This window comes from Pyrus communis, chromosome 6 (genome assembly GCF_963583255.1).
Source record: "Pyrus communis chromosome 6, drPyrComm1.1, whole genome shotgun sequence".
Taxonomy (NCBI): domain Eukaryota; kingdom Viridiplantae; phylum Streptophyta; class Magnoliopsida; order Rosales; family Rosaceae; genus Pyrus; species Pyrus communis.
The window spans coordinates 28,767,104-28,884,904 of NC_084808.1; the positions used below are offsets into that span (position 1 = coordinate 28,767,104).

Here is a 117,801-nt window from a genome sequence, read left to right on the forward strand (position 1 = left end):
AGGACGTGGTCGGGGCCCAAAGCGGACAATATCGTGCTACGGTGGTGGAGCGGGTTTGGAAAGTGATCCGCCCCGGACGGGAATGTAACAATAACTAAGAGGTTTCATATACAACGAGTTCGATATTCAATTATGAGTGATCTAATATGCATTTAATTTAAATGAAAACTAATGAAAATAGTTTGAAAACTTTGAGTTTTAAAGATAATGACAAAATAAAGGGTAAAGTAAATAATATCATGATTGACTTTTTAGTATAAAAATGTGACTTTTCGTTAAACTGAACAGTACCTAAAATTTTTCGTTAAAGCTCATTTAATTTAAATATTCAATTGTCATCATCGCGTCGAATAAAACAAAAAGAATAAACGGCCCAAGACGAAAAAGACATGACAAATTAATCTTATAAATAGAAAAGTATATATCCATAATTAAAATCCAAAACAGGTCGCCTTCCAAGAGAGATGAACGAGTTATAGGTTTGAACTGGTCGGACTCACATGCAGTGGAAAAATAGTTGCATATCCGCCCACTCCCAGAGAATTATATGGTCCCTATTTCGTCCCCTTCTATTATTTAGTCTTCAAATACATAAATTTAAGCCTCACATAAAGCATACATAGAATGACTACATACATACATACATATATATATATATATATATATATATAGAGAGAGAGAGAGAGAGAGAGAGAGAGAGAGAGGATGGGGCACTTGGGGTGGAGGCTAAAGTTATCTTAGGGTTTTTATTATTATTATTATTATTTTGTTTTTTTTTTTTTTTGTGACTTTGGATACGGTCCTTATTTATTAACGTTATTTGATTGAAATCTTGTTGGTTTTTAGATTTTGATTGACATCCTTGATATTAAAACAATAGTGTATTTCTATGTAGGTTATTATAATTTGAATTAAAATATGATATTTGTAGTTATTTATATTAATGAGATTTTAAATAAAATTCATAATTTGTGGGATTGAAAATATTAAAAAATAAATTATACTTATTTAAAAAAATAATAATTTATCCTAATGACATGATTTGTCATTAAGATAAATTACATTTAAATAAACTCATGTTTTGTCATTACTTATATTAATGACATTTTATGTACAAAAAATTGGTAATTTTTAGACGGTACATTTTACATTCAAAAAGTTGGTACATTTCATACAAAATGTGGTACGTTTTATATGAAAAAATCGGTACATTATATATATATATATATATAAAAAAAATAAAAAAAAACAATGGGTACATTTTAGATTAAAATAAGTAGGTGTTACATTAAAAAATAGGTACATTGTACATAAAAAAAAAAGGTACTTACAAAAACAAAAATTGGTACATTTTACATAAAACAAAGTGGTACATTTTTAAAGACAAATGGGTACATTATTAATATATTATTGGTACAAATAAAAGGTTAAAAAAAATGAGTACAAACAAAAGTTTGAAAAAATGGACACAAAAAGAAATTAATATATCGGTACAAACTAAAATTGAAAAGAAAATTGGTACAATTTTGTTGACCCTAAAAACTACCAAGCCTACGTGGCATGCAGGCCGAGTAATCAATAAGCTAACTACGTCATTCGGTTGTGTGCGGAGCGTGCCAACTCGTCGGCCGAGCTTGGCCGTGGAGTAAAATGTATTGATGCCGTGTTGGGTGCGCTTCTGATTTCTTGATCTTGTGACTGCGGCCAAGAAAGGAACACGTCTCAACCTTCGGGTTTTAGAGCCTAAAGATAAGGCTACCGGTCTTGTGACGTTCATGGATAGTTGGCACCGAGCTCGGTTACAGTGATTATATTCGTAAGAGTATAAACACGCCGAACTGATACCAAACTATATAGACACAAGTACTCAAAAGAGATGTACATCTTGATTGTAAATGTGGTTCGGCCGTCGAAATGCCGAACTCTAAAAGATACTTGTGAATATCCAATCATAAAACAACTTGGCGTTTAATGTGCCGAGCCCAATAACCTGTAACACCTCACTTCGCCGAGAATGCTGATGAGATGACCTTGACCAACAAGGACTCGAAAATCCTCATCGACCGAGACTTAGATAAGTAATCAATTAGTCGAGAAGCAGTGTTGTTTATCCAAACTAAATGTGCTCCTTGATCGGTTAATTATACGGCTCCAATATTGTTTATCCAAACTGAAGATGTGTTGGCAGGAAAAAGAAAATAAAAATCTCAAGGCTGTTGAGAGATTTTGCATATAGCAAGAGTTTGCGTAGGGTAGTTTGTGTGTTGAATTGGAGAGGTTTTTCAATGATGCACTTCCTCCTCTACTTATAGCAGTGAACCTACTCGTGGCCGAACTAGAGACGTACTCATACTGGAACTTCTTATCCCAATCTGATTATGATTCGGCTAGTCCTAATTCCAATGGGTTTCTGAACTAACTAGTCCTAGTTCCAATGGGTTTATGAACTAAGCTTTATAATGAACCAAATTCATTCCTTGACTCTCAACGCCTTCAGCTTTAAGACCCTTTGTGGTATCAGGATTCAACATTCGCCTTTATCCAAATCAATCATTCTCGCAAAAGGACTCGGCCAAAACCGACTAGACAACTTTTAGCGCCTAGCCGGCCCATGATACCCCCAGAAGACCATTGGGCCGAGAGTCTCATCCTATATTGTTACTCTCGGCCCAAATTGTCATTTTGGGCCCAAACAAATTTAAAAAAAAAAAAAAAAAAGGTTGCAAATTAAAATGGGTACAAAATAAAAATATATGATACAAAAAAAATAATATATATCAAATGTAATGTTTCTAACACCAAACGAATATATTTAGAAATAAAATTTAATTGTCTTGACATGTAAAATATTTTATTATTGAAATAATATATGACGTTTATTAAAACCAAGGGACCATAATAAAAAAAAATTAAACAGAAATATGGTTTTAATAAATGGAGTTGAAAAAATAGGGATGGGAACATAATTTCTCTAATTTTTTGGTCTTATAACTCGTTTAAAAGTGTTTTTAGAATAACTGAAAGTGCTTTGATAAGTGCGCTTTTGGAATCAATTCTTAATAAAAATGCAAGAATCCTAGAATAGCAATTGAAGTACTTATAACTGTTGATTCTTATAGGAAACACTTCAAATATTTTTAGTGTTTCATCCAAAGTATTTTCAATCATTTTAAAAATACTTCCAAATGAGTCATAACTCTTGTGTATGCTATTTGGCTTTAGCATAATAATGCTCAAAATGTAGTCTGAAGATTAAGACGGTTGGGATTTGGATAATACCAAAATTTTATTAGGTGAGGGCCTTAATTAGAATGAGGATCCTCAACATATCCTCTTTGTGAGAATCCCGAAGATCCTCCAATCATATCCGTTTATCGTACATCGTACGGTCAGTTTTCGTCTGATACTATTTATATTCAAATTTAAATAAAAAAAATTACAATGATCTTTTACTGCATGATGTACAATGAACATACGTGATTGAAGGATTCCCGAAATCCTCGTAAAGAGGATCCAAAGAGGATCCTCGATCCCTTAATTAAACGATGGGGCATGTCAATATTGAATGTATATAAAACCACGAAAGTTTAACTCTAATAACTTTGCCCCCTCATGTTGCATCGCAGGTGATAAGGTCACATGGGAACTTTCCTAACGACCATATCCACAAGTGGATATTATATATGATAGTTAATTACTAGTTTGGATGGGAGAATTGTATGGCGTGTTTTGTTTTAAAGAAAAAGAAACCAGATGATGGTTCTGCCACAACATTCTACTATTTCGAAGGTTAAAGATTTATAGAGTCATTTCAATTTTTCTCTAGTTATCATTGTGCATCAGCGCCAGAAATCAAATTCAAAACATGTCGTATGAAATACGGGCCTAAAATTAGTTGCCAACTACAAGACCACCTAGCGATTTAATTGTATGTTGTGTATGAAACACCAACTAATTCACACACTTAAGTCGATCAAAGATGAGTTTAATTATATTATAAAGACGCGAAAATCGATTTAGTTTTAAATTTTCTTTCCCCAACAGCTCACATGCAAGATTGAGAATCTTACTGAGTAGCAAGGGCAATTATTATTCTCTAATATATATATATATATATATATATATATATATATTTGTAAAATATTCAATAAAATATATTAACATTGCTAAAAATTTAAATTAGACCATTGATAGGTTATTTTTTCAACATGAAAATTCACATGGCCATGCTCAAAATATAAGAAGTTTCTATTGATTGCAAGAGATTTTTTAGTGTGTCGAAAACACGACTAATACATCAAGTGTACAATAAATTTTTAATTAATCATTTTATTACATTTAATGTACAAAACTGTGTTTTCTACACAATAAAAATTTTCTCATTTATTACACCGTCATAAACTAGTTATAAAATGCATCAAGATCCACGTATAATTAAGTTATTAACTAACCATGTCCCATTCATTCAGCTACTTTTTTTTCTATTATTTTGTATTTAATGTCGATTTATTCAACCATTTGTTTGGTGCACTTTTTTTTTTTTTGAAAACTAGGAATTCACATTCCAGGGCAAAGAAGCCAAATAGGGACAAGAAAGACCAACCAAGACCAAGGCAGTGAGCAGGGATACAAGCATCAGACACTTCCACCAAGTAAAAGTACGTCACCCCAAACACCACCACAACAAAACTAATGAGGACACGGAACTTAAGTGAAGGTTAAAATAGACTCACTAATCACTATTAGCGTACATTTTTCTAATTGCTAGAAGCTAGATAAGAAAAAAGTCAAGACTAATTAAAAAAACTTGTTTCCATACATAGTTAATTCGATCACTAAATTCATACCATCCAAATCTTCCAAGAAGAGAGTTCAAATTTTTGTTTTTTGTTCACAAGGCGAACATTAGGACAACACAAAGCAATGTGCTTGATGTACTAGAACATTGTAATATAGGCTTGTTTGGAACTATTTTTAAAATGACTGAAAATATTTTTTGGTGAAATTATTTTTTAATTCCAAAAGCACTTGAAAGTGCTTTCTGCAAGAAACACCAGTTATGTGCTTTTTACAGGAAGCACTTCAAGTGGTTTTCTAAGATTAACTTCTATTTTTAGTAATGATTGGTTTCAAAATCATTTTCTCTAAAATTGCTTTCAATTATTTAAAAACACTTCACAAATGAGCCCATATTCTTCTTGCAAAAAGCACTTCAAGTGTTTTTCTAGAATTAACTTATATTTATACTAAAGATTTGTTCCAAAAGAACTTTCATCAAAAGTACTTTCAGTAATTTAAAAAACACGTCCAAACGAGCCCAAAGTCTCCAACCGTTTTCACAATCTCTTTGGCAATTCGCCCTTCTCCAATCGTTCCTGATGGTCCCTTAGTCCATTGTCTGTTGAGTCAATCATATGGATATAAAAAAACAGGAGTGCGGAGTCGTAAAAAAGAGTGCAAAAATCATTTCCATTTTCCTTCGGGCTCAACATTTCAGTCTAGGGTTGCACTTGGGCTTGGGCTTGGGCTGCTCCTTCTGGGCCTAAATCCTAAAACCGGAAATTCCTGCACTCACTTGTGTTCCTATTGGGCTCTCTCTAGAGTTAAACTGAACTGGACTTGAGAACATGCTTACGGATTCAATGCGAAATGGGCCTTGCTCTAATTGCCCCTTTGGGTTTCTAGTTCTTTTCATTTATTTTTGTCTCTATAGTATTTTCTTTTGTGGTTTTCCAGGTTTTCTAAATTTTAAGTTTTTTTTCTCCATATTTGTTCAACATTTTTTTTGGTACACATTGTCAATTGATAAACGTAAGTTGGTAGGAATGTATCCTCATTTGACGAACTGGACTAACAATGCTAACGAAATCGAAACAACAAAGACGAAACTGCAACAAAAAACTACAAGAATAGAAGTGAAAACCCAAATAAACTGCATATGCTATTAGTATAATTCGACTTTAAATTTAGGTGCGGAATTAATTTTTTTAATATAATGATAATGGAGTGGAAATTCATAATCATGAATGGAACTATCTAGTCATACGAAACCTCCCACTAGGAGGTATATATATTTTTTAAATCTAATATTCATAAAGTCACATCAATATGTATATATAAGAACATTAGATTTAAAAGGAAGAAAATAGAAAGAAAAGGAAAGGTTGAAAAGATTGTATAAAGTAGGTTGCTTAAACCCTTGAAACACCAAAAGGGTAGAAAGAAGTCTAGAAGAACTGTGTTGCATGTAGGAACGATGCAAGCATTTAAACGCACTCATACAGGCCGTCGCCGACCATAAACGCTTGGTTTCGTGCTTTCCATACATCGATAAGAATCCCTACAAATCGACAAGTATATTTCGTACATGGTAAGCCAATCTCTTTTCAATCACTCATATTTAAAAAGTAGGATTATATCTTTCCTATTAAGCTTTCCACAGTCATTTTCTTGAGTTCCACAAGAATCATCATCATTTTCTAGATTCTTGAATAATATCTGAGTTCTGACCAATTAAGTCATCATATAGGACTCGTTTATTTATCAGTAATCAGAATAAAAAAAATAAAATTGAATAGGTTATTCCATTCCCTTTTCTTATTTTCTTCCATTCCAATGATATCCGATTCCTTATTTTTCCGTTACTAATAAGTAAGCAAGCCCTATATTCTTATCCAATACATGTACCACTTGTTATCATCTTTTTAAAGAATACGAACCGATTCATGATCCTTAATTTTTAATAATCATAAAAATATGTGTTGCATTATTATTGATGTTGTTGAATAAAAATTTAGGATCTTGATTCGCGAGACTCAAATATTGCCTAGAATGCCTAGAATATCTGAGAAAGGAATAGAAGTCAGGTTACCTGGATTGATTACCTTTGATTTGGAGTTTGATTATACTTAATTATCAAGTCAAAGGAAGGAAGCCCCTTCAAACAAGCGTGGAAGACCGGTGGCTTTGTTTGGCCGGGCAGCCACCCAATTTTCTCTCCCTACCTCTCTCTCTCACTAGGACTTCGCCCTTGTTCTTTGACCACAAAAGGACCCAAATAATGTATGGATTAAGCTACTAATCAAATTACTGAATTAGTAATGAGGATACCTACAATCCAATAGTTGACAAAGAAACCAAAGTGGCATTGACCCCCTCAGCCAATGAGATGAAAAATAATTAAACAAATGAATACACAAAAATGATAAAAATGGTCAAGTGGCGCCAACCACTGTAACAAAAAGGGAGTTTTAACAAAACACTCATGTTACTGTTCACTTTTAACGAAAAACCACATTTATACCTTTCTCTAGTACTATTTATTATACCTTTAAAAAGGGCTTTTCATTGAAGGGGAAGTTTTTTTTTTACTTTTCGTTAGTTTTCCTTAACAAAAATGAGAGTTCCGACCCCAAGTTAAAAATGGCAAGTTGAGTAAAAAAGATAGTGATTTTTGCGTTCTCGTTGTATTTATGTATTTCTTATTTTTTTTGGGTTTTTGACTCCTGATTTTCTTTAACTATTATAATTCAACGAAAATCTTGTATAAACACGTTTGATAAGTGTCATCTCAAATTGATTTCATATAGAGGAGGTTACTCTTCCCTTTTGGAAATATCTGACCTTCCCGTCTCTCTCACTATTCATGAACAAATAGTGTCCCTTTTCGTTCTTTCTTCCCTATATATATAGCTTTCAAAACGTTCATGACTCTCCAATAAACAAAAAGTTAAAACAGATACGCAAGGCCGAAGGTGTGATTTCCTAACGCCCTAAGAAAACAAAAAGAGCGTTAATTTCTTGCGCTGAGTCTTTTTATGGAGAACAAGAACATCACCACCAAGACGACGGGCGAAAACGACGACGACAACGGGATCATGGACGAAGAGGGGACATACAGCTACATGGCTGTCCCAATTCACAGCCAAGTGAGGAAGATCAAGCAAGAGTTTGAGAAGATCAAGCAACCGTCTCTGCAGCAGCCTGCAGAGACGAGGCTGAGAAGGGTGCTTCTCCGCGAGATTACGCGCCAGCGCTCGCGTTCGCCGCTCGGGTTGGCTGCATAGGGATAAGCCTCGTAGGGGTTGCCCTGCTTGCATCTGCATGGTTATGGTGGCGACGCTTTAGAGTTTACTTTTTTCTGGTTTTTTTCCTTACTGTTTTTCTTGCTTTTCTGTTTCTTCACCGCGCCAACTACGACAGTTCTGGTCTTTTGGGGTTTTACTACGTTAGTTGTACAGGTTTCTGTTTTGTCGGAAATTTAAGGAATAGTGAAATTAATCTTAATTTTCCACTTGTCTGGTCTCATCATTTCGTACTTTAATTTTATGATTAGACATAATTTATTTATTTCTGTAAATTTTGCGGTTTAGGAGGATGATCAGACATCAAACTGTCTTTTTTCTCATCATATCATCGGAGAATATTCTTCATCGATGCGTAAAATATCTTGTGAAAAATTCCTAAGTTTCAACAGGTCACTTTTTCTGTGATTAGAAAGAGTCGTTTTCTGCAACTTGCTGACATGTTCAAGCATATTCAACCGGTAAAACTCATGGCCTGTAAGAAACTACCCGTCACATCTAGTTCGACCTTTCTAAGAAAACCGAAAAAACAGCGAAATAGAGTTGCATTGATTCATCCAGTAAGCGGAACGATTAGAGAAGAACAAAAGAATCTGTGATTAAAACAAAAAATACAATATTTTTAAGCATTCTACAAATGATAATGCACAAATTACCAAAGAGCAGAAGAAAGATGCTGCAAAACAAAGTAGCTAAAACGAAAGAGGCAACAAACATGACTAAGAGAGTATTGTGCGCAAACAGCCACCTTTACTGCAGCAATTCAGCCTTTAGCGGTGACAGTTTCTTTCGATGCAAGAAACTTCACCCTCTTTGTGAGATCTCTCATCACGTCTATAATCACCGATTTTTTCTGAATTCTGAATTGGATAGCCAGCTGAGTAGAATCTGAAACACCTTTACTCAACAGGGATTCATCTTCCATGATTTTGGTTGGGAAATGCCCCAGTGCAATCACACATAATGCAATAACGGTGCGAAAAGCAGCTAATTCATTTGCAATACCAAGGGGAGCTTCAGCTGATATGGATTTAAGTTTGTTTAAATCGTGCTTCTGAACTGTTTCTATGTCATCAGCCAGAACAACTCTTAAGGCTGCCAACAAGCGCCCCTCAACCAGTTCCGAGCCCCCTAAGCATACCTATTAAGCAAGACAAGAGTAGAACAAGATTAAATATAACAGTTTATATACGAGAAAGTCTAAAGAAGTCTTTCATAATTTTAGCACAACTACCATGATCAATCCGTTAGTAATTATATATGTTTCAGGGAAGCAGAAACCTTGAGAAGCGGAGCTTCCCCATCTAACTTTAGCTGGCATAAGATTTCTTTCTGCCATGGAGATGGTGCAGAGAAGTTGGGCAATGATACTCCGGCAGCCATACTTGCAGCATCCAGAAGTGCTCCATCATATTTGAGTTCAATACAATCATAGGGGTTTGAAGGTATCACAAATCCATAATCCAGAAGGAAAAGATCATTGTTTAAACATCCATAGTTGAGTACTAAACCATCGTTCTCCTTGATCTCTGTTTCTGCCACAACCTGGATTGAGAGAGAATCTTGACAAGTAAATGAAAATGCGATTTTAAGTTTTCAACTATGATATCTATTGGAGATTTTCTAAATGAAATTAAAGAAACAAAAAAGAAAATAAAACCTTTACTAGCATCTTCATATTCCTGTCATCTTGGTCCTGAACTATTGCGGCATTTGGGTTGAAACTGTGGTTGCACATATCGATGAGAGGAAGCATCATCGGAATATCATTGTAGTTCCCGCCTGGAAGTTTTTTACCATATAAACGGAATGCCCGAGACGAAACAGCTGACATTGCCCATCCAAGAGAAGATGCATCTACAGCTTGGCCACCAAAAGGGTGATCATTTGGTTTCAGATTTTCCAGAGCACGCTTGACTTCTTGTTCAAAATCAAGAAGAAATCTGCATCTCTTGTTTACCTGCAACAGGAAATCACTAAACCTTCAAATCTTGATGTGAGAATCAAGTGATTATCAAGGCCAAGATAAGAATCTATACACAAGCTATATTACAAGCCCCTTGAAATCATGGTGTTGAACGTTTATGTATCCAAAATTCATGCATATGCCCAACATGGGCATTTGTTGCCCATATCGGAGGACAAGAGTATCTATGCCATTTCTCTGTCCTGCTCAAGAGTGTCTATGCTATCCCAATTATTGAAAGCAATTTACAAAAATGTCCCAAGTTCGGATTCAGCCAACCCTCTCCAAGGCAATATCCAACCATAACTATAACCCACAGTTTCTCTAAGATATCAGATTATCTACGCTAGATTTTAAACACAACCCGAACTAGAGAGGGATGGAGGGAGCGGGCAGCTCGTTTTGCAGTTTCCCAGCTCTTATATGGTCTCATATGCAAGACTAACTCAGTAGTAAATATTGGGATCTGTGATAAGGTACCTGGTAAAGAAGTGGAGCATACTGCAAATTCTTTATGTCCTCACCAGGGAAGAAGATGGGTATATTGAACGTTTCAGGGAGGCTGCTGATATATGGCCACCAGAAGGATCCAGTTTTTGCTCTTTCTTGCAGAAGCTTCAAACCCAATTTCATTGCCCAAAGTTCCTCTGCCAAATGCTTCCAGTGTTCGGTTTACTCATATTCAAAACTCACTACAGCCTAATGTACGAAACTTTAAGTTACCACCTATGCAGAGAAAACAAAACCTAAATCCTATATAAATGCAGTAGGTTTTTATGTTAGCAAACATCTTATGTAAAATATTTCATACATGAAAAATGTACCAGCTAATGAAGCTCGTCTACAACTGAGGACACATTTTGATGAGGCAAGCTACTGCTAATTGAAAACATCTTATCCTTTTTCTTTTGAGAAGGCGATATTCTAAACTACGGGGATGGAGATTCAAAGTTGGATGCAGGGATGTGGCACACTGCCGTGACCAACTGATCTAACCCACATTTGCGATTTAAAATCTTAAAATAAACACAGAATGTCACTAAGCATTCAAAATCCCATGGAAATGATACTTCAACTCCAATCGAATTTAGTACATATGAACATCGAAGTTCAAACCTTTTTGAACCAAATGAATAAAAAAATAGACAAATGCGAAATACCCATGAACTAAACAGCACACAATACATCAAATCATGATCACAAACCAATAAAGTCGGAAAGCCAAAAACACCTACCAGGAACTTGGATAGCCAAATTATCGAGAACAGAGTCGACCCCATCCCTGCCGTCCGATTCAGTTGAGCCAAATCTCAAAGGTACGTGCTCCGGAAGAACAATTAGTTCGGAACCCCTTGGGATTTCCTCAGAAGCCACCAATCCAAGACCAAAGGAACTGTCTTGAGTTATCTTCACGCCCTCGTGCACAAACCCTCCTTCCCGACGGACCCACTTGATCAGGTCCGGCGGGTGTGGGGCCAAGCGCGCAGGATAAGAGGCGGAGGCAGCGGCGCAAGTTAGAGGGCGGAAGGCGGTGAAGGAAGCCAATAACATCTTGGAAGCTGCCATGGTCGAGCCACACTCCAGTGCTCCTTCCAAGTGCTGCTAAGGATACTTTGATGTTTTGGTCACGGACTAATTTCCATGAAAAGTTGTGGTGAAGTTCCCACATTAACCCAATCAAAAATAAGGGAAGGTCATGGTTGCCGAGTTTTGACGGGGACAATTTCGAGATTTCATTTGAACTCAGACTTGAGCTACGAGTGCCGGATGTTCGGTGGATGTCTACCGAAGGAAAATAATGTTCAGCATCTTCTCACAGACATTGAAAAGTTCGGTATTCCATGCCGAAGTTTATCACATATTCTTTTGCTTAAATTGTTGGACTCACAGGTTTTATTATCTTCAAATCCATTCAGTTACATTGAAAACGTTATCCGACAAACACATGACTACATTTCAAGGATATATTCTTTTACTCTAATACCAATTAACTTTTAATCACTACAGGATGACCTAGTGGTGCTAAAATGCCTTTATAAATTTTTTCGGACTCTGAAGGGTGAACTAGTAAACACATCCTATTTTGTAGAATTTTTCAAGTTGATGAGGACCTTCTCCAAGGACACCGATATTGTCTCTATTTTATCACCTATCCAATCCGTCAAGTATGATGTTTTATCACAAAATGACTCGATGTTAGTTAAAGTGAGGTAATTCTTTTTGAAGTGCTTCTCTTCTTTACCGCTGGCCGATGTGGTATATAAATGGGATTCCAACACATTTACATACAAAATCAAAATTAGAAAGTATTAACATTTCAATATCGATTAGATCCGAATTAATACAAGGATGAAAATGTTAATATGATCAGGTACTTAATCATAAAAATTGTACCAATTAACTGAAAGAAACAAAAAAACAATTAAATCACAGAAGGGATGAACAAATCCAAAAAAGTGGAGTGTCATCAATGAATTTGACGTTGATGATCAACCTGAAACCGGATCAGTGTAACGCGATCCCGTCATCATCATGACCTTAAACTCCTCGAAATTGATCATACCGTCGCCATCACTGTCAACACCACCGATCATCTTCCGGCACTCGTCCATCGAACATTCGTCCCCCAAGCTCCGGAGAACTTTGTACAATTCCTCCACCGAAATCGAGCCGTTTCCGTCAATGTCGTAGACGGAGAAGGCGTCCTTGAGATTCTCGAGCGCCTCGGCCGGGTCGATCCCTTTGGTGTTGAGCTCAGCGAACTCTTTGAAGTTGATGAAGCCGTCGCCATCGGAATCGACCTCGGAGATCATGCCATTGAGCTCCTCGTCGGAGGCCGGCTGCCCCAGGCTGCTCATGATGGCCCCGAGCTCGGAAGACGAGATCTTGCCGTCGCCATTGACGTCAAATTTCTTGAAGACCTGGTCGAGCTCGGCAATCTGGGCGCGCGAGTGGAAGGAGGGGGATCGCGAGTGCGTGGGGGCGAAGGCCGGGTGGGGTGCTGCGGCGGCGGCGGCGGAGGAGGGACTGGATTTCTTCTTCCGGGAGAAGAGGGATTTGAAACCCATCTGGATCAGAAAACAACCGGAAACCAAAACCAATTGGAGGAACCAAAATTCAAGATTCAGATTTGTGGGTTTCTGAATTTGAAAATTGGGGGAATTTGGGATTTGTTTTTGGTTTTGGGGATTATATATGAAATTGGAGTGAGAAAATGCGTGAGGAAAGAGAAAGAGGAGAGAGAGAGTTTGGTTAGGGAGAGGGGAATTGGATGAAAAATAATAACTGAATGCAGGAAACAAAACGGAATCCAACTAAATCTCTATCTTTGTTTTCTGTTCAGTTTTACTCTGATGAATTGTTGCTAATTTTGGAAGAGAGAGAGAGAGAGAGAGAGAGAAGGATTAGCGCGTGAATTTAAATTACAGTAGTTACCAGTGTCCAGTGCACACCAACTCAATGACTCGTTGCACGCCACGCTAGCCACGCGTCACCCACTCAACGGCCTCCTCCTACCTATATCACTTTCGGGTAGGTAGGCCATTCGGGCCTAACATCATTAGGGGCCGGTTTGAGGCAAACCTGGATTTGAATGTCTCGACCCAGACCATATCTACGACCCAATTGAAACAGACTTAAATTAGGTGTCGGCGTGCCCTAGGCTAGGCCAGCCCGCTTCAGCATAACGCGTAAAAGTCCGTGATAAGAGGCACGTAATTGCCGGCGGAAAGGCTAGAATTAAATCATGCCGAGTGTCACACATTTTTTAATTAGAACTAATTATCTTAATAAGCATGATTAAAATATGGTAATGATAACCGTGAGCTGATGGTGCAGTGGTAAAGGGTATATTGTGAGATTTTCTTCAAATTAGAAAAGGTTTTGGATTCGAAACTTGTTGCTGATGTGGAAGCCAGACTTATGGCTAGAAAAAAGTTGAAATGCCCATGTAAATCTTCCTGATCTTCCAAAAAAAAAAAAAAAATGAATATAACCGTGACTTGTCACCTGTTGTACCTCTTTTTTAAACGAAAAAAAAAAATATATATATATATATATATATATGTTAATGATGAGTAAGGATGATGTGATACCAGTGCACTCCTAAATTGACTTGAAATAAAAAGGAATCTTAAGCTCTCCACAATAAACCGCCCTCCCACCCCCTACAGTTCCACATGATGCCCTCCCACTTTACAGTCCTACACCTTCAGATGAATCTCTGGACATACTAAAAAACATCATTAATCAATCACACCTGGTACTCGTTTACAGGAATACCTGGTCGGCTCCTCCTCCTCCACCCTTGATGAACCCAAACAGAGACTTAACCAAAGACTGAATCTTTTCAATCACGATGGACTCGAAGTCCGTGCTTTTCCTGACCCACCAATCCTTCTTCTCCGCCGTCCGATCCGGCGACCTTGCGGCGCTGAGTCGGGTGGTGGAGAAGCTCGCCAAGGACGAGCCCTCCTCAAATGGGTCGCTGGTATCTGATCTGATGGCGATGCAGAACGACGCCGGCGAGACTGCGCTGTACATGGCCGCGTACAATAATCTGGAGGAGGTGTTTGGTTACTTGCTCAAGTTCTGCGGTGTCGAGGTTGTCAAGATCCGGTCCAAGCTTGATATGAACGCCTTTCATGTCGCAGCTAAGCGTGGCCACTTGGGTAAATTGATTACTGGTTTCACTCTTCTTAAAGCTTTTGTTTGGGATTGAATTCATTGGTTTTTTGTTTGGATTTTAACTTCATTAATTGGAACGATCCTTGTATGTGCTGGATGATCGTAATAATTACTGGTCGTTTATGTGCAAGTTCAGTAATTAGTGATAACAAGTAAGAATACCCGCACTTCGCTGCGGGTTTTAAAAACGTTAAAGTTGATAAATGATTAGCTAGAAACATTGAGAATGGTTTTGTAAGCATAAACAGTCAAATCTCAGACTACCCAAAAGGCATTAAGTAATGATCAAACATGCATTAAGATCCACGTCCAAGAACTTCATCAATCGAGCTGGTACGAATGTTAAGAATCCTTCCGTTGTACAGAAGGCTACATGGAAAAATAAATCAACCTTAGAACCGCAGATAATCATCAAATTGCAAAGTACATTACCTTCTTGGTAGGCTCAGGAATTTCCCAAGTCTTGGTTTGAGAGTCTAATGACATCTTTTGTAGCAAATCTGCTGCTTCTAAAGAACGCAAACAGTGAAGGAAATACAATCAACAAATACAAACAAAATCTAGGTCTTGGAGCAGTGAACATAGTTTGAATTTTACCATTTTACACAGAGGTAAAAGTCAAAAGTCAATCATTCAAAGGAAATACACAAATTTTGTAAAAGATAGATTGAAGAGGAAATTAGCCTTGTTTTAACTACAGAAATTTTCCTTTGCCGTCAATTAAATCATTATTTCACTTCTTCTTTTGTTAGTTGGTTTCAAACTCTAATAACCCATGTCATTTTTTACCATGACCAATATGTGATATTTGTTGCTGGAGAAAGAGGAAGCTAAATAGAAAAGAACAAATTCGTCATGATGACAAATGCAAATTTCAATATATTTAAACACAATCCAACTCATGATGCCTAGCTTAAAATGAATTGAATTTGAGTTGGACATTTGAGGTATAAAGACCATGGGTTTGTTAGGATTTTTCGATTTCTGAGAGCTTTACATCTTAGTCTAAATGAAAAATGATGTTTGAGGATTACATCTAAAGCATATTTCAGTTAATGATTCAACAGCTTCTGAATGACAATGGTATTCACATTATTTTTCACTTTGATTAAAATGTGTGACAAAGGTATTCACATATTACAATAGCCTAAATCAACCTCACATTATTTAATCACATTATTAAACCGGAGCGACAAAGGTACTCACATTATTAGATCAGTTCAAACTCTACCCAATTCCCGGGCGCGTATAATCTATATTTACTGTTTGTCTTTCTGTGTGTATATCAAACTGAACCCAATTTCATATGAGATCGGCAGCAGGAAATGCGATCTTTTATGGGCTCCAACTTTCCTTCAAATCGAGACTAATTTCACTATTTTTCAGCGAGAGAGCACTCTGGTTTGTCAAGTGAGGCGGTGGAAAGTGAAGCTCTTTAAGAGGATGTGTTCCCTTTGACTGCTTGGAAATATGTTATTGACTGTTATTTATTCAGGTATTGTGAAGGCACTATTGGGAATTTGGCCCGAGCTTTGTAAGCTGTGTGACTCGTCAAACACTAGCCCTCTTTATTCAGCTGCCGTTCAGGACCATTTAGATGTAGTCAGCGCCATCTTGGATGCCGACATCAGCTCAGTGAGGATAGTAAGGAAAAATGGTAAAACTGCGTTACATACAGCTGCAAGGTATGGCTTGCTCCGTATTGGGAAAGCACTTATAGAACGAGATCGAGGAATAGTCTGCATAAAGGATAAGAAGGGTCAAACTGCACTTCATATGGCCGTAAAAGGTCAGTGCACTCCAGTTGTAGAGGAGATATTGGATGCTGACACTTCTATACTGAATGAACGTGACAAGAAGGGCAACACAGCTGTGCATATAGCCACAAGAAAATGCCGTCCACAGGTATCTTCGTACTGACATTCTATTTCTGAAAAAACATGTAATCATAAAATCCTCGTCATTATGTTTGACATTTTACGTAGGATGAAAATATCAGCTCGTAAAAACCTTGTCATTAACTAGTATTCCTTCCATTGGATTTATCAGTTGCTTTGCTTTACTTGCTGGGTAACCATAAGCCTAAATTGGGTTAGGAGCTAGTTCTTTACATGGAGATTCCTCTTGTGGCAACTTGCCAAGGAGTCCCTGCTTTAGTCGTCTTTACTACTACCCAAGACAGATAATGGCCATGCCTTGTTTGGACGTGTGGGTTATCTACATGTGTGGGGATTATGGAGAAGATGTGAGATGACAGAGAATTATGATGGATAATAAGTAATGTGAGGATATATCAGTTAAAAATTTTATATTGGGACCTCATTTTTCCGTCGATGAAACTTTTGTTGATAAAGTTCGTCTTTTCTTCTTTGATGAGGAACCAGGAAGTATGGTATTACATCCTCAAAAGTGGTGAATCCAATTTCATATGTTTTTCTTTCTGTGTGTATATTCATACTTCTGTTGCTCCTCCTGTGATGATGTTTTATCCTCTTTCTTTCAGATAGTGAGTGTTTTGCTGAGCTATACGTCTATTGATGTCAACGCCATAAATAATCATTGTGAAACTGCAAGGGATTTGGCAGATAAACTACCATACGGGGAATCTAAATTAGAAATTACAGAAGCACTAGCGGAAGCTGGTGCCAAGTATGCAAAACATGTTGGCCAAGTGGATGAAGCAATGGAGCTGAAGAGAACTGTGAGCGATATCAAGCATGAGGTGCACTCACAGCTCATACAAAATGAAACAACTCGGCGGCGAGTTTCTGGCATTGCCAAGGAACTAAAGAAGCTTCATAGGGAAGCTGTCCAGAACACTAACAATTCTATCACAGTAGTTGCTGTTCTGTTTGCATCGATAGCTTTCTTGGCCATTTTTAACTTGCCTGGCCAATATGTAAAGTCTGGGGCGGAAGCAGGGAAGGCTAACATAGCCGATGAAGTTGGTTTCAAATTGTTCTACCTGTTGAATGCCACATCTCTTTTCATCTCACTAGCAGTTGTTGTGGTTCAGATCACTTTGGTGGCCTGGGAAACTGGGGCTCAGAAGCAAGTCGTGTCAGTGGTGAACAAACTAATGTGGGCTGCCTGTGCTTGCACCTGTGGGGCATTTCTGTCGATAGCTTTTGTGGTGGTCGGAAAGGGGAGTTCATGGATGGCTACTACCATAACCATTGTGGGAGTGCCTATCCTTATTGGAACTCTTGCAAGCATGTGCTACTTTGTTTTCAGACATCACTTTGGGGCCTTCCAGCGGGACTCGCAGAGGCGCATGAAAAGGGCCAGTGGAAGCAAGTCCTTCTCGTGGTCCTTCTACTCGGCAAATATCTCAGATCTTGATGATGAATATAACTCCGACCATGAGAAAATATACGCTTTGTAAACACGGATACGCCATATGGGGAGTTTACTTGTTTACCTGTCGAAGTAGCAGTTAATGTTCATATTTGAAGAGGTGCTCTGCTGTAATCTTTGATCGCGCCAACCGTAATAAACAGTTGACTGTATATTGTATTTTGTACTTGTAACTACAGATCACGTTCGATCAACACTTCGTTTATATGGTTTCACATGCTCCCATGGCTACCGACCAAGTCTCTGATGCGCTTCAAGTGCGTCTGCAAGTCATGGTCCTCTACAATCACCGGCGACTCTTCCTTTCTTGAGGTCCACCAAAACAACGTCAACTACAGTCACCTCCTCCTCAAAGTCGTTGACCACTCCACAGGCTACTACCACTCTCCCCCTCACTGGCCGAAGTCAGTTTACAATTTCAGTCCTTGGCATACGATCCACACAGGCAAGCTCTGCATTCGATCTTCTCCGCCGCGAATCCAGGTATCGGTTCATGTTTATAATACGATGATCAATAATCTTGGTAGAAGTTCAATTGTGTTGCCTGAACAGATATGCCTGAAGGAGGATGATGCTCGGTTGAGTTTGGTTGCAAGAGAAGAAGGCGTAAACATAATATGAAGGAAATAGGATTTGGACTTGTGCTTTGTGAAAGTATCTTTATGAATAATATCGTATGTCTTGCCAAAAAAGAAAACATATATAAAAATTATGGAATAAAAGATAATTTCTTTCAAAGTTTAATCATAAAAATAAGTGTAAATAATGTTAGAGAAATCATTTAAATCATATTTTTATAAATTAGATGATGTGGTTGCTGATAATTAAATTTATTTAAATATTAATTAACGTGCTTATTTTTTATTGATAACGCATCACCTGATTTACAAATTTAATTTAAAATATTAGTCTACACAGTTTGGTATGAAAATCCAACCGGCCGATGCCTCCATCAGTTTAGGCCATCTCCAACCGAAGGAGGGTTAAAGGGCTCCCTTTAGCCCTATGGTCCTGCAAGAAATTATATTTTAATGAACCGTACTAGGTCATATTTTGTACCATCTCCAACTGAACGGGCTAAACATAGCCTTTTGACAAAAAACCATCTTCAACCAAGGAGGCCAAAGGGCCATAGGCCAAACATAATTTATTATTTTAATTAAATTAATATGGTTAATTAAATTAAACTACCATATTAAAATAAGGTTTTCGAACATATTTTGAGTATCACTTGTCGCCAAATGAATAAGCCTCCGGATTTTTTATCCTTATATAATCTCAATAATTTTTTGGATAGGATTTCGATTAACGTGTCACTAACGTGAGTAACTCTCTAGATTTCTTATCTTTATGTAATCTCAATAATTTTTCGGATAGGATTTCAAGTGACACGTGTCGCTAAAGTGAGTAACTCTCCATATTTCTTATCTCTATGTAATCTTAATAATTTTTCGGACTGGATTTCAAATGTCACATGTTGAGATGTAATTGGTTGTGCAAATTTTAGATAGGATTCGTATCTATGTGGCACTTATTATCTTCAACTTTTAATGTTGTAGGAATGGTGTAGGTATTTATAGGAAAAAAACTTAGAATTTTTTTTTTAAATTCGTCCAAAAAAAAAAAAAAAATCAAATTCCAATGGTAACTTGACGGCAGCATGACATTAGCTAGCCGCTAATAACTGGCGTTATGCTGATGCCAGGTAGCCGTTAGCATTCAAATGGGCTGAGTTGGAAGGCTGACAAAATGTCAAGCGGAAAAATGTCAAACTTGACATTTTGGCAGGGCTGGCATCAAACTTGACATTTTGGCGCTGGAGGGTTGGTTGGAAATGGATAGCCGGCTGACCTGATTTTGGGGTTTGGGCCCGGTGGGTCCCACAAGCCTTTTGGTTTAGCTTTCAGTTGGAGACAATTTTCATATCATTTCAAGTTATTTTTAACCCTATAACCTTTAGCCGGGTTGGTTGGAGATGAACTTAATTTAGCGGGCCGGCCACGCATCCATTGAGAAAAAGAACACGTGTATGTATATATATTTCGTTGTACAGCAAAAAGCTCTCCTGGGATGGTTGTTAGTGCAGAAGCGATTCTCGCCGCGGCAGACGGCTATCCTCACGGCGGGCAGAAAACCAGATAGAAGGGATTTGGTAATTGTTGGATCTCTCTGTTTCTCTGTTTTGATCTTTTCTTGTTCATATGTGAGTCACTAAATTCGATCTCATTGAAAACTCCATAAAGTAATAACTTTAATCTGTTCGTTCGATAATCCTTTCGTTTACATTTTTGCATTTTTCAATATTTCTAAAACTGACGTTTGACAAACTAGTTTTAGTTTATATATATATATTCTCAGAGTCGGAAGTTTGGATGGGGTTCGGAATCTCCCCCGAAAAATGAACATGGAAGTAGCTGAAGACGAAGGCGATGATGTTCCGAAAATTCCATCACTATTTACGGAGCTCCCAAATGAAATCATATGGTTTCAGATACTCCCAAAGCTACCAGCCAAGTCTCTGATGCGGTTCAAATGTGTTTCCAAGGCGTGGTTCGCTCTCATCACCCGAAACCCTTCCTTTCTCAGTGCCTACCGAAACCTGCATTCCAATCGAAACACCAGTCTCCTCCTCGATCTCAGGAACATTGACACGAAGCAGCAACACATTATGTCCCTCCATATCAACCAAGATGGCAGTCTCTCACCCGCCGGCGCCACCCACCTTCTAACACTTGAGCCCCAAGAGTACAGTCTCCCCAATATGCTGTACGGCTTGGCTTGTTTTGTCTTTATTCATGAGCACCGCATTCGCGTATTTAATCCCTGCACCCGAGAGTCTATAACCCTTCCCTCCACTTCCAATTCACCCACCAGCTACCAATCTACTTCACCGGACATCAAACCCTGGGGAGCCGAGATTGGATATGGCAGTCTGCGAATTTTTACAGGGTTGGTGCAAGTATTAACCTCCAGTTTTCACACTGGGTAGTGCAGAGTCATGGAGGCGCGTAGAGGTAGAGCACGATGATCTTCCATTTGATCATACTTTTTGGCGCATTGACATGAAAAGTGTGTGCCTCCATGGAGCCATACATTGGACACATGACGAAGAGAAATGTGTAGTGGTATATGACCTTGGAGAGCAAAGATTCAGAGTCATCCCATTTCCTCCAGAATTTGATGGTAACAGCCGTCATTTTTGGGCAATTGTTGATGTGGGCGGATGTCTAGCGCTCGCATATGACAAGGAGACGACTTCAACTTCATTTTTAGCAGGGTTAGAGTTGTGGATTTTGAAGGACTATCAAGATCAAGTATGGGTTAAAGGAGGTTTTCGCCGTTACATATTCTTTGCATTCGTTTTCAACATACCCTTACAGTTGATTATGTGCAATCCACACCGGTGAGATCTTGATAGAATCCGGAGTGCTATCCCAAGCATTTCTTCACTTTTACGATATGAAGAATCAAAGCTTCCGGGAAAGTTCAATTGTTGTGCCTGAATGGACATGTAAGAAGGATGCATGTATTAGATGGGACGTTATTTCTTGTTATGATGAAACGATTGCCCCCGTGAAATGAGAACTCGAAAACATGGTCATCGATCGACGATTCGATTCGATTCAGGGTGCATCGCTTCTGGTTCACGGTGCATCAGAAGGCTCTGAATTTCTGGATATTTCTCCCTTTCCCTTTTATTATTTGTGTTATTGTCTTAATGGTATTTTTATTTATTCTTGTTTTGGTCTGTTCAGGAGAAATTCTTGTATGCATCCGTCTCAGACGGCTTATAAAAATTTCAGTGTGCTTTGCAAAAGTTCTTGTGAAAATTTTCAAATTCGAATTTTCCAAGAACTACTTGCGAGCTATAACTCATGATTTTTAACAAATTTGCAAAAATCTATAAAATCCATAGCAAATTTGTTAAAACTGATCTTGCATGTATTTGAAGACATTATGCGCTCATTTTGAAGTATTTTTAAAATAACTGAAAGTGTTTTTGAAACCAATTCTTAATAAAAATTCAAGTGGATTCTAAAAAAAACACTTTAAATGCTTTATACAAGAACCACATCTATGATGTTTCTTCTGAAATCAATTTTTCTAAAAGTAGTTTCATTTATTTTAAAAACACTTTCAAATCAACCCTACGAATGATTTGAAAACACTTTCAAATTAGCAGTACATAAATGAGAGAACACAAGTGGATCGATCAATTAAAATACTACACATTAAACTTTCTTTTTCTTTTTTCCATTTTTCAGGATCAAAGGTGTACATGAAGATGAAGGACTTACTTTTATAAGATTGCTGTAACAGGCAGTATTAAGAAAACAAACTGCGTCTTCTAAATCAAAATATCTCCCTCCTCCTCCTACCCCCACGTGGTTTTCGATAAAAAATAACACAACCACGTAGGGCACAAGTCCGAAAGAATAGCTCGAGCTTACAACCGAGCTCGACTCAATTTAAACCCAATTTTTACCATCCCGACCTCCACGAGTTTTTAACAACAAACTACTACGATATACAACTTTACAAACTATACCAGATCCCGTCATCCACGACTCCCATGCTTCCTCCTCCCTGAGATGAGTACATATTAAGCCTCGGCCAGTGTCCAGATGCAGCAACGTTATAATTGTAACTGGCCCGGGGCCCTCCGAGATCTGGAAGGCGCCCTGATCACGTCTAATGAAGATCGGCTATGGCTTTGTTCTTCTGGTCTCTGCACATCCTGCATATACAACAAGGCAGCAATGTAATTCCAACTAAACCCTATATAACGATAACAAGTAATAATCTAAAACGAACAGTGACAGTGGACTGTCAAAAATGTTTGCAACAGGCACATGACGAATCCTGCCTGCCAATACTGCCCCAAAATAAACATTTGCCAACAACACTCGTTGAAATGCTACTTATCTCAACAGAAATATTCCCCAGATGGAAGAAACTCAACAAACCTTCGGTGTTGAAGAAGCTGTGGAAGTACTTTGTGATTGTGCCTGCACCTTTGCATGCTGACGATGTTGCTGCTGCATTTGCTCAAACTGCCGTAGTCCTAAAGTAAAGTTAATTCCATTATGAGAACTCTTACTGTCCTGGTTTATGTCACCGTCTTCAGTGATCTGCGAACCACTTGGCATGTGATGTAGAATCTGATGGGGATTCCCTGAAGAAGTTTGTCTGAGTTGCTCACTGTCGAATGAGTATGAAGGTACAGTTTTTAAACGCGTCCTCAGAATTTTAAAGGCGGCACTTTGCTGCAATCAAGCATGTAACGAAACTTAAACACACAAAATTACCAATTAAAAAAAAAAACAAAAACTCTCGCAAAGAACACATTGAAGGAGTTTCCAAAAACTCAGATAGGTATTGATCTCAATGATTTATGCACGCAATATCACAGCAAAATTCATCCTCAAATAGTATAAAAAGAGCATTTAGTTTATACCTGAGGAAGCAACATCAGTAGACCATATAAGGCTTTTAACAACCATATATGTCTTCCAGGTTCAAGAAGCTGCAAGAATCAAAATACGATCTCAGGCACTCAAACTAATTTGCCAGTTTGAGAAAGCAATGCAGTAAACACAAAATGACAGTTTAGGGGAAAACATGATAAGGATGCTATGGTACAACTCCATTACTAAAAGGAGAAATACATTTCAATACAGCACCTGTAATCTAAGATACGCAAAGATTGGAGTTTCTAGTAACCGAATCAATTTATCCAGCTGGACCAAAAACTTGACATTAATATCTTCTTCCACCAGAGACTGAATCACGGTACTTGCATGCTGATATGTCTGTCATGAAAAAGCATACACAACATGTTCAAGAAAAGAAAACAAATGCTCACACACAAACACAGATTTTTAAGTGAAAGGGACGACCATGGGTGACAAAGCTCTAGAACCTCACCTGAGCTAATAAGCAGAGGCTTATAATTGCCATGGGTGAATGGCACCATGAAGCATATAAGGAAACAAATAAGTCTTTCCCAGAAGGATTCACAAGTGACCTTTTCAAAAGATCTCGAAGCTCAGCCAACTCAGAGGATGTAAGTAAAATAAAGTTCAAAGCCTGAACAAGGAAAAGGAACACAGGGATAAAAAAGATTAGGCTAGACAGAACACAGAAGAACTCTTGAATAAAGAACACAAGCATACAATTAAATTGGTATTTTGAAAGGGTGATGTTATTGGCACTCCAAAAAATTCCTTGTGCACTCCTCACAAGTGTATTTTTCGTTCTAAATATAGAAGTTTGGAGTGCACGAGGTTTTGGGGTGCCAATAACAGCACCCTTTTTAAACGCCTCAGTCCTGATAGAACGTTTTAATTCTGGGCACTAGAATGTACGAGCTCATTTATCATGCCCCATGCGCCTGTTGATTCATTTGTGTCACTTATGCACGCATTACTTTATGTAGTGTGATAAATAACAACCTGAACCATAACAGATGCAAAATCCAGGTCTGACTCTCCATCTAGTATAGTAGACAGTTCTCGGTAGACCCTTTCAGCATCTAAAAGCACACAAAGTCGGCGAATAATCAACGCACCACGTCTTGGGGAAAGAAAACAAAATAAAGACCATGGTTAAAACAAGAAACATATTATCACAGATTTAAAATTAGCACAAGGAGGGAGGGGGGGATAGGGAGGAAGACACTCACTTCTCTAGAAGAGAGTTGTCCACATGAAAATTATGCACAAGGAACACAACAAGCTGGTGAAAGTGTTGTGGATCTTTTGCTATGCATGCATGAACTTCTAGGACCAAGAGAACCACCTGGACATAATCCAGACTTGCAACATTAGATACACTCATAAATGCCGTTCAACATGTAGAGTCAGTTAGCTTTTTCATTATGCATGTTTCTGGACACCATAAAGCAATAAATAAGCTGCATTCTGGCATACTAAATAAAATATCACATGATAACTCAATAACGTCTTATTACAAAGTTGAAAATGCCTCTGGAAAAGTACATAACTAAGAACGAAAAGTGTATGCACATCAGTCAGCAGATGATCCTGGCAAATCACAGAGAGTTATAATAGACGATAGTAGCAATATTAGTGCACGACAACCTTAGGAGCCATTTGATAACCATTTCGCTTTCAGTTTTTGGTTTTCAGTTTTCAGTTTTCTGAAAACTGAAATCTTGTTTGGTAACTACTTTCAGTTTTCCAAAAGGTGAAAACTCAAGGCCAAATTTTGAAAACTAGAGAAAGCAGTTTACAGTTTTGGTTTTCAGTTTTCAGTTTTCATTTTTCATTTTTTTTGAAAACTGAAAGTAGTTACCAAACAAGGTTTCAGTTTTCAAAAAATTGAAAACTGAAAATGAAATGTTATTAAACGGCCCCTTAATTAATAGTCAACAACAGATCCATATGACTTAAATGTGGAACACAATAAGTGCGAAAATACAGATACCACATAAACAGTGGGAGTCGACAATAACACCATAAATGAAAATGACAACTAAAGAAAGATTAGAAAATACAACTTGAAACAATATGAGAAAAATATCCATCAGAATAAAAGGATTACCTGATCAGAAGCATCTGAGAGTGCTTCCAAAAGGGTGTCAAATATGTCGTTCAGAAAACTTAGAACCTGTTCGAAGTAAATTTTAAAATCAAATCTGTGTAACAAAAAAATACAGGCCCAGACAAACAGTAACCCATGAAATGACAAATAAACACTGCCCACACTAACTAAAATCAGAATTTAGAGAAATTGCCTAACACTATTAACCCAGCTGTGGTACCTCCTCCCCTGATTAAACATTACGGGAAGACTAGGTAAGAAACAATCAACTAGAAGTACAGAGAACTCAAGAAGTGCCAAACTACCTCAGCACGATGTCTGTTTAAAAGGTTTGAAATCCAATGCAGTGCTTCGATTCTAGTAGCCTCCCATTCACTAGATAATTGCCTGATCACAAAATATTCTCAAATCAAAACAAAAAACTAAAGCATAATAAATGTTTTATCATAACAATAGAAAACACAACTTCAGAATGGACAGTAGCTCCACAACAAACAGAATCCCTATGTACACCCATAAAATAAAAAGGGTAAATTCTAATAGGGTTTTGGTTAGAAAAACTACACCTCCTTGCAATAGAGAGGATTGCTCCAACGTCAAATCCTTCAGCTGGATCAGCCTTAATGGCACGAAGCTCCTCATTGGTTTCACGAGCAACCTTTAGTTGAGAGGGGAAAAAGGAGTTCAGTGGAAGAAACTCATGGAGGCAGTGAAACCTGGTATATATAGGAAGAGGACAGTCAACCTACCACTCTAATTTTCTCTTCTTTATCAGATATGCAGGGTAGAATTGCTCCCAGAATATCAGCATAATAGGGAACAAGCTGGTCCCCACCAAGTTTTACAAATTCATTTATCTGCACAACAGAGAAGCACATGCGTAAGACTATTCAATATAATACAGGTCAAACAAACTAATAAGAATACCAGAGGATAATGATACCAATGAGTAAACACTACTCTAGTTTACTCTTACTTACCCATGTGATAGCTGTTAACCGAGTAAATTCATCCGGCGAAGCAGCTCTCTGTACCAGTATTTCAGCCATGCGACCATAATCTACAGACTTCAAGAGTAGCACTGCTCGAGTCAGAAAATTAAAATGAACAAGATATATACTCTCAGAAACAGGGAGAAAACTGGCCGTATGGAAAAGACTGGCACAGGTTCTCCAAAAGTAACTAGGGAAACACATAATATAAACATCATTGCAGGATTAGTTCATCAACAGTTAGAAGCCTTACTGGGGAGTTCTTGATCTCCTGGAGAAACTCTGAAAGTGCTGAATCAGCTTGTTGTCTAATCTCATGGCTTGAATCACTTAACATATTGAACAAGCCTGAGATTTATTAGCAAACTGTGAGTTCATATGCAATTACCAGAAATGATGAGAAAGACGAGAAGCACGTCAATCTTTCATAGTATAAACAATTACCATCAAGAAAATCAGGAAGAAATCCCAGCATATCAATATCTGGAACACTGTCTAAGACAGTGATCCATCCAACCAAAAACTGACGGACATAGGGATTCAGGACATTCATACGCTCCCTCAACAGTGGAATAAATTCTTCAATGCTGTGGTAGGGAAAGAACAAAAAAAAGGTACATTGTAAGTGTTGTACAAATGTTTTGAGAGACAAATCCAGATCAAGAATATTACACACCTGAATTGATCACTTTCAGTAACAATATCCTGCTTCCAAATTAAAAAAATTGAAGTTTATATAACAGAAATAAATGCCTATTTGGAAGACAAACAATTGAGAAAATCCGATGCATGAGGGATAGACACAAGCCAATATTTTGAAGTTTATATACCTTTACAAGCCGATCTAAAAGATGAGCAGCACTTTGTACATTAGCATCGGAATCCGCTGAAAGCTTACACAAGGCATCAAATATCTGATTAAAGAATATGATGAAATCTCCTCTTACAACCTGCCAACCAGTAAAAATTAAATTAAATTAAATCTAGGCCAGGTGAGAACAACAGAATAATAACTTAAAAATTCAGCCACCTAATCTGCTCACCTTTGCAATGTTATATAGAGCTTCACAAGCATAATAACGAACTCTGCTATCTTGGTCCGAAAAGGAATTAAGCACAGGAGGCACAATTTGCTGGCAGGGTGAATCAGAAGCAAAAGAAATATTCAATACCATTAAAGAAGAATTTGGCATTTAAATCAAGTCAGAAATGCATATATTAGCTATGAAACTCAATACTTTTCAGAAAGAGAAGATCCAAAATTTGGCATGATGCTATCACTACTCATTTCAGGCTTACATATATATACTCCATATTCAGCTGGCATTCAACTCAATTACGGGATGCATACTAAGAACTTTCGAGAGGCTTACAAGTTTACAATTAACACATATTTCTACATGAATCTTTGGTAATTCACTTAGGTTCATCAAGCTAAGTCTAGATATCCTCATCTTAGTTTGATTGCATCTTCCACACTACAACAACATTATGGTGGGTAAACGATCAGTGATTTAGTCATCTAGAGTGGGAGCTCAGCACACTGAGCCCATATTAATTGCTAATTTTAATTAGCAAAACTAAGCATCCTATTTGTAGCCCTTGCTATACACTACCTTCGGAAGCTTAATTACACACATAACGACCAAAATTTAAACCATCCATGCCACATATATCGAAGGTCCATACCATTTTTTCTTAAAAAAAATTGATCAATTGTACCCATTGCCTTACCTCAAGATGCTGAGCCGCTTCACTGGTCAACCCAACTGTTGCAGCAGCTAATCCTATCAATCCTCCCTATACAAAATTCAACAAATATATTCAAATTTTCTGCATTTGAAACTTTAACAACATGGAAAAGAAGAAGCACGCAAATTGTAACTTCAAATTAGTCTAATGACTTACACAACAACCAACTCACAAATTAACATTAATAACACCAATACCTTCCGGTGGTTGGCTTGCGGCGAGTAAGTGAATTCCGTAGTGAGCAAATTGATCGCCGCCGTAATCTTATCATGCTCCCCAGCCGTCGTGAGCTGCTTCACTATTCCCTCAACCTGCACATAAACGCCAGCACATAACCATACAATAAAATCGTACAATACGATTTCAAGATCTAATTGCAACAACTCGGAACCCTAGCAACAGAATCAATCGACGCAAGAAAGAGACCTCAAGAGCGGCATTCTTGCGCTTCTCATAGAGCTTGTCCGCGAGGTTGCGGAGGACGCCCGCGGGAATCACTGAAAGACCGTCGGCCATGTCAAACCCTAGGAATTACAAATTTTTTCAAAAGAAACGAATTCACCGATCGAAGGACACAGAATTCGGGCGTCAAATTCGTTTCCGAATCTTCTCCTGCTCGAATCTGAACATTTCTCTAGGGTTTTCGCCGGAATCGAAGACTTCGGGAATCCGAAAACTCCAATGGAAAATCAGATCTGCAGAAATTTGGGAACGAATGGGAAACGGAAGAAAACTGCAAAGCAAAATTTCTACGGAAGTTTTTGCTTTCCTTTCCGTTTTTCTTTTTCACTTCTAATTTCTAATTCTTTTTTTTTCCTTTAATTTTTTCTTTATTTGGTTTCTGGCTGCTTGTCTGTGCTTTCTACTCCCAGTCGTGGCAGTCCTCTCTCTCTCTGTATTTGACTATTGGGGCGATCACGGAAGGGGCTAACAGTAACAGAGGTTGGAAGTCTGGCTGTTGGTCGAAAAGACGGATGTACCCTCGTTTTTTTTATGGTGATGGATGATGGATGATGGATGATGGATGATCGGCTGTGAGTTGTAATTTTCAACGCGAATCTCATCTATTTCGTCACAATGTTAGGTAAATATACACTCAATTTTTAACACTAATTTTAAATCGGTTAATATCATTCAAAAAATTACTAGATTTACTAAATTTACGTGCATCAAGTGATTGTCACCAATCAAATTTTTACCTTAATTCAAATTGAAATTTGTTTAATAATTATTTAGAGTACAAAATTAGTGCACAAATTTGATGTAAGACCCGATGTCGCAAAGTGCAACGTGAAAAATACGCTATATAATTCGCCTTTATTTTTTCAAAAATGATGCTTTCTTTTTAAATAAAAAAATACAGAAACTATATTGTCATTCCCTGTTCATCGTTGCATCAAATTGCATAAAAATAAAAATAAAATTGCATTTATTTGGCTGAAACAAGACGACTTTCGATACCCATTTTGCAGAAAATTACATGACACCTCGAATGCTTGAAGTTACAACATAATTATTTTTAAATGTAACAAGTAACAAGAAAAATCTTGTACACTGAACAATCAAAACCGATCAAAAGAAAAGGGACTCGTCAGCGATTCTTCAAGTTCTCGAAAGCCATGGTAAACAGCTTCAGTCTGGCTTTGTGGAAGGGCCAACCTCCGTACCTCGGTCATATACCTGAAATTCCAGTACAACAGGAACAAAAGAGCTTAATCTCGGAATATAATCGTAGATTGAAACTCTTAAGGATGTTTAGAGAAGAAAGCTCACCTGTTTGCAGCACTCGAGATCTTATCTCGAACCCCTTGGTTGAGGACCGCCGTTTGCTCCATCGAGAAAGTTCCACCTAAAATTAACGAAGCTCCAGTAGCACTAGTACCCATTCTCTGTGCAAACACAGACATTGCCCACTCTCGAAGTACTACTAGCACTGATCGGAGAAGGCGTAACCTAAGGTTTGGTGATGGCAAAATAGCACCACTTGTCAACAACTGGTCATAAGTGTTCAATACAGGCTCGGTTGCACCCTTGCATGCAGCAAGAAGAGCCCTTGCCACATCTTCATCTCCAACCGATTCAACCCCTGATTCCAGTCGATCCTACAAATAGATATGAAACAAAATAAAATGAAAAATCAGGCAACTCTTTAATTTTTAAGTAATCAACTTTTGTATGTGCGCGCGCGCGCACATTTATGAGTTAGAGTTTGTGCGCATCTCTCCAACGTACCATTGCAGCTTTCTCGAGGTGGAGACACAATGTGTCTAAGGGTAAACCAGCTCCATCTCCAGGATAAATGTGAGAACCAACTCTCTTCAATACTGCACAAGCTTCAGCAATGCCACCCCTTGAAAGAGCTTGATCAATCAATCTAGCCCACGTCTCTCGTACGATGCTGCTATCAGCATCACCAGAATAGTATGCAAAGTATAGCATCTCTAGACATATCTGTGTGCACGAGAGGAAAAACAAAGATTCAGTTATCAATGAAAACGAGAATTCCCCAACCCATTAAGCAGTAAGGAGCAATTCGAAATAACAGAGTGATTGACGAGCAGAAGAAACCAAGTACCTCCCAAAGTTCAAATGGAAGAGCATATTCATTGTAGAGCTGAGTTATATTCTTTAAATCTAATGATAGCTCCTTGGCCTTTTCTCGTGCAATAATTGCAAGATTGGCATCACCAGAAGTTCCACTTTGGACAGGCTCCGATGCTTCAGGCAAAGCTTCTATCCTGGAAGCAAAAGCCTCAAGTTCCTCCTTGATCTTTATCTGAAAACGAAGGACAGAAAGCTTTCCTTCCAGCAAATCTAACAACCCATCATCATAAGCGCCTCGAGCAGAACCTACCATGCCATCATTGTTACTTGCATTTTTTGCCTGCAGGACTGCATTACTCAGGTAATGATACCTGGAGTTGACAAAAATCATTACTTAGGACGGCTTGCACTAAAAACACCCACACAAACACAAAGAGATACCCAAAGAAAAACCTCACAAACTATTTAGCTATAATTTTTAGTAATATAAAACCCTGGTACAGTGTTTGGAAAGGCACCACAACAACTCGAGTCTCCAGAGAGAACTAAAGAAGACTGAAGGGACAAATATGCTTACCTTTGATCTAGAGTAGGAACATCCACCGTGTCATTTGAGCGCCTCTCTGCCAGTCTTAGTAATACACGAGCTGCAAGCAGATGCTGCCTCTTTGAGACATAATACCGTGCCAACAGTTCAGAATATTTGGCTTGATTGGATGGGATGCTTGTTCCTGAGTGACCAATTGGAGAACCGGATGGTGTTTCCCCAGAAACAGCACTTTCTAGAAACGGCACCAAATCAGGACCTCCATACTCCAACAATGCATCTTCAAGGCCCAAATCAATCATAGCACGGTACAAATACTCGTGAAATAATCGGTCAGGAGACTGAATGCCCAGCTGAACAATCTGGGAAATATATTTGTTCCGAGAGACCTGATCAAGGACAGATCGTGCAGCAGGCCTCAAAGGAGAACCAAACTCCCTCTGAGAAGGCTCGCCTTTCAGAGAACGCAATGCACTGATGACAATCTCATAGCACTGTTCACGTTGAGCAAGCGCATGCTCTCTAGTTGCTGCATCAATGTGGTCATTAAAAGCATCACCTGCGGGATCAAGAGCCTGTGCCTTTTGTAAAGGCAAGCGAACCACTGCTTCATAAAACCTGCAACATAAGCAATTTTATGTCTAAGACATAACGACCTAAGTACAGACAACCAAACAAAACAGCACTGGGCTTTGTCCCAAGAAATTGACCTCAAATCCTCAAACCGTTTGCAAACAGTTCGTAAGTCAGCAGATTCTGGAACTTTACTTAAGAAATTGAAGGCTTCTCTAGCAAGACTCTCCTTGTCGGGATCTGGAGCTATAGCAGCTCTCTCAAGACACTCCACAGCTAGAAAAAACTTGTAATCAGACTCCTTATAATAGCTTGGACAGCCGTCCCGTAATCTCCCACTAATATCATCTACTGCCCCCCTGCCATCAGGACCAGTATAATACTGGAGCAATGAATAACAAGAAAATATCAGAATGAAGAGTTGCAAAAGATAAATAAATAAAAAAACCTGATAAACAATAGAGGGAACAACAACAACAAAGCCTTTTCCCACTAAGTAGGGTTGGCTGTATGAATCGTAGAAAGCCATTGCGCTCGGTTCAATGCCACGTCTTCTATTAGATCCAAATACTCTAAGTCTTTTCTTAGAGTCTTCCGAATTCTTCCTAGGTCTTCCTCTATCCCTTCGGCCCTAGACCTCTGTCCCATAATTGCATCTTTTAACCGGAGCGTCAATAGCAAGGTGATCACCTTCCTCCGAACAAACAATAGAGGGAAAGAAAAGGAAATTTTGCTAAAGTGAGATTCCTCAATGTTAAATCTAAAATTGCACTACCTCCATAAGAGCAGATATAAGCCTTGTAGCAAGGTGGTCACCTTCCTCCGAACAAACTAACTGATGAAATGTCATTACAACTAATTTCTGTCGTATGGTAGCATCAAGCCCCTGAACCAGCCGTGTGACATGGTGCTGTGAAAGAAGCTGGAGCAGAAACAGGGCTTCACTGGATCTAAGAAGTAATTGCCTGATGCATTCCATCGCCCTAACCTGCAGGATAAAAGATAAACAAAAATTAGGAAAAGGGAAGGAAAAGTATTGTATAAACAAACACCTTGGTGCGTTTAAGATATACAAAAACTACCTCCATTGCTGCTAGTTCAGCGGGACTATATGGTAATCTCTGCCTTTTATTAGACATACCACCATCACTAGACTCAGTGTTCCTTGAGTAAGCACCAAATAAATTCCTCACTGTACCATGGTCACCACCACCTAATTCTGAACCGGCTCCATAAAGTATAGAACCAGTCAGATCTCCTAAACCAGCAACACAGCCATAAAGTCCCCTCCTTTGGTTCCTTCTGGACCTCAACAAACTCTCTAGCGAACGAATCTTGTTTTCAAGGACTTGCATAGCCTCAAGAGAGAGTCTGCATACGACTAACCCATTTTCTGACATAGAATCACCTTTTAATACCATGACTGGAAGTTCCCACAAAGGAAATAGCAACCTTGCAGCACACAAACAGAGCCCTTCATGTGCACCTGAAAACACAGGCTCAGCCTCCTGAACAACTTGCCCCATGCTGAATCCCCCAGCAGCGGTTCTAGTATTAGATAATGCACTGCTACCCTCCAGTTGTGGCATTCCAACTAATCTTGGGTCTTCAAAAGCTTCAGCCGCCTTCTGTGCAACAACATTGCTTATAAGAGTTTCTGAATGTACTATCCTAGCTGCAAGCATTAGACACATTGCAGCAGCCTCACCGGCTCCAAAACGAGTGAAGAATTCTTCTAAGATTGACCTGGGGGTGTTGGCCTCAAACAACCTCCTCAGAATGTCCACAGGCCTATTGATAACTATTTCCATCATTCCCATAGTACTGAAAACAACAACGCGCCTTCTTGGCAATATATGTTGGATTGACAGGTCACCTCTGGCCCAAAGCTTTCCAGATACCTTTTCACAGGACTCATCCAAGCCCTCATATCCACCATATTCAATTTCTGAATATAGAGACAGTACAGTTGTTGCAGTATCAGGCAAGGGGAAAACATCTGCTACAAAAAGCATTCGACCTTCAACTGGTAAAGAAGATACAGATTCCCGCAGCGCCCGAGAACTCCTGGAACTTATCCCTGAAGTACTTAACCCAGTTGATTGTGCTGTTGAATCACGGCTCACAATAAGAAGAGAAGTTGTGGTTGCTGGAGATGAATCAGAAAGGACAAGAGTTCCAGCAGAATAATGTCCTGCCTCAACCTTTAGGGAGAGATCATCATTCTGAGACCTACCCGCAAGAGACACGCTTCCAAAGGCAAGTCCACCACTGACCCCTAGTGGAGGAGAAGGCCTTGTTGTCACAACTTTTAAACAGGTAGGTTTATGATGGTTTGTATTGAACCCACCTAGATTTCCACTAGAAGGAGAAGTGGTAAGATACATCCTTCTGCCATCTGACAAAATAGCAACAAGGTGTAGAGACTTGGATTCCAGTGTAGACAATGGTGATATGCAGACTATTGATGACTTTGGCAATCGATTTGGACCTCTAGGTCCAGTTGATTGTCTACCCCCATAATGATCCCTCTGGTTTATCAGATTCCTTTCTTCTGCCACTTTCTTCAATGGCCCATCAGCATTTTGCCCCACAATATACACCTGAAGTTTCATTTCTTCAGTCCGTGCATACAGGATATGCCTTTCATTATCAAAAACCATTTCGACAATGGGGTCAACAGCTCCAAACTTAAAAACATTAGGTACTACCCATCTGAAAACAAACGAAACAAAATATGTCATGTTCATATGTTATCTTTGAAAAGAATATCCAACTTCAAACTTTTAGGTGGAAATTGGAAAACCCACCAACTGGAAAAACCACCAGAATAATTACAACTTTGAAGAGAGCAAAGAAGGAAAAAATAGATAGTCCAACCAACCTTGAAATAACACTTCCTATACCAGCAGTCAGACAAACTTTCCGACAACGCTTTTGCCAGCCTGATCCAGTTGTATAATGTAGCTCATAAATGTGGCCATCACGCCCAGCAAGGAAAATACGACCCTTGTCAGTACACGTGATACATGTCATTGTGATTCCATCAGATGGTACTGTATACTCTGGCAATGGCTGTAGTGAGACCTCTGCATAAGGATCTGTGCCACCAGCCCCTCCAGAGCAACATACTCCTACAAGATTTAACTGATAAAAGACAGAGACCATTAAGAAAAACTACAAACTTCAACTAGAAATTGTTAAAAGTTCTATGCTGCAAACAAATTAAGAGAAACCCTTATGGCAAGTATCAAAAAGAAGATACAGCTTAAACAAAAGTCAACAAAGTCAAATACAGAAAAATAAAAAAAATTGCACCTAATTATGACTGAATATTCAATTCTCAAGTTAAATATCTTCTAAAGAGAAAGGCAGACCAATACTGGAGGCTTCTGCCAAGCCATACCCCTGTCTCCAGATAGTTTTTTCTAAGACTCGAACTGCGGGCACCAACTTGCTTAGGGAAGACTCTATCCTTAGTTTAGGTAAAATAAGTGTCTTAATCCAACTTATAAAAATATCCAAGTATGATTAAGAGCAATGTATACCCACTGGTCACAACTTTAAGCAGTCATCACTAACTTCACAGGAAAAAGTTAAAAAATAAAAAATAATTCTAAAGCAGCAATTAATCTTAACACCACAATCTATGAGGGATCAACCAGGCAATGCCTGGAAATTTAGTTTTCAGTTGTCGGAATTGTACCTATGGGGATATAGACGTAAACAAAGGAGATAATAACCAACATACCTCAACAGGGGTTGCCAAAATCAAAAGATACTGAATAGCTTCAATGAAAACACCAGGTTTAGATTTAGCAAGGCCAACAGCACAAATAGCTTGATCCTCCCCGCTATATTCTGGACATTGTCCATCCCTGATAAATAAAGAATGTCAGAGGGATTTAATCGAAAGCGTGGAGATGAAATCCCTGGACCAGTGGTCAAAAAGCTACAAGTATGGTACTAGTTATGATATCCGCAACTTGAAATTATTTATTTTCATAGGTTTTCTAGTGGTAGTATTATCATCTTATGACTATATACTCACCACTTGTCGAAACGCCAGAGAAACAAGGAGTTATCTACTGATGCCCATGCCCTACGAATCTCGGGAAAAATCCCACATAATGAATTTCCTTCCCCACCAGCTGCATTGTATCTTTCAATAAGTACGAGAGGCAACTCCCAAGTATCCACCACCTCAACCAAAGGTGGCCACTGCAATGGAATAAGCATCATTGTAAAGCTTTAGAGAACAGAACTGAATTCGAGTCATACAATCTAAACAAAAATATGATACCACTGTAATTTCAGATTGTTAAACAATAACATGAAATATAGCACTACTTATGAGCAGAAAACAAGTGTAAATAACACATCAAAAATGAATTTTATCATAATTAATTTATTAGAATGTTGAGATCAAGTAATTTAGAAAGAATGATACCCATTGACTGTCAGAAGATTGCCAATTAAAATGGCACACATGATAAATACCATACGTGCTACGCAACTCTCACATTGCCTAATTAATACATTTGGTGATCCACCAGTGCGGTAGTGCCGAAAAACCAAGGAAATACAACAAATTCATGAAGTCCTATCATTTACCCAGTACATCGGTAAATGCTGATACTTCAGTTCAAGAACAATGATCCAGTTCAAGGTTATACTAACAATGAGTGGAATGCAATTATACTTGTGAATATATACTTCTCATAGACCAAATGCAGCTATACGAATAACAAAGCCGGAAATCTTACAAGAGAAACAATGAGCCTAAAACTAACACATTGCAATCTGAGCCCTAAATATCAAACTTTTACAACAAAAATCAAAGCTTTTAAGTCGCATAAATTACGGAAATTACCTCTCTGGGATGAGTAGAATAGGGGTGACTAACGTATCGGGAAGCTTCTAGGGCTTCTTCAAGATCGAGCTGCGACGCGACTTCACGGCCAATGCGGTCGCCGACGACGATACCCGCATGGGTGACATCGCGCATAACGACTTCGTCCTCCCAGGACATGGCGTTCAAAACCCTAGAACTTCGAACGGGCAAAATTGCAACCCTTCGGGTGTGTAAAACTGCAACCTTTAGTCGGTTTTCCCTCCCTTTCTCGGGAACCAAACAGGGAAAGTCTTGGATTGGAGAGCAAATTTTCACACGGCTACGACTGAGAGAGTAGGGGAGTGGGGGAGATTCGAAAATTAGGGTTTTGCGGAGGGTTTGTTTGTGGCGGGCAAATTAAAAGGTGCTTTGGGGATAACCCGGAGGGTCCGGTTCACTGAACGGCTCGGTTCACCAGAGCGTCTAAATTTTGATTTTTTACTTTTTTTTTTCCTTCGTCCGTTTTTATTTTGTTATTATTTTGTTTTTCTTGCTCTAAGTAATTGCATATACCTTGGATTGTTAGTGGGGGTATTTATACTAGCATCAAAAGAGTCCTTGCTTGATTGGGAAATTGTAAACCAAATATTGAGAGGAATTTAATCTGGGCATGTTTCTCTTTGGATGTTTTGAGCTCCAACATTCCTCTTTCACGTAGATTTAGGCGTAGAATTAAGGAAGTTTATTAAAATTGTTGAATAAAAAAAACTTGTTAATTGTCACATCCCGTCTCGGGTTTCACCACATTTCGGGCTCGATTTCGAGTAACACGATATTGTCTGCTTTAGGCCACAATCACGCCCTCACAGTTTTGTTTATGGGAACTCACACGAGAACTTCCCAGTGGGTCACCCATTGGGATTGCTGGGTCACCCATCCTGAAATTGCTCTCACCCGAACTCGCTTAACTTCAGAGTTCCGAAGCCAATAAGCTCCCAAAATGCCTTGTGCTATATGGAGGTAAGTATGTACATATAAGGCATAGAGGATCATCTCCCCTGGATGATGTGGAATCTAACATTAATCATATTTGAATTGATTCTCACAAATTACAAAAATTATGAAAGACTATTATATTTCAAAAACAAAAGGTTTCAATTGAGTTAGACCTTAATAATATTTTGAAAGTCCGTAAACTCAAGTTAGACTATTATGTTTATAGAAATTCGCCTTCATCTTTTATTCCTTAACATTTGTAGCTGGCGAATTCTCCTGCGTCTCAAGTTTAAACCTTGCGTACTCTTGTATAAATTAGTGGCAATAATTTGCTTTGCACAAAAAATAACATATTTTTTCTTAAATAACGGAATAATTAAATAAAACTGCAATTTGAGATGTTTTTATTATCCTGTCACAAAATAACAAATAAACAAATAAACTCCATTTTTCTTTTATGTTTTTTTTATAAAAAAAAATTATTATTAACAATTCAAAAGTCTCATTATGCACCATTCACAAGTATATTAATTTTTTTAGTTATAAAAATTTTAAATTAAAAAAAAATGTTTAAAAGGCCATTAACATTTTTTTTTTTTTTTTTGAAAGCCTAAAAATTGGAAGACAAAATAAAGTCTCCAGTCAGTAGGCAAAACCGGTGGAAAGCCCTAGCTCGCACAGAGTCCCGCCAAAATGTGGTCTCCTCTCAAGTCTTTAACATTTCTGCCCAGATTCCAAAGATCCACCGTGAAATCCTTAGGTTAAGGCGCGAGACGACGGCGTTTCGATACTCGCCGTCAATCCAGCAAGCTATGACACTCTCCAGTGCCTTCAACGCATTCAAGTCCTCCAAATCCATCTTCTGGAAATCCGTAAACTTTCTCTCTCTGAGGGCATTTTCTCAGCAACCAAACGGAAAAATCGCGGGAAAATGTGTCTGAGTGTGTTTTTTCTTATTTGATTTCAGACCGGTAGGCTTCAGCGGACCTTAGCGGAATGCATAGAGCGGAAAGGGAAGAGCTTGCACAGCGGCAAGGTCACTGCCGTGAAATTGTGGCCGGATCACGCCGGCAAAGGGAGATACTTTGTGTGCGGGTCAAATGCGATTCGAGCTTCGATTGAGTTTGCCGAGGAATCGCCTCTCTGCACCACTCTCTGTAAAGATGGGCTCAAAATTCGGACAGTTGAGCATTTGCTTTCGGCTTTGGAAGCTATGGAGGTTGATAATTGCCGGATTGAGATCAAGAACCCGGACCCCGAAGATATCGATGTTGAGGTTGGTACCATAAAGTTGTGAATTTTTTCGAATTGTATGAGGACTTGGGTAGTTATTTTGGGGAACTTGAACTGTTAATTGCCACTTCCAAGTAATTTGAGGCAATCATAATTTAGAACATGAAGAATTACTGATGGTTTAGCGCTTTTGGACTCGTTTGGAATTGCTTCTCTAGAAAAACACTTCCACTGTTAAAATTGTTGAAATTTTATTAAAATCCAAGTGCTTGACCGGAAATTCAAACTTAGTCGGAACTCAGAAGTGCTTTTGGTTGTCAAAGCACTCTTAGCCCTTTCAGAAGCATCCCAAATGCAAACGGGGACACTCCTCCTGTAGCACTCCTCGTGTTAATGCAGAAGGATTATAAAATATTCAGCTTAGAGTGTAGATGGTTAAAAATAAGCGTCAAAATCGCTATCCTTACTGATTATCGGCAATGACATAGGAGAATTGATGATGCCCAAAATCAAGTCATGCAGGTTCCTATTTTTGATGGGTCAGCAAGAGAATGGGCGGAGGCTATAAAACAAGTTGGTCTAAAAGAGGCAACAGATGAGCAAGGCAACTGTTGTGAAAAGATGGCGGCACATATGAACGAACCAGTTCATGTCTGGAGGAATAATTCTTTTGTAGCTGCTTTCCCATCACCAGAAATCCGTATCACTTACGGTATTGACTTTCCGCAGGTACACATTTTCCCGGATTGAAAATTGTCTGTACTAACAGCATGGAATTGGAATGTGAAGCAAATAGTTATTCTTATTAATCATCATCCATTGAAAGAGATTGGTTAGTTAATGAGAGGAATGGCTATCAAATATCTACACATTATTTTGCTTTTCTTCAACTTCTTTGTCCAAATGTGAGAATTTGTGGGCTGATCTTCGGGGTTACTTGTTTGACACTTCCTGTAGGTGGATGCTATTGGCTGCCAATGGTTTTCTGTTACCTCCTTAGATAACTCTTTCTATTCCAAGCAGATTGCTTTGTCAAGAACCTTTTGCATTTACGAGGAGGTCGGTACTGAATGGTTCTCCATCAGAAGTCTTGCATTACTCTGTTTTTGGTTTTAGATTAGAAATGTATTGTTCAAATTATTACGTTAATGCTTGAATCCGTGTTCCAACAGGTGGAGCAAATGCGCAAGGCAGGACTCATAAAAGGTGGTGGGTTAGAAAACGCAATTGTTTGCAGGTAAGATGCTCGGATTTATGTCAATTTGAACTCGATAGGTGGTGACATGGGTGATCAAATATGGATTGACCTGAACTGACATGAGAGTTTTGGGTTGGATTTGATTTTATACAAGTTAAGCGACGAGTTCAGGCAGAAAATGCTATAAAGTTCGAAGAATCTCTCAGTTATTACTTGTTTTCCCCACTGAAACTTCATCCTGTTTTCATCATGCAGTGCTAGTAAAGGTTGGTTGAACCCACCGCTGCGTTTTCCAGATGAACCTTGTCGACACAAGGTCTTAGATCTTATCGGCGACCTTTCCCTTTTCGCAAGGTTTGGAAGCCAAGGGCTTCCAGTGGCACATATAGTGGCATACAAGGTATTTGTTGTGCGGATTAACGTAAGTTTGGCTTGTTTTTATGTCTAAGCAGTTCTTAGGATAAAATGGTTATGGGATATTCAATCAATTCCATTGTTTGTTTCGTGGCATGTCAAGCAGGGTGGCCATGCACTGCATTCAGATTTGGTTCGCCGGCTGTCGGAAACTATATAAAAGGATCACGGATTATCTTTTGGTCCTCTAGAAGTCGTAACGTTGCACCAACTTGGAAATGTAGTTGCAGAAAAATAGAGAAGGAAGAATCGCATGAGTCGATTCGACTCGAAGTGCGCAGAATCAGAGCTTCTGTAATATGCATCAAGGCTTAACAGTGTAACATTATGTTCTTAACGAAGCAAATAAACTGTCTGTTTATCGATGACCCGCAAAAAAACTGTCACTATGCCAAAGTAACCGAATTACACGATGAACTCTTAGAAACCTCGTATCAATAACATGAATACATAAATACGCAAAACAATCGTTTTTCCTTGCTAGGAAAGGAAACCTACGTAACAGATTAACAAGATTTTGAGGCCTGTTATCTATATCTCCATTTTTGCACAGGCATGAAACAGCACAGGCAAAAACTGAAAGAATCAAAGGCGACTCCAAATGGCCAGAAAACAGACACAATGGGTTACAGTTTGGTATGCTGTAAGTCAATATCGATGTAACTATTTGAAAAGCTTTGCAGTCATCACATTTTCTGTACATACGGTACTTGCAGTTTCCTATCGATCCTTTAAACCGGTTCATTTCCCTTGAGAATGTTGTACTTGCAGAGAGGACATGTTGCATTCATTTTAAGCCATTTCACAATGCACGTAGCGTGGAAATGATGATTACAGGGAAGCGTATGAAGCTCTGCCCCATCCTCATACGGGCTGAGACATATACAACATTCCTGAAAAGTGAAAAGAATAAAAGCGAACGACCATAAATCTTTAAAGCATAAAAATTCGTCAGAAATTAAAATGTTGCAAATGCAATAAGACGTATATGCAGACATGTATCTGACTGAATGAGCTCATTCGCCAAAAGGGGGAATGCAAGTATTATTCATTTTCTAGTAGGACAAATGGATTTTTTCATTAATATACTGAAACGTAATTGCAATGCATGATAACATGCCATAACATACCGCATCCTCAGGTAAAAGAACACGCTCAACTGCTAGGTACCCGCTGCTTGATTCTACCGGAATCATTTTTCCTGCTCCAACACTAGGTTTTTCCTCACTGTTCGCTCGAAACCAGTATTTTGGCAGAAAACTGAGATCTGCTTCTGATGCACCTTCCTACATTGTCACACCCCAAAAAAAAACCAAGAATAAGCAGTGACAACTCCATCATTTGTTGAGAAAACTTTGAATCATAGTTATAGGTTCTCTCTTCATACCTGTCCTGCAACGGTGTAAAGAATTGCAATGATGCATGGCAAACAGCAACAAAGAGCAACTCCAATCAAACATGCCAGGACAACACAAAAGATGGCAAAGAAGACATCAAATGCCAGAAAAACCACAGCCAACCTGCACAAATTCGGAATCAGATATTTTTCTTTTATTCTAGCGGTTACAAAATATGTATTGAGTTATCATGCACAGCTCAGGGTGACTTGTGTTAAAGCTGCCGGTACTCAAAAGCAAGGTTTTGAACGTGATCTGCCTTCCCCCAGCTTCTGTATTCATTGCTAACATTATAATGTCATAACTACCCTTATGGTGAAACTAACAAAATTCCTAAAGAACCGTTTGTTGAAACAAATAAAATTACCAAGTCATAAAAAAGGAAAGAAAGAATATCTCCATAAACACAGCCAAACACACATGATGCCTATATTTTCAGATCAAGGAACAAGTCTTGATAGATTGATTATAGAAATACCAGTACAAAAGCGGAGCATTTTGCAGAAGAACTTCACCCCCAGAGACTACCCAATAGAAGCCAACTATCCACCAGAGAAACGACACCATTGTATTCATCGTTTCAAGTCGTTTAGAGACACTAGGCCAAATAAAATAGAGTCAGTCAGTAATTTATAAACCTTTCCAGCACAGTATTAAGACAGCACATGATGAAAACTCTAACTGCAAATATGGCTAAAGCCTGGAAATGCCATAGCAAGTTTTCATAACACCTTGGCCAAATTGAACAAGGATACATATTTTGCTTGCATCGTCACAAAATGTGAATAATGTAAAGATTAAAGCTTTGATGGTCGAGTGAAGTTGGGTTTTCACAACAAACACAGAGATAGCCATGGTAGCTGCTATATGTAAGGGGAAAAAGTGAATGGTAGCTGTGAAGATACGAGTAATGTTAGAATCATAACTATCATGTCCACACTGTTTCACACTGCCATTCCTTAAAACTACCAAATTCTAAAACACGCGAACGATGTCAATATTCCAATTGAGCTATGCAGTAAAGATACTAAGTCGGGCGACATAGAATGATACAAATAATTGGATTACGGGACTTTCTTGCACTAATCTAGTTCGACTCCCGTTTCCAGTTTAAGGAGCTATTCAAATTTTTTCTTCTTTCTTTTGTGTCAAGTTTCAATCCCATTTCTTCAAACAAATGGAAATAAAGTACTCTAAATATCCACTAATTGTGAAAGAGCAACCGATTAATCAAAGATTACTAGTCAAACTGCTTTCTACTGTCCAAATTAAACTCCATGAATTCTTTAAAAAAATAGTTACTAAAAATGGAAAACAAAATGTACCTGGAGCGAGTGGATGTCGCCAATTCCCTAGCCGCTTCTTCATCGTCAGTATCGACAGCATCGATATCCACCTGGTGCTCCTCCTGCTGGGCCTCCTGGTTTCTCCTACTAAGCCTCCAAGCAATATTATTCCTCCTCCGGTACTCCACCCACACCAGCACCACGTGTGCAAAACATTGGAGCGCATACCCGCAGATCCACAGCCGGATCGGCGTGTTCGGCCGCTCGTCCTCCGTCCATGTCAGCATCACCACCGACACCACCACGAACGCCGTGTTCCACATCATGTCCAGAGCCACCACCGGCTTCGAGTACCCCCAGTCGGCTCGCCGCTCGTCCAGCTCCCGCGCCGCCGTCTCCCGCACCAGCATCGACGCCCCCCTGCGCCCGGTGGCCCGTCCCAGCAGCATCGCCAGCGTGCCGGGCCGCGCGGTCGGGGAGCCGAGGTCGGACGAGTCCCGGCCGTTGCTCCCCTGACGGGGAAGAAGAAGCGGCGCACGTGACTCGGGCACCGCCGCCGCCGCCGTAGTTGACGATTCGGATGACATGTTTTGTGATGGAAATTGAAATTCAATTGACGATTACCATTGGGAGAAAAAGAAAGACATGACGATTAATTTACAAATTTGAAAAAGAATTTGTGGTGTGAAGAATGAATTGTGCATGCTGAAGAGTGAGTTCAAGAAGAAGGTGAGGGACAATTTGGGAATTTTAAGTGCGAGGTCTCGAAGTCTCAGTACTGGCCGTGTGCGCTGGTTGAATGGTAGATGAAGGTTTATGCTGGTTTTTTGGTAATTTTCCGTACATAGACTCCTCCGTTTAGCATGTTTCTCCTTTTATTTCAATTTCGGTATATTTAATTCCTTTTTAAGGTGATGTATTTAATTAGGAGTTTAAAATGCAAGTGGCCCGCTCCTATATATTAATGGAGACGAGTGTTACTCTTGTATCAGCGTAGATTTGAATCTCGTTAGCTTTTTAATCTAACATATAATCTAATAAAAAAGAAAAAGATGAGAACAACAGCTAAGCATTATTCAATTAAGTGGTTGTATGAATCCTAAAATGTTATTGCATTCCGTTTTACGTCAAATCTTCTAGTAGCTTCAAATACTCTAAAGCTTTTTTTTTATAGTTGTTTCTTTGCAAATCTTCCTAAACCTTCTTCTACCTCTTTTGGTCAGCACCTCCATTTCATCGTTGCATTTTCTAATCCAAACATCTGTAGATATTCAATTCACGTATGACGTATCCAAAATCACATTAACCAATTTTTTCTTATCTTATCTTCAATTGCAACCGTTCCTCGAAAACAGAAAAAGAAAAAGAAAACGAACCTAAAATCTAGCGAGGAACATGACTTGATGCTCGCACATAACCGACCATCTTAGTTTCAGGCTATATGTTGCCCTTTTCATCCGATGTGGGAGAGAGATGGATATAAACCAACGGTGGGCTATAGATGAATTAACACAACCAACAAAAGATCTGATCTTGATCTGGTTACAAGAATATTAACAAACCCCTTAACCAACAAAAACCACACTAGCTTCTGCAATTACAAATATAAACTGCAATACATACAACATCGTAACAAAACCCAATAAGCTACCTATACAAACACAACCACTGCCCGCTCACGATACGACGCCACAAAAGGTAGGTTAGCCCAAAAGTCAATAATCTTCTTCTTCCCTTGCTCTTTCTTCTGCTCATCTCTCTTAACAAGCACGGGAATAACAATCTACGTCAGAGGCAGGCATACCGACATCTTCTTTCTCAGATATTGCTCTCCTTTACCAGCATTTGGCGAACAGTTTCATCGGCATGCCAGCTACTATCTTTATAATCAATCACGGTAGGGAGGAAAGGACAGGATAAAATAAAATAAGTGTGGAAAACGGAAGGAGGAACAAGGCGCCTCCCTGTGGTTTAATGCCTTTCTGCAGCTCCAAATTAGGATTTTTGTCATTGGGTGCTGCGGGTTAACCCACTTCGCGCGAGACCCCTGCACAGTATGTGAAACATGTAAATCTCTACAAGTTTTGTGAGAACAATAATCACAACAGAGGTCACACCGTCAGTGGTCACTATTGAGCATTTGTACCCAAAAAATAATGATTGTAGGAATGCACTCAATAAATGGTACAACCGAACAATTAAATGGTCCGAGACATCACAGGTGGTAAGAGATTGAAACTAAGTACCTTCCAGAGAGAACCTGAGCACTGCTGACAGAACTTTTGGTATTACCAAACCGCTTGGCCCTATTCTCATGTTCTTTGTCCACACGCATGGCAGCTACCTCCTTCTCCATGGAAGCAACTTCTCTTCTCATTTTCTTTGCTTCAACCTCCATTGCTTTAGTCAAGGTATCTACCTTCTTGGCTAACATCTGAAGGACGATAATCATAACCAAACACTTAACCGAGGGTAACATTACAGAATAATGAAACTGATATAAAAGAGTACGGACCTCAATAGCATCGTCCTTGTCTTTCAGGCTTTGATCTTTCTCATGACCAGCTTTCCTCAACGCTACAACCTCTTTCTGCAACAAATCATACAAAACCCCTGGGACACTATCCTCCCTATCCACTGTGGAGAACTCAGGCTTATCATCTGAATTTCCCTTCCAGTTAGTTTGTGTTTCACCATCCTTTGTTCCCTCACAAGATTGGTTGACGGAGAAACTGGGGCTTGTACCATTCAAGGGAACCTTACCCCTGTCCAATGATCTTGTACCACCATCAAATGATTTTGACGTGCCTTTAGCATGCTTTAACACTGAACTGGTGCTGGAGGACAAAGACCTGACGGGAGTTCTCTTGGATGAAAAGCCATTGGAGCTTAATTTTGGAGCATTATCAGCTCCACCCAGGGACTGACGTCGAGAGGGCCCATTGCTTGTACTTCTTCCCTCTACTGTGCTGCGATTAATACTGTTACCTCTCACACTCTCCTCAAGCACCTTAAGTCGCATGTGATATTTTTCCTGTTAAAAAGAGAGATAACTTTTACTATATATAACACCCTAAATTTAAATGAAAACAGATTTGGCATTGGTTGCGGAACCAGATTATTACTTTCAACTGAGCTTCAGACTTGGCAGCTCGCTCAGTTATGGCAAGCTTGTCACGAAGTTGTTGCATTTCTCCCTGTAAGAACACAGTTTGTCATTACTAAACAGTAGATGCCAAACACTGAGTTCAGAAAGCCAGTAAGAAGAGCTAACCCCAAAAGGAAGACAGAAACCACTACCTGCAAGAATCTCCGTTCTTCAAGCCATTGTTTTACAGGCATCACTTTGTCATTAGCATCTTTCCACTCATTTGCTACCACTACAGCTACTCTGTTTGCTGTTACTTTTGCACGGGCCAACTCCCGGTCTAGAGTTTTCCTTTCCTCCTGAGAAAGAAAACCGAAACCTCTTCAATCTTAAGAATGCTTTCAACTACATATTACAGGTAAACTAAAAGCAACTGCCAAGATTGTGCATTTAAATATGGTTGGCATATTACATTCATCTCCTGAAACTTCCGCTGATAATCCCTCACAGCATTTGCCGCTGCACCACCAGCAAGAACAGCCTCTTCCAACTCCCGCACGGTCTGTGTAAGCTTTTCAACCTCAGCAACCTTTTGTCTATGCATCTTGTCTAAAATTTTATTTTCTTCCTAACACACAGAAGCAGTAGAAACACCAAATAAATCATACAAGTCAAACAAAGAGAGCGAGAAACTACAAATATACAATGCCAAACACTGCTCCCAGATGCGGAAAAAATGTCTAATTCACTTAAAGAAAGGAATATCATGCATTATCATGCACATACCTGACAAATTTCTATCTGTTTCATCAACTCTTGGTTTTTATTCTGAAGATCATCCACCATGGAGGCCTTAGCCAAGGCAACCTGAACAGTCCTCTCAGCCTCAAGTAAAGCTGCTTCTTTTGATTTGGTAAGGCGATCCAAAGCTTTGTTATCATCTTGAAGCTTTGCAATCTGTAAGAATTAAATGTAACAAATTAATTACACCTACAAAGTACCACAATAATTCTTGTTCTCCTTGGATAAGGCAGAATGTACCTCTTGCCGGGCAAGCTTGAGCTCAGCCTCCAGAGGTGCAAGAATGGCTTCAATAGGAGGCATATCATCATCCTTTTGCGCAGCATGAACCCTCCGTAGAGTAGCTTCAGCTGCGAACTGAGCAGCCATGGAAGCTTTCTTCTCATCATTGATTTTCTTTATTTCAAGATTCTGCAAAACATTTTTTTGTGATGTAAAATTGTGACAAAAAGTACATATAACAGAAGCCAAAGTAAGTTAGAAATATTTTAAATAAAAGTTCATAAAAGATTCTGATTCAAATCATACTTTGCTTTCTAGAAGTGATTCTGTCAACTTTAGCTTTTCTTCCACCTTCGACAACTCATCAGTGAGCTGCAATGTAACGAAAACATAGACAAGAAGAAAATTCAGCGGCCAATTTAACAACATATTTATAATTTCCAACATTCCATATAAGCTTACATGGGCGATTACCATACACGTATACATTGCTACAGATTCCATAAACTCGGTCTAATTAAAATATGTTAACCCCAGAACCAAAAAAGGAATGAGAACAAGTTAAATTCTGAATAGGCGACTAATATGCAAGGCATAGCATGAACATGTAGCCCAATGGCCCCAATCCTCCAGAAATGGGATCCTGATCAAATAACCATAGCCCATCAACTAATAAAAAATAAACTCCATATTAATTAACCAAAGTAATTAATCTAAGTCGTCTTCTCCGAAAATTCCCAATACATATACCACAAAATTGATGGGAAACATTGGCCTAAATTTAATGTTCTACAATTAAGGAAAAATTAAGACTAAAATGATTGGCAGTGAAGCCAATATTTAAACACAATAGTTGTACGCACGCACGGATTTTTGTTGTGTTGATGATCGAAAAATCAGAGTAATAGAAAATGACGAAAATAACCTCTTCACAAGCCTTTTCTCTGGCTCTATCAGAGAGCTTGAGAGCCTTGATCTGAGCCTGTGCCTCTCCTAACTCCCGGTCCTTATCTGCAAACCACACACAAAAACGACAGTCAAGAAGGGTGAAACGACACCAGGAAATCTCGCAAAACCGACTGCAAATCTCGAGAAAAGCAGCGGATCGAGCCGCATTCGCACCTCTAACTTCATTCTCGAGCCGATTGAGCTCGACCTTGACCGGATCCGAGCCGTGCAAGAGGTTTATGAGCTCGTCGCCGTCCATACTCGGCCTCCTGAATCCTCTCCTCCGCGATGAGCTCTTCCCCTCCTTGAACGATCCCGACACCGTCAGCGGGGGCGGTGTCGGCGCAGCCCCGTGAACCGGTCCGTTACTGTACTCCGTCATCGGAGCATAACCTCCGTCGCCAAAAGCCTCCTCCATATCCCGATCTGCGCAGCGCACGGTCCTTCACATCCAAATGTAGCTCGGGATCCGAAATGCCTAGGGTTTCAAATCACAAATAAATACACAGACGCGCAGATGTGCAGAGAGATAGGGAGAGAAAACGAGAGAGTGTTTGGAGTTCTGGAAAAAATGGTGTGATTTTTTAGAGAGAAAAAGGCAGTGGGATTTGCTCTTTGGGTTTGATTTTCTCTCTCTAGACTGTGATTTAAATCTGGCAGCGGCTAGAGAGAGATATTAGATTTAGTTTTTTGATTAATTAAATAAAGGATGCTGGAGAGGCAGTGGAAGCGCTTTGCTGTTAAGCATAACACTGCTACTGCATCACTCTCTCTCTCTCTCCTCACAGTATTATTAAGTGAATGTACTCGCTTCGAACTGTTAATAATACTTGATTACTTTTGGTTGATTTTTTTTTGGTTTTCTTTTCTTTTGGGTATTGGCCCTTTTGGAATTTTCATTGAAGGGAGGTGTTTTTAACAAACGATTTTTAGGTCTTTAAGAAACAACTTTTTTAAATTTGTAATTGATTTTTTATCTTTTGGTTAAACAAATGGTATAATAGTTCGACAAAAGAGAAATTAGAAAAATAATGTCACAAAGTTGAGACACCTTATAAACCAGACAATAATAACTACTTATTAGAAGATGGAGCTTGCTAAAAATAGACTGGACCCGAAGGATGAGAGAGGCTCAAGTTGGCCAACTCATCAGCAACAAAAATTTTCTCACGATAAGCATGCATGGTATTACATTTCTAGTCACGTAACGACATCGCATTACAAACTTGAATCAATTCACCAATAAGTTGATTAAAGTTGGGACCATGTGATATTAGTTAGACAACAATTGCAAAATCAGACACCACCAAAAAAACGTTGAATTTATAAAAGTAGTAGTCCCAAAAAGATGCTCCAAATTTTAGCAATGAGAATCTAGCGAAGCCCAAGATTAATAATATTAAAAAAGTGATGTATGTGAGAAGAAAAAAAATTGTGTTTATTATTCCATTAATTTAAAAGATAAAATAAAACATTTGGGTCATTACTGGTGATGGCCCAAGTCTTACCTAAATGATGATATTCCCAAACTTAACATATCCCATCTCACAAAAAATATACTAGTTGGCCATCATCTAAATCTATTTGGAAGGTATCATTTTCTTAGTGAATGGGAGGATATGTTGCATTTGATTTGGAGTTTGTTCGGAATGATTAAAAGTGTTTTTAAAGAAAATATTTTTTGGTTTCAAGTGCTTTTTTATAATTCATTTTCGTTTTTACTAATGATTGGTTCCAATAATATTTTCATCAAAAATGTTTTCAGTCATTTTAAGAGCACTTCCAAACGAGCCCTTATGTTTTGGTACAGTTATCTCAGTAGTGTTATGATTTCACTCATATTGTACAAGTGTATTTATACATGCAGACATGTTATGTATTATCTTATTAACCTTTATTATAAGTCTTAATTTAATGATATTACGTGATAATATGATCGTGACACTCAAAAGCTTAATGTTGCATACTGCCAAGATGAGGCACACTCGATTTTTTGAAACATATGTAGGGCATGCATATAAAGAATTTGTACCATAAACCTCTTTTTGAACAAATGGATGGGAAATGTTATGAGCCGTTTGCGTCAATCCAAATTCTAACAGTCTCATGGGTCATAAGGAAACAAATAATGCACATAAGATACGAATATCACGGGCGCAATGTCTAACGGGACCAGAAACATAAAATTAGTTAAGAAAATGATTTGCAAATTGAAGGGAAGGAGTGTCATTGTCAAAATTTGAGAAATAACCAAAAAGCTATAAATTAAGTGATATCGAAGCATTGATCATTGGACGTTGGCTCCATTGGAGTTTTAATCTTTCACACATTTCGACTCGTAATGTGTTATTGGACATATGAATCCAGGTGTGATTGTTAATACTTGGGCTTGAAGGTCAGCAAGTCTTGATCGGGATGTCCAAGTGAATATTCCGAATCAGTGTGTGTCAGTCTCTTGTTTAGTAAGTATTGGTTCAAGAATTTGTCACAATGTGAACATAGTTAGCACTTCTATCCAAAATAAAAGTCTAAATAGCAAATTAAAAGACAAAGTCTAAATGAAGTTATCTATAAAAGTTTATGAACCAATACTCACGTATTTTATTTAAAAATCAAGTTCAAATTAAATTAAAATTTAGAGCCGGATGGTTCAGCGAAATTTGTTTGACTCTTAAACAAACAAAAACTCATTTCATGTGCATAGCACTTAAATTGAATAGATATGAATTGATTTATTGTTACTAGTGGATACAATTAGTTATTGATAAAAAGAATATTGGATACGATTATTGTACTGAGGAGTAGAAAATTAACATTATTACTTGTAGACATGTCTTTGTCACATGATAAATAAAGAATATGAGAGAACTTGAATTTCCAGAAAAACATTGCAAACAACATTAAACTTGTGTTCATCTTTATTCAAGTTATATAAGTTATTATTTTCATGATAGTGATCATTCAACAAAATAGCATCTAATATATGATTTTTTTGAATCTAACTCACGTCAGTAGTTTATAAAATTTGTAAACTACTACTTATATAATAGCTCAAATGACATAACATCTGATTTTATGTTCTCGTCTTGTCTGGTATGAGAAGTTTCAATGAACGGAATGAGCATAGTTAGGTCTAATTAGACATTTTCCCAAGCCAAGTTAGAGACATGTCATGTCTTGGTTTTACCAACTAGGGCACAAAATTAAACTCTATAGTTAAGATCATGATATTGTTTAGGCAGTATAAATCTTTTTACTTTCACTTTCACTTTCACCAACCTGCCCAAAAGCCATTGCCGACTTGCACTACATGTAGGATTAACCAATTAGTCCTGCCAAGCGTCAAGTTAATCATGTAGGAATTAGGGTGATGCTTTGAGGTTTTGCATGCAGGTTTGGCACCTCGATGTCGGCTCTTCGCCACTTGAGGCTTGTAGTACGTCCAAGGGTTGGGCTGTTCACCCATTAAAGTTGTATGTGAGCTGGATGGTCATATCTGACATGGGTGTTATAGCACTGTGAGTACAATTTTTGGAGAAAAATAGGATGGGATAAGATAAAGGATATCGAAAAGGGAGAAAAAGTTGTTGCCTTGGCCTTTTGATAACGTTTCTATTCCCTTTAAAGAATCAACAGGAAATTGAAGGTCGACTGAGATACTATCATTTTTACTCTCCTTTTTAGATAAAATTTGTTAATAATATTAACTAATTAAAGCTTTCTAATCACAACTTAAAACATAAAGTTCAATTGCTGAAAAAAAAAGGTATTGTTAGTATTTTGATGCAAGCGCTAATCTACATATTTTACATTACAATTGTCTAAAATATCGAAACAAACTGTTTTAGTTAACTTAATTAGTATATTTTTTTTATTTGACAAAAAAAAAAAAACTAGTATATTTTATTAATTAACATTTTCAATATTATTAATCTCTACCAACTAATAAAACCCTCATTGTCAACCAAAAGCTGGTGAAAAGACAATTTAGTATTCTATCACACAAAAAAATGATGGGCAATAATGTAATTTTATAGATCCAAATTTTACTTTTTTTATTGAAATTTCACTTACAGGTGATGTTAAAATACATCTAATATTAAAAAAATAAAAAAATAATAATAAAAACCAAAAACCTCTCATTCCCCCACGTTCTATCTCTCCCCCTCTCTCCTTCTCATTTTCTAAAAAAATATGTTTATACATACAAAGTGTGTAGGTAAATGCTAATAAATATTTAAAAATGCTCTTTTTCTAAAAATAAAAAAATAAAAATGCTATTAAATTCTTAATATGGGATTTCATTGGCATAACAAACGGGATTGGAAAGTGAGTGTATGGGTTTTGTGTCCCCTCAACCACCTCAACTATGCTTTTCTGATTTGAAAATTTAAAAGTAACACTTGATAATAAACACAAACAAACACATAGTGACACTTTCACATTTGCTGCTTGGGGTTGGGGGGTTCAACGGCACAGTGACGCGGACTCTGTACCGACCACCTATGCGGTATGCGATAAGAGTTTTCGTATGTTGGAGACACAGTTTTGTACGTTAAATGTATAATTAATTAGAAATTTGAAGAAAAAAAAATCTAATTAATTTTATTATGATATTTATTGTACCGCACCGTATTACTAGCACACCGAAATATCTCTTCTACGATGAAGATTTAACGATGGGATCCATTTGAATATTCACCCCTACAATCCAATTGGCACACTGTGTTATCGCTTACGGTCATTGTTCTGAACATTACCTTCAAAAAAAATTCTATATAAATTTGGTAATTAAGAACTAAATTCTCGTGTAATATAATAAGAGTGAACGATATAGTATTAGAGAGGGCGTTGAGGGAAAGTGATGGGTGCAGTCGTACGGGGCCCTAAATTTTTGCCATCTAACATCATGTAACAATGTTCTATATTTAAAAAAATTGTTTTTGTTAACACTTTAAAATCGTATTGTGCACTCCTTATTAGATTTTTTTTTTCTTTCTAAATATAAAAACTTGGAGTACAATGAGATATTTTGAGTGTCTAATAACACCCTTAAAAACGAAAGTTTCTTAATTTTATTATATAACAACATTATGTATTCAAGTAAAACTTTAAAGGTATAGGTTTGAAGTTTTTTTTCTTTTCATGTTTGATTGTTTAAGATAAAATTACTTTTGATTATTTAGTGAATGTTATATTTGTAGATCTTTTTACTTATCATTAATGACACTTGTAAACATGTGCTAAAGTTTTTTTTTTTTTTTATTTTTTATTTTAACAAACGAATATTATATACACTAAGGAGATGAGGGAGTGGGCTAAGCCTCACAATAAGCTAACATTAATGTGGTTCAAATTCACCTTTGATGATAATTGAACCTAAGACCTCTCACTTCCAAGTGAAGAGGAATATCACTAGACCGTAATACTAAATGGTTTTGTTTTGATTTAAGTGAATGTTTTCTAGTATCAATATATTGTCATACTTTTATTAATACTTAGAACTATCTAAAGGAGGGCCCTTTTTATAAATTTCGCATAGGGTCCTCAAAATCTTAGAAACGGTCATGAGTATATATCATATTTTTATGATATATTAATAAAAATACAAAATTACGTGTTATAATTTTAAAAAATAATAATAATATCACGTGCCCATGTTTTTCGTACGCACCAAATCTAAAACCTAGAGTGCAGGACTAAAAATTCGTAACCATGTAAAATACAGTTGAGTCCCATTATAAGTTAGTACTTATAAGTTAGTGGTGCACGTTTGTAGCTAGGCCCTTGGGATTCAATCCAAGGCCATGTGTGTTGCAAGATGAGTAGGCCCTGGATTCAGACAAGAAATGATGGTTAATTGCCGGGTTCCTTCCCAGTTTTTGGTGTTGGTCACGTCCAAATCTATAGAAACCATGGTTTAGATGCTTCAAGTTTATGGTTATGAAGCGGAAGAAGTATCTAAACACGAGACTTAGAAAGTTTCTGTGCATTATGTTAGTTTTTAACGCCACATTATTAAGGACAATAACAAATAGTTTGGACGTCCATTCCATTCCATTGGCGTCCTAGACATTTTTTACTCTCATTACTATGATTAATCTAAATGCCAAGTCGTTGTAAATGGGCTTAGCAAATCCGAAAGTCATGGCTTTTTTTGAGACCAAAAGAGTGGGAATGAAGGGAACTAGAAGCAAAGTTTAGTAGTTCTAATAACTAATAACTGCCAATGGAAAGCATATGTCATTTTATTACAAATGTCACAAAAGGAGTAGGATGACTAACTTTCGCTCTCTTGCTATTATAATTTATATCTATTGGGATATGGTGGAAAGATAATCGAGGGCCTGTTTGCTGGGCGAGAGAGAATTGAACTTTAGGGATAAGATTGGATTGGCAGGGATGTATAAGACATAACTTGTAGTTTATGTACAAAAATAGGTTAGTTTACCCACTTTATTGTGGATTCATAAGTCATCATGTCCATTCATACTCCTTTCACATTTTTACACAACAAGCAACGAACTTGACTTAAATCCATTTTAATTGCTCACAACATATTCTATCCGGCCCACCAAATAGCCCTTGAGTGCATCCGAAGATAAATTTTTATTATATCTATTATCGACAATAGACTTATTTTTTATATTTTACATGGGGAGGTGAGAATTGAATCGAAGATGTTGAGGACGAAGACGAATGTTCCTAACTGCTTAATCTATACGCTTTTTGTCTTCTAAGAGTTGAATCATATAATCTTTAAAATAAATATTTTTTTACTAAAAATAATAGATTTCTGACTTTTCAAACGCTCTTAATATGTCTAAAATAAGCAGTATGAATAAAAAAAAACTAATGAAAATGACTTGAAAACTTTGAATTTTAATCAAAATGACAAAAATATGTTGTAAATGAATAGTACCAAGAGTGACTTTTTAGAGTAAAAATGTCTTTAATGTTAAAAATGAATAATACTATAAGTATTTCGTTAAGACTCCCTAAAATACATGAGTAGTAACAGACTGCGGAATAAACTCGTAGCTTAACTGATTAAATTACACTCAAGATCACATAAAATTTGCTGTGACAAATAGTGAAGCCCAATTTAGCCTAAAAAAACATTGAGGCCCAATTATTTCTACATATCAATGGCCCATTTGCCTTCGTTTGACAAAAAAGAATTTCCATGACCGAAACGCTGCGTCCTGACTAGAGTAATGTGGCCAAAAAATAGAATTTCTATGATGTATGACCAAAAAATATACAAATATTTGTAATATGGGTTGCTTTCGAACATTAAACTTTTTAAAATTACGTTAACGTTGATGCACCAACATTGCCACTCTTTAGCTCGTAACCGTTTTTTCTGTTTATTCTACATTCCTCCCTCTGTTTCTCTCTCCCTCAGATTTAATCTGCTCAACTAAAAAACCCAGATCAAATATCGTCGATCTGAGATCCAATACCTTCCGCCTTCCTAACCCACATTTTCAATTTCCGATCATTTGATCCATCACTCTGATTCGACCCCAGATAATCAATGGCCAGATTGGAGAGCTTGATCGGGCTGGTCAATCGCATCCAGCGAGCCTGCACCGTTCTCGGTGATCATGGCGGCGAGGGCATGTCGCTCTGGGAAGCCCTTCCGACGGTCGCCGTTGTCGGAGGCCAGGTCTCTTCCTCTGCCTCCACTCGACCCCATTCATTTTATTTTTTATTTTTCATCTTAAAATATAAAAAATCGCTCGGGTTTCCGATTTTCCAGTGCTGTAATGTACATTTTTTTTTTTTTTTTTTATGGAAATTAGAGTTCCGGAAAATCGTCGGTTTTGGAAAGCGTCGTTGGGAGAGATTTCTTGCCTCGTGGCTCCGGTATGAACAAAGTTTGCTGTCAATGTGTTTTTTTTTTTCCTTCCTTCTTTGGTTGTGTTTGTTGTTAATTGGAATGTTAAAAGAATGCGAGATGTAAATGTGGGTTAAACTTGTTCTGCCTAGTAAAGAATTTGAAGCTGATTTCCAGCAAAGCTACATAATTTGAGGCTATTATTTCATGCGTCCCGAATTTGATATAATCTAATTAGCGTGGTTGGCGTTATATGATTCATACAGCTGACTCACTTAGTGGGATAAGGCTTGGTTGTTGTTGTTGCTGGCTAAGCAGCGTGGTGATCGTTATTTTAATTGCTATTCTTAATTAGAGTGACCCCCATCATTTTCCGTTGATCAAATATGCCCTTTTGCATTTGTAGTTTCATGTTGCAAAATTATGCATTACTTCTTACATTATATTTCTTTGGTCGCAAGGTATTGTGACGAGGAGACCATTAGTGTTGCAACTTCATAAGATAGACGAGGGACGGTCTGAATATGCAGAGTTTCTTCATTGTCCTAAGAAGAAGTTCACTGATTTTGGTATGTCAGCCTTGAATGCGAGGTTCATTTTCTCTTGGGCTGATGTAAAGATGAATTGTTCGAGCTTATGATTATTCAACTTAAGTGAGCAACGGTTTTATTTCTCTTTAGTTCTTACGCCAAACACTGAGTTGTACACTGTTTGCTTTTGCAGCTTCTGTACGTAAGGAGATCTCAGATGAGACTGATCGTATAACTGGGAAGACAAAACACATCTCTAACATTCCAATTCATCTCAGCATATATTCTCCAAATGGTAAGTATTCAATTTCCTGTGAACATCATAGATTTGAATGTCATATATTTAATTTCCTTCTGAATCATTATTTTATTTGCATACTAATCAATTTTCATCTTAAGGGAATATACAACTCGTTGGATTACATGTTATTAATATTATTGGATAGTAACGCAAACCACAAGCTAGGCTTTCCTACGAAGGTTCTATTGTATAAACTGAAAATTCTCTTCCTTATGTAGAAGATAAGAATGTGGTAGAGTCGAAAGCTGGAATTTCAATATATTGCTTATAGTTACGAAGCATTCTCCCTTTTTCATCAACTGCTTGTCCTGATTCCAGATATACTCCATATTCCTGTTGTTGATTGATATTGTTAACATTACTGCTTGGTTTGAATTGCATGGTACTGAGTGTATTTTTGTGGCAGTTGTAAACTTAACCCTTATCGATCTTCCTGGATTGACAAAGGTGGCTGTAGGTAATCTTTCTCTCCTCCTATAGCTATCTCTCTCTCCATCCCCCCAGTTTGGTAAGACCTTACTGACAAATTATCTAGGGATTTTGTAGAGGGACAACCAGACACCATTGTTGAGGATATTGAGAATATGGTCCGTTCTTATGTTGAGAAGGTGAGGATACTTCAAATTTGGTTTGCTGGATCAAGTAATAATTTTTCTTTTATTAATACTGCAGTCAATCTAATGGACTTCTCTGATTTGTAGCCTAACTGCATTATATTGGCTATATCTCCTGCTAATCAAGATATTGCCACTTCAGATGCCATCAAACTTGCAAGAGAAGTCGACCCTTCAGGTAATATGACCTATGGAGAGGCAACAATACATTTCTCACCTTAATTCATTGTTCATCAAAAGGATGACCGGTCTACAGGTGAAAAGAACTTACTCTTTTTTATTATGTTTGACATTTTTAGGTGAAAGAACATTTGGAGTGCTAACTAAACTTGATCTGATGGACAAGGGAACCAATGCTCTGGATGTAAGGATCCAATCATACTCATTGCATAACTTGATCAGAAAATAGAAGTTACTTGATTATAGAAATGAAGTATTTTGACTTTCATGTGTTCATGGTTGTTACCTTTTGGTTTTTTCATGAATATATAAGTGCAATGTAATCAAGATTCACTTACTTCCGGTGGTGGCCAAAACATCAAACTAATCGGCACTCTATGAATGTTCAAGGTTATAGAAGGAAGGTCATATAGACTGCAACACCCATGGGTAGGAATTGTGAATCGTTCACAAGCTGATATCAATAAGAACGTTGATATGATTGCTGCTCGTCGTAAGGAGCAAGAATACTTTGAAACTAGTCCTGAATATGGGCACTTGGCGCACAAAATGGGTTCAGAGTATCTTGCCAAACTTTTGTCTAAGGTATTAACTTTTAAATATTTGTCTTCACTTGGTTGATACGTTCACGTAATAACCTATGGAAATAATTGTTTCATTTCATCTTCTTATCAGCATTTGGAGGTTGTCATTAGGCAACGGATACCTAGCATCATTGCTTTGATAAACAAGACAATTGATGAGCTTAATGCAGAGCTGGATTGTATTGGCAGGCCAATTGGTGTAGATTCAGGGGTAACAATGCTGACCTTGTGCAGTCAAGTTTTCTTGTTTATGATAGGTTTGACTTACCTGTGCTATTATTATATGTACAGGCCCAGCTGTACACTATTTTAGAATTATGTCGTGCATTTGACCGTGTATTTAAGGAACACCTGGATGGAGGGTAAATTTCATGACCCTTATGGACATGTATTGGCTGTTTAAGTTAAATTTCAATATTATCTGATTTTCCATGTTGAGAATATGTATGATTTAAATTTTAATTGATCATATTATTAGGGTTGCTCTTCTGAGAGCATGTGTCCTTGATTCATTGATTGAGTTTTTGAACAAAATGCCTAGACCCTAGAGATATAGAAAAAAAATGGTTACTGTTGTTCTATGAAGGAACATGTCATCAAGTTTAAGCTGTATAATGCATATCTGTCCAGTACTTCACAAGAGTAGAGGTTACCTTAAAACTTAAAAGTTGAGCACTTTACTCGTTGTTTGTTCAGAATATTATCACATACTTTAAATTGACTCCAGGCTAGGACGCTGCAAAATGTTAGAACTTCTGATTTGAGTCATTTGACTGGTTTGGCTCTTCATTTCATGGAAAACGTAGAACACCCAAAAGATTTAGACTTCATTAGACGTGTTTGGTAATTTTACCCTCCGGTGGCTGGCCATTTATTTACAAGTTGTGAAGTTGTGAACATGGATAAAGAAAGCCCTTGAGAGAGATACTTGTACTTGCTCATAATCTGAATATCATGAAGTTATGAACTTATGATGAGTTCCGAATTTGATTAGAGACATTTCTATTGTAGTGTAATTTTGATAATTGCAAATAAGTATATGCATATAGTTTAATGATAAGTTGCCATTTCAGGCGGCCTGGTGGAGATCGTATATATAAAGTTTTTGACCATCAATTACCAGCTGCTTTGAAAAAGCTTCCCCTTGATCGTCATCTCTCTATAAAGAATGTCCAAAAAGTTGTTACTGAGGCTGATGGTTATCAGCCCCATTTGATTGCTCCAGAACAAGGATACCGAAGACTCATTGATGGATCTATCGTCTATTTCAAAGGACCAGCTGAAGCCTCTGTAGATGCTGTAGTGCTCTTATTCCTTTCACATTCTATATGTGATTCTGAACTCAAAGTTACAACACATGGAATACACAGTTTACGAAAGATAAACTGTTTATTTTATCGTAGATAATATGGATATGCATATAAAAGACATACTGAGTTAATTTTCTGGACTCGGGTTGTCTAAATTTTCTGTCCATATATTGGGAATGGTGCATTTCTATGCTTGCTTTGTATAAGTTTTCTTTTGGTCCAAATCATTACTGTATATTTATCTGAATTTTCTTTTCATTACATTAATTTCTCACAGGTGCACTTTGTTTTGAAAGAACTTGTACGGAAGTCAATAGCTGAAACCGAGGTAAGTAAAATTTCATGAGATTTAGCAGTTTATGGCAACAATCAATGTGTACGCGGATCAAAGTTTTAAAAACCCAACTTTATGGAATTTGCAGGAATTGAAGCGATTCCCTACACTTCAGTCTGATATAGCAGCAGCTTCCACGGAAGCGTTGGAAAGGTTTCGTGATGAAAGCAGGAAAACTGTTACACGACTGGTGGAAATGGAATCTAGCTATCTAACAGTGGAATTTTTTAGAAAGCTTAATTCAGAACCCGAAAGAACTCCAGGTCAAGCAGGATCAAAGGCAGATAAACACTCAAAAGAGAGAGAAACAGTGCAAAATATGGACACTTTCGGAGATAATTATCTCAGGAGGATTGGTATGCAAAATTCAAAACCCCATTCACTGTATCTTATTGTAGGCGTGATCGCTGGTTCAGTGTTTCATTAAGTTATTGTTTTATGCTGAGATGTTATATACTTGTACCAGCATCAAATGTCAGCTCTTACATCAATATGGTTTGTGAGACACTGAGGCTTTCGATTCCAAAGGCTGTTGTTCACTGTCAAGTTCGAGAGGCCAAGAGAAATCTGCTCAACCATTTTTATGCCCAAATTGGAAGGCAAGAGGTGAGCCTCGCACTTTTCAAAGCCAGTTCATTTTGTGTAAAGTAGTTTTGAAGAACTGAGGATACTAACCATATTTTCCTTTGCTTGGGGAATGTGCAGAAGGAGAGGCTTGGTGCAATGTTGGATGAGGATCCGGCACTCATGGAAAGGCGAACAAACATTGCTAAACGCCTTGAACTCTACAAGTCTGCTAGAGATGAGATCGATTCTGTCGCATGGAAATGATGGAGCCACATTACATTGCATGAGGCTCGTACCAGATCGAGTTATCTTTTATACCACTCACCACAACGCAGACATCACAGAATATGAGCCTGCATATTCTTCTTTCTACTTGAAACAAGAAAAGCTCACAGGTAGTGCAAGCTCTTAGATTTGAACTTGCACATGATTATTTTTCCCAGGCTTTTTCTTTGTTGGACGTAACTTCAACACACTGTATAATGATACAACTCTTTCGCAACAGTTTTCGTTCCTCTGTCAAATGGTCATCCGATTCATACTTGCGCAAGAATTCATCGCAAAATGAACAATTAATCTGTCATTTCCTTAAAATGAGTGGACAAGATTATACGATTTCGATCTTAATCCAAGCAACTGCATATATCTCCAAAGGAAAAAGCTAGACTTCCGTCCACTTCAACAATTTGGCAACCAGTAGGGTTAGTTGGAAGTGGGATGGCTCTGAATCTCTCGTCTCCAAAATCAGATGCCACTAACTGGTAAAAACCCAGACGATGATGGGGGTCAACCGACCCCGTGTGACCTTTTGTGGAGCTGTCACGGACTATAATGTCCATGCGTTTCGATTTCAAAACTCTCATATTTTCTATATTAATATAATCCATTTTGAAACTCCCATCCTCTCATAATAATAATTCTTAAGAAGCCAATATTGGTTGAGTTATATATGAGTTCATATAATTGGTCAGATTCGGTTTCTAAATTGGCGCTGGTTCAAGCCAAATCTTCCAAAACAGACTTTCCAATTTTTTTCAAATTTATCCGGGCCGGCGCATTGGTTCATCGGTTTAATTTCAAGACGCCAAAGTCTCATAATAACATGTATAGAGTTCCGACTATTGGATAATCGGTTTTTATATCCGTTAGATTGAAGTAATTAAAAATATTATTCTTTCAATTGAGTAGGCCAACTATTGAAGAAAATATGTAATAACAATAGCAAAACACGATGAGTTACATAGAAAAAAAAGCGAGATTGAAGTCAAGTTTTAAGAGGCATTACAAAAAATACGCCTAAAGTCAAATTGGGAGTTGTAGGTTGGGGGGTAGAGTAGTGCTCTTAAACTCTTCCCAGGTGAGGCCTTTCTGCAAGTATTCAATATTAGAAGGGTCGAAAGGTCCTTTCACCCTGTCTATAGACTTGATCACTGCCCTTGCTGGAAGAATGCTCTTCGATGGGTCCGGTGATGTCCCATAACTCAAGCTCGAAGAGAATCCCTGAAACAATAACAATATTACATGCAAATATTACCCTTCAATCTCAAGTGAAATAAGAGCTGTTTGAAAGTGCTTTTTAGAACAGCTAAAACCGCTTTCAAAACACGTAGCTAGCAACAGACCTTGAAGATAAGCACTTCTACATCCTGGTCATCCACCACTGCATGCACGATAAGTGCTTCTCCTTTCACACTCTGACTGTATAATTCCAACACTGCTATCTCCTTATTGTGTCCGTACTCGACGTCCTCGTCGTCATCCTCGTCATCGTCGTATCTGAGCACTCTCCGCCTTGCGCCGCATCGAGTGCTCAAGCCCCTTGGTCCAAAGGCATTCACGTTGAAGGCTGAGGCAGAGCATGTACTGAAATATCTGGTAGCTGCAGATTCAGAGGAGGAGGAGGTGATGGTGGTTGCATTTGGAGAAAACGGTGATTTGGGTGGGGAGGAGACCAGCGCAGTCCATCTTCCCAGTTGGAAATGCTTCAACATAATAATGTGGATTTCCAAGTGTGAGTGCACAAGCAGAAGAGTGTCACAAAAACTTGTGGATACAACAATTTTGTTCTTGAAGATAAGGTGTGGGTCACAGCGGTGGGAAAATTTTAAGTAGAGTTGTGCGACCATATTATCTGTAAGCATTTCTATCTAACAAGTCTAATACGAAAATTTATGTATTTCCGTCTTACTTGACAACACGTAAAAAATATTCTAGTTGAACAATCTTATTGAAATTTCTCTCGTCTGATATATTTTTTTCAATAATTTGTTTAAGCTCTGCATTATTTATTTGTTAATAGCATTGTACGATAAATAATGTCATGTCAAACCGATTGTTACTAAACCAAAGATCATTTTCTCAAATTCAAAGAGAGAATAAAACAATAAAAGATGAGTTTGTTACCATGAAAATAACGACCAAATTGAGTGAATGAATGATACGTAACCGAGGCGGGGTAAAGTCATCTTCAACAAAAGTTAAAACATGCATTGGGAGGGATGATCAAATTTGTCGGTGTAAATAGCAAGAGGCCCAAATCAATGTGGGCCAACTCACAGCCGATACCACAAAAATGGCTAATGTGGGTGTCGTTTCATGCGTACGACTCCAAAGCACGTATGAGGCGTGAGACGTGATTTGTTTGAAATTTTTCTGTCCTTCGCAACTGACTATTCGTAGTTGTCGAGTATGATTTATATAAAACGAATTTATCGTCATGTGATGTTTTTGGTGTAATAATATATATATATATATATATATATATATATTTTATAGTAAATTTTTCTTCACGTGATAATAGCGTCTGAACCGAAAAAAAGAAAGAAAAAAACTATTTATAAATATTTTTATTTGCTAAATCACCAAATTTAGTGGAAATTGGGATTATGTTGCGATCTTCAATAATTGTGGACAGGTATATTGCAATGCAAGTTTCGTCTTGAATCTATTTCTTTTTTATTTACATTTCTTGCCCCACAATCAATGCTTATGCTTTGGATTTCAATAGTTATATCAAAATGATTAAACCAATGGGGAAAAAGAAAGAAATGGCATCAATTTTTCATCATATTTGCCTATCATTTATGTTCTAGATGATTTATTATTTAGCATTTTTTAAACAAATTAATTATTGACCTTAAATGATAATTGCTTCCATGGTAATTATGAAATATTTGTATTTATTTTTATATGACTATATTCTATTTCAGCGGATTTCAAGTGAACTCCCGGTGGTAGGTATCATTTTTGGTATTCACGATATGGTTTGACGGTTGAAGTCTATGGTGTATCGTTTTACTTTTTGTATATGCAATTAAACAACACATGTGGTCTCGTTTTATACAGTTAGACAGTGAGGTTTTACACACTGTAAAATCTTTTTATTTAATATTATCATTCCCAATTCATAATATAAAATCTCACACCGATGAAAAAATAATACTGAACGCACAATAATTGTGAAAAAAATTAAACTAGTAATAGTTAAACATCGAATTTACTATCTAAATTGGTAGGTCGAACATGTGACGAGGATATGACACAACCAACGACCTTTTACGGTCGTAAAGACGCACAAGAAGCGGCGAAGGTAGCACTGCGAGCTGGACCCCACAGGCCCAACGCACTCTCTATATCTCTGACTCACCAACATAAAAGGGAACGAGAATCCTCCAATCACATCCATCATCGTACATCGTGTGATAAATTTTTATCAGATATTATTTATATTTAATTTTAAATAAAAAAATTTACCATAATTTTTAATTGCACGATATATAATAAACAAATATTATCGAAGGATTTTCGAGATTTTCACGAAGAGAATCCTCATTCTATAAAAGTTAACTGCCCCGATTATTTCTCTTTATTAAAATAAAATAAAACAATCATTCAAAAAATAAATAAATAAAAGCGTTTTGGGTTTCTCTTCCTCGCGTTATCCTCACCCCCTTAGTTATATAAACCCTACTCTCCCTCTGCTCGTCTCTAGTAGTCAAATTTTCGCAATTCAGACGCCAATTGGTCCAATTCTCTCTCAATATCTCCGATTTCGTTCTGTCTGATTGCTTTCCGAAACCCTAATCCCCAATTCGAAGGTTTCCCCTCGCGGATCTCTCTCCAATTGGCTCCACTTTCACCCTCTGCAAGTGCAACCACTAAAAATGGAAATTTTAGTCCATTGAAAATGGAACATTAGGGTTCGGTCGTCAGTGGGTGTGTGTTTGTTTTGCGTCGTTGTGGTGACGGTGTTTGGTGGCCATGGCTGCTTTGCAGAGAGTGGCGCAGTCAAGCGTGAGCACTACTGCGAGTAGTTACGGTTCGTGTAAAGCCGGTGATGGTGTTTTGTCTGCCGGCATTGAAATGGCAGTCCCCGATCAGTTTCCGGTGGGCTTGAGGGTTCTAGTGGTGGACGATGACACCACGTGCTTGAGGATTCTTGAGCTGATGCTCCTCCGGTGTCTGTACCAGGGTATGCCATTGATCTTCTAGTTTCTCAGTGATTGGTTATGCTTATGTTTATGCTTTATTTGCGTTTAGTGTAGAAAAAACAAGTTATTATCTCAAATATTAAGAATTATTTCAGTATTTTTATCGTTTGTGTAAGATCAGGAAGAAATTATTATTTTTGTTTCAGGTCTGTATTGCATATGGATCAGTTGCAGGACTTATCTTTAAGAAATTGAACATATATATATATATGTATGTATTAACCCGGTAATTTTATTATGGAGATTCCAAGCAGCTGGATTAATCAGTTGTTGTAGTCTGTAAATCTCTGTCTCAAATGAGGAATTTGAGAATTGAGACAAAGTAAGCAGTAGGTGCGTAAATAGCCAATAAGCATACGCTTCTTTGTTACTTGAATTATGACCTTTCCGACGAATCAACTTGACCTGTTTTAGTTGTTCTCATGGTTCTGTTGGTTCGTTAATCTAATTAGAAAGCCTTTGTGCTAAATTTATCATATTAGGAAAGTACGATAAACCTATTTATTTAGGCCAGCTTGTGGAAGTGCTGTTCATTGTGTATTTAACAAGGAAACAATGTCTAGATAGCTGAATTATGTAATGTAGGAGCCGAGTAAAGCTCTGTAACTTTTGTTGTTTTCTTTACCCTTTTGTTTTATTGCTGGCAGTTACCACTTGTTCCGAGGCTACTGTTGCTTTGAATCTTCTACGAGAGAGGAAAGACTGTTTTGATGTCGTACTGAGTGATGTCCATATGCCTGATATGGATGGATTTAAACTCCTGGAACACGTTGGGCTGGAAATGGACCTTCCTGTTATCAGTGAGTATATAGATTTTAATTTCTTCAATGGTAGTCAAATTATGCCTTATGTGTATTAACATGACGGTGTATTATTCAGTGATGTCTGCTGATGGGAGAACAAGTGTTGTTATGAGAGGAATTAGACATGGGGCCTGTGATTTTTTAATTAAGCCTATAAGTGAGGCAGAACTCAAGAATATTTGGCAGCATGTTATTAGGAAAAAATGGAATGGGAGTAAAGAACTTGAACATTCTGGGAGCTTGGAAGATAATGATTATCATAAACGAGGAAACAATGATTTTGAATACACATCTTCTGTTAACGAAGGAACAGAAGTTTCATTGAAAGGTCATAAGAAGAGGATCAACGCTAAAGAAGATGATGATGTTGATACAGAAAACGATGATTTGTCTACATCGAAGAAACCTCGTGTAGTATGGTCAGTTGAACTCCATCAGCAATTTGTCACTGCTGTGAACCAGCTTGGCCTTGATAGTATGATCTTTAACTTTTAACTTTTTATTTTGATATACACATGTATTATTGTAAGGTGTACCTGTTGTACATTTCTTGACATCATAATGTGACTGCTCAATCCGGCTTTCTGTTACTGACAGAACTTTTTGTAATATTTCAGAGGCTGTACCAAAGAGAATTCTTGAATTGATGAATGTACCCGGTTTAACTCGAGAAAATGTTGCTAGCCATTTGCAGGTATAGTGCTTCCCCTCATATTGATAGCTTAGCTTGCTTTCATCTTGTTGTCTTTGTCACGGACAAGAATGAGTGAATGACACAAAACAGACGCATTTAAGAATTCAATGCATAAATAATATGTGATAATCAATACTGTAACTACAATTATGCATCACGCTTGATTCGAAATCATCAGTTTATTTTAAAAACCTAACTTGAATTATGACAACAGTAATATTTTCGACATGCACATGGGTCTAATAATAAGTTGTGAATCAGATTTAGAGTATTTTATATTAGCTTTTCTATTTCAGATATCCATTGTGGGATGAGCACATATTTTTTACAAAAGAAATTTAGAATTGTGTTTTCTTGCATTTACATTCCGGTGATCTTTTTATATGCATACAATATACTTGAGTTCTTCATTTGTTTTCCAACCAGAATTATTTGCTTATAAGAATTAAGTGGTTGTGCAGAAATTCAGGTTATATTTGAAGAGATTAAGTGGAGTAGCTCAACAACAAAGTGGGATTGCAAATCCTTTTTGTGGGCCCATGGACTCAAATGGGAAGTTGGGTTCGCTTAGTAGATTTGACTTCCAAGCTTTGGCTGCCTCTGGACAAATTCCTCCGCAAACACTAGCCGCCCTGCAAGCTGAGCTTTTAGGTCAACCTGCAGGGAACCTTGTGCCAGCAATGGATCAGCCTGCACTTCTACAGGCATCCCTACAAGCACCCAAGCGCCCCCCTGTTGAACATGGTGTGCCATTCATGCAGCCTTTTGCAAAAAGCCAATCAAACGTTTCCAAACATTTTCCACAATCCGTCATTTCTGCTGAGGATGCTTCTGTGGGATTTGGACAATGGAGGTCTAATAGTTGTAGTGCAGTGGCACCCAGCAATGATCATGGAGGGTTGAGTACTCAGAATAGTAACTTGTTGATGGGCATTGTGCAGCAGGAGCAAAGACAACATAAAAGAACGCAGCAGCAGCCTGTGCTAACCGAACCTAGCCGTACGTTTAATGTGCAGCCATCTTGCCTTGTGGTCCCCTCTCAATCATCAACTGGTTTCCAGGCTGGAAATAGTCCTGCTTCTGTTAATCAGAGTAGTAGCTTTAACAGGTCAACTGTTATTGATTACAGTCTGCTTTCAGATCAATCTAATAATTCCTTGAATGTTGGACATATACCGACTGGAAATCTTAAAACTAGTGGCACTCTTGGTGGGTACTCTGGCCCTGGTTCTATTTGTGCCACGTCTTGCTTAGTTAATGCTGTCAATAGCACCAGTTACCAGAACTCAACTGCGACATTGAGTGATTCCAGAGAGTTGGCGGGGTCTTTGCATAATACGGCAAACAGCCAGGGTTTTTATGTTGATAAGTCAGGGGAAATGCTTGATCAGGGACCCCTTAGGAATCTCGGATTTGTTGGTAAAGAGACTTGCATTCCAAGTCGATTTGCAGTGGATGATTTTAAATCGCAAATGAGCAACTTGAACCCTGGAAGGATCCATGTGGAGAGCAGTGGTACCCTAGTCAAGCAGGAGCCAAGTGAGGATTATGTGTATAATGCAAAACTAGGTATCCCAATATTACACCAATATTCTTCAAGTGATTTCATGAGTCCTTTCGCTGATTAGGTAACTATTGTCTTGGTATTATTCTAATTTTATTATTCTCTATATCACCAACATGTGCATAAGGGTGTGTGCGTCTGTGTCTTAGCTATTAGTAGTTCTTTGCTCGTCGATACTAGTATCTGAGAACCACAAGCTTGTAGATATCGTTATGTAATTCTCATTTTCATTTTGCAACAGGCTTTCATTTTCAAGTCTCTTGATTTCCATGACGCGTACAGATTATTTCACACTATCAAAATGTTCAGTAGAGATTGCAGTTGAAGTATGTGTATTATATTCCTATGATTAGATCCAGTATATGTGCCTGCACCGGACTCAGATGCAGAGACGCCTCTTGCATCCGAGACTCGAAAAATTGAGGACAAATGTGGGGGGCAGGTTCACTTTCATTCAGTGTAGTGTTAATATTGGTCCGGAGGAAAATACATTGTGTTTAAGACTCCAGCAGCTTGGCATCTTGCCCGACATAGTTTTGTAGTTAATTGGATCAGGTTATGTTGGAATATGACTCGCAAGTCATGAATTTGTAGTATATATTTACTTATCTATAAATTGCCCAATCTTGTAAATGTAGTTTGGTTCAAACATTTTCAGCTTAGTTTGCATTCTTCACCGGCGCTTGCCGGATGTGCAACTCATCCCGCCTCGCAGGTAACGAGTTGGTATTTACTGATCACGTGACGCTGACGAAATTTTTCTTTGTCAACAGTCAAACATATTAGTAGTTTCTTTTACATGTCTGGTCACGTGACGCTGTCACGAAGTCTCTCGCGATTAATGCACAGTCGAATCTTTAATTGAAGGAAAGAGAAAGAAGAGAGATGATCGGACGAGATAGAGAGGAAGAGGAGTGAGGGAAAGAACCGAGAGAATGAAAATAGCGGATTGGAGAAGAGACGAAAAAGGTAAAAAAAAAATAAAAAAAAAAAGCAGGAGAAAGAAAGAAGAAAAGAGAGATAGATTTGGAGTAAGATGAGAGGAGGGAGAGAAAAAAAAAGTGAGTTTAAGTTTAAAAACTCTAAAAATTCAATTTTTATGTTATTAGAGAATATATTATATTTTTGCGTTAGTCTTGAATTCAGCTTTTTAAAATAGTCTTGTCAAATAAGTTTTTAATGCCAAAACTTAAAAATTGATTTTGAGTTTAAAAAGTTAGATTCAAGTAGAATACCAAATAGATCCTAATATTTTATTTGATTTTGTCTTTTTGTCTTTTTTTTTTTTTTTTTTGTGATAAGAAACAAAAATATTTGTGTCTTTTAGGTTTTAAACTTCAAAGATAATTTGAGAACAAGCAGAGGAAGTAATTTAAAAATTAATCTCCTAAAAGATGAAATATTTCATGATATTTTATGCACGTGGAAAATAATCTCTTTACGTATAAGTAATCTCTTTACGTATAACTATTATGCTTCTCCATGTCGTCTTATTTGAAAGAAATAAAGAACCTACATTAACCAATGAGAGAAAAAAACATTCGATGAGATAAAAAAGCATTGTGCGTGTACAAAAGTGAGCATCCCTCTTTTAATAAGAAAGGAATTGCAACAATGGGTACAACAAAAGTATCCTCTCTCTATCAACCAGTCCAAAATATCAAACGCTCTTAACGGGTCGGCACAATATTTATCAGATGAGATGAAGAATAACAATGTAAAGACGCAGAGACTAGCAAAATATGCCGAGTGACAAAAAATGTGTTCGAATGGTTTACAAAAATAGCAAATTATACAGCCACTCGTCGATGACTGCGACGGTCAAACCTTTTGGCTGTTGAGTTACCAAAAAAGAAGCAATAAAAAAAAGACTAATTTGGCTGCGTATCAAATTCGAGTGGTTCCTGGGCCGAGTTGTTTCTTCCACACTTTTTGCTGTCTGTTTTGAACCAAATTCATGACTCAATAGCGACGAACCAGTATTTTGCAACCACCCCCCCCCTCCTCTCCTTACTTCTCCCTCCGTTGTTTAGTCCCCCTTTGTCCGAAGGAGAGCAGAGAGTCCGTTTCGTCAACGCAACGCTCTCTCTCTCTCTTCCAATCCCAGAAACAAAGCAAGTCTCAGAAACCAAAAAATGGAGAAAACCCAAGAAATTGCTCTGACTGAGATGAAGAAATCAGTGCAAAAGCTTGGATCTTCCACTGAGGTAAGAGTAAATTGCAATGCTTTCGCAGACAGTGTAGAGTAGAAGTCATTCCCTTTCGTACTTCTTATTAATCCATGGTTTTTTTGTTGGCAGAAGTTTGGAGACCCAACACTCATGAGGTTCTTGATTGCGAGATCAATGGACCCGGACAAAGCAGCGAAGATGTTTGTTCTGTGGCACAAATGGAGGGATTCGTTTGTTCCAAATGGGTTCGTCTCGGACGCCGAAGTGAAGGATGAATTGGACGACAGAAAGATCTTCTTGCAGGGTTTGTCCAAGGACGGGTACCCTGTCATGGTGATTAAAGCAAGCAAGCATTTTCCTTCCAAGGACCAGCTCCAATTCAAGAGTAATTATCTGTGTCTAGTTTTCTATTATTTCATCAATTTTTGGTGTTATATCACTCTTTAGAATGCAATTGGAGAGAAGTTAAAATATAAAGAGGTTTGGCCTGTCTTTTGCTCCAGCGTTTTTAATTCCCCATAGTCATAGATTAAAGTAGTTTAAACTATCGCGTTGATTAAGGAAAAAGGACTTTTATCCAAAATGATCTTGTGATTGCATTACTCTTCATCTTGGTCTTGAGATTAAAATCGATAGAAGTGGTTTTTGAGATTGTCCACTGTCAATCAATCATTTTGGTTATTTTGTAAGAAATCTCCATGAGTTTATTTTTGTCAAATCAACCTCTCACCTTAAATTGGTGATTTCTTCAATTTAACAGAGATTTTTCACACAATGACCAAAATAATTGACAGTGGACAATTTCAAAAATCACTTTTATTGATTTTAAATCTCAACAATCTGAGGACCATTTTAGCTAAAAAGCCAAGAAAGAAAGACTTGTTGAGTGTGACTTGATCCACTAGCATTGTTGAGTGTGACTTGATCCACTAGCACTTTTTATTTTTGGCTCTTAAACATATATCCACTAGGACTTTATCAACTGGATAGTGGGGACTAATAGGTTTAATCCCACAATGCAGACTGCATAGGCAAATCAGTATTTTAATTCTATTTTCCACTAGAAGTAGAGTAATTGGTGAATTATGGATTCACTTTAGATCATCTCTTGTTGCAGAATTTGTGGTTCATCTGCTTGACAAAACAATTGCAAGGTACCTCTCAACTTTGCTAATATTGAAATGTCTATTCAACAATTGCCCGGTCGAAAATTCTAGAGTACATTCAATGTAATATTCCGAATTTAACTGCTGAATATGCACACAAGAATCCAAGAGAATTTAGCGGGTGGATTCGAGCTGCCAATGAATTGAAATGTCAATTCAAATCCTCAAAAAGGGTAACCCTTTGATGAGTGCTTGAAATGTCTATTCAAAGCAATTTAGGTACCTCTCAATATTGAAATGTCTGTTCAAAACATCGAAAGAGTAAGCACCTGTCTTCACATGAGGTTCTTGGAAGCATGATTGGATTTAGCAAGAATACATGTCGTACGCAGGATTATGATTCTTTAGAGACAGTACATGATAGGGCTTGCCTTAGCTATTATGGTTTATGAAAACACTGGTCGCATAAATCGAATAGTGCGCATGCTTCTTTCATTCTGAGAAATGTCACTAGTATACATGTTCTCCCAGTGTCAATGCTGTGAATTTGTTAATGGTAGAATTAGATGTTAGATGAGATGCATATTTTCTGTTGATGCTGTAACCCTCAAATCCATCGATCGATGGAAGACTGTTTAGCTCTTTCGGGATATCTCAACATTTTGCCTTTTGTTTTGCTTGTCTAGCTCTTTCAGGGGAAAGGAAATTGGAAATGAAAAGATGATCGGCATTCTTGATTTGCAACAAATTTCATACAAAAATATTGATGCACGTGGGTTAATCACTGGATTTCAATTTCTACAGGTGATTCTAATATTTCAATTTCAGTTTTTAAAAGCACTTCTCATATGAGCCCTAAGATGGCATGGCTGCAGGCTTAGTGTAGTGTACAGTCCTAATAAGTGAACTGTACAAGTTCAAGCAATTGTATTCAATGACTTCAAATTTCTTTTGAAGCTGATGTAGCTGTCGTCTTTCGTTTTTCATCTTCCTACCAGCTATTGACCATGCATAACTAAATGACGATTTCAAACTTCTGGTGTAAATGTGATAGAATCCCTCCATGAAGATTGTGGTGCTATTTTATTAGCAAATGCAAAACATGTACTAGAAGAAGCCCCTGGTCTAGCGAGAGCATTTCCTCGCTATACATGAATTGCTGCTTAATCGCTTTGTATTCTTTTAAATGTGCAGTCTTACTACCCCGAGCGATTAGCAAAGTGCTTCATCTTAAACATGCCATGGTTTTTTGTAAGTGTCTGGAGGATGGTTTCTCGCTTCCTCGAGAAGGCAACACAAGAAAAGGTATGTTGTATTTCCATTTTTGATAATATGAATGATTATTCTATAAAAATATGAAATTTTGGTACCTCTATGTAATCAAGGTGGTGCAACAATCTGGATGAAGTTGGTATATTATGAATTGTTTCGTTGTTTCTGAACGTAGAAGAATGGTAATTTAAAAGCATTTGCTGTTATCTCAGTTTGTGATCGTGACTGCAGGTTGTGATTGTGACCAGTGAGGAAGAAACAAAAAACTTCATCCGGGAAATCGGTGAAGAAACCTTGCCAGAAGAATATGGAGGACGAGCAAAGCTTGTACCTCTCCAAGATGTTATACTGGCACCATTGGAGGATTGATTCGACAATCACATCAAGATTGGGGGCTGCTCTCGCAGTCCGATATTCTAGGCAGACTTTGTACTGTTAACCCGCTATACATGCTCTCAAACATAACCGTAGGTAGGCAGTTTCGGCCTGGTTCTCTTTGTCATGAGTAGTAATATGTTGGCATGTATAAGGGCTTCCTTCTCATACTCTTATGTAATGTAAACAAAGAAGAAGGGTTCTCCATCTAAAAGATGATGAATTCGGTTCAAAACCCATAAGGGTGCGTTTGTTGCACTGGACTATCTCGGACTGAACTAGCTTCAAAGATTAAGCTGGACTGGCTTAGACCAGACTAAGATGTATTGCTTTAGTGAAGCGTTTGGTGCAGTGTTGGACTAAGAAGATGAATAATTAAAAAAAAAAAAAAAAGGGCAAAACAACCGATGATAAGTAAAAAAAAATTCACGTTATTTTTGCTTCAACTTCAATTTCAACCAACATCAAAATTTCAACTAAAATTTCCAGTTCCCAAATTCTACCAAAATTTCAATCAATTTCAACCAACTTCAATTTCGACCAACCTACAATCAAATTTTAAATTGCATATTACCGAGAGGAAGAATTGGCAAATTAACTCATAATCTACCCCCAAAAATTCATGTTCTCAATTAAAAACCAAAGATTTACAACCTCAATTTCTCAAAAGCCACGCATTGGCAATATATTTCCCACGAAGGGTAAGCAAATCAGGCCTCCATTTGCGTCATCGAGGCTTCCATCTGCGAATCAAACCTCCAGTCACGAGCCTCCATTTTCAATTGCGGATCTCAGTCAACCAAATTCATCCCCGTTCCTTCGACTTCACCATCGTCTCCCCCTCCAAACCTCTCTTGTCTGATGACCCACGCCCATCCCCTCCTCCAATCAACATGAATGGCCATGCTGCCGGTAGTGGAAAGCTTAGACTCAGCCTTGAGCCTATCGTCGTCGTTCTCATCTTTTATGTAGGTTAGACTAAACCCACAAAAGCGCAGAGCCGAGAATTTGTACATCTCGTCGACGATCGTCGTCGTCGGTGGTCTAGTCCGGCGAGTTTGGTCTAGCAAAGCAGGACACAGACGCAAGGAGGACGGCTGGATGAGGACGCGAGGAGGAAGGGACGCGAACGGTCTTAGTAGTCCCCTGCTGATTGGGAGGTCTCGCTTAGCCTTTCTAACGAAGGACTTAGTCGAAGCATGTCCAATCTAATCCCATTAAACCTAATCCTTGTGCAAACCAAACATGAGACTGCACTAGCAATTAGTCTAGTCTAGTCCAGTCCCCCTTAATCCGGTCAAACAAACACAGCCTAAGTTTTTTTGGCTTGTTTTGTTTTCGTAAAGGCTTTTGTGAATGAGGACAGGATCCTCTTTGGATCCTTTTGGTGAGGATCCTGAGAATTCGTGAATCGTGTCCGTTCATCATACATTGTGCGATCAATTTTTGTCAAACATTGTTTGTGTTTAATTTTAAATAAAAATATTTAAAATAATTTCTTACCATACGATATACGATGAACATATAGGATTGATGGATTCCCGAAATCCTCACAAAGAGGATTCGGGTTCGACTTTGTGTGCCTTGTCAAACTTTTGTTTGGTTTCTTTAATTTATCTTGTTGCTTTTAACATTGCTTTTCACCCACTCACATGGTTTGGTTTGGTGGTATTTAGGATTGGTTGGTATTTTGAGGGATTAGACGTGAAAGTACTTTATCTCTTCTAATGCTTCGTCCCCGAATGATTTATCTTCAACTTTTAAGTTGGATAATATTAAAAGGAAATTAATGAAAATGATGTGAAAATTTTGAGTTTTAATGATAAAAACAAAATAAAGGGTAAAGTGAATAGTACTAGGATTGACTTTTTAGTGTAAAAATATGATTTTTCGTTAAAATGAATAGTACCGTGAATTTTTCGTTAAAACTCTTTAATATTAATTTATTCAATCAACAGATATTAAAATAGTGAATTGTCAAATTCAATCCAATCCTAAACATATAGCGAGTCCTTTAACAATCAATTCTGATCGGCCCAACAAATGGTCAATGGGCAACGAAGTGGTGAGGCAAATATATATATATATATATATATATATATATATATATATATATATAAGGGTGTGATATCTATACACCTATTTTTACTTCTCACATACTTTTTTAATTTTTGATCGTCGGATCGGTTGAATTGCAAAAAATCAATGGACAGAAATTAATAAAAGATGTGTGAGAAGTAAAAAAGGTGTGTGGATAACACATTCCTGTATATATATGGAAGAGATGACATTTTGTTCATGCTATGCCCATAAGGAATACATACACAAGTACGCTTAAGTAATTGAGATTGTTTATTGAAATTTAGTGTTTAATTCTACCCTTTTAACATTACTTGTAAATTCATTATCATACACTTTTATCTTCAACTCTCTCGTCATATGACTAAATATCACGAGATGAATAAGATAAGAGAATTGAAAACACACATCCTTTTTAATTTTTTATAAGCGCTCATTCTCCCACGGTTTATGAATGTGCAAGTTAAAATTGAAGTCGTGTGCATATCCCATTTCCCACGTGCTATTTCAAGTTCAACAGTCACAAAGACCACAGTATATATACATAACCAGCCTTCGAGCAAAACTCAAAACCCCACTCCGCCGCCGCCGCCACTCGTTTCTCCTCCGGCTCCAACCAAATCTCCAAAATGTCCACTTTCACCCACCAACACAATGGCCTCCTCCTCAAGAAGGCCCTTTCCGGCCGGTCTCGGGTCCCCGTGTCCAGGTTCCGACCCGGTCCATTCACAGTCCGAATGTCTCTCCAAGAGACCGGTCCATCACTCGCCGTGGTCGGCGTCACCGGCGCAGTCGGTCAGGAGTTCCTCTCCGTCCTCCAAGACCGCGACTTTCCTTTCCGTTCAATAAAGATGCTCGCCTCCAAGCGCTCCGCGGGTCAGAACTTGAACTTCCTCGGCCAAGACTACGTCGTTGAGGAGCTCACCCACGACAGCTTTGACGGCGTCGATATCGCCCTCTTCAGCGCCGGCGGGTCAATCAGCAAGGAGTTCGGTCCCGTAGCCGTCGAGCGCGGCACCATTGTTGTTGATAACAGCTCTGCTTTCCGGATGCAAAATGGCGTGCCGCTTGTGGTCCCTGAAGTCAATCCGGAGGCTATGGAGGGAATCAAGATTGGGAAGGGAAAGGGGGCGCTTATTGCTAACCCAAATTGCTCCACCATTATTTGTTTAATGGCTGTCACCCCTCTCCATCGCCATTCTAAGGTTGGCAATTTTTTTTCCTTTATCTTTTGTGATTTTTGGAAGTTTTTGAAACTTTTTGAAATGGGTTTTTGGTTGTGGAGCTATAAAGTTGATTGCTTTGTTGTTGTTATGAGATTTTTGTGCATTTTTTGGGGTTTGTTACGAAATCGGGTTTTCTTGAGTTTGTTTTTTGGAGCTACAAAGTTGTTTGCTTTGGAGTTATATTTGGATTTTATATGTGAATTCTTAATTGGGGTTTTTTGAAATTAATTGAGTTACATTGGATTATAATTTATTAATCGTTTTCAGGTAAAACGAATGGTGGTTAGCACCTATCAGGCTGCTAGTGGAGCTGGTGCTGCTGCCATGAGAGAGCTTGAGCTGCAAACTAAGGAGGTTTCTTTTTTACCATATCAGTCTCATTGTTTTTTGTTGTATTTTTTTTTGGTTTCCGGTTGAAGTAATGTAATTTAATTTCTTTATAAAGGTCCTGGAAGGGAAGCCACCAACCACTAAGATATTTTCGCGACAGGTCTGTCTATTTATTGTGAATTATTCAAGTTTGTTGTGGAAATTAAATTTTTTTTTCCATGAAACATCATTGAACCGTACATTTGCGATTGCCTGTTGCAGTATGCGTTTAATTTGTTTTCGCACAACTCGGCAGTTCTTTCGAATGGATATAATGAAGAGGAAATGAAACTAGTCAAGGAGACACGAAAAATATGGGTTAGTTTCTTACTATTTCATCAGTCAGAGTAATTTAATGGAAAGCAGCTTGTAAGTTTGCAGAGGTTAATAACATAGGTGTATGTATCATTTACTCGTTGTCCATTTCCTCAGAGTGACAATGATGTCAAGGTAACTGCCACATGTATACGAGTTCCTGTCATGCGTGCGCATGCTGAGAGTATAAATCTTCAGTTTGAGAACCAACTTGACGAGGTAATACCACAATGCTTGCTTTAAGTCAGTGGTGAACTCTATTTTTTTCAATACTTGCTTTGGTAGACGCGTCGATGATTTTCGCCTTGCAAATCTTCAGTTAACATTGCATGACGATTCGTTTGTCTCTTATGCAATTTTAGGCTATTTTTGTATCCTATTTATAGTTAAATAATGAGACATTCTTGAAGGTGTTAAGATGCCTACGAATTTTATCCCTGTATGTTAGAGGGGCTCAGTTCCTGCTGAATTTTATGACGGTCTTATGAATTTTTATTTATGTACTTATTTTTTTCACGTTCTCTTTAGAGTTCTAAATCTGTTCGCTGTCCAGGACACAGCAAGGGAAATTCTGAAGAAAGCGCCTGGGGTGGTGGTTATTGATGACCGGTCAGCGAATAACTTCCCTACACCATTGGAGGTGTCAAACAAAGACGATGTTGCAGTAGGCAGAATCCGTCGTGATGTGTCCCAAGAGGGGAACTATGGGTAAGGGTAACGGTACAAAATTTTATCTTTCTAACTATATATTTCAACAAACCACTAAAGGCATATCTCTAATCAGGTTGGATATCTTTGTCTGCGGTGATCAAATACGCAAGGGAGCTGCACTTAATGCTGTTCAGATTGCCGAGATGTTGATATAGTTAACTTCAATTTCAAGGGCGACGTTTTTCTATATAAATCTATGTGAGAGGTTAGATGAAGTGATTTGAGTTGATTCTGTTTTAGTCTTCAGATGTAGGCACAAGTTGAAATCGAGCAAATTAAGGCAGTTTCATTGTTTGTTTTGTAGAATAAGATATTAGCAGCCGACCCCACTTAGTGGGATACGGCTTCGTTATCGTAGAATAAGATATTAGGCTTATCAGTAATTCATTTTCAAGTGCAATTGTTAGCATAATATCCTTCATTCTAGAGGGAATTTTGTTATAATCATCTTGTATTTTAAGAGAATATTTCACTCTCTTGCCTCTTTTTTTTATTTTCGGATTACGCTATTTTCTAAACCTCTATTTAGAGGAAGGGAGATTTGAACACGGGTACAAAGGTCAAGCACACTACTCAAGCCAACAGGCCCAACCAACAACCGCGATCTTTTGCTTTCTTGAGGCACAAGAATTGGTGATGCTCCAAAGTATGTTATTGAATCCCTTCGGAGCAAGTTCCAACTTTCCAAAAAGTACCCTAAAAAACATTCTAATGCTTTTAGACATCCTCTCAGTCAAGTATATGCTCTCAACCTTGCTCACCAAGGCCCAAAGTAACCCTTCATGGGAGGTATTTGCCCATTCACACTTGAGATTCTTGGAAGTTATTGGCCGAAACTTCTCCTTGGGGCTGACCATAGAATTGGTCCAAAACTTCCAGAAGGTTCTTGGCCGTATTGTTCAATTCATCATTAGGAGCTCAATTAAGAATTAATCACCCTATAACACCAATTTGATTTATGAACTTTTAAGTACAAAACTATAAAATTCAAACTTATAAAATTACGAATTATGTTACATGCAATGGTAATACAGTTGAAATTTATTGCATGTGGTCCAATATCCTAGTGGATACGGTGTTGAGTTTCCATCTATACGTTTCAGGTTTGAAACTAATATAGTTGAAATTTACTTATGCTGAGTTGTGAATAAAAGAAATAGAGTGGCAGAAATCAATTATGCCTATGCTTTTTGGTGCGGGTGCGATCCCCATCGATTTCTTTCATTATAACAACTAACTATCTCACTCACTCACTAATATCGCAATACTAAACAAATGACAAGAATAAAACAATCCATGATGATCTTGCTACGTGTGACCATGTGTAATCTTCGCATTATGAGGATTTGCTGTCGCTGCGAAGCAGGAGATCGTGACACTCGTTATTCTACGCATTTGGCGCCTAACAGGAAGACACAGAGGAAAGCATACCTAGGATAACTGGGATGACAAGGTTTCTTCTTTTATTCTGCTACAACTGTAACTACATGTTTGTTACAGTGCATATGATGGACCTATATATATACACAGGTGAGCTTCATTGGCTTTGCTCCTCACAATACAGCAGCGTTAATTTTGTTGGGAATAATCTCAGTGCTCATACATATTTCAAATTCAAGGTACCCCTCTTTTTCTTGTCGATAATTCTATTTAGACATACAAAACCGAAACTTTGTAATAGGTTGTGTTAGCAAGTTAGTCATTTTGTGCGTCTAAATATCGTTACTCTTTTCTCATTTGCAGCATTAGCAATCATTTTATTGTATTTCTGAGTATTTTATGCATAGGGATATTGCAAAGAGTTCATAGTTTTTAATTTCAATTTGTACTTGTGAAACAGCAGTCGCCATCAACAGTATCAACATGGTTAAGACTACAATTCAGTTGTATGGATTTTCCTCTGTCGAATCACCGGAAGCAGTGAAGGCGTTTCTGGAGGAATACACTGGAGAAGGAACTGTCTCTGACGTGAAGGTTCGTCCCCCAAATGATGGAAAATCAAGATCATCCGCCATAGTTGAGTTCACACATGCAGAATCTGCTGAAATAATAATCCCATTAGCTGATGATCGTCTCTTGTGGTACGGGGACTCTTATCTGAAAGCTAGGAAATGGAAGGTTGATAACTTTGAACACAGCATGGGACGTGTAAAGCTGCACTTCGGATGCCTGGTTTCCGACGAGCAGTTTTCTGTTCTTTGGACAGCACCGGATGTTCAAGTCAACTTTGGGACAGAATTTAAGAATATCTACTTCTCGTTCTCTTATGATTCTGCTGTATACAAGCTCGAGGTCTCCACGGAAAGTATTAGCCAGATGGAGCTCCATATCGCACGCGATCAGCTTGGGAAGTATCTTCTAATCCAGGTTTGTCAGTCACATTTTCTCAAATTTCCCTCTCTTTAGTACAATGATATAGCTGAAATTTGTGAACCATTACTTTACAATTTGCTATGAAATGTACGATTGTAACTTCTAATTTTAGTTAGTGATCAAAGTTTATAAGTTGATTAATACAAAAGTTTAATTCACCCTGCATAAAAGATTCATAGTAACTTCTGATCCCACGTCGAATATCATGAAACAATCTGTCAGAGGAAATGACTAACATTTTTAATACAAAAGTTTAATTCACCCTGCATAATTTAATGTGTAATGTGTGACTCTCAGAGGAAATGACTAACATTTTTTGTAACATTTTTTGTCTACCTTTCTTCTTTCTCTTCCTAGTTACTTGGCACCCCTCGGATTTTTAAGCAAACATCTGACAATGACTGGGTTCGAGAAGTTGACTTCACTCCATCGTGCTGCATTGGCCAATCTTCTGCTGTATGTTTGGAACTTCCATATGGTTCTGTGCTTCCAAATCTACGTGAAAAATTTCTTCATTACCAAGAAACTGAAGGACGCTTCATTTTGGAGATAGGCAATCCTTTCTCCTGTAATTCAGATCTTGTTCCTATTGTCGGTCCACCTGAAGGCATTAACTTGCCGTATAAAATCCTGTTCAAGATCAATTCCTTGGTTCAGCACGGACGTGTTCCAGGGCAAGCACTTGATGTCACTTTTTATAAGCTAGTTGATCCTAGCAAAAGAAGAATTGACTACATAGAGTGTGCCCTGGACAAATTATTTCGCTTGAAAGCATGCTGCTATGACCCTGTGAGTTGGCTCTGTGAGCAGTACAGAGATTACAAGTCGTGCACGCGAATTCCTGAAACACCTGCTATCTCTTTAGATGATGGAATGGTGTATGTGCACAGGGTTCAAGTCACACCATCTAAAGTTTATTTTAGTGGTCCGGAGGTAAATCTTTCAAACCGTGTTCTACGAAAATATCCCCAAGATATTGATAATTTTCTTCGTGTTTCTTTCGTGGATGAGGACTTGGGTAAGATACGTTCGAAAGATTTATGTTTGCGTCCGCGCAAAAGTAACACTTCTGCAGAAGAGGAAAGGAGGACGAGAGTTTATGAAAGGATATTTTCTATTCTAAGAAATGGCATTGTCATTGGTGACATGAAGTTTGAGTTTCTTGCCTTTTCATCAAGTCAGTTACGCGAGCATTCAGTGTGGATGTTTGCGTCAAGAAGTGAGCTCAGCGCACAAGACATCAGAAATTGGATGGGGGACTTTAGAGACATCCGAAATGTGGCGAAGTATGGTACTAGGTTGGGCCAGGCTTTCAGCTCTTCCAGGGAGACTTTTAATGTTGATAGGGATGAAATCGAACTCATTCCTGATGTTAAAATCGAAAGGAGTGGAGTCAAATATTGTTTCTCTGATGGAATTGGGAAGATATCTGCTGAGTTTGCTGAAAGGGTGGCAAGAAAGTGCGGGAGAAGTTCTACTCCATCAGCATTTCAAATTCGTATAGGTGGCTATAAAGGTGTCGTGGCAGTAGATCCAACATTAACAAAGAACTTGGCACTGAGGGAGAGCATGTGCAAGTACCAATCCAACAACACAGCACTTGATGTTCTCAAATGGAGCAAGTACCAGCCTTGTTTCCTCAATCGTCAACTGATCACCCTTCTGTCTACCAATGGAGTCCCGGATCATGTCTTTCAGAGGAAGCAAAGACAGGCTTTGAACCAATTGGAAGGCGTTTTAACTGACCCATCAAGAGCAAAAGAAGCACTCAAAACGATATTTCAAGGGGAGGTCACAGATGTTTTGAAGGAAATGCTTTCGTGTGGTTACAAGCCGGATGCAGAACCATTTCTGTCATTGACGCTACAAGCATTCTGCGCATCCAAGCTCATGGAACTGCGAAAGAAAACAAGGATATTTGTTTCAAGTGGAAGATCAATGATGGGATGTCTGGATGAAACTGGAACGTTGGAATATGGTCACGTATTTGTGCAATACTCTCGCCACGTGATTTCCACTGGCAGTGCTCACAGCAACACTACCTCGAGCGAAGAGAAGTTTGTTGTGGACAGGAATGTTGTAGTTGCTAGAAACCCATGTTTACACCCGGGAGATGTTCGTGTTCTCACAGCTGTGGACGTGCCGGCATTGCACCACATGGTGGATTGTGTAGTTTTCCCGCAAAAAGGAGAGAGGTATGTCAACCTTCTCAGTTCTTGTAGCTGATGAAATTACAAATTCGTTTTGGATTGCATCTGCGTATTAGTGTTACTCTGTTTTACAATAATTTGTTGCCTTCAATTGTGTACGTACTCACTATTATTTTTTTCTCGTTGAATTAGACCACATCCTGATGAATGCTCAGGAGGAGATTTAGATGGAGATTTTTACTTTGTTAGTTGGGACTCAGATCTAATTCCACCTAGGAAAGCTCGACCGATGAATTATACCCCAGCACCAAGTATTGAATTGGATCATGACGTTACAATGGAGGTATTACTCAATTTATTAAGTACAATGTAGCCGCTTATCGTTACTTCAAAACATATTCTACAATCGTGTTTCTGCCTTATTCATTCAACATTTGGTGTCCTATGCTGTTTGTTACAGGAAGTTGCAGAGTCGTTTACAAACTATATAGTGAACGACATGTTGGGGATCATTTCAAATGCACATGCTGTCTTTGCAGACACACAACCACAGAAGGCCATGAGTGCTCAATGTATAGAGCTCGCCAAGCTCTGTTCCTATGCTGTCGACTCTCCTAAAACTGGCGTGGTAGTGGAAGTGCCGCGTAGTCTACGTGCCAAAGAATATCCGGATTTCATGGAAATGGTTGAGAAACCTACGTATGAGTCCAGACGTGTTATTGGGAAGCTTTTCCGACAGGTGAAAAATGTTGAGCTTGGATCACATTCAAGCTCAATTAAATCCTTCACCGTGGAAGTGGCTAGGAAGTTCTATGATCCCGACATGGAGGTAGACGGATTCAAAGCTTACATCGATGATGCCATCAACTACAAAAGGGAGTATGACTACAAGCTGGGAAACTTGATGGATTACTACGGCATCAAAACTGAAGCAGATATACTAACTGGGAACATCACCAGTGTGTCGAAATTTTTCGATAAGAGAAAGGACTTGGAGACAATTAATTACACTGTAAGGTCACTTAAAAAGGAAGCTAGGACCTGGTTTTATGCGAATCAATCAGATTCCAGCACCAATGTCGATGATGTATCCTCAACAAAAGCGTCAGCTTGGTACTATGTTACATATCATCCTCGTTACTGGGGTTGCTGCAACAAGGGAATGGAAAGGGATCATTTCCTCAGCTTTCCGTGGTGTGTTTTCGACAAGCTCATCCAGATCAAGAGGGAGAAAACAAGTACGAGGAATTCTTTTCATATGTCCGACCAAAGAGGCGTCATGCTTGACAAATGCCGAAGCACGTGCTCTCCGCTGTGATTATGATTTGTAATTTGTTATGTTTTTTTAAGCTGTTAAAGTTCATGTAAGTACGGCTATCAAGGGTGCTACTTCCCTTGTCATTTGCCTCGGTTTATTTTAGTTATTTTCTGACTGATTGTATTAGCATTTCTAAATTTTCAGCTACATTTTGTTATTCACAATCGTGCAAACGTTGTAAGCTTCCTTATTACTGAGTCGAATTCGTTCAACTCTCGAAAATTTTCTGAGTTGAATTCGTTCCAACTCTCGAAATTTTTCTAGCGCCCAACTCCCGTAGATCTTTTTTCGGGTTCCGGTTGAAGTATTGCAAGTTTGCAGATGTTAATACGGATCGTTTATTCGCCGTCCATTTCCTCAGAGTAACAACAGTGTCAAGTTAACAGCCACATGTATACGAGTTCCTATCATGCGGGCACATGCAGAGAGTATACATCTTCAGTTAAGCGTTGCATGCTCTTGCGATTTTAGGCTATTCTTGCTTTGGCAGATTGGAGCTAAATTTTGACGGCAAATACATAGGAAAATTCGGCTAAGGATGGCCTGATAGAGATTTTACCATACACGCAAACGGGTTAAAAACTCCTATATTACTTGCAAGAATGACAAGGTTGTTGTAGTATAAACGGTTCTCGCAAGATCGTTCTCCACAGGGATTATTAAATAATTCAAACCAAACCTAATTCCAATTAATTATTGTAAAGCAGAAAGTTGAGATGATTGGTTTTATAACCTACTTAAATTAAAACGAATTTAATTAATAAAAATAAACTAATTTGCAATATTAAAGATGAAGGGAAAAGAAAGATGTTTTGGAAAAATCAAATTAAGAAAACACTAGGGTTTCACCATCACCTGGCAATCCTATGTATTTTTATCAATTAATTATAATCTATACATGCCACTTTGAAGGTTAGGTTTTCCTAATTTATATTCTACTTGGAACCTCCAACAGAACGTATATCTAACATGCAACCCGTCCGGACGTTTGGATCAAATCTGAACATGAGAGACTCATTATGCTTTATGAAAACCCTTTGAAAAAACCATGCAACCCTTAAGATGTGGTGTTCATCTTAAGTGAAATTACAATTATTAATCACAATAAGCCAATATCAATTTCAGGGAACCTTCCGACCAAAATTGCATCAAATTACTTTTCTAAAGATCCTAATGGTGATCAGGCATTAAGACAATTAGATAGTTTTAATCACGGTGATCAATAATTCAAAGTATGCATGCAATCAATCATAAGCAATTAAATAAAAATCACATATTCATGCTAAGGCTTACGGCTTCACCCTAGCAAAATGAATTAGTTACGCATATTCATAATTGAAATCATAAAACATATTATTAAGAATAAAAGGAATGAAAACACCTTAAAGTAGAAAATCTCCAAGAACCCTAGTCAAGTTCTCTGTCTCCCCAAAGTTGCATAAAAGAAAACCCCCCAGATTAAGAATGGCCAAGCCTTTTAATATCTCCCTAAAGCTAACACACAAACCCTAACCCTCAAGTATTTAATTCCCACTAAGAAACTAAATAATAATAAAATAAAATAGAAAATAAATTCCTAATTAACCTAGGAAAAACTGCGCAGAAACTCTTCAGCCACGTTTTAGCCTCAAATCTCCTCCAAATCCGGCCCAAGATAGCTTGTTTTCAAGATAAGAACATTCTGAACACATCTCCAGAAGGCCACAAACCCATCCGAGGTCATCTTGGGCTCCAAAAATGCAATTCAAGCCCAAAACGTCACTATTCCAGCACTACACATTGCTCCTTTATTTTATTGCCAGAAAATCATCGCTTGGTAGAAAAATCTGATATTTTGACACGATCAAGCTAAGTGACTCACGAACGTCCTCCAATTGGAATTACTCCAAAATTCGTCCATTTGACCATGTTTTGCTCCAGAGGAAGTCGAAAATCCTATATTGAAAATATAATTCAAAGTATCAAAATTTTTCCAAATTATTAACCAAGATTTACTAAGAATAGGGTTAAATATATAATATAAAATATACTCATCATGGCCCATTTGGTTCAAAGTGGAATTCGGCCCGTCTGTGTTGTGACAGATAATCCGTATTTGAACTCAAGTCCGGTCACCATCTCTATTGTATAACAGTATCTTTCGCCAAGTATAGTTAAGATATTTCATGCTAGACACAGCCATGATACCTAATTATTATCATTGTATTAGAACGCATCAATATTGCTCGTCCAGTGGGGAGCTGCACACAGAATTGCTGCTTGGAAGTCCTTGCTGGGGAAGTTCAGCATGTCGTCTTTTTTTCGAGGTCACCAATCTATCACTTCACTTTGCGCCAAAAAGAAAAAGTATCTGCCACCCCACCACCACCAACTCCGGTTCCACAAGACTAAATGTTAGTCAAAAATACAGAATTTAAAGGGTAAAAAGAAAAGTAGAGTTGATTCTCAACTAACCAGTAATTTTTATCTACCATTAAAGAGGAAAAAAAGTAGTAGGTTCCTAATAGAATACTTGGTTGGTTTCGAGCTAGCTAGGGTTCAGCCATCATGTCCACCACCGCCGAGTCAAAATCTAGGTGCTGCATTTAAATAAGTAATTTGGAGGAGCGAGTGAGCGATAGAGCTTTGTCGATATATTAATTCAGACAGGGAGGGTGATAGGCATGCACATTCCTTGGGACAAAGAAACCGAACGACCTAAAGGTTATGCATTTGCTGAATACGAGTGCGAGAAGATTGCTGAGTACGTTTTTAGGTTCTTCATTGATCTTGTCACTCTCTAAAATCGGACACTCAAGTTTTCCATCTCATGCCAACACAAGCAGCCCTCACATAATAATATCAATAATACTGTTTCTAAGGCAGGTTCTCTCCCCCTGGTAGTCGCTCTAGATCACGCCGTTGCAATATGAGCACCCTAATTAATACTTAGGAGCTGTTCTTGTTAATTTTTTACCATTAATATTCTTCAATTCATTTGATCCGACGATCAAAAATTAGAAAAATTTGTGAGAAAATAAATACGAGTATGCGGCTAGCACTACCCAATAGAATACGATTGTGTTATAGTTCATCCTTGCTGGGGAAGTTCATTTTCTGTCGTCTTCATGGAGTCAATCCACCACTCCAAAACATAGAAAAAACATAGGAAAAGTACGCACAAGACGACAAGAATCATCACGTCGAGACCGGACCCCTGTGAACTACATTATTCACCTAAAAAGCAAAATTAAACATTAAAAGTGAAATTGATTCTTATTTGATAAGCGTTTTCACTCCACCGTTGGATAAAATCGACGGATATTAACCCTTGGATTTTTCTGAACGGTGGATATTAAGACGCTTGCATAGTATTACACCTATAAAATATGCAGAGGATCCTGGTCCTGTAGGTTCCTTCGTGGCAATGGCCAATGGCATAGGTAACTCCAACGTCAGTTGCACACGTCATCATCATAGTACTTTTTAAGGATATTAGCCAAAGAACAATTATTGTCACTGATATGGAAGGGTCAAGGAAGTAGTAGTGAGTGAGGACTGAGGGTGCGAGATTGACTAGGGATTGACAACCAACAGTAAGTCTCTCTCTCTCTCTCTTCTGCTTCGATCCAACTTCCAGCTTTACTCTTTTGGTAAAGTTGGTATTTTACTCTGATCAGACTTGAGACTTAAGGTATACTTCTCCCCTCTCTTCTGGTTCCGTTGCTTTTCGTTTAGATTTTCTCTGATCGCTTCGTTTCCTTCCTGCATCGTTGGAACAATGTGAGTTAATTGTCTCTGCAGTTTCTGTTTTTTCTCTGTAGTTTTTGTTGGTGTGCGATTGATTAGTTTTGTTTGATCAAGTTTTTATGCAGCTTTCCTCTTTGGGTTTCTCCCTCTGATAAATCTGTGTCCCTTACTCTTCCTGCATCATTGGGACATTTGTCCAGTTTTATTTTGTTCGGAATTTTTTTATAATTTTGGATGTTTTGGGTATTTTTGTGCTTAGTTTTGTTCAGTGAAAAATCTTTACTTTTGCTCTCAACTGCAATTGCATAACAAAAGGCCTCTCTTTTTTGGGTTGTTTTGCGTCTTTTTTGTATAGCAGAATTATCATCTTGTTCTTTCTGATTGTTGATCTGATCCTCTAAAAAATAATCATATACTTGCTAGGTTGTTACATGTTTTGCTTTTGGGTGGCTTTGGGTTATGAGGTTCATATTTGTTCGTAGCTTAACTTTCTTGGATACATCCAGACTTTCTGGTTCTTAGGGCTCGTTTGGAACTGCTTTTAAAATAGTTGAGATCGTTTTTTTTTTTGTGAAAAAATGTTTTTGGGACCAATCTTTAATAAAAATGCAAGTGAATCATGGAAAAACACTTAAACTTCTCGTAAGAAGCACTTTTTCTCTCAACTGCAATTGCATAAAAAAAAAAAGGCCTCTCTATTATGGTTGTTTTGCTTCTTTTTTGTAGAGCAGAATTATCGTCGTGTACTTTCTGATTGTTGATCCTCTAAAAATAATCATATACTTCTTAGGTTGTTGCATGTTTTGCATTTGGGTGGCTTTGGTTTATGAGGTTCATAATTGTTCATAGCTTAATAATTTCAATTTATTTTCTTGGATTCATTGAGACTTTCTGGTTTTCGGTTGGAACTGCTATTGTCTTAAAATAGCTGAAAGCGTTTTGTGAAAAAATATTTTTGGAACCAACCTTTAGTAAAAATGCAGGTGAATTCTGGAAAAATACTTGAAGTACTGCTTCCTAAAACAAGCACATAACTGGTGGAAGAGCACTTGAAGTGCTTTCTACATGAAGCGCCGCTTCTCGTAGGAAGCAGTTTAAGTGCTTTTGGAACCCAAAAACATTTTTCCCAAATGCGCTTTTAGTCTTTAAAAAGGCACTCCCAAACGAGCCCTTAATTTCAGAATTTCAATAAAACCATACAAGTACATTTTACTCATATGGATTGTTTGGCAGCGTAAATACAGTGAACAGATTCACATGATAAGAGATGAGTAGGACGATAAGGTTGCATGGATTCCCTTCCGGTGTGACTGCAGAAGCAGTTGTGCGGTTGCTGGAGAAAGAAACAGGAAAAGGATCTGTCTATGCTGTGAGATTAAGAAAAGCCAAAGATGGGAGAAGATATTATGCTACTGTTCAGTTTGACACCACCAAAAATGCTGAACTTATTCACCGCATGGCCAATGCTAGAAACTTGTACTATGGCACTTCCTATCTGAATTCTTGGAAGCTGGATCAGGATATTGTACCAAAGCCAAGAGTCTCTTTGCATACCTTTGAAAACATAAAGCTGGATTTTGGCTGCAAGATCGCAACAAATAAGCTATTTAGTTTCTGGAATATGAACAACGTTTCAGTGGATTTTGGGATTGGATTGCGGAAACTAGTTTGTCGTCTGAAATATGACGCTCTGGAGTATATGATCGAACTTTCCTATGAAAACATCTGGCAGATTGAGTTGCATCGTCCACGCGGTTGTGCTGCTAAGCATCTTCTGATACAGGTTCCTCACCTATTTTTAATCAGCAGTTAAATTCAAATGATTGTCTTCTCCTAATCCTTATTCTGTTTACGATTGAATAATTTTATATCATCTACATGGTGCATTTGCTTCTAAATATATGTGACCTTTTTCTGTTTTCCCATTTCTAGCAAATTGGTGAGCGTCAAATCACCACTAGAGAATTGAGGGTTGTTCACTTTAAGGGTTAACATGGTAATCCTTGTCTGGATTTGGGCAAAAATCAATTTTCTTCGTTTGATGGAGTTTAAAAGTTTGTAGTTTCTACAATTTGAGGTGTTGAAGGAAGTGGAATATTTTTATTAACATCGTACGAGTTTATTGTACTAGAAATTGAAAATAACCCCTTTTATCACTTAAAGGATGACATTACAGGTGCGTTTCACTGTTGTCAAAGCATGTTTTGGTCCTCATTGCCATGTATTTGAATCATTTCATGCTGGCTACTGCAGTTGGCGAAAAATTAAATGTTCTCTTTTATGAATTAGTAATCTTGAAAAGTTTAATGATTTGTCTCCAATTATCAGATGTATGGAGCACCTCGGATTTCTAAGAAAGTCATACGCTCGTCAGGACAAGCATATGAAGATCTTTGTCTGAACTATTTCATGGACTGTGATGATCAATGGGTTCGGACTACTGATTTCACTCCATCACGTGCTATTGGGCAGTCTTTTGCATTAAGCTTGGAGCTTCCTCATAGTCTTCAACTTCCGGATTTTCGAGAAAACTTTCCTGGGTATGAAGAGATTGAAGGTAACCTTGTCTTGGAGGTTGGTCCCCCGTATTCTTGCAACCCGAGTCTGGGGCCCATGGTTTGTCCCCCTCGACATGTCAATGTGTATGTGCCATATGATATCTTGTTTAAAGTACTCTCTCTGCTTCAGCTTGGGTATCTTTCAGGGCCAACACTTGATGTTATATTTTATAAGATGGTTGATCCGCGCAGATTTGATCGTGCATGTATAGAGTATGCCCTAGATAAATTATATAATTTGAAAGAGACCTGCTATAAACCTTCAGTGTGGCTTAATGAGCAGTACCGGAAGTACCTCACGTCAAAGAAACGTCCACAGTCATCTGTCATATCCTTAGATTCTGGGTTGGTATATGTACGCAGGGTCCAAATTACACCATGTCGTGTATTTTCTTCTGGTCCTGAGGTCAATGTCTCAAATCGTGTACTACGCAATTATCCAGATGATATTGATAACTTCATTCGTGTTTCCTTTGTTGACGAGGAGATGGATCGAGTTTATTCTGCAGATTTGCTTCCACGTACTTCTGCTGCCTATGAGGATGGGAAAACCGACATCTACAAGCGGATTCTTTTTATTCTCAGAAACGGCATAGTAATTGGTGAAAAGAAATTTGAGTTTCTCGCATTCTCATCAAGTCAATTGCGAGAGAATTCTATGTGGATGTTTGCTTCAAGACAGGGACTTACTGCAGCTGATATAAGAGAGTGGATGGGGGATTTTCGTCATATAAAAAATGTAGCAAAATATGCTGCCAGATTAGGTCAATCCTTTGGTTCGTCCACTGAAACTTTAAATGTTGGAAAACATGAAAGGGAAGTTATTCCTGATGTAGAAAACAATAAATATGTCTTCTCCGATGGGATTGGGAAAATATCTGCTGATTTTGCTAAGAAAGTGGCCTCAAAATGTGGCTTTAATGGGACTCCATCTGCCTTTCAGATTCGATATGGTGGGTACAAAGGTGTGGTGGCCGTCGATCCAACTTCATCAGTGAAATTATCATTGAGGAGGAGCATGTCCAAGTATGAATCAGAAAACACAAAGTTAGACGTTTTAGCATGTAGCAAGATTCAACCTTGTTTTCTGAACCGCCAGTTGATATCTCTTTTATCCACCCTTGGGGTTCCAGATCATGCTTTCATGAAAAAACAAAGGGCAGCTGTTCAACAATTGAATGCTATATTGACTGACCCACTAAAAGCACAAGAGGCTCTGGATTTGATGTCTGCAGGGGAGACTACCAACTGCTTGAAGGAATTGCTTATGTGTGGTTATAAACCTGATGTTGAACCCTTCATTTCAATGATGCTGCAAACATTTCGGGCATCAAAGTTGCTAGAGTTGCGGACGAAAACAAGAATCTTTATTCCAGACGGACGAGCAATGATGGGATGTCTAGATGAAACCAGAACACTGGAATATGGTGAGGTGTTTGTGCAATTCTCTGGTAACAGGCATACTGTAAGTGCATCAAACCAGCGATTCATTATTGAGGGGGAGGTGGTTGTTGCGAAGAACCCTTGTTTGCACCCTGGCGATGTACGTGTTTTAAAGGCTGTGGATGTGCCAGAGTTGTACCATATGGTTGATTGTGTTGTTTTTCCACAAAAAGGACCAAGGTAAGAATGTGTAATGCATCATGAGTTCGTGAATTTAGTCCAAAATATCCATTCTGTGTCTTTATGTGTTTGCAGTAGATTATATAATGTAAAAATCAAGAACACTGATTTCGATTGAAAAAATCAATATCATCACATCTTGCAGTTAACATGCATATAACCATTATGTACTTGAGTCCATCGAGTGTAATTTCGGTCGATGTCTTTTCTGCTGGTGATAAACCAGTATGGCTATGCATTTTATTTGTACAATCATCTGTTTCAAAATTTGGACTTGGTTTCCTTTGTAGTTGTTATTTCTTAGAAATTCTTAAGTTGCATACAAAGTTCTACTTTTCCTTGGTTTTTCTGCATAATCGAGTTCATAAACTTTCTCATAAACATTACTTAATGATTGAAATATTGTTTATATTGTTAGGCCTCATCCAAATGAATGTTCGGGAAGTGATCTTGATGGAGATATCTACTATGTCTGTTGGGACGACGAACTAATTCCTAGGAAGCAAATCAAACCCATGGATTACACCCCAGCACCAACTGTAGAATTGGATCATGATGTCACTATTGAGGTAATACTCTTCATTAAGCAACCGACTAAGTGGCATCGCCCGGGGGGGCTACGTGCCTTTGCTAACTTTTCATGTTGAGAAATGACTTGAATTTTAAAATTCAAGTACTAAATACGAAATTCTTTTTTTTCACATTGTAATTAAGATACCCAATCCAAATTTTGACTCTCTCGCTCCTGGTCTCATTCTTTTCTGTTGCTGGTACATCGCAGTATAGTACTGAACATAATACTTCTAGTGGTGTTTTTCAAGTGTTGAATTTGATCGTTTCTCTTGACCCACAAAAGGAAAAAATGTCTTGTTGATAGCTTTGATGTTCTTTTGTTTTGTTTGACTTTGATGTTTGCTTGAAGGGGAAACTTAATTTTAATTTATTTTGATGTATTTGCACTTCAGTGATTCTAACGCTTCGATTCACTTTCCTTTTCTTTTGTCTCATGCCATACAAGGCGGTTTTCGTAAGAAACAAAACCCAGTATACTTGATCTTCATTTTCTTTTGGTGCAGGAAGTTGAAGAATATTTTGTGAACTACATGGTGAATGATAGCTTGGGCATAATTGCCAATGCCCACACTGTGTTTGCAGACAAAAATCCCTTAAAAGCAATGAGCGAAGAATGTATAGAGCTTGCAAAGCTATTTTCAATTGCCGTTGACTTTCCAAAAACTGGTGTGCCGGCTGTAATACCTCCACAGTTATATGCCAAGGAATATCCAGATTTCATGGAAAAACTTGACAAACCCACCTATCAGTCATCCAATGTAATTGGAGCTCTTTTTCGTGAGGTGAAGGACATTGCGCCTCATGAAAGCTCTATCACATCCTTCACTCGTGAAGTGGCGAAGCAGTCATACGACCCTGACATGGAAGTTGATGGCTTTGAGGATTACATTGAAGATGCTATCTATTACAAGGGCAATTATGATTACAAGTTGGGAAATCTGATGGAGTATTATGGGATCAGGACAGAGGCTGAAATACTTAGTGGGAGTGTTATGAGAATGTCAAAATCTTTCACTAAGAGGCGGGATGCAGAGTCTATAAACGTGGCTGTGAGATCGTTGAGGAAGGAAGCTAGGGCGTGGTTCAATGAGAAGGGAACTGGTTTAGATTCCGGAGCTGATGATGTATATGCCAAAGCTTCAGCTTGGTACCATGTCACATATCATCATGATTATTTTGGTACATACAACGAGGGGCTGAATCGTGACCATTTCATCAGCTTTCCATGGTGCGTTTATGACAAGCTCGTCCTCATCAAAAAGGATAAAGCAAGTATGAGAAGGTCTCTACACATGTCATCTCTAGAACGCCAATTCGGGGATGGGTTGCATTTGAGTTGAGAAAGTTGGAAGTTTTTTACGTTTGTTTCTTGGTGATGGGGTAAGCTCGTAAATTGCTTATGCTGATGGTAAAATTTGAGTGCATTTTGCTTATTGTATAATATAATAATGGATTGATCTTCGGTTTCTTGTTTCTGACACTCGAAAGTTGGTTTGAAAGCTTGCTGTACTTTTCTGGATAGAATGTTTATCGAGATGCAAGTATGCTATAGCATAAGATATCGTATGTAAGGATTATTTGAGCTTCAAGTTTCTTGCAATGTATGAATTGCTTTGTAAATGGATATTTTATGGAAAGTCTCTTGCAATTTATGAAATGCTTTGTAAATGGAAGCTTTATGAAGTAATTTATAAAATATTCGTTCCCAAAGCATTTCAACGGTAAAATCATAAATTTTTATGTGCCGTCTACCTAAAACAGTCACACATATCTCATACAATATTGAAAATAAGTATAAAATGTTATTTCAACCTTCTTTTTTCTCATCAAATTTCTATAAAGGAGTCTTTTTAAAGGATGAGATGAATATTAATCAAATTATGGGAAAACTTTTACACAAAAGTATATTGCACAAGACATGCAATTTTTTCACTACCCTTGCCACTTTTTTTAGGTACAGATATTGAAGGAAACTAAACATATTAAACTCAGAATATTAGCCCACATGTAAAATTGGTTCCGCATTTGGGTTCCATCTTTAAACTCATCCAAATGAATGTTCAGGAAGTGAACTTGATGGAAATATCTACTTTGTCTGTTGGGACAAAGAATTGATTATACCCGGAGGTGGATTGTCTACCCTCCCATTTCCATACTCTTCTCATACCCTCCTGTTTGTATGATCACGGTTAAATCACGTCAACATTTTATATTCCTATTACTTTTTGTTTTATTATTTCTATAAAAAATTAATATAAAATGTTGACGTGACTTAACCGTAACCATACATCACAGGAGGGCATGAAAAGAGTATGAAAATGGAAGGGCAGACAATGCACTTCCTTATACCCCAGCACCAACTATAGAATTGGATCACGATGTCACAATGGAGCTATTACTCTTGATCATGTGGCTATGCTCAAAATTTTTTTTTTTTTCCTAAAGAGTTTATTTGAATTTTAGCGATGATTAAAAAATAAAAAATTTTATAATGACAGTTTGAAATTCTTGGATTATAATGTTGTTGTACAGAATTTAATGGAATAAGGATTTTTTGTTGTAATGATGGTTTTTGTAGACCGACAAAAGGAAAATAAATAAATAGAAGCATCTTGATGATAATTGGGATAAGGCTTTATCAAGTACACATTAGCATTTACGTTTGGTGATGAATTCCAATCTCTCTGCTTTTGCTCCCTTTTATTTTCTTGAATAAGATGATGAAGCAATAATATTCCAGATTTAGTTAGAATCATTTGCGTTTGAGAACAGCAAGCAACTGACTTTTCTCGTCACGTTGTGAGTTTACGAGGTCGGAAATGTCTAGAAGTTTATCGGTCACTCTTCCGAACATTTCATCCATGACCTCAATTCCAAAGTGTTTGGCAAACATCCCCTCCACTGCAGCCCTTACATGTTTCACCAAAGTTGGTATGTCAACTGGACGACCTTTCAGCCATGCTGCTGGGTTTGACGACTCCATTTTCTCTATCTTAAAACACCCGTTTTTCTTTACTATCTCCCCCATCTCCTCTAACGAGGCTGCATAGTATGGCAAGTTGAAGGAATCCACTTCACTTTCTTCAATTATTCCCTGTGGAAGACAAGGAAATGCAACATATTCCAACAGTAATTTATGCAATTCTTCTTTTCTAGTCATCTCTATTTTAACTCTGTGTGTGTGTGTGTGTGTGTGTGTGTGTGTATATAATTATGTTATTCTTTTTATTATGCTTGTGGGCCAACAATTATTTTATTTTCCAAAACACCTCTTTGAGGAAAAAATTAGAGAAGGAAAATACATGGTTACGCTTCAAGTATTAAAAATGAAAACTTTTTTTTTATTAGAGAACACTAAATAAACAATAGCCGTACATTCCAGTTAGTGAATTTTTTCCGTACTTAAAGATTTTTGTAAAAAAGTTCTATATTTTCCAGCAAAAACACTTATTGGCCTCTTTCATTTTTTAGAGCCCCAGCCTGTGAAATTCTAATTTCATTGTTTTTGTCTATTTGTGATATCCTTTAACACACACCAAAGTTATTTTAATATTTTCAATGTAAATTATAGGAGCTTATAAATAATGAGTTATCGATTTACCTCATTTGCCATATCCATGAGGCTAGACGACATACAATTGTACAACATACCCGCTGGGATTTCAGAATAAGGCATCCCTTTGGGGATTCCAGACAAGATCATTACCATCATTCCTCCATGCACAAGCTCTTTGGCCCTAACATTCAAAAAGTTCTTCATATCCTCGGCAAACTGCGACGCATAAGCATCAACCACTTCATCCGGGGCACTTGTGTAGTGAATCCTGCCCTTGTTCCATGCCGGAGAGTCCTTGTTTTGCAATACTTCAGGCGACTTGGAGATCCAATGAAGACTAGATGAGGTATGTACAAAGTGGATAGACGACTTGGGAAACAAACGGTGATGGAAAGAACCGGGCACGCCAGCTGCAAAGTATTTCCTGTCTTGTGGGAGAGAGGTGAAGAGGGTATTGAAGTCATTCGCCTCTAGGTCGTTGAAGAAGACTTGAAATTCAGGTATTTGATGATCATCAGAGTATTGTTGATCAGCTTTGGGACATGATTGGGATAATTGGGATCGGTGTTTGCGTTGCATAGCTTCTAGTATATCTTGAATTATCATGAAAGTGTTTGGTCCAGTGGAACATCCCAAGTCTGCTAGACAAATGGTGTTTGAAAAAGATGAGAGTTTTTTCATATCAAGCTTCTGCTCAATTTCCTCAATGATTTTTCCCTTCTCAAGATCAGCGGATTCTTTCTGCAAAATTATCGGAACCATTAACCTAATACAAGTGAATTTTTACACTAAATTCATCTAAATTATGAGGAGAATGATTTAAACTTGAGTGCAGAAGAGAAGCACATTGCTCTATAAACCAACATGCATGGCTAAGCTCGTATCTGAAATAGTACTAATTCTAAAAAATACAAAACCAAAGGATATGAATTAGTTCCTCTTTGTTATTTGTCCGTCCAGCATTCTAATAAACCAATATGTTAATAGTGGAGGTGAATCCAATCTTTATAGGAAAGCAACCAATGTCCAATTGTTAATTTTAAAACACATATTCGGATGTTATGGAGAACCCGATATGCAAATGGATGGATCTGATTATATTGTCAAAATTTATGAAAAAAAGAAAGGAAAAAAAGAAAGTAAAACTCCCCAATACAGAATTGTTCTTTTGCCCTTTATTCCCTGGTATTCTAAGAATTTAAGAAAAAAACAAAAGGCAAGATCGTAGGGCAAGGAGTTACCTAGCTAGGCTTGTAGGTAGCAAATATATACATGGGCGCCATACGGTCTCGGCAACGAATGAAAACCAAAACTGAAGCTTGATATAGAAACTATATATCATGCATGTATATATAAACTCCTATTCTCCTTGACCGCATGTTCTAAGAAAATTGTGGTCACTCACCGTTCGACTTTAAAGTGCAATAACAAAATTTAAATGATCACCTACCATTGGATTGAGATCGAACGGTGATTGATCACAATTTCTTTGAACCATGAGTATAAGAGAATGAAATATACATGCATATATATATATGTGTGTGTGTGTGTGTGTGTGTAGCATGCACATGATCATAATATTAATTGGTAAAGTCGAGGTCATGCATTACATGGCTAGGGTTTCATGCATCCATGATATGCATGATATATATTTACAAACAAACAAAAAAACTAAATACATATAAATCATGGGATTTATACCTGGTAGGAGGAGTTCTTGGAGTAGCTGTAAGTGCCATTTCCACCGTTCATAGGCAGCGAACCTGTGACCAGTTTCGCTCTATTTTCATGATCTCCTTTGAGATTCATGGGATCAGCTGAACCCGACAACATCGTTCGATCCCCTTCTGCCATATAATTAGAAGCTTATAGAGGCAAGTAGATTTGATTTGTGAAGAATGAGATTAGTAGGCGTGGGATTATATAGAACAACTCAAGGACCAAGGGGAACAAATGCTCATGCAACGTATTGGTACCACCACTGCCTTATATTAATTACAAAGACATCGACCTGTTATTTCAATCACTCTTGAGTAAACTGGGAAAATAAGTCATATATATATATATATAGAAAATTGTTATTGACACTTTAAAATTTTCATTCGCATTCTAAAGTCCAAACTTTTTATATTTAGAAAGACAAATACACTTGAATAATATTTGAATTTTTTTTTTTTTTTTAGTGCGCACAAGCACTAAACTGTATATATATGAACATTGATCAGCATGTATCATTTCCTAGCTTAAACAATTACATATACTCTATATAGGGCCAGGTAAATCTTTCCCAGGGCCAACCATATATATGAATCTATATAACGAGCATTTGTAATTCTGTGCAAAACCTTTGTCATATTGAAAGCGTGCACCTTGGCCATGTAATTATAGCCAAGTTAATTGTATTATCACTTCAAATTTCAAGATTGTTCATGAAAAAAAAAACTCATGTTTATTATTATTTATTTATATTTCCGTACCATGCGGGTATAAATACACGAGAGCATTGCGTCAAAAGATGCTGCCGAAGACTCTGTAAATTAAGAGAGTAAATGTCAAGATATAGGGGCTATAAATTATAACACACCTATGTATACTTACGTACTTGTTAATTATTGGTTTATTAATAACTTAAAAACTTTGAGTTTTAACGATAATGATAAAATAAAGGGTAAAATGAATAGTACCAGAAATGACTTTTTAGTGTAAAAATGAGGTTTTTCTTTAAAATAAACAGTACCGAAAGCTTTTAGTTAAAATTTTCTTGTTTTTTTTTTTCTTTTGTTTTTATTAAAAAGGATCGATGATAATACTGCAGGTTAAAGGGAAGGCGCTAGCTATACATGGAACTATACATGTATATTTGAAATGTTCAGCTGATCGAGGACCACTTTTAGGGTTTGTTGGGTTTCGTTAATTAGTAAGTACTAGCAATAGTGCATGGGCGTTGCTGCAGGTGTTGAAACTATTGGATGTAAAAATACATAAAAAAACATGTGAATATGATGTAAAATGATACGTAAACCAGTTTTGTACTGAGAAGGCAGGCACACATCTTAATCAAAGTGAAAAATGATGTCTAAGGATTAGATCTAGTATATTTCAGCTAATGATACAACTGCCCCTGAATTCCATGTTGCAAACTTGCCTATTGAAAAGCCTCTGAATTTATAGCCTAAATCAGCATCGCACCATTAAATCACATTATTAAATCGGAATAAAAACATTGAAAAACATATGAACTCATGCCCAACTTTGATATCTGAACAAAACAAAGCCTTCAGATCAAAGCAAAAACTGAAGATGGTTAACTGAATTCAATAAAAACTGAAATATGATTACCCTTAAGCATGCTTTTTTTCAGGAATCAGTAAAACTTGAAAATATCCCAAACAGACTCTTATACCTCATGTATCCAATAGAGCTTGAATTTCTAAAGGAAAAACTTGAAATCGTATTCGGAAGAGTTGTGTTCCCTTTGCCAGATAAAAGTGAGAAAGACAAAGTTGTCCAAAATTCTAATAACTTTACACATTATCAATTTCGCAACAAAACACATTGGTTCCAGCACCAACAACATAAAAAGTTTTAAAATTGCAATCTAAACTAATGTTTTCTTTCTTCCTCTCCCTGTTCGTAAAACATGAAGACAAAGCTTTCCAAAATTCCAACGAATCCTCTCATTTCTTCGCAAAAATTATAAATATATTTGAATCCAACAATTATCAATGCATTTTAAAACTGGAAAAAAGCAGGACATAAAACTTATCCAAAATATAAGAGCGTCACAGGTGCCAGCAGATCTCAAATTCATTAACTGAGCAACCAAAATGTACTGTTTTAGCCGGGGGAAAGGCCTAACAGAAAAAAGCCAAACCATAAAAAACAATCTGAAAAAATTTTCCAGCCCCCTGCTGCACCAACAAACTCTGTATCTACAATTTGATAGCGTTTCTACCACACATATACCAAATCGCATTAATGATTATTAAACTTGACCCTACACTACATATGAAAATTTACTCATTACTCTGACAAATCACTCACAAATCCAAAATAACATAGATATCACTCTTCTAATTTTATCACGACTACCTCAAATCTTATGAATCAAGCATAACCATCACAGCAAGTCAAAGGAAAAAAAGCAGCTGTGGATTTAAATAAAATTGCTAGCACAAAAATCAGCAAGAAAACATGCATTACCAATTAACAAACCAAACATGCCCAAAAAAGGTCCCAAATCACCAAAACAAAACCAAAAAAAAGTAAAATTTAGCCGCAAAGAAAACAAATAATACATTTATATACCTTTAGTACAGAGAGTTCCAAGAATCAGAATCGAAAATCCAAAAATCTGAAAGGGACGGTTTCCCGAATCTGGAAAACAAAATGCATCAGACACGCACAATAACGATCCAACGAAAAAAAAAAAGATCCAAACCATATAAGCTGATAAACATGCAAAACTCACCTGGAAATGCCGGATTAGATCGGTCTCAACCAAGTTCGAAGCGAACCCAAGATGGGCACAAAATTTCTGAAATCAAAGAGCAAAGCCCATGAGATATTAACAAAAAGCGTCCAAAGGGCTTCTTTAGCCAACTCACTTTGCAGCCCACAAATCTTAAGTTTAAGTACGTAAAACTGAAATTGCAATTTAACCATTCTACATCACCGCCCTTCATTTTTTTTTGTTTTTTTTTCTTCTTCTGAGTTTCTTTCAAATCAAACCTAAAGCAGCCTAATCCATGCGGTCCAATAGAAAATCAAATAAGCAAACGAAATGAAAACACCGAACTAATTATAGAAATTTAATTAGTACAAAAAAACTCAGGGACAATGTCAATTCATAAATCACATGTACTCACAGATAAATAACGATCTTGGTATTTGTGAACTAAGGATAAGCTGATTTAGAATCACGATTCATAATATTAGTCTTCAGACCTGTAAGCGACCAACAATCTGTCAGAGCAATACCATTTTGTTTTTCCAATAATCCACACGAGATGAAACCCAAACATGTCAAAAAAATTTGTGCCTTTCAACACATGGATTAGTCCATTGACATTTAGCTTAATGAACCATTGTTCTTTACCACATGGTTGCAATTTTTATATACAAACATAGTCTTTTAACACAAATTTTCAAGATTGTCTGCGTGTTCACCAAAAACACAAAGGCTTCCAAAATTCCAACGACCCTTTTAATTTCTTCTCAAAAATTCAAAATCCATTTTAATCCAAACTGGAAAAAAGCAAAACTATAAAAAAGCACACGCAAATAATTTTAAAACAACTGCACTCACACAGTTTATATCACCAAGAACATATAAAAAATAAATTTAAATCACAATCTAAACTAATGTTTCCTCTCCTCCTCTCCGTGTTTGTAACCCCTGCAGCATAAAACCCAGAAAAACAAACCTTCACACAACCTCAACAACTCCTCTCATCAAAAACTACGAATCCATTTAAATCCAATAATTACCAATCCATATCTGAATCGGAAAAAAAGCAGAAGCGCAAAAAAATACCCAAAAAATTACAGCAACGTTGCAAATACCAGCAAATCAGAGATTTGCCAACTGAAGAACAAAAACGCAAGATTCTCCTTTAACAGGGCCAAGAGAGCACCACAATTGACAATAAAAGGAAACGATTAAGGTTTCATCAAAACAAAGGAAAATCCAAAAATAAAAACCAAAAGAAAATGATTATAAAATATAACTTAGTTGGATTACACTTGTTCCACAGCAGGCTGCAAAGACGCCACCGTTGAAAAGAGGTGTAAATCGGCCAAAAACCCAGCCACAACCCAGAAATCCCAAACGGAAAAAGGGGGAAACAGCAGGAATTCTTTACCCCAATTAGAGATGTCGAAACCCTCGGAACGCAAAAAATCCCAAATCTAAATAGACGCACAACGGCCCGGCAACCACAAAATCCCTTAAACCACGAAGATCAGCAACCCTTTCCGCGAAAGAAAGCACGGATATCACAGGAAACAGAGGATTGGAAGAAAGAACAGCCAAAACGAAAAGAGCAAAAGCCGAAATCAAGAAAAGCAACGAAGGAACAAAACCCTAACTCAAGATGACTCTCGAAGTCGAGAGAATTAGATGAGCGCCTCGTGGAAAACAGGGACACAAACGGAAAGAAAACAGAGAAGCAAGGGCAGTTCCGTCCGGACACTGGTGATCTACAGTGCCAGGGAAACTCACGTTTAGTATATACTAGCAAGGATGCCCGCATGTTGCTGCCGGAATGAAAATTGTATAACACGTATAGAAGTTCTAAAAAAATTATATACGTATATACAGTAGACAATACTATTTACATACATGTGCAAATTTATTTACAACTCTATCAACAATAAGGAACAAAATAGGTGTCCATGGGCGAAATGAAGTTTATGGTTGTAAATTGTCATATTCCATACATGTCAAACTTCATTTAGGAAACTGAAACCATAAAGAATAAAGTGATAAACACGCAAAACAGTTCACAATATGAAACCGTTGCTTCACTAAATAAGCAGTACCAACAAAATCATGCTTGTTTTGCTGCAAAAGAATAAAGTAGAAAAAGGGAAACAAAATATTTATTTGTTGTTTTATTTTATGTGGAAAAAACTTGGAAGGAGAAGCGATAGTGAAAAGATCATATTTAATTCAAATTTTTAGACAGAAAAATAGTACAGAAACCAACAATGAAGGCACATTCTGAGAAAGTATTGATGAAACCACACGGTACACATACCTGCTTAAACCTTTCCTCCTTTTGCTCAGCCTGTCTTTGGAGTAGATTAGACAAAGGGAAAAATTGTGTTGCGCAGTTTAGAACCTGATATAACAAAAGCATAACATAAAAAAATAAAAAAATAAAAAAATTCCAGAACCTGAAGTGCCTTTTGAAAGCTTGGTCCTACTTTGAAAATCTACAAAGGGAAAAATTGTAAACCCAAATTAAAGCTTCTTCTCTTACTCTAAAGAAAAATGGAAACTTTATATGGAAAAAAATTGAAATTCTGCGTAATCAAAAGTGGATCAAAACTCTAAATAGATTATCTTAACGTGTAGGAGATCGTTGTTAGAATTTGAAAACAATTGAAACTTCATTTTAAAACACAGACTTAATCAATTGATTTATATTTAAATGGAAAGAAAGTAGTGGTTAGTTTTACCTATTGTTTGTTTACTGCCGCTCAATTTCCAATTTGTATTAAAAGCTTGAATTTTTACTTTCCTTCCATTCCCCTGTGCATAATAGTCCAGTAGCTCTTGTTTACCTACAACAAATTGAAAACCATTTGGGGAAAATAACTAAGCCTTTTGTTATTAGATTCTTGGTAGGCAAAGCAAGAAATTTACACACAACAAAACTATTAAAACTTTAAAACCCAATTCCCAAATTAGGTTCTCGACTGGCTAATGATCATATTGGATATAAATTATCATCCCGAACACTGCAATGCTTGATTTTATTTTTTTATTTTTTTATTTTTTTTTTGGAACATTCTAGTTAATCATTATTTAACTGAAGAATACAATTCGTAGAACAATAATTAGCAGATAAAACTAAAGGGAACAAAATACCAAAATTTGCAGTTACCAACATAGAGCTAAGTGAAAAATACAAAAAATAAGGATAGGAAGGCAACCAAAATGTGATTCTTACCTGGGTTTGGTTATGCTTCTATCAACTGCTGCCCTTAACTAACGAAATAAGCAATCTCTTAACGTAGCACATTTAGTCATCAATCCCTTACACACACACACACACACACACACAAAGATATTATGTATTACATTCTAATTTTTCTTTACTTACATTTTCATTCTATTTCTTCAAGTGTGTAAACTTACACTAATTCTCCATAATTTTCAGTCAATTCCATTGTAATTAAAATAAATATTGAGTATATACGCACTTATAAACACAAAAAATTCAGTTTTCCATACGAAAGCACATACGTCAAATCAATGTTCCTACTGTATTCATTTAATCAAATGAAGCATCAAATATAATAATTAAATTATACCTCTAATTTATAACCTTTTTATTTCGCTTCATCTGCATCTAAAACCAAAATTTAGACAGTCCCCAATATAATTCTATCACATACCAGATAGCAACACCATGTAAAAGTTATATTGGGTGTCCACACCCACACTTATACTTTACAAATAAATTTGAACTTTGAATCACTTGGGCTTCAAAAATATTTGCACATAAATTTGAAAGAAGATGAATAAATTAAAGAAAAATCATATCTACTGGCAATTCAGACTGACCTAGAGTTGCTATCGAGCTCTGCCGAAGACAACTCTGCACTGTTGACAAAGTCTAGAACAACCTGGAAATTTAAAGAGATCAAGTTTAAAGCCAAATAAGCAATCATTTACTGAAAATCTTCACAAAAAAGTGCTAGTTTCACAAATAAATGAAACCCAGATTAAATTTCTTGATTAAAATTAAGAACTTCTAAGCTTAAGAAAACCCATGAATCCAACCATAAAAAATATGCAAACTTTCACACTGGCAAACCATTCATAAACCAAAAATGATATCTTAAACAAAACACATGAATCCAACTCAAAAAAAGCTCAAATTTAAAACAACCAACACAAATAAAATATCAAACATGGTTCATTGTCTCTCTTCGCATTTTAAATCACATGGTGTTGCCCAATATATTATCGTATTAACATTTCACATACTCATGCATTAGATAAAAAATTATATCTATGTTAAAATTACATGGACTGCTTTATCATGGTTTAAGAAAGCAACCACAAATCTTAGTATCTACATGTTCCTCAAATTATCTAAAATACTAAAGCAAAACCCTCACTTCTCACTACATGTTTAAGATACATGAACCCATACAAACCTCTTCACCATTCACCAATACCATTGGTGCTCAAAAACCAAAGGAAAAAAAAATCATTAAATAAGATGGCTACTAACCAAAGCATCCTTTGAACAAATTAAGAAATTCAAATAAAATTAAACACTCAGAAAAAAAAAGAAACACAAAAAAGATATGCATGAATTGTCAAGGAAATCAAGATACTAATAAATACAAAGATAAGTTTGAATTGTTAATCAAATAAATAAATAAATAAGACAAAGCATTTCCAAATTATGTCTGATGAGTTAATGCTATGTGATTGCCCTGGATTCGTCTTTCCATCCTTTTCAAGCCATGAGATGATTGCTTCTGGTGTATTACCAAGAATATGGAGGCTGCGCTGATAGTGGCCAATTGAGTTCCAAGACATGTTATTGAAGCGGTTTGCAGGATTGATCTGCCCAAACCCAAATCCTATGAAATCGATAACGAAGAAACAAAGAATAAAAGGAAAAATGTATTATAGCATACTATGTCCTGCTTCATACATATTTAACCCTTCAATTAAACACATTTCCTTTTCATCAAAATTAGCATGAATATAATAGTGCTTCCAGCAGAAAATATAATAGTGCATCGCACAGCCACACACACCCAAACAACGAAAAAAAAAATTGAAATTAGACACGGCAAGAAACGCAAAAAACTCACCAGAGATCGTTAGTTTTCCGAGAAGAAAACGGCCGTGAATAATCGGCGAGACAAAGCCGCGAAGGACGGATAGCGAGAACAACGAAGGCGTGGGAGAGAGAAAAAACCTAGGCTCCAAAATAAGGAAAAGCTGAAAATGGTGAGAGAGAGGGAGAAGGGAACCCAAAGAAAAGGCAGAGCAGAAATGGAGCGGAAGAACCACCGATGACAGACGCGTGGTTTCCAAGGGTAGAATCGTCATTGTACTGTAGAAAAGCTAAAAGATACAGTTGTTGGGAAAAAATTTGGAGGGCATTTTCGCCACTTCACTGTCCATGAATAGTACACTGGCGTTTGGGTTTTAGTATATATGATGATTTTAAACAAATTAAGTGTACGATTAGCACAAAAATAAATGTGGCCAGATAGACGATCATCATCCTTAAATATATCGACAATTTGGTGAGAGTGAGATTAAGAGCCAGCTAGCTAGGGTTATGGACCATGCTATATTTGTATATATTACAGGAGCTTAACATAAAACGACATGACAACATGACAACTTTCTAAAGCTTGAAGCACTAATCTCAGTTTGCCCTTGCGCCATTCTCCATTTTTTTACAGGCTATTGACAGTAACTCTTCATCTCAACAACACTAAATAGATGGCTACTTCTTTAGATAATTTCCAAATTAATGTTGATAATATTTCCTAACATTACCGATATTATATTTAACTTAACCACTTAGCTTCGATGTGGAATTTTATTCGCCATTATATGTAATACATGTGTGTTTGTGCAGGTTTGAATATTAGATCATTCGCTTACGAAATGGTGTGTTCCTAGATTTGTTTTGACTTTAAGGAAGCAGGTTAAATAACTGTAGCCAGCATACCAACAAAATTAATTTGGGGTTTAGATTTCAAGATTATTAACGGTTACCTGAGGTAATATTGTGTTTGTGTTCTTGACTACTTATGGAACACATATTTTACGGGTGCTCTGCTTAAAAAAATATATATTTTCATCTGCTAAAGCAAATGGTGGTCCTCACCGACCACCATGGATGTAGCACCTAATTAAATTATTAATCGTATTCGATGTTGTGATCTGAAATAAAGCACCAATTAACGGAGTAATATAAGGAGGTGGATTGTATGCCCTTCTATTTGGATGTTATTTCCATCATTTTTTATTTGTGCAATCACGGTTAAGCCACGTTAATATTTTATATTTTTATTTTTTTGTCTTATTATTTCTATAAAAAAATTAATATAAAATGACGTGACTTAACCATGATCGCATAAAATAAAAAAAAGATGAAAGAGGCATCCAAATAGGAGGAAAAACAATCTGCCTCCGTAATATAATTAAGGTTGGAGACGAAAGATTCGCTGTAGCTCTAGCTTTGTAATTATATGGCAGAATAGACACTGCCTATTATACGGACACGGTCGTAGGCAGGTAGGTTGGGTGTCGTAGTGTGGGGGATCATGCGTGATATGTGTATATGCACTCTAAATTACTAGCAATTGAATATTAATCCTTTGATAAGATTGAAATTCAATTAAAACCTAATGTAAGATCAAATATTAATTATAGTTCTTTGACTAGATATCCACATAAGCATTTATATTTAAATTCATAATTAATCGTTACTAGATACTTAAATTCGTTTTTTTCATTCCCAAAATGCTCATATTAAACATTTGATTTTTTTTTGTCAAACTAAAATTTTGATTTATTTGGTCCAGATTTTTTGCCATCGTCCTTGACTTCCTCTATTAATAAATGCAACTGAATGGAAAACCATAACAAAAAAATATTAATGAAACGTTAAGAAAAAAAAAATGCAAAATACATAAATATGCAAGTTGCAAAGTAAAGAGTATATACCAAACAATTATAAAATGATTGGACCTAAATAAGCGTATCAAAGTATGTGTGCCAAAATATATGTACATAAGTATGTAAATGTATCAAAATATAGTACCCAAACATGTGTACAAAAATATATGTACCGAAGCATGTGTATCGAAATATATGTACTGAAACATATGTATCGAAATATTGTACGAAGTATATGTACCAAAATGTATGTACTTGTATAGTTCTCAAAAGTATAATGTAGCTACACGAAAAAAGGCTTCTTGTTGAGATCACTATTGTTGTGAAAAATGGAAAAAAAGGCTTCGTATATTTAGGTATAACAATCACCAAATGGAAAGTTTCATTCAGATTAATAGAATTTTTTGAGGCAATTCAAACTAGAAGATGCAAAATCAAAATTCATGAAGTCCAAGTTTTTATTTCGGAGATTGAAAGGAGTTTTTGGAGATAATGTGAGCCTTTGGCCACGCCATGGAGATAAGTGGTGGGCACCGACTCACCGTGGAGCAGTATAGGTGGCTGTCTTGTAGGGGGGAGAGAGGGAGAGAGTGAGAGAGAGATTGAGAGTGAGAGGGAGAGAGAGAGGATCATCACCTTATATCAAATGAGTAATAAATTCTACAAAATTTCTCAAATGAGTAATAAATTCAATGCAAATATTTGAATTTCAAATGAGTAATAAAATTTGCAACATCTCTCATAAAAACAATTATTGTTCATGAGGATAGAATTGGAAGAAAGAAAACCATAAAATCAATGTAAAATGGGTAAAAATGATGTGGAATACGCATGATGACATGTAAAGTGGATCAGAGGACTAAATTCAATTCTTAATCTTATACCAGGTATTAATCAAAAGTTGATCTTATTCAAGGATTAGACTCTAATTTCCTATATCTAGAACCTTGTAAAATAAAGGGTGTTTTAGATTTTGGCCCTTATAATTCATGATTCCTAGATAAAAACTCATCTACATAAAACATCCAATAAAAGCCCAAATTTAAAATTTGCAGCCACATTGAAATACTATTGACCTTCTAATACAATTTATTTACACCCATGCCACTTTCCCAAATCCCTAAATTTATTCCAAATTAAAAGTTGTAGAAAAAATGAAATAAAATATATAAACTGTTGTGTTGCATTAATTGTATACATATCATACTGAAAATTTACCTTTTGTGATATATATATTTTGCATTAATTGGGAAGTAAATTAATTTGTTCCAATTATTAGAAAAAAATTATACTAAATCCATATTATATATTTTGAATCAAATAACACTTCTCTAACTTGTAGGTAAATTATTGAAAATTAATTTGTAGGTAGGTAAATTAATTTGTTCCAATTATATAAAAAAATATATATACTACACCTTGATTATATATATACACACACACACTAGCATATGGGCACACACAAAGTGTGTGAGAAATTTTTTTATTTTTGTTTTTGAAATAGAAGGAGATAGGAAAAGAGTGATAGAGAATTTGGGAATGGGAAGTTTTTTTTTTTTTTTTTTTTGAGATATGTTAGGATTACATGTAGGTGAGGCTTTGAAAAAAAAGCAAAATTTGGTTGTGTGAAATTACATTTCAACCCCATATTTCTTATTCATGTTTTGTTTTAATTAGAGGGTTAAAATTGTAATTTCATAGAGTTTGGTTGACAATGAGTGTTTTATTAATTAGCAGAGATATATATATATATATATTTATTTTTTATTTTTTGAGAAAACCTAGATTATATAATTTGAATCAAATAACATTTTTCTATACATGGTAGGTAAATTATTTTTCATGTATTACATATATTAGGCTATTAGGGGTTTTTTTTTTTTGGTAAAAATATATGAAGTAATATGTATATGATTGTTCGTAGGTAAAAAGATACAATCAAAAGCATGATCCAATTCCTAAGTTTATGCAATATTTTGTTGTTGGTGTACAATATTTTGCATCATTGGAAATGAACATTTCAAATAGTAGGTAGGTAAATTAATATGGTCTAATTATATAAAGATACACACACACAAACACACACACACACACACACACACACACACACACACATATATATATATATATATATATATATTTGTCAAATAACATTTTTGTACATGGTACGTAAATTACTTTTTTTTTATTATGTATTATTACATATATTAGGTTTTTTTTTTTTTTTTTTTTTTGTAAAAATATATATATATAAACTGTAACATCCCACATCGCCCAGGGGAGTAATCCTATATGTATATTCTCATCCCTACCTAGCACAAGGCCTTTTGGGAGCTCACTAGCTTCGCGTTCTATCGGAACTCCGAAGTTAAGCGAGAAAGGGGCTAGAGCAATCTTATGATGGATGACCCACTAGGAAGTTGCTCGTGAGTTCCCAAAAACAAAACCGTAAGGGAATGGTAAGCCCAAAGCGGACAATATCGTGCTACGATGGTGGAGTGGGCCCAGGAAGTGATCCGTCCCGGGCCGGGATGCGACAATTGATATCAGAGCCTAACCCTGGCCGCGTGTGTGCCGACGAGGACGTCGGGCCCCTAAGGGGGGTGGATTGTAACATCCCACATCGCCCAGGGGAATGATCCTTATACGTATATTCTCATCCCTACCTAGCACGAGGCATTTTGGGAGAGCACTGGCTTCAGGTTCTATCGGAACTCCGAAGTTAAGCAATAAGGGGGCTAGAGCAATCCCATGATGGGTGACCCACTGGGAAGTTGCTCGTGAGTTCCCAAAAACAAAACCGTGAAGGAATGGTAAGCCCAAAGCGGACAATATCGTACTACGGTGGTGGAGCGGGCCCAGGAAGTGATTTGTCCCGGGCCGGGAACATAGAATTAAGCCAACAATTCTCATATTTGATATTAATATGCAATGAATATTTTAACATTAATGTCTTTTTTTTTTTTCTTTTTTTTTTTTACAAAATCATTAACTCCCTCCTTACAATCTGCATAAAATTAATTGTGCACATCAAATATGCAATAGGGGTATTTTAGGCATCTAAAAATGTAAAATGTATAAATTAATATGTAATTAATGAATTCACTTAGTGGATCCTAGTCACTGAGTTTTTTTTGAGTAAAAAAAATTATGTCAAGTTTTATATGAAAAAAATTGAATTTGAAGGATTAAAGTCATATTTTCAAACTCTCTCTCCAAGTTTCACTCTACACTCTGTACATTTTTAGAGCGACAAACCCAGAGCATAAGCTAGCTAGCTTTTGTGCTACAGTTTACCAAAGAACTAAAAAATTATGCTTCCAAATCCACAACGTTGTACATCAAATCTCGAAGGGAGACTGGTGGTGATGGTGAACATAAGTTTAACAAAGAGAACTTTACTTGCAGACTTATCTTCCCCTTCACTAAGTTGAGCCTAGCTCCGGTGACCAACCAATATCCTGGGCCGTCTTGTGGGCCCCTAGACAGATGTGACATGTCCACGTACTTCACAAACTTTTGTAACTGCAGCGGCACCGGAGGCCCTGTCGGGAACACACTCGAATCCACAATCACTCGATCATCATCGGGCAGTACTCTATCTCTCGACCAATTACTCCCCGAAATCGATGTACTTATGGCACTGAAGAGACCGGACGATGACGACTTTTGGGAATGTTCCGACGGTGGTTCAGTCCAATTTGATTGGACAACGAAATGATCTGAGACTTTGGAGAACAAGAGCCGAAGATGGAGGACATTCTTTGTGTCATGCTTCTTTACAACAAGCTGGACCCCGGACACTATGAAGGACGCATCTTTCTTGGAGGACATCCATTTGGGGTCGTATTTTACCGGTACAGTGCACACATGGGAAATCTTTTTCCGGTTTATGGCTTCAAAGTAGCGGTCGTCGGCAATTTCATCCGATCCTCGCCATGTTGGTGTGTCATCTATCTTGTTTTGCAACATGAATGGTGTGTTTGACAGATGTTGGAGGTGGACGGCTAGCCTGAGTTCAGGTAACAATAAGGCATTTTTCATCATTATGTACATAGCATGATAACGTTGTACTATTAGGGTTCCTCATCGTGATCAACAAATCCAGTATATCACTTTATTGGATTTTGACACTTGTCATCCTTTTCTATCCCATTTTTGAGGATTTGGATCCCATCTGGATCCTATTTGTAAGGATCACAGGGATCCTCATATCCATTATACATCATGCAATTAAAAGTCATTTTAAATTTTTTATTTAAAATTAAATATAAATAGTATCTAACGAAAATTGACCACGTATAATTAATTGAATCGCATGCAGAAGTACTAGTACCTGTTGGCTTTCCTGCCCTCAAGATACAAGCGCATCCCCGTGACAGGCCTAAATGCAACCCTAACTTGCGCAGAGTTTACATATAGTTTAGGACCCATCAAGCTGACGTGGATTGCAGGGGACTGAGTCGTCCTATTGGAGGCTGGGCCTAGAGCCAGCTCATTGAGAACAGGAGCCCAAAGTTTGTGGGTTTGAAAGTCCAAAAAGTACTGCAGATCATCTATTGGAGGCTTGTCTGCACGTAACACATGCAAAATTAAAAAGATAAATTAAGCGATGTTATGAATTACTCTAATTAACAGAAAAGGGGAATTGAATATGGTGCAGTGTAGCGGGCATAGTGCGTTAACTAACTGGGTTAGCTCATGTAATGAAAACTAGTTAAGAACGTAAAGGGCATTACAAATAAATTGAACTTACATCGAAGATAGAGGTTGATGGCATGCGACAGCAAACCCTTGCCTGGCACATCTTTGAGGAGAGAAGTGATCGGAATGAAACTAAACTGAATTGCGTCCGGCATTGATGGTGCTGTGAGAAGCCACTCGTAGTGGCTGCTGGCCATCGGATCGCCTCCTTTTTTATAGAATATCACACTAGTACCCTGCAAAATTCATCTGTCACGTCGTCATGACAACTACTGTTAATCTTTTAATTGACTGATTAATTTTCCCTAATGCATGCTCCTTTCATTAAAATGAGTAGTGTATATCCATATTAGTAGTGCAATATATAGAACCTACATACATCTTTTGTGTTTGTGGTTGAGAAGCCATTAATGGCCAACTGAGGATCATGAAAGACATTGAATGTCTGTGGTACCTGTAGTTAAACCATGTGCAAATATTATTATGGCTCAAATATTATGAGGATTAAAACTGTATATAACATATATATATATATATATGTATATGTATATTTAATTTGTTGGTGATGTGACAAATGTTTACTCAATTATCATGTTATATTTATTCATATAATACAGACGTTAGGTGCATCACATGTCGTTGACACTATCCCGTTAAAAAACTTTTCTATACATTTATATACCTTGTGTTTTTGGTCTTTGGATTTGGAGTGTGATGGGGAGAAACTGCATGCCCCTGTAAAATGCTGATCTCCAAGCTCATTCAAGTGATTTTTGAGGTCCGATGGCTGCATGTTTGAAGATTTATCTTGCTTTACTAAGACAACATCCTCGGCCCCAACACTCAATCCCACGACGATGTGAGTGCCATATTTCTCAATGAATCTGTCAAATGTGCACACAATTAATGTCAAATAAGAGCAAAATGGTTGTCTGGTATTTAAAGATAAAAGTTCTAGACAAATTAAATTGAGCAGAACGCTAAGTTGCAGCTCCCCCCTTGAGGGGAATTGGTAAACTAGATTTTGTGTAGTGAAATGATCTATAAAGAGACGATCAACAAAAGTGAAAGCTTCGGTGAACAGCGGCCGGACTATAACAGTGATAAAATAACGAAATTCTTTGTCGGGTAAGTAATGCCCCAGTACATGTTTACCAAGACAGACAAATATTCCAAAACCAAAGAATTGGTCAGTCCAAATAAGAACGGTCCACGATGGAAAATCAGCTCTAATAAAGAACCGCCCAATTATGTGACTTTTACTAACTTTCAAGCCCCAGTGGAGACATTACATATACACATACACATACACTTCTAGTATAAGCTAGGTTTTCAAATCTCAATGCGGCTGGAAATGTTGACTATATATTTCCTTTTACAAACTATCAGATTGTTCGGAAATGTTTTTAAAATGATAGAAAAAAGGTTTTGATAAAAATGTATTTAAAACTAATCGTTAGTCAAAATTCAAGTTGATCCTAGAAAAACATTTGAAGTGTTTTTTGCAATAAGCATTTGAAGTATTTCCTTCAAGAAGTACATATCTAGTACTTCTTCCAAAATCACTTAAGTGCTTTTGGAAATTAAAATTGATTTCATCAAAAGCGTTTTCAGTCATTTTAAAAGAATTTTCAAATGAACTCTATAAGATAATTTACACTTAATTCACAAGAAAAATAAAGAGTTGAACTTGAACAAGACTATTCTAACCAATTTGACTAAATCAAATTCTATTAAATATTTATTTTATCCTAAGAAAACAGAAATCAATCATGCATGCATGTAGATGGATGGCCAAAACCAGGAAAATCCAGTCAGTAGGTCAGACGGTATTGCAAGATCCAATAATGGCATATATATTTCTCGCCGTCAATTTGCTTATTTTTTATGTGTGTGTGTGTATACACAACATATATTTTATTGATTGCCAAACAACATCGAGATCACAAGGCACAAATCATAGGCATCGTAGTTTGCATAATTAGTGGGGAAGACATGGGATTTCTTTATAAAAGCGCGTTAAATAGTAACATAGTTGACAATGTTATGGCTAGCTTCTAACAAGAAAAAGAAAGTAGAAAGAAAGTGGTCCCGTATTTTCATGTATATATATATATATTTTTTTTTGGTACGAAAATTAAGGCCTAGCTTTTGGGGAAAAAAAAATAAATCTTCATCTAAATAAATTCATAAGAGTTTTGAGTAAAAAACCAAGTATATTTGAATAATTCAAGAATATGTGAACCTTATTTGAAACCAACCATCTTTTTACCTTTATTTTTTCTATTTTATTATCATACACAATAAGATAAAGCTGGAATTGCTCCGTACAATTTTGTATAATATATGTTTAAGTTAAAATCAGGGACGGAATTAAGTCTGGCATGGTGGGAGAGTTAGGAGGCACCCAAAACCTTCAAAATTCGCTTCCTTTGGTGAAAAATAACTTACAAGTAAAAACCCTAAATTTCATATCATCAATCTTAATTGAATTACTGATGCATGACTACGAGTACTACAATCTTGTATTCTTTCTTTTCACTTGTAACTAGGAGGCCTTATCTTTGATTTTCGTAAATGACTAATTCGATATCAATTTATTAGATTTATCTTAACTTAAATTATAATTTCATTGTATATTAAAAATAAAAATAATGGTATGCATATACACACACCTTGCAAGGGCAGGAGGATCCCAGGTGGATGGAACGGACTCACAGACATCTTCGGCGAGAACAAGAGGGTATCTATCAATATGAACGTTGAAGAATATGATGAAGTAGCCATCAAGAGCCAAGTGCTTGATGTTTGCTGCATCCTTTGCCCACAAACCGCTGTCGAATCCAAACATAGCGTTGAACAGCCCTGATGGGATTTTCCCTGGCACACTCGACCCTTGGTTGAAAAACTCCGACATCTGCATGAATTATACTCACTAATATAAGTAATTGATTAAATATACGGTAGAACTTTAACCTTCTTCTTCGTTTATAATTAATTTGATCCTTTATTATTTGTAGAAAAATAAAGGTTATGTATGCATGTATACCTGATTGAAGGTGAGGATATCGGATTGGTAACGAGTACGATCGCCTTTGTCACATTTAATGTCGACGGAGACGTTCTGAATGGTTCTGAAACCAGGAACTGTGAGTTCTCTTTTATCGGTGTCGTTGAGCACAACCAATCTTTGTTTGCCTCCCTTGCAGTATTTCAGTTGGAAATCTGACGTCAAATCAAATCCTTTGCCTAGGCTGTTTAGTGCCCTCTCCGCGATCATGCTATGATCGTCACCACTCATCTCTGTCTAACTGTCTGTCTGTCTGAAACCCAGTTAAGCTTTTCTATATCTGTGATTGTATTGGATGATAATGTTGGTAGGAAAACAGTGAAGAAAATAGTTTAAGGAGGAGGAGGAGGAGGAGGAGGAGGAGAGACAAGTAGAAGAGAATAATGTCAAGACTTGGTATATCTTGGGTTCTTATTTGAACTGATTTGTAAATTAGGTAGGTTTGAATAAGGTGTTTATAATTTTTGTATGCATATTTTGTTCCCATTCTTAAACCCTTATTCAGCGAGTTTGACCGCTTTTATTATCTGTGTGGGTAGGATTTTTTTCCTTCTAAATTTTTATTTTATTTTAATTTTTCTCATTTTATTTAAACAGTCTTAATTAAGTTATTTCATGTGTTAATTTTTTATATTGGAAGAGAAAAACAAGAGCGAATGAGAGAAATGGGGAGGAGATTTGTGGGAAGATAATCCTACTCTATCTATATAACAAACATATTGAACTTTTTTTGTTTCCAAATTTATTGTTAATTATTAATCATAGTATTGCATTTTCAATCGTGACTGTTTGTTTTCTAATTTTTTAACATGTGATAAGTTTATTTATTTGAAATTAAAAAAAAAGTAAATAACGGAAAGAGAAAAGACGAATATGTGTCGGATCAGTTAGCTCCTCTAGTTTGATTCCTGATTTTTTATATACATCATATATTAGTTTACAAAATTAAATGTGGAGGGTCGACATGGTCTGCAAATATAGTATAATTTTTAAAAGTATCATGAGCGTATGAGAGGAAGATGAACATGGGTTACTTCAACGTCGTGGTGCCTCAAATATTGGCTTGAGACATTTTTTTTTATCCATTTTTACCCTAAAAAATTAAGAGCACCCGCATCCTTGTATCGATAATTATATTTCAGCTAACCTAACCTCCTCCATCTCTTGGAACAAACAATGGGTGCATAAATATTCACATGTTGTCCATCAACTACACCCTTTGGCTTGATTTTAAGCCCTGACTCACCCTTTGTGAACAAACCTTGTGGAGGAGGGCACACTTTATTAATCTTCATATGTATTAGTAAACATAAAAGAATTATGAATTGAAAATAATTGTGCTATCAATTTGTTTTCATAAACACTAAGAAGCCAACAACCAGAATATATAATTTTAATTCTCATTTGTGTAATAAAATCAATCATTCAGGAACATAAAATACATAATAAATTACATAAATCAGCCGACACGCTTGCAAATCTAGGTTGAACGTCAACTAGCTCTAGGAAGTAGGAAGGTCGGTACGCAATACGTACATCAAAACCCAACCTTTCTTGCAGTTAGTCGTCCAATATCACAAGCAACAATATATAACCATTAATAATTGGTATTTGTCGTGTGGTGGAAGAATGTGTTGGTTTCTTATGTCATGGGTCCTAAAAGGAATTCCAATCAATCGTTGGCAACTAGTTTATTATTACAAGTTGCAAATATCCAAAAGAATTTAGGGCTTCTGGTTGATAGAGGAGTAACACATACGTTCGCCAATTTAGGCAATTTATTTCCTCTAAAACGTCTAAGTGTTTCACCTAAATAACCACAAATGACAAGTTTCTAGACTAAGAATTCTTACCAAACAAGACACTAATGAATCATATGATGATAGCTGAACTTTTATGAGGCTTTCTGCTAAAAAAAAGTAAAATGTTATTGCGAAACTACCAACTAATCGTCTTAAAAAAACAATAGCATTGGTACTTCTCTACATACACCACCAGATAAAACCCAAATGCATTTTATTTTTTAAATAAAACACAAGTAATTACAATTATAATTTTCCGATAATTTGCACAAAAATTTCTCCATAATTTTATCTTCGCGTTGATTTCCTTATCTGGGATTTTGCATTTGACTTTTGTTGGACCGTTTACACACTTTTGCCCTTACTGTGCGAGATGCCGTAATCTCCAGTGTGAAAAGTGGAGGAAGCTGACCGATAAGAAAAAAGCAAAACTGGAAGAAGGACGTAAAGCCACGACATTACCTTACTCTCAAGTTATTGACGTGTGGGTTCGCTGAAACTGATCCACTCCAATGAAGTGGTGGATAATATGATATGGCAATTATAAAGACCATAAAAAAAGATCGAACACGTCATTTGTAGAATAATTTTTATAAATGTATAGAGCCTCTTGTGGTTTAGTTTCATTTAATATTATATTAATTTTATTCGGCATAGAAGCTGACACGTCATCTGTTGAATAATTTTATAAATGTATGAGCTGCTTGTGTTTTAGTTTCATTTAATCTTTTATTAATTTTATTCAGCATAGAAGCTGATAAAGTCAAACAATTCCATTGAAATTTCTTTCATTAACTGTGTTATGGCTAGACTCTAACAAGGAAAAGGATCCTCTCCAGATTCAATTTGTGGAGATCTTAGAAATCTTCACATCTTAGCCGTTCATCGTATATCTTGCATCATGCGGTCAATTTTTGTAGGTACTATTTGTGTTTAATTTTAAATAAAAAAAATTAAATGATTTCTAACCGCATGATACACGATGAATAATTAAAATATGAGAATCCTCTTGATCGGATCCAATTCCC

The 117,801-nt window shown here is 37.3% G+C and overlaps 18 protein-coding genes and 1 pseudogene across 31 annotated transcripts; 10 read left to right on the top strand and 9 right to left on the bottom strand.

Moving 5' to 3' along the window:
- Positions 1-7,733: 7,733 nt before the first annotated feature.
- LOC137736451 (uncharacterized) lies at positions 7,734-8,331 on the top strand. The gene has a single exon (XM_068475717.1). The coding sequence runs from the start codon at positions 7,818-7,820 to the stop codon at positions 8,064-8,066; it is 249 nt and encodes an 82-aa protein (XP_068331818.1). The 5' UTR covers positions 7,734-7,817; the 3' UTR covers positions 8,067-8,331.
- A 259-nt stretch (positions 8,332-8,590) lies between these two features.
- LOC137738055 (uncharacterized) lies at positions 8,591-11,661 on the bottom strand. The gene is made up of 5 exons (XM_068477658.1): positions 11,286-11,661; positions 10,531-10,697; positions 9,745-10,044; positions 9,366-9,629; positions 8,591-9,225 (listed from the first exon to the last, which is right to left on the bottom strand). The coding sequence occupies exons 1-5, from the start codon at positions 11,614-11,616 to the stop codon at positions 8,848-8,850; spliced, it is 1,440 nt and encodes a 479-aa protein (XP_068333759.1). The 5' UTR covers positions 11,617-11,661; the 3' UTR covers positions 8,591-8,847.
- A 589-nt stretch (positions 11,662-12,250) lies between these two features.
- LOC137738372 (probable calcium-binding protein CML25) lies at positions 12,251-13,448 on the bottom strand. Its single transcript, XM_068478007.1, has one exon. It carries the CDS (start codon positions 13,116-13,118, stop codon positions 12,540-12,542), a length of 579 nt encoding a protein of 192 aa, XP_068334108.1. The 5' UTR covers positions 13,119-13,448; the 3' UTR covers positions 12,251-12,539.
- Positions 13,449-14,201: 753 nt separating this feature from the next.
- On the top strand, positions 14,202-18,252 carry LOC137737965 (ankyrin repeat-containing protein At2g01680-like). Its single transcript, XM_068477559.1, has 3 exons — positions 14,202-14,720; positions 16,232-16,641; positions 17,240-18,252. Exons 1-3 carry the CDS (start codon positions 14,408-14,410, stop codon positions 18,119-18,121), a joined length of 1,605 nt encoding a protein of 534 aa, XP_068333660.1. The 5' UTR covers positions 14,202-14,407; the 3' UTR covers positions 18,122-18,252.
- Positions 18,253-20,124: 1,872 nt separating this feature from the next.
- Positions 20,125-21,808, top strand: LOC137738383 (putative F-box protein At1g47790; annotated as a pseudogene).
- Positions 21,809-22,302: 494 nt separating this feature from the next.
- LOC137736849 (protein VAC14 homolog) lies at positions 22,303-29,283 on the bottom strand. Its single transcript, XM_068476142.1, has 20 exons — positions 28,830-29,283; positions 28,601-28,714; positions 28,386-28,451; positions 27,695-27,784; positions 27,482-27,601; positions 27,328-27,356; positions 27,096-27,238; positions 26,905-26,999; positions 26,640-26,726; positions 26,409-26,516; positions 26,226-26,317; positions 25,965-26,046; positions 25,660-25,725; positions 24,779-24,894; positions 24,549-24,669; positions 24,022-24,183; positions 23,778-23,906; positions 23,552-23,620; positions 23,061-23,360; positions 22,303-22,831 (listed from the first exon to the last, which is right to left on the bottom strand). Exons 1-20 carry the CDS (start codon positions 28,917-28,919, stop codon positions 22,730-22,732), a joined length of 2,181 nt encoding a protein of 726 aa, XP_068332243.1. The 5' UTR covers positions 28,920-29,283; the 3' UTR covers positions 22,303-22,729.
- A 526-nt stretch (positions 29,284-29,809) lies between these two features.
- Positions 29,810-37,286, bottom strand: LOC137737951 (nuclear pore complex protein NUP155). The gene is made up of 12 exons (XM_068477540.1): positions 36,941-37,286; positions 36,119-36,288; positions 35,819-35,945; positions 34,952-35,214; positions 33,150-34,782; positions 32,843-33,055; positions 32,205-32,449; positions 31,525-32,112; positions 30,979-31,318; positions 30,636-30,854; positions 30,177-30,505; positions 29,810-30,083 (listed from the first exon to the last, which is right to left on the bottom strand). The coding sequence occupies exons 1-12, from the start codon at positions 37,097-37,099 to the stop codon at positions 29,966-29,968; spliced, it is 4,404 nt and encodes a 1,467-aa protein (XP_068333641.1). The 5' UTR covers positions 37,100-37,286; the 3' UTR covers positions 29,810-29,965.
- Positions 37,287-38,582: 1,296 nt separating this feature from the next.
- LOC137737770 (probable UDP-3-O-acyl-N-acetylglucosamine deacetylase 1, mitochondrial) lies at positions 38,583-41,101 on the top strand. The gene is made up of 7 exons (XM_068477323.1): positions 38,583-38,769; positions 38,865-39,173; positions 39,653-39,859; positions 40,088-40,189; positions 40,303-40,367; positions 40,584-40,728; positions 40,849-41,101. The coding sequence occupies exons 1-7, from the start codon at positions 38,710-38,712 to the stop codon at positions 40,900-40,902; spliced, it is 942 nt and encodes a 313-aa protein (XP_068333424.1). The 5' UTR covers positions 38,583-38,709; the 3' UTR covers positions 40,903-41,101.
- Positions 41,100-44,214, bottom strand: LOC137737769 (E3 ubiquitin protein ligase RIE1-like). The gene is made up of 5 exons (XM_068477322.1): positions 43,465-44,214; positions 42,618-42,737; positions 42,130-42,262; positions 41,873-42,028; positions 41,100-41,635 (listed from the first exon to the last, which is right to left on the bottom strand). Exons 1-5 carry the CDS (start codon positions 44,010-44,012, stop codon positions 41,474-41,476), a joined length of 1,119 nt encoding a protein of 372 aa, XP_068333423.1. The 5' UTR covers positions 44,013-44,214; the 3' UTR covers positions 41,100-41,473.
- Positions 44,215-44,905: 691 nt separating this feature from the next.
- Positions 44,906-49,198, bottom strand: LOC137736767 (microtubule-associated protein 70-1-like). Its single transcript, XM_068476027.1, has 11 exons — positions 48,659-49,198; positions 48,462-48,547; positions 47,843-47,908; positions 47,555-47,725; positions 47,300-47,470; positions 46,986-47,141; positions 46,726-46,872; positions 46,551-46,622; positions 45,941-46,459; positions 45,672-45,859; positions 44,906-45,472 (listed from the first exon to the last, which is right to left on the bottom strand). The coding sequence occupies exons 1-11, from the start codon at positions 48,900-48,902 to the stop codon at positions 45,433-45,435; spliced, it is 1,860 nt and encodes a 619-aa protein (XP_068332128.1). The 5' UTR covers positions 48,903-49,198; the 3' UTR covers positions 44,906-45,432.
- Positions 49,199-55,849: 6,651 nt separating this feature from the next.
- On the top strand, positions 55,850-61,302 carry LOC137737826 (phragmoplastin DRP1C). Its single transcript, XM_068477394.1, has 16 exons — positions 55,850-56,156; positions 56,293-56,356; positions 56,789-56,896; positions 57,051-57,152; positions 57,565-57,615; positions 57,705-57,766; positions 57,860-57,950; positions 58,072-58,136; positions 58,343-58,537; positions 58,628-58,747; positions 58,828-58,898; positions 59,610-59,835; positions 60,124-60,174; positions 60,269-60,536; positions 60,647-60,786; positions 60,886-61,302. The coding sequence occupies exons 1-16, from the start codon at positions 56,025-56,027 to the stop codon at positions 61,009-61,011; spliced, it is 1,872 nt and encodes a 623-aa protein (XP_068333495.1). The 5' UTR covers positions 55,850-56,024; the 3' UTR covers positions 61,012-61,302.
- Positions 61,303-61,943: 641 nt separating this feature from the next.
- On the bottom strand, positions 61,944-62,817 carry LOC137738270 (uncharacterized). Its single transcript, XM_068477899.1, has 2 exons — positions 62,370-62,817; positions 61,944-62,247 (listed from the first exon to the last, which is right to left on the bottom strand). The coding sequence occupies exons 1-2, from the start codon at positions 62,736-62,738 to the stop codon at positions 62,050-62,052; spliced, it is 567 nt and encodes a 188-aa protein (XP_068334000.1). The 5' UTR covers positions 62,739-62,817; the 3' UTR covers positions 61,944-62,049.
- A 1,883-nt stretch (positions 62,818-64,700) lies between these two features.
- On the top strand, positions 64,701-69,031 carry LOC137736999 (two-component response regulator ORR21-like). Of its 2 annotated transcripts, none has more exons than XM_068476338.1 (6): positions 64,701-65,218; positions 65,885-66,037; positions 66,117-66,515; positions 66,658-66,734; positions 67,196-68,362; positions 68,540-69,031. In XM_068476338.1, the coding sequence occupies exons 1-5, from the start codon at positions 65,008-65,010 to the stop codon at positions 68,360-68,362; spliced, it is 2,007 nt and encodes a 668-aa protein (XP_068332439.1). In that variant the 5' UTR covers positions 64,701-65,007; the 3' UTR covers positions 68,540-69,031. The 2 variants fall into 2 exon arrangements, with proteins under 2 accessions (XP_068332439.1, XP_068332440.1); XM_068476339.1 differs by having other exon boundaries at positions 67,196-68,303.
- Positions 69,032-70,032: 1,001 nt separating this feature from the next.
- LOC137737888 (CRAL-TRIO domain-containing protein YKL091C-like) lies at positions 70,033-73,486 on the top strand. Of its 2 annotated transcripts, none has more exons than XM_068477463.1 (6): positions 70,033-70,505; positions 70,602-70,854; positions 71,587-71,623; positions 72,262-72,379; positions 72,770-72,880; positions 73,079-73,486. In XM_068477463.1, the coding sequence occupies exons 1-6, from the start codon at positions 70,434-70,436 to the stop codon at positions 73,214-73,216; spliced, it is 729 nt and encodes a 242-aa protein (XP_068333564.1). In that variant the 5' UTR covers positions 70,033-70,433; the 3' UTR covers positions 73,217-73,486. The 2 variants fall into 2 exon arrangements, with proteins under 2 accessions (XP_068333564.1, XP_068333563.1); XM_068477462.1 differs by having other exon boundaries at positions 70,036-70,505; positions 70,599-70,854.
- Positions 73,487-75,853: 2,367 nt separating this feature from the next.
- Positions 75,854-78,398, top strand: LOC137737096 (uncharacterized). Its single transcript, XM_068476462.1, has 7 exons — positions 75,854-76,506; positions 76,795-76,881; positions 76,973-77,017; positions 77,119-77,214; positions 77,329-77,430; positions 77,765-77,919; positions 77,996-78,398. The coding sequence occupies exons 1-7, from the start codon at positions 75,931-75,933 to the stop codon at positions 78,075-78,077; spliced, it is 1,143 nt and encodes a 380-aa protein (XP_068332563.1). The 5' UTR covers positions 75,854-75,930; the 3' UTR covers positions 78,078-78,398.
- A 1,387-nt stretch (positions 78,399-79,785) lies between these two features.
- LOC137738387 (probable RNA-dependent RNA polymerase 1) lies at positions 79,786-83,814 on the top strand. Its single transcript, XM_068478021.1, has 4 exons — positions 79,786-80,289; positions 80,653-82,490; positions 82,638-82,788; positions 82,906-83,814. Exons 1-4 carry the CDS (start codon positions 79,786-79,788, stop codon positions 83,761-83,763), a joined length of 3,351 nt encoding a protein of 1,116 aa, XP_068334122.1. The 3' UTR covers positions 83,764-83,814.
- Positions 83,815-87,215: 3,401 nt separating this feature from the next.
- LOC137736887 (probable RNA-dependent RNA polymerase 1) lies at positions 87,216-93,897 on the top strand. Of its 3 annotated transcripts, none has more exons than XM_068476197.1 (5): positions 87,216-87,338; positions 88,726-89,275; positions 89,821-91,673; positions 92,092-92,242; positions 92,750-93,897. In XM_068476197.1, exons 2-5 carry the CDS (start codon positions 88,760-88,762, stop codon positions 93,584-93,586), a joined length of 3,357 nt encoding a protein of 1,118 aa, XP_068332298.1. In that variant the 5' UTR covers positions 87,216-87,338; positions 88,726-88,759; the 3' UTR covers positions 93,587-93,897. The 3 variants fall into 3 exon arrangements, with proteins under 3 accessions (XP_068332298.1, XP_068332297.1, XP_068332296.1); XM_068476196.1 differs by having other exon boundaries at positions 87,271-87,525; XM_068476195.1 differs by having other exon boundaries at positions 87,271-87,436.
- An 864-nt stretch (positions 93,898-94,761) lies between these two features.
- LOC137738288 (loganic acid O-methyltransferase-like) lies at positions 94,762-105,542 on the bottom strand. Of its 10 annotated transcripts, none has more exons than XM_068477917.1 (11): positions 105,370-105,542; positions 105,040-105,115; positions 104,099-104,160; positions 102,988-103,092; positions 102,564-102,647; positions 100,671-100,749; positions 100,274-100,339; positions 100,111-100,179; positions 97,504-97,649; positions 95,848-96,543; positions 94,762-95,340 (listed from the first exon to the last, which is right to left on the bottom strand). In XM_068477917.1, exons 9-11 carry the CDS (start codon positions 97,633-97,635, stop codon positions 94,999-95,001), a joined length of 1,170 nt encoding a protein of 389 aa, XP_068334018.1. In that variant the 5' UTR covers positions 97,636-97,649; positions 100,111-100,179; positions 100,274-100,339; positions 100,671-100,749; positions 102,564-102,647; positions 102,988-103,092; positions 104,099-104,160; positions 105,040-105,115; positions 105,370-105,542; the 3' UTR covers positions 94,762-94,998. The 10 variants fall into 10 exon arrangements, with proteins under 10 accessions (XP_068334018.1, XP_068334022.1, XP_068334024.1 ...); XM_068477921.1 differs by having other exon boundaries at positions 105,040-105,132; XM_068477923.1 differs by lacking the exon at positions 105,040-105,115.
- A 4,813-nt stretch (positions 105,543-110,355) lies between these two features.
- On the bottom strand, positions 110,356-115,386 carry LOC137738057 (MACPF domain-containing protein At1g14780). The gene is made up of 7 exons (XM_068477661.1): positions 114,951-115,386; positions 114,577-114,818; positions 112,584-112,785; positions 112,281-112,355; positions 111,954-112,137; positions 111,534-111,768; positions 110,356-111,209 (listed from the first exon to the last, which is right to left on the bottom strand). The coding sequence occupies exons 1-7, from the start codon at positions 115,200-115,202 to the stop codon at positions 110,510-110,512; spliced, it is 1,890 nt and encodes a 629-aa protein (XP_068333762.1). The 5' UTR covers positions 115,203-115,386; the 3' UTR covers positions 110,356-110,509.
- Between the last annotated feature and the right edge of the window lie 2,415 nt (positions 115,387-117,801).

Coding starts and splice junctions, on each gene's coding strand:
- LOC137736451 (XM_068475717.1), top strand. CDS start 7,818: ATGGAGAACAAGAACATCACCACCAAGACGACGGGCGAAAACGACGAC.
- LOC137738055 (XM_068477658.1), bottom strand. CDS start 11,616: ATGGCAGCTTCCAAGATGTTATTGGCTTCCTTCACCGCCTTCCGCCCT. Junction 10,045..10,530: donor ATGCTCCACTTCTTTACCAG/GTACCTTATCAC, acceptor TTCCTGTTGCAG/GTAAACAAGAGATGCAGATT. Junction 9,226..9,365: donor GGGAAGCTCCGCTTCTCAAG/GTTTCTGCTTCC, acceptor CTTGCTTAATAG/GTATGCTTAGGGGGCTCGGA.
- LOC137738372 (XM_068478007.1), bottom strand. CDS start 13,118: ATGGGTTTCAAATCCCTCTTCTCCCGGAAGAAGAAATCCAGTCCCTCC.
- LOC137737965 (XM_068477559.1), top strand. CDS start 14,408: ATGGACTCGAAGTCCGTGCTTTTCCTGACCCACCAATCCTTCTTCTCC. Junction 14,721..16,231: donor AGCTAAGCGTGGCCACTTGG/GTAAATTGATTA, acceptor TTATTTATTCAG/GTATTGTGAAGGCACTATTG. Junction 16,642..17,239: donor CAAGAAAATGCCGTCCACAG/GTATCTTCGTAC, acceptor TCTTTCTTTCAG/ATAGTGAGTGTTTTGCTGAG.
- LOC137736849 (XM_068476142.1), bottom strand. CDS start 28,919: ATGGCCGACGGTCTTTCAGTGATTCCCGCGGGCGTCCTCCGCAACCTC. Junction 27,785..28,385: donor AAGCGGCTCAGCATCTTGAG/GTAAGGCAATGG, acceptor TCACCCTGCCAG/CAAATTGTGCCTCCTGTGCT. Junction 27,000..27,095: donor TCTTCCTGATTTTCTTGATG/GTAATTGTTTAT, acceptor AATAAATCTCAG/GCTTGTTCAATATGTTAAGT.
- LOC137737951 (XM_068477540.1), bottom strand. CDS start 37,099: ATGTCCTGGGAGGACGAAGTCGTTATGCGCGATGTCACCCATGCGGGT. Junction 30,855..30,978: donor TTCCATTTGAACTTTGGGAG/GTACTTGGTTTC, acceptor TCGTGCACACAG/ATATGTCTAGAGATGCTATA. Junction 30,506..30,635: donor ACCTCGAGAAAGCTGCAATG/GTACGTTGGAGA, acceptor ATCTATTTGTAG/GATCGACTGGAATCAGGGGT.
- LOC137737770 (XM_068477323.1), top strand. CDS start 38,710: ATGACACTCTCCAGTGCCTTCAACGCATTCAAGTCCTCCAAATCCATC. Junction 39,860..40,087: donor ACGGTATTGACTTTCCGCAG/GTACACATTTTC, acceptor CACTTCCTGTAG/GTGGATGCTATTGGCTGCCA. Junction 40,190..40,302: donor CCTTTTGCATTTACGAGGAG/GTCGGTACTGAA, acceptor GTGTTCCAACAG/GTGGAGCAAATGCGCAAGGC.
- LOC137737769 (XM_068477322.1), bottom strand. CDS start 44,012: ATGTCATCCGAATCGTCAACTACGGCGGCGGCGGCGGTGCCCGAGTCA. Junction 42,263..42,617: donor AATGCTCCGCTTTTGTACTG/GTATTTCTATAA, acceptor GAATTTGTGCAG/GTTGGCTGTGGTTTTTCTGG. Junction 42,029..42,129: donor TTTACACCGTTGCAGGACAG/GTATGAAGAGAG, acceptor GTGACAATGTAG/GAAGGTGCATCAGAAGCAGA.
- LOC137736767 (XM_068476027.1), bottom strand. CDS start 48,902: ATGGAGGAGGCTTTTGGCGACGGAGGTTATGCTCCGATGACGGAGTAC. Junction 46,873..46,985: donor GGAAGTTTCAGGAGATGAAT/GTAATATGCCAA, acceptor TTTCTTTCTCAG/GAGGAAAGGAAAACTCTAGA. Junction 46,460..46,550: donor AGTCTGAAGCTCAGTTGAAA/GTAATAATCTGG, acceptor TCTTTTTAACAG/GAAAAATATCACATGCGACT.
- LOC137737826 (XM_068477394.1), top strand. CDS start 56,025: ATGGCCAGATTGGAGAGCTTGATCGGGCTGGTCAATCGCATCCAGCGA. Junction 56,157..56,292: donor TCGCCGTTGTCGGAGGCCAG/GTCTCTTCCTCT, acceptor TATGGAAATTAG/AGTTCCGGAAAATCGTCGGT. Junction 58,899..59,609: donor AAGGAACACCTGGATGGAGG/GTAAATTTCATG, acceptor TTGCCATTTCAG/GCGGCCTGGTGGAGATCGTA.
- LOC137738270 (XM_068477899.1), bottom strand. CDS start 62,738: ATGTTGAAGCATTTCCAACTGGGAAGATGGACTGCGCTGGTCTCCTCC. Junction 62,248..62,369: donor TAGAAGTGCTTATCTTCAAG/GTCTGTTGCTAG, acceptor TTATTGTTTCAG/GGATTCTCTTCGAGCTTGAG.
- LOC137736999 (XM_068476338.1), top strand. CDS start 65,008: ATGGCTGCTTTGCAGAGAGTGGCGCAGTCAAGCGTGAGCACTACTGCG. Junction 66,038..66,116: donor AATGGACCTTCCTGTTATCA/GTGAGTATATAG, acceptor TGTATTATTCAG/TGATGTCTGCTGATGGGAGA. Junction 66,735..67,195: donor ATGTTGCTAGCCATTTGCAG/GTATAGTGCTTC, acceptor GTGGTTGTGCAG/AAATTCAGGTTATATTTGAA.
- LOC137737888 (XM_068477462.1), top strand. CDS start 70,434: ATGGAGAAAACCCAAGAAATTGCTCTGACTGAGATGAAGAAATCAGTG. Junction 70,855..71,586: donor GGACCAGCTCCAATTCAAGA/GTAATTATCTGT, acceptor CTCTTGTTGCAG/AATTTGTGGTTCATCTGCTT. Junction 72,881..73,078: donor AGAAGGCAACACAAGAAAAG/GTATGTTGTATT, acceptor TCGTGACTGCAG/GTTGTGATTGTGACCAGTGA.
- LOC137737096 (XM_068476462.1), top strand. CDS start 75,931: ATGTCCACTTTCACCCACCAACACAATGGCCTCCTCCTCAAGAAGGCC. Junction 77,018..77,118: donor CTAAGATATTTTCGCGACAG/GTCTGTCTATTT, acceptor TGCCTGTTGCAG/TATGCGTTTAATTTGTTTTC. Junction 77,431..77,764: donor TTGAGAACCAACTTGACGAG/GTAATACCACAA, acceptor TTCGCTGTCCAG/GACACAGCAAGGGAAATTCT.
- LOC137738387 (XM_068478021.1), top strand. CDS start 79,786: ATGGTTAAGACTACAATTCAGTTGTATGGATTTTCCTCTGTCGAATCA. Junction 80,290..80,652: donor GGAAGTATCTTCTAATCCAG/GTTTGTCAGTCA, acceptor TTCTCTTCCTAG/TTACTTGGCACCCCTCGGAT. Junction 82,491..82,637: donor TTCCCGCAAAAAGGAGAGAG/GTATGTCAACCT, acceptor TCGTTGAATTAG/ACCACATCCTGATGAATGCT.
- LOC137736887 (XM_068476197.1), top strand. CDS start 88,760: ATGAGTAGGACGATAAGGTTGCATGGATTCCCTTCCGGTGTGACTGCA. Junction 89,276..89,820: donor CTAAGCATCTTCTGATACAG/GTTCCTCACCTA, acceptor TCCAATTATCAG/ATGTATGGAGCACCTCGGAT. Junction 91,674..92,091: donor TTTCCACAAAAAGGACCAAG/GTAAGAATGTGT, acceptor TTATATTGTTAG/GCCTCATCCAAATGAATGTT.
- LOC137738288 (XM_068477916.1), bottom strand. CDS start 97,656: ATGGCAGAAGGGGATCGAACGATGTTGTCGGGTTCAGCTGATCCCATG. Junction 96,544..97,503: donor CCAAGAACTCCTCCTACCAG/GTATAAATCCCA, acceptor ATAATTTTGCAG/AAAGAATCCGCTGATCTTGA. Junction 95,341..95,847: donor TCATGGATATGGCAAATGAG/GTAAATCGATAA, acceptor TGTCTTCCACAG/GGAATAATTGAAGAAAGTGA.
- LOC137738057 (XM_068477661.1), bottom strand. CDS start 115,202: ATGAGTGGTGACGATCATAGCATGATCGCGGAGAGGGCACTAAACAGC. Junction 112,786..114,576: donor GATCCTCCTGCCCTTGCAAG/GTGTGTGTATAT, acceptor CACATTTGACAG/ATTCATTGAGAAATATGGCA. Junction 112,356..112,583: donor CCAAAGACCAAAAACACAAG/GTATATAAATGT, acceptor GTTTAACTACAG/GTACCACAGACATTCAATGT.